Raw genomic sequence first — 144179 nt, forward strand, 5'->3', positions numbered from 1 at the left:
ATTACATTAATTGTTCAAGCACTGAATGAAGCAGTTTCAGTTCAATTTAGGGAAGACTTGTCAGCTCTGTTTCGTTACCTTGGAAGATCCATGTCTCAGCCAGAGGCTGATCCTCAACACAATGAGAATGTGATACACTCTGCCAGGTCAGGGTTTGAGACCTCAGCCCAGGAAATGGGCTACAACCTCACCCCAGGCCAAGTACAGAATAGTTTCCTGAGCAGTGCAAAGCAGACTGCTTCACACATTCCAAAGGTAGCTGGCAGCAGGGGAAGAGGGGGGCAGGACACAGGAAGCAGCTAGAAAGAGAAAGGAAGTCAGCAGCCCCTCACCCCAACCATCCCCAACCCCCGACCCTTCAACAAGGCTTTCAGACCCATCCCCAACAATGCTTGCAGCCAGGGGAACCCTTCACAAAGCGGAGGGTCTACTGCAATTTAAAAACAACAGCCTACCAGTCAAAGGAAATGTTCTTAAGGACAGAGAGAAATACCACTGTGGGGGGCAGGGGCAGGTGAAAAGGCTTTGAGCACCTTGGAAGCTGCTTACACACAAAAGCACCTCTGTGCCTTTAAACAGGAACTTCTGTAAGTGTCCCTGGGTTTCATAACCTGGATGCTGCCTGCAGTGATGTGGTTTGGAAATTAACCTTGCTTTTCTTCCCACTGCTGTTTTACATATTAATTAAAGTGTTTTCCTCAGATCAGGAATGCCTCCGGGCTGGTTGGATTCTGCAAAGGCAGTTCATTCCCTGCTGCTCTGCCCCAGCCACAGTTGTACAGAGTTCAATGATTAAAACTTTCCCAAGTCTGCTGTAGACCCCAGTCTTCTCTTCACTGACATCCTTGTAGAGAGTACACACTTTAGTATGGCTCTTAAAAAGTCATCGTTTCTTTTCCCCAAAGACAGATTGTGCAGAGCTAATTTAGGGGGGGTGTACAGAAGGAGAAATTGTTGAGAAGGTAGCCAACTATTTTCTCCAACTCTAGTTACCTCACTCCTGAGCCCATTTATTTCTTTTTTTTTTTCTAGCAATGCTTGGAAAGCATGTGTAAACAGCTAACATGTTATGAATAAGTTGACTTGTTTAAATTTATATATTTTTAGGCAATCATGGTGGCTTAAAGTTTGAAGTCTAGGAAATATTAGATCACCCGATGTGTGCAACAGAATTCAGATTCCAACAGTCTGTTCCATTGTCAGAATCAGTGTCCCCATTTCCAACTTTGATTATCATTTTTTTAAAATGTGCTTAAGATACACAATAATGGCAGGATTAATTTTCTAACTGAACGCATATAGTTAGTATATCTGCCACTCAAGATAATAAAGTCATCATAGTTACTTCCTTAGGTTTTGGATCCTTTAGTCCAATACATTCTTTTTAATTTTGAATTATACTTTTGACTGTATCCACAAACTTCTTGGATTATATTAAATAAACACATTTCTTTGTGATTTTAGATAACTCTTTTGTTTCTTATAAAATCAACTGTGATTTAACCTATAAAAAGGAAAATGTAGGGACAATTGGTAATCTATAATGAAGACAATTAAATTTATATACCTAAAAGCAGAATATTGCAAAATTTATATAATGAATGTTTTACACATGGGAGTATATATATATAAATCATTGCTTTGTTGAAAGAAAATAAAGCTATTCTTAATATTTCTCTACTTAGTATTTATTTGTAAAATTCAAGAGAGAGTAATGAAGGTCAGGGTTCATTGTAACTTGAATTTAAGGGCATCATGGAAAGGTAACCCCTATACCATATATCAGTGATAAAATCAGAACTTCCATCACTATTGACTTATTCCTTGGAAACACATCTACTGTAAAACCCTCCTGCATATTGTACATATGCCAGTAGAATGGTAGAAATTCTGAATTAAGCTAGTTTAATTCATAGGAAATTTAGTGGCTCTTATGCTGTAAGTTGAAAAGCAGGGCTACTTCCTAACTGGAGGAGCCAGGAGTCCACTGTGTCGTTAGTCTCAGTTTCTCTCCTGCATTAGCTTTGTCCCCACACCGGCACCTCATAGAATCCTGGGCTGATATCCTGGGAGCTTACTTATGTCCACTGAGTCACTTCCAGAAGACTTCTTTGTTGGATAGGAAACTCTTCCATGAGCACTGAAAATCTCCCTTACAGGTCATCACAGCAGTCAGTCCTGAGACATTCAACTGCATGATGGTGGCTGAGTAGTCCCTCCTGCACCTGCTGGTGGACCAGCCTCCCTCATTGCATATGGTCAGTCTGGAGTTAGCATTCTCTTAAGAAATGTGTGTCAAATGGAGTTCACTGAGCTCTGTAGGAAAGGAATAGGCTGTGCAAAGTTGCAAATCCCCATCACAAGAATGACCCAAAGAGAAGGAAATGACTGATTACCTATCAGTAATGTCATCAGGGGTTTCTGCATTGAGAAGGAAATAAGACTCAACCCCATCAAAGATTCTTCCGACTCCAAGATTCTGTAAGATTATGCTTGTTGGGAAAGAAACAACCTGAACCCAATCCTTGCATCAGGGACAATTTAGCGGGTTCAAGTGGTTTATTTCAGAGGCAAATAGCTAGACACCCAGTAGGGAGGAAGAGAGGTGGACGAGGAAGGAAAGTACAGAGAAGGGTGTGCTCTCAAGAGTTAGCACTGGGGCAGTAGGGACTCCAGGTGGTTGAGGACCATTAAATAAGCATGGAGGACACAGCTCAGGGTTTCCCTCAGACAAAGACCATGGGGTGCAAGATGCAGAAAGTCATAGCACACAGGGGACTGCCCTTTGTGGTAATCAGGGTGGGGGATGTAGGTGGGCCCCAAGTTCTGCTAAGGTGACTTGGAGAGACTCAGCAGGGCAGTTACCTGGGAAAACACAGCAGGCAATGGGAAGAGCAGTTTTCAGGAGAAACTTTCAGAGAAGAAGCTGGGAACCAAACCAAACCAGAAAGGTTTTCAGGACAGAGTTAGACTTTTACTCCCAGTGAAGTTGGAACACATCTGACCTATTTTCTTAACAGGATCACAATGTTTCTTGATAAAGAATAAACTGAAAGGGGGCAAAAGCAGGGTGACCAGTTAGGAAGGACGCCAAAATTCAGGCAAGAGGAGTCTGCTGGGCTAAGTGACAGTGGTGGGAGCTCAAGAGCCTTCAACAGTGGACAGTGGACCCGTCTGAAGGGACAATCCTCAGGGTTTGCTGCTGTGCTGGAGAGCAGGAAGTTTGTTACCTTGCCACCTCTTTTGGCCTAAGCAACTGAAAGAATTGAGTTGCCATAGAGTGGGCTTCAGAGGCAATAAGAGCAGTAGGGTAGAGGGGAGGGGGCTCAGTATAGGACATGTTAAATTTCTAGCACTTATTAGTCTCCAAATGGATAATTTGAGGAGGTCTAGGGATATTCAGGTCTGGGGATGGAGAGTAGAGAGCCACAGACATACAGAGGGGTCTGCATATTTATAACCATGGAATTGGATGGGTATAGTCAGGCAGTAAATATGTCTGTGGCCTGAGGCTAGCAGGGCAATGTTGGGAGGTGTAGCCAACAAAGGAACAAGCAAAACAGACTAAATGAGAGCAGGCAGAGATGAAGGAAGAACATGAACAAGTGAACCGTGCTGGAAAGCAGAGAAGTGTTATAGGAAGAAGAGAGCAGTCAATGGTGTCAGAGGCAGCCATTAGGTCAAATCTACATGACTAAAATATCTGGAGAAAGAGAGAAAGGAAGAAGAAGGAGGAGGGGGAGGGGGAAGCAGAAGAGAGAAAAGAAGAAAAAGAAGGAAAGGAGGAGAAGATGGAGGGAGGGAGGGAGAAGGGAAGGAGGGAGGGAGAAGGGAAGAAGGGAAGGAGATAAAAGAGATGGGAAAAAAAGAAGAAAGTATAAACTAAAATCTCTTCTTGTTTGGTTTCTTGTGTATTTGCCTTTCTGACACCAAACAGGGTTTTTGCTCTTAAATATAGTAAAAAATATGAAACGTTCAACTTTCTAGACTGAGGAAATCTTTGTATTTGCCACACCGATGGGGTAAGATGTGTTAGTTTGGGGATGATTTTTTTCTTCTCTTAAGTTACTTTGACCTGGTGAGGAAAAGCTGGACTCTGCTGCCCCTGACTGAAGCTGTTATTTTATTCCTTGTAATGTGTCCACATGTTAAGAAAAAAAAAGTGAATGTGCGTATTATGGGATTTAACATAATTTTCAACGAGTGAGGGAATTCAGATAAAATGTTTCTCAAAACACTAATATCAATTGGTTAGATCATCTAAAGAAACATCTAGGATTTGTTTTATGAATGGGTTTGTTAAACCCAAGAGGCCCCCCCCAAAAGAATACACACTTACGATATATTTGCCTGAGTTGCACATAATCATATCTTTTGAGAACAGGCCTACCAAAATATACAGAAGAGTGTAGCTGAGTTACCCAAAGTGAATACCAAAAGCATTTATCAAAGTGCTAAGTAGGTTTCCTACAGAACTACCTTTTCATATCAACCCAGAGTCCCACAAACAAATCATTTTGAAGACCCAAACATTCATATTCATTGAGAAACCCAACGCTGTTGGTGCAAAAACTTCCATCAGTGAAAGGCCGACACTTCATGAAGTTTAAGCTCCCTTAAAACGCTTTGTTCTTTATTAATCACATGGCACAACTCTCCAGTTTATTGTTTTGGAGGATTTGCACATTTCTAAAAAGATTGTCCCTGAGTTATAAAACCGTAGTTTACCACCATAATGTTATAATCATCTCTCATTATTTTGAATCAATTTTCTAAATATTTACATCCATGAGAGTCAAGGTTCATGGTAAATGGGACAATCACTCATTCTTACCCTCAAGAGACACACACTGTACTAAAAGGATAAAACAGTTACCCCAAGTCAGGGGCAATTATGACCCAAAAAAAATGCTGTGGGTCAGTCATGTGTCTGAGGGGATCAAGAAAGTCTTCATGGAGGAAGTAGCAATAGAGAAGGAACTTCAATGATGGGCAAGCTTGTACCAGGAAGATTTAGGAGACAAGAAAAAGCAGGATGCATGAAGATACAGAGGTGCAGAGGACACCTGACTCCTCCCTGCCACTGGACTGCTGTAGCACAGGGACTGTGCAGATGAGCTACAGGAGATAAGGCTGCAGTCCAGGCTCAAGCTGTAAAGGTCTGCAGCACTAACATGTAGAGTTTGGACTTTATTTGGTAACAAGGGGAAACTGTTAAGGTTTTATGCATAGAACAGTGACATAATCAAAGCTGAGCATCAGCACAATTAACCTGTCTGTGTGCAGAGGTGTACTGAAGGGTAGGGAGATAAACTAGAACAGGAAGTCCAGGTGTATTAAGCAATGTTATCAGTGGGAATGGGCTGGAGTCCAGTGATCTGTCAAAGGCTGAAATTGATTGGGTATGGAGAGGGCAAAGGAAGCTGTTAGAAATAGGCCACCCACTCTAAGCTTTAGCCTCACTGACTCAGAGGAAACAGTCAGGGGGTGGAATTGGTTTTCAGGAAAGAAAACAACACAATTTGGATATGTCAAATTTAAGATACCATTAGGAAAACCCAAATATGGCATCGTGCAGGCAATTGTACATACAAGATTGTGGCTTCTGGGATTCTAGAGGCAGCTGAAGAGAGATGGAAGTAGAAGCCAAAGAATAAGGTATAGAGAAAGAAAATTAAGGGTTGAGAAAGCCATTGATGAGTTTTAAGATCAGAGGAAGAGGCAGTGAAGGTAGAGGATCACTCAGCAACCAGAAACCAAGGAGAGATGACAGGGCAACTGGGTGCACAGGTTTGGAATCAGACTGGGGTGCAAGCCCTGATCCTGCACTTCTGTGGTTATGAAACTTTGGGAAATTGGTCTCAACTCTCTGTCAGCAGCCCATCATGTTTTAAATGAGAGTTGTTGTGAGGGTAAAATGAGATGAGAGGTGTTTGGTGGGAGGTCTGGCCCATAGCTAGCACTCAAAAGAAGGTGCTGTGACTTCATTAAGTGGGGATGAGTCAACAGAAGAACCTGCTCAAGAGCAATGAGTTATTGTTTTGGTAACCAGAAGGTTGTCAACAAAAACATTTCACTGGTTGGCATAACCAAAGCCACATTTCAAGGTGGAAGGAGTGAGTGACTACAGAGGAAATAGACAGATATTTCTGTCTTCCCCTCTTGACCTGGAGAAAGTCTTTTTGACTTTCTTCCAAGTTGTAGCTAACAATCTATCTCTTGGAACTTTTCCTTGACTCTTCAAACCAGAGTTAGTGGCTCCAATCTCTGGTGTCTCCACAGGTCTTTGTTCTTTATATTAGGTCCCAGTGATACAACCTATTCATTCATTTTCTTACATTCTTGTTTTCCACTACCCTGACCACACTGATTAGAATGAGAGTGATTCAAACAGGAATGATGTCCTTGTCATATAACAGTTCAAATCGATTGCTTGTTGAATAGCTAACTAAGGATGAAGGAGAAGAAAGGAAAGAAGACTGCATGAAGAGGGGGGAAAATTTGAAGAAGAGTAGAGGGGAGCTCCGATTGGTGAATGCAATTGTGTGGAATAAGGATCACTTGTGCAAAACCAGAGCCACTGTCGGGTGGTTGAAGACAGAGAAGGTGGAGTGAGAAAACCCATGCAGCATCCTTGTCATATAACAGGTTCAAATTAAGTTCTAGGGTGTCAGTAAAAGAGACAGAGGTAGAAATAACAAAACATCAAAGAAACCCAAATTGGGATTAGAAATTATACATTTGATGTGGGCTGTCACCTGCAACATCAGGTCAGGAATGCCCCTGATCACATGTCCCATTACCTGAAGCCAGAAATTTGAAATCTGTCAGATCTTTTACAGCTAATCTCTTGACTCTGCTTCAGAATGAATGTGGATAGAAGGATGTGAAACCACAGAGGGAGGATGGGCTGGGAGAATAAAGTGAGGGACTAATGGTAACCTTTGACTGGCATACAAGTTCAAGAGGAGTACCTATTGTCACATGATGCTACAAATTAAACCACAGAACCTCAATGGCAGACACCAATAAATCTTTACCTTTGTTCTGAGAATTTTGCTTTGATTTTGTCAGTCAGTTGGGTGACTTCTCATTAGACTGGGCTCTCTTATGTGTTTGGGACAACTGGACAGACTGGTGTCTCCTCCATGTGGTCTCTTGTCAGCCAACAGAACTAGCTTCCATTATTCCATGGTGAAAGCAGGCATTCCAGGAAAGCAAGCAAAAGTTGCAAGACTTCTTGAGGACTAGGTTTGGGATCGGTACCTGTCACTTCCTCCAGAAATCCTACTGACCGTAGCAAGTCACAGCCTAGTCAGACTCTGTTTCCTGAAAGTCACATCCCAGGGACCTGGACACAGGACAGGGCTAGAAAGGGATTATGTAGGGCCATTTTGCAATAAATTTACTACAGGAAGCTTGAAGAAGAGGAAGGGAACACAAAAGATGGGTGGAGTGGCCAGGCAGGGGACTTTGGAATTTGAAGTCTTGGCAATGGATTACTTTCAACTCTTGGTAAAGCCTAATGAGTAAATCTTGGAATTGCTAGTTGATGCTATGTCATGCAGAATGTCATTTAGTGAATTGGTAAGAAATCTTTTGCATTTTTTATAATTTATTTTAATGCTTATGACATTATAAAATTAATGAACTTCATGAGGGGGTCGTGCCTGAAACAAGGTAAGTGAAAACTATAGATATTTGCTAAATGAGTCTAATTTAATGACCTATGAGATAATTCATTTATAAGGAAAGTGATGCCCAGAAAGGTAAGATAATTTACTCAATAATATCACAGGAGAAGAATCTTTTCCTAGTCCTTCCCATCTCTTTTTTACTCTTTGTTAATAAGTTTTGTACAAGTGATAGAAAAAAAAGAAAATGACTGAAGTCACAGTAACATTAAGTCACATAATTTTATGTTTAACCCATCTCCCCCAACAAGTATGGTGCTAATGTGATACATTATATGGTATGAAATAGATTATAGTATCATATAAGAAACTAGATTCTATGCCCATTACTTACCAACATGGCTTAGGAAATCAAATCCAAAAGTGTTGTTCAATTATTTTATCATACCCTATTTATTTCAGCCACAGAATTTTCCATGACAACCAATCCCATGTTTACTCAAGAAAGGCTTTCATAAAAGAGGATCCTTGTGTTTCTAGTCTGAATCTGTTAGCCAGTGTTTCCCTTTGTCAGGAAGCAAGTGAGGATTCCATCCACAAACTATATGATGGCCCTTTGTTAAGAACAGCCCTAAGCCACAGAGGAATGTAATACAAAAAATAGTCAAGAAAAGAGGGAGTAGCTCAGAGACAAGATTCCAGAATGAGCATGTGTCTTGTAAAGTAACTAGGAGACAAGTGATTTGACTAGAAGCATCTGGACCAGCAGCAGAACTGATCAGCAAGTAATAGCTGAGGGTTCCGAAATTGGATCTGTAGGCATACCATTATAAAAGAAAATATGAGATCTTATTTATCTCACAATGAATCCTATTCTTATGAATTGATTATATAAATTCCTATAGTGGTTTTATGTAAAACTTTCATGTCTGTGTGAATATTCAGATATGCATCTATGTTTGTATGTATTTTTAATTCAAAGGAATGGGTAAATATTAATTATCTAATAATAATTAGATTGCCCTTGTCTCCTTCCCATTTTCAATTTCTCCCATAGCTTTAAAACATTTAAAGGGAAATTAATGTATTGATTATATAGACATGTACTAGTATGGATGAGTATAACAAATTGTCAGGCCTTTGTCAACCATGGAAAGGAGTGTGGATTCTGCTTCAAGTATGCTGGAAACCCACTGGGGAGTGATCTAATCTGATTCATGTGACATACATCTCACATCTCTAGTTACATGGAGAATGGAATGAAATGGTGGGGGTGGAGAGTGCAACAGGGAAGATCCCTTAGGAGGCTGTTGTGTAGCCCAAGCAAGAAATGATGATGGCATAAACTATGAAGGGAGGAGGTGAGAAAGTGGGATTAAGGGCAGGACATACTTTTAAGATGAAGACATCATGATCTGCTGAAGGGTTAAATGTGAGGAATGAAATGGAGAGAAGATACCAGGATGGTTGGCAGCTTCTTGGCCTACATGTTTCATGGATGGTGGTGCTATTTACTGAAGTGGAAAGACCGGTGGGTGGGATGGAGTATGTTAAATAAAGAGATCTTTTTTGATCATCTTGATTTCAAGGCATGTGTTAGACATGCAGGTGGGGTTGTTCAGTAGATTTGAGTCATTGGCATATGGATGGTATTTGGGGCCATATGTTTCTGTGAGATCGCCATCTGAACTTTGTGTTTTAGAGGGAGGTGTTAATGGGGAGGGTAGAGAGAATATTTGGCAAGAATAGCTAGATGGGGGATTCAGGAGGGAGAGCAGGTCTAGGCAAGAATCTGATTTGCTTTTTTGATTTGTCTTGAGCCTGAGGTGCCTGTGGTACATCCTTATGACTTGTTCATCTGGGAGTTAAGTGGAGACTCATGGAAGTTAGAGTTGAGGACTGGATGAAGGACAGGATGGGGAGTTAGGAGGTGAAAAAAGGAGGGTGCATGAAGGCATCTAGGAAGGAGATTGAGTGAGAGGAGCAATGGGACAGTTCAGAACCCTGACTCACAGGAGAAGAAGAGGAAAATGTGCTAATGAGAGAAGCTGTGTCACTCAAACACTAATCAAGAGGGGATCTGTTCCTCACATCTGGGTTAGTGTCACTGTCCCTTCTTAAGAAGCATGGAAATAGTGGCCACCAAGCAGCATAAAAATAAGAAAAGGGGGTTTCATTTAGCAGTCACTCCTAAGGTACTTTCAGATAAATATGCAGAAAAGGAGAAGGAAAGTCATACCCTGACCACAATGGAGTAGGAGTGCAGAAGTCAGCAAGGAGAGGAAAGAAGCTCTTATCATGCCTTTGCAGGCTTAGCATTGTTTCTCCTCAAACTCCAGAAAACAACTCTTGCATGGACCTCTGTGACATGTGGGTGACATAAGGAGATGCTTAGGGAAAGGGCAGTTACTGATTGTGGAGGTTTCTTCCCCTGTGTCAGAGAGGTTTTGCAGATCCTTGTCATTGCATGATGTCATTGGTGAGAACAACTGAGAGATTTATGCCAGAAGAACCTAGGCTATCCTGCCTTAGAGGCTCTCAGGTCCCCACCCCGCCCCCTCAGTAGGGCCAAGGCCCTCAGCACTTCAGTCTCAGAGGAGAGACACTCTGATAGCCAGTTACAGTTACTATGGTACCATATCATGAGTTGACCTCCCAACTCCTCTCTGGGTTTTCAGCCCTATTATTGTGCCAGTTGGAGAAGGCATATCTTGGGGAAGAATGCAATGAAATAGAAGACACTAACTTTCAGGAGTCAGCTCCTCTTCCCAGTGAGGATGTCCCACTAACTTTATGTTTCTTGTTAGATATCCTTTCTACCCAAGGTGTGGTCCCCAGGCCTGTGGCACCAGCATCAGCTGGGAGCCTGTTAGAAATGCAGAGTCTCGGGCTCCACTCCAGATCTACTGAATCAGAATCAATATTTAATAACTATATGTGCAAATTAATGTTTGAGAAACAGTATTATATACATATTATTAAATGACAACTATACTTAGATTATTCCAAAGAAAAGCCTTCAAAGAAACTACACCAATTCCTCACCTTTTGGTACAGGGTTCACTTGAGTTATTTTAGGTGTGAACCAAAAAGGCAAGGCAAAGCAATGCAGATTGCTGACATTCATGTTAGTGGCTGATGTGGGCTTACTACCTGCATGGTACAGCACCATTTCACTCTTTCAAGAGTCCACTTATGTACATCCACTACTTCACAGACCCAGCAGAAGTTTAAGAGATCTCCCCTCTACCTTCTGCTGATGAGCATGAAGCTGAGCAATGCTGGCCATTTGTCCAATGTTGTGTAGGACACGGACCCAGGCTCTGGATTTATATCCCAGGCCCTTTGATGCTGTAGCTAACGGCGATCTCCAAGTGCCAGAGACCGAGAGGAGCAAACTCCTATTTTCTGCCATCTACTTGTTTTGACATTTACTTACATGTCGCAGTTCAGCCACTTCCACATACTAGTCACAAGTGGGTCCTTTACAAATGGCTTAGTCCATGGGCTGCACCATATTGTAAACTGGTGACTTAAAAACAGCAGAAATCTATTGCTCACAGCCCTGAAGGCTGGAAGTCCAAGATCCGGGTGCCAGCATGGTGAAAGCCTGCTTCTGAGTTGCAGACTGCTGATTTCCCTTTGTGTCCTCAGAAGGTTGAAGGGGCAAGGGAAGTTTCTCAGACCTCTTTTGTAAGGGGATTATTCCCCTTCCTGTCCTAATCACCTGCCAAAGTCCCCACCTCCCCATACCATCACCTCAGGGCTTCAACAAATGAATTTGGCAAAGACACAAACATTCAGTCTATAGCAACATACAAAGATTAGAAATTATTTTATAGAAAATGACAAAAACTACTTCAATATATTTTAAATTTACTTATATATGCTCCTTCGTGAATTCAAGAATTAAAAGTCTCATGCCCCTACCTGACCTTGAATGCAAAGAAAACATAATTAATTAGTTTTGTTTTCCTCCTCGAGATAACTGCTGAGAGAGCAGCATAATGAAACTTCGGAACTACAGAAAGAATGAGGACCTGTGAAACCCCTTTTTCATTCAATTTATCCTTAAGCAATCAAATGAAAGTGTCCATCAGCCTTTGCAATATGCCAACCATCTGGCCTCTGCATCCTTCCTGAGTCACCAGGTAAATAGCTACAGGTTGCTGTGAGCACTAGGCTCCCTACACAGGCTGCCTTGATCTGAGGTTCACTGCCCTGAGGTGTAGATACTTACTCCCGGGGTTGAGCATATTTTCAGCCACACCTGGATGCCTCCAGGGAATTAGGAGAAAACTTTTAGTGGAGAGGAAACAACATAGCTTTGAATAATTGGAATGTGGAAATGTGTGTGCAAGGGAAAGTTAAGTGGGAGGGAGGGGGTTACTTACTCTTCAGAGTGGAGCAACTTTGCTTCCTATTTGAAAAATGTGCAATTGGAAGGAGGCAGACATGCTAAAAGGCTCTCGTGACTGCTTCCTGCTGTATTCAATTAGACTTCTAGAGGATGCCAGAAGAGAACTCCATTACCAGAGTGGCTCCAGGATTTAACCTGGGGGGAAGGGGAGAGGGCTACCATCTTGCACACATGGTGTAAAACCAAGGCAGGGTGACGTGATTAACCTAGATACAGAGGTACAGTGCCCCCCCAACCCTGCCTTACCCAAGGTTTTGTTTTCTGTGGTTTCAGTTACCCCTTCACCCCCATTAATCATGGCCCAAAAGTACGAAAGGGAAATTTCCAGAAAAAACAACTCATATGTTTTAAATTGTGTGCCTTTCTGATAACATGATGAAAACTTGTACCCTCCTACTCTGTCCTGCCCCGGACATGACTCATCCCTTTGTCCAGAGTATCCATGCTACCTACCCCCTAGCCACTTAGTAGCCACCTTGGTCATCAGATTGACTATCATAGTATCCAGTGCTTGTGATCAAGTAAACTTTATTTACTTAATAATTGCCCTGATGCTGGCAACCTGGACATGCCAAAGAGAAGCAGTCAGTGCTTCCTTTAAGTGGAAAGGTGAGTCAAGTATAACAAGAAATTTTGAGAGGAAGGAAGATCACATTCGCATAAATTCTATTATAGTATATTGTTATAATTGTTCTTTATTATAACTTATTGTTGTTAATCTCTTACTGTGCCTGATTTATAAACCAAGCTTTACCATAAGTATGCATATATAGGAAAAAACATGGCATATATGTGGTTTGGTACTATTCATGGCTTCAGGCATCCCCTGCTGGTCCTGAAATGTATTCCTCGAGGATAAGGGGGACTACCATATTATTGTAAGTTTATATCTCCATGGCCCAAGTTAGACACACCAGCCTTCATAAGGAGTGTTCAGAAGTTGGCTACCTTTTATTGTAGTGACCATAAGGGAGGTGATAAGAGAAGGAAACACAAAGAGCTCTCTGAAGCACCACATTCTGTCTGTGGGCCTCTGTGCATTTGTGGGGGCAGTGGTGCTGCCCACAGAGGGAGGACTGGCTCTGGCCACTGGCCCGATGTCATCAGTTCAGGCCAAGCAGATGAAAGCAGGAAGCGATGACTGCGAGCCAAGAGTTTAATGTTTTCACAAAATGGACCGGACAGGAGGAAGGAGTGCAAGTTTGCTTTGAGAGCAGTAAACAAAATCTTGGCTGCCTGCCAGGGAGGAGAGCCTGACATCCAACAGATCCTCGAAATCTCAGGCCACTGATGGAGCTGCAAAGGGGAGAGTGGAGCGAGGGTTGCTGGGTTGGCAGTGGGCATCCCTGCTCTTCTCATGCCTCCACATTGTGAGCATGGCCGAGAGGATGAGCCCAGGATGGTGCTGGTGTTTGGGGATAAGCCCAACCCAGCTTCAGCTCCCTTAAGAGGTAGCGTCACCCTGAGTTCTTGCTAGCAGGCGCTGCTGGCCAGCCAGGGAGCTTGTTCACATAAAGGCCAAGGTTCTGTTACCACTCCAGTAATGCCAACAAGGCTCTTTACAGAAGGCCTGACTTTGTCTTAGCTAAACGCTTCCCTCCCCCTGTGCAAGTAGCCTGAGAGGTATGTGAACACATCTACAAGAATAAAGGAGCTTGGCAAAGACAGCCTGGTGTCCTTTGTCTATTATCATTGTAAATTCCAGTCCTCTTGCTTTTGAGGGGAAACCAGCTCACCCACAGCCAGCACAACAGTTATAAACCAAATCTCTAATCTCGCAAAGTTACTGCGGGTGTGACGGTTTCTGGGCATCCTCCGTGCATCACAGGATGGGGCAGTGAAGTGCCATGTAAAAACACATCAGCTGTGAGGGCACCTTTTTGAAAACCTAATATCTGGTTATTTTAACAGACCATGCCAATCTTCCCTCCTCAGTGTGTTAGTAAATACTCATCATCATGAGAGAACAGGGGCCACGGTTTTTGTGTGTTTTGCTTTCTTTTGGACAGCATGGACATTTTTAACAGATGTCACCGATGATGACAATAACTAAGATATGAGATCTCAATAATTATCTCAGTGAATAAAGAAAATATAGAGCCTAGTAATTTAGATTACACTGACTCACAAAATTATCTTAAAAGTGCGGTGGTGGATTCATCAGAATAAAGAAAGATCTTGTTACTATAGGGCCCAACTCATTTTAACTGTGGATTTCATCCAAGGCCACTGTGCAATTAGCCAGTGATGAAATGGCACGTGTGTTTTCCTGCAGCAGAGACCATGCACATTGGCCATGAGAGCCTTGGCTCCTACACACTGTCCTTCAGCATGTCCACACAAAGAGGATTATTGCACTGTCAGCTGTGGCTTCTGCTGCAGCTCTGGGTCTCCAAGGAAATCAAGTACTTTGTTGAAACAGCAGAACTAAGGCAGTTTCTCCCAGCAGAAACCTCATTCTGAGTACTTCGCTGTTGCCTGATACTTCACTTACAGCCCTTCTGGTGTGTGTGGACATCATACAGTCCCTCTGCTGGAATACACACTGTCTACAGGGGTGTCAGACTCATTTTCACTGGGGGCCACATCAGCCTTACGGTTGCCTTCAAAGGGCCAAATGTAATTTTGGGACTGTATAAATGTAACTACTCCTTAACTGTTGAGGAGTTGAAATTACATTCGGCCCTCTGAAGGCAACCATGAGGCTGATGTGGCCCCCAGTAAAGATGAGTCTGACACCCCTGGTCTACGCTAATGTCCAGCCTACCTACATCCTGCCCTTTCTTTCTCATGGAATATATTTGCCACCCTGCCCCACCCCCGTAATGAATAACCCTTCAAAGCCAAGGGAAGTTTCTGTTTGTTTGTTCAATGCTGTCCCTCCTCCTTGTTAGGCAGTAAAGCAAAGCTGTTAATAGTGATATTGAAATGACACAACTTTGATAGATTATTTGCCTAATTAATTATCATTTAAACATAAGAGTTAAATAGTGGACTGTACAGAGTGGAATGGTGGAGCAGGAACTAAGCCTTTGGCTTTCCCCTTGTTTTTCCAGTTGGTGAGGTATGTTCCTGCCCCAGGCCCTTTCCACATGCTGGTGTCTAGGACTTTGATGCTCTTCTTCAGGGCTCTGCTCTAGGGTAACCTCCTCTGAGAGTCCTTCTCTGATCACCCCTACAAAAAAATAGTGTTCATGCCATTCATTCCAGCTGTTGTCTTGTCTACATTTATTTCCTGTCTTGTTTGTCTTCATCTCATGTTTTATATTTACTTATTTGTTTATCATGAGCAGCAAGTTCAGTAGTGCAAGCACTGAGGTTTCTTCACCATGCTATATTCTGTGACCAGAAGAGAAGCAGATGTGGAGCAGAAATACAGTAAACAGTTGTTGAAGACATGAATAATGGAGAAGAAATGTCCAAATATGTGTTTCAAATAGGCAGGCATATACTGTGATTGTGATTCTCAGTCACCTGAGGGCACCCATCTTCCCAGTTGGACAGGGCAGGGGTTGTGCTTCTCTACATCCTCTGAGGAAGAGGATAAACTGAGTGAATTTTCAGCAGGACCTAGAAGTTCCTGCCATGAATTAATGTCAAACAAATTTTCCTGTTGCCGCTGGGCAGCTGAGTGAAGGAACAGAGCTAAGACTGTCCTACCACAACTGAGGGTCACATGTAATCTTAGTCAATTTAAATTTGTACACTTTTCTCTGGGAAAGCTGAGGTGTTCTTACAACATAAGATTATGCAATTTTTAAGAAACCTATGCATAAGAATATATCCTAGGTCAAAGTGAGGGCATGTTAGTTCAACCATCATTCTCCTATGCTCAAGGCTTTCAGCACTCATCCACAAGTACCCTGCCTTCAGACTCACTCTCTCATTCACTTCAGATTCATGCTGTTTTTGAAATCCTTGAAAGAAAAAGAAACTTGTTTATATATATTTATATATATATATATATTTAAATCAAAACACATGATCAAGTTAATGTAAAAGCAGCAGCTGCTTTTGAATTCAGAGCTACATATATGATATGTCAGAGGTTGCCTTTGTCTACCCAATTGTCATTCCCTCATCCTTCTTACACTAAGAGACTGATTGTGCTTTGCAGTATAATGTTCCCAGTTCAAAGTCTGTTTCCCAGCACCTCTTGCAGCTTTTCCATTTGTCTAAAGCCCAGCCTGTAAGACTTGAGCAGAAGATTTATTTTAAAGTAGCTGACTAAGCCAGAAAGGGCACCTTTTTAATGTTTTTTTTCCATTCATCTTTTTTGTTGGTAAAGCAAATGTGATGGCTTGAGCTGCAGGGACCACCTTGGACCATGAAGCAAACTTGAAGACAAGCCATATGCACCGAGGATGGCAAAACTAAATAACAGACATCCCGGGAAACTTGATGGGAACACTATACCTGCCTTGGAATGCCCACATTTAGTCTAGTTTTACCTGAGAGAATAAACCTTTATATGTTTAAACCACTGTTGTGGTTTTCTATTATACATAGCTAAATGCAATTCCCATTCATGCTAGGCATTGGGGGAGCACAGAGATTCAATATTCATCACTTACTGTAATTCAAAGAATGTATTTTAATTCCCTGAGTAATTAAACTGAGTAAAACTATGCCTTCATAAAAACAATAAACAAGGTAAATATTAAGAAATAAGGCAAGTATATGTTACAATCACTAAAAAACAACAAACTCAGGCTGGTACTGTTCTAGTAATGTATAAGACAAATACATTCATTCAAAATATTTAACAAATATTTGTTGAGTGCCTGCTATGCATCATGTAGTGTTAGGTCTACCAAAACATGGTGGAAAAATGCTGGGGCCTGGAATAACAGCTTTCAATTCTGACTCATTGTTTATTAGCTGTGTGACCTTGAGAAAGTCGTTTAATCTTTCTGAGGTTTGGTGTTCTAAATAACATGCATCCTAAGGGGGTTTGTTTATATGAAATGGTAATGTAGAAAAACATCATAGGACAATTGTTTCACAGAGTTTGGGTAGCTCCTATATCTACAATGTGATTCTTTCCAGCAAGGAGCTCTCTCATGGAGAAACATACATAAACAGGTGATACATTGAAACCTGGAAGATCCAGTAACACAGGGGTGAGCAGGGTGTTTTGGATCCAGAGAAGTGAGTAAGTACTGCTCAGGTAAGTTAAAAATAAGTTGTGTTTTCATTAAAACTATTCACCAAATATGTCTGAGTTTCCTCCTTCTGATACATGGTAGGGTTGCCTTCCATCCCTTTTGAAGATATAGCCATAGAATCAGCTTTGGTCAATGAAAACATGGCAGAAGCAACATGTCTCACTTCTGAGTGTAAATTTTAAGAGACGTTAAACAATTTACCATGTTTTCTACTAACCGTGCAGCAATTGTGGGGGCAAATGATGGTGCCTTCATCAGCCTTGATCTCTGGTAGCACCATAAGTCAGACCCCATACCTCCCTCTACCCATTCATGTTAGAGATTCTGTGAGTGAGATATTAGTTTCTGATAGTTGGGGTTTGGTTGTCACTGTAGCATCACCTTGCCTATCCTAACCGATACAGATGATATTTCAAGACTAAGTACCAATTTCCAGGTAAATAAGGTGGTTTCAACACTCTAGGAAAAAGGAAATTTTTAATGCAAAGTCACATATTTTAAAAGGATTAACATTCAGTGATGAGTTCAGTGCAACTGCTACAAACATTGGGAGGTTGGCGCCAAGAGACAGAAGTTGAGCCTGAAGTTATATAGATAGGGAAGAAGAGTGTGTATAAGCACCTTTACCAAGGCCATTCCTCCAAAGTGATTCACACTCAGAAACCATTCAACAGAACCTCTAGATTTGATACATTAAGAGTTTAAAAATGAATTACTAAACAAAAATCAGAATAAGATGAAAATGGGGAATGCAGACCTAAAGTAGATGAATTGAGGACAAAAACAGCATTACCACAGCACTAATACACACAATAAAAAGGTAAGAAACAGGGTAGACATGGCTGAAACTTGAATTACTGACAGAGAAAACTTTAATTTATAGTGAATACACACATGAAAAAAGAGAACGATATTAAGACATTTAGAGAGCAGCTAAATATATGGATATAAAAATGTGTTAAAGATAAAGCCTATCGAGATAATCATTGCTCCTAAAGAGCTCAATAAATTAAAAATAAAAAGTATTAAAAGGTATAAAACAAGGGCATTATCTTGACAGAAAGATCTGTATCTGCAAATGCAGAGTTCACAGTATTGCCAAGAGTATTTGAAATAAAATACACAACATTGAGACATACCCTGGTTAAGTTACTGAACTTCGAAGGATAAAGGCAAAATTATCAGGCATCTAAGCAGAAAGGAAAAAATCACTATGAAAATAAAACATCAGATTAGGTAATATTTCTGTATACCAATATTTAATGCCAGAAAGCAATGGGAAATATATCTAAAGTTCTTAAGAAAAGAACATATGACCTAAGGATAGGCAACCCAACTAACAGGCAAAAATATTCTCATATATGAGAGAACTCAGGTAATATAGCATATGTAAAGTTTTCTTGAAGAGTTTTGAAGCTGTTTGTTGGCTTTTAGTAAAGAAATCCAGGTAATTAACAGCTGGATCACAAAGTAAGCATGTTTTAAGGACAAACAGCAGGAAATAAATCACTTTAAGTTGATGCTGAATATTTTAAAATCATGCTGACTATGTTATAGAAAAAAATGTAATTTTTTAACTTTGACAATGCAAAAATAATAATGTAACTAACACATACAAGGAGGGAAAGAAGAAAGAGGCAGTGAGAGGAAATGATAATGTGAATGGCCTCAGATTTTACATGAAGGAGTGATATGCAATGTTTAAATGTGTATTTTTTAAAATACTTCCAACTTCTCATAGTTTGCATAAGCTTTTCTTGAGATATCTTTTATGAAACAATACCTCTTGGCAAATAAACATTTATTTCAAGTTCAGCAATTTTTTTCAGTTTCATTGTTTTCTTTCATCAATGAGGTGGGTGCAATTCATGTAGTTTAGTAAGTCTTGGGCATAGACTCATAGTAGGGGTGGAACATGGGGGAGAGGGCCATGAAAGTAGGACAAAGGAGGTAAGCAGAAGCCACATCATAAAGTGCTTTAAAGTGTCTACCAGGCTAAGGATTTTTTTTTACTTTTTTATAAGATAATGGGAGTAGGGGAGGGTGGAAAATAGTATTTGACCATGGGATTTTTAACCCAAATGGACACATGTTCACATGTGCATTTTATAAAGACCATTCTGTCACGTGGCTGCACTGTGTTCTATAATCCCTTGAAATGACATGAATTAGAGATGCTCATCAACATGATTTTATAAAACTAGACAATAGTCAGGATTAACCTAAAATCCTCATCTTTTCTTCAAGTTTTAAGATCTTTCCTTCAAATTCTTAAACACTTTCATTACAAAGTAAACTATGTATAAGACATACTATAATAATTCTCCTTTCCCTGCTTAAATCCAGTGCCAAGTGGTGTGCTAATCCTCAAAGATGCCAGAACAAGAAACAGGACCGGGATATATGGGCTTTCAGGCTGTGCCCTGCACAAGGCCAGAGTGCTGCTGATGTGAACACTGAAGAGAGCGAAACTCCTGCTTCTGGAGTTGTGAAATGTGGGGGCCCCTGTGGTAAGGGCAGGTTGAGCTTGTGTGGCCAACCCACCACTCTCTCATTCTTTCAAAGAAAGATGGCTACAAAGTCCTATTTTTTTAAGGTCTCAAAAAAATAAATGTACAGTGGAACCTCAGTGCTTGAACTCAATTCATCCTGGAAAACTGTTCAAGAAGCAATTTGCTAAAAAACAGAATCTTCTCTGTTGCCTGACAGACGTGTGACTGGTCATACAGGTATCAGCCTGAAAGGGTTGTCGGGTAGAGAATCAAGACTGAGAATAGAGACCCGAAGTTTTGTTAGACATCCAGGACATTTTTTCCATGAACAGTGTGGTCAAGAACCAAATTATTTTGAGAATGAAGATGTTTGAGAACAGAAGCTTGACTGATATCTAAAATAAACTTGACATAAATATTGGTGTTTAATAATCCTCATTATTATCAAATTATTTCTTGTGGAAAACACTTTTCCCCCCACTGTCTTTTGTCCCCTTTTCTAGTTATATCTTCTTCTGAGAAGGTCGGCTGACAAGTCATTTCCTTAGCATAGTCTCTAACGTAATGGATGCTGATAAATCACCACAGCTTTCTCTTTTACAACCTAAATAGTCCTTGCTCTTTCATGCACCTTCAAAGGTCCAACTTTCCATCCTTCGTATCTTGATCTTTTATAAATAGCTCCCAATTCACAGAATTCAGTAAGAAAAGCAAACATAGTTGAGAAACAAAGTAGTAGAATTATGTCCAGGGTCTTGAAAATAAGAATCTTGTATACATAGACCAGCATCACTATTATGTTTCGATAATGAGAAATTATTTTATTCTACTTGTGCTTTGTTATAAATCCTTCTTTTCAAAATCACTGGAGATTGGGAGCACAAGCACCATGGCTGAAGAGAACACATTTGAGGAATAATTGCATTTGGAAAGGGTTTTGATCACACGTTCATTTTCTGCTGCTATGGCAGACACTGTTAGCTGCCTCCCATTGGCACACCATCTTTTCTCAGTACGTATTCCCAACACGGAGCTTTCATTCAGTATCTAGCAGCCTGGTGCTTCATGGGATGCTGATCTGAGTGCTTCTCAGCCCATAGTGTGAATCTCTTTGAGTGTAAATCAGCCACAACACAGGCTCTTTTTCTGGGGTGCCATGTCAGCATGAGCATGGAACCCAGTTCTGTCATAGAAGGCAGAGCTGGGTGAAAAGGATAGTTTTGGGACTGTTAGCATTATCACCCCAAAAAGGTACCAAAGAAGAGAAGCTGTCTCTACTGGATATTATTATGTAACAAAATGTTTGGAGCTGTTATAACCATCTTATAAACATGAAAGGAAAAGTCTGAGTGAAAAGACAGCATCCTAAAGGATGGCTGAGAGAGTAGAAAGATGAAAAGATCCTGGGCCCCTGATGATGTCATTTAGCTGTCTTCTTCATCCAACCCTGAACTTCTTGTTATGTGAGATAGTACATTCCTTTACTGTTTAGTGGTTTCCCAAGTGTGGTTCCATACCAGCAGCATTGGCATCACCTGGGAAGTTGTTAAAAACCCACATTCTTGGGCCCCATTCAGACCAACTGACAAGAAAGTCTGGGGCTGGGCCCAGAGAGCTGGTCTGAAAAGCATTTCAGGGGATCTTGATAAACCCTCAAATTTGAGAACCACACCTGGTTTAAGCCATTGAATTTGGTTCCCTGTTATTTGTAGCTAAACATATCTTAATCAATACAAGTACTTGTATTGTATGTCTTTTTTGAAAAACTCAATTAATTTGATGTTTTTGTTTTACATGAATGTTATTCAAGCATTTATGATGTCACAGATGGGAAGGTCTGAAGAAGTGGGGACATGTACATTCTCTGGCAAGAGCTTGGGGCCATTCAAGTGGGCTGGCCAAGAATTAAAGTAGAGTTCTTAAGGTGAAATGAATTTTGGTAAAATTTTTGAGCTTTTACAGTTCCTAGGTAAAAGGAGGAAATTCTGATATTGTTGGGGTGGGCAGGGGACTTAGAAGGTATAGCTCCAATCAGAGGAACCAGTGCCCAAAGAGAATTTTTCTGTATGCAGTGGCAAAGGTTGTGAGTGACTTGAGGGCTCAAGTAGATTCAAGAAAAGTAGTTGCACTATGAAATCAAGGAGGTGCTAAGGAAACCACCAAATTGCTATGTGGGGTCCTTTAGAGCTATGGGGTGAAAATAGGTTCAAGAGACAAGAACAGAAATGCAGCTGGGAGAGTTAAAATTTAACAGAAGATCCTGAAGGGATGTTCAGCATTTTCGAACTGTCAACCACATGAGTTCTACCATATATAGTTCTATTATATAGAGATCACTGCCAAAAAAAAGGATTGCAAACATATTTCACTTAGTTGTATAAATCAGAGAAACATGGAAAAGCCATACTACTGGGGTAAAGATGAAGACACTGCATATTTCAAAAGCAATTATGCCCTTTGTCCTTCAACTGGTGACATCTAAGAGTTTCTATAATAAGTAACACAGGCTTCACTCAAATACTAGTGCACCTAGTCAGTTCAGAGTTAGTTGCACAAAGGTATGAAGAGTCTGCCCAAGTCAACTTGGAAACTTGCTAAGTCATATTTAACCGGGGTCTATGGATTCAAGAGGGATTAGCTATGATCTTGCAGGTTAGCTCAAAGATATTAGACTCTTGAATCTAAAGACAGCACCATAAAGACATTTGCATCTTCCAAAATGATTACTGAGAACATCAATGGGTCAGAACCACACTTCCAAAACCAATGAAGTGTGATCTTTGTCTTTCATCTCATTATGTTGTGCAACACTTAGCTTCCTCTCAAAAGTTTATGGTTTGAGGATCTACAGCCCTTTGAAATAACTCCTCACTACTTTATTTGTAATTGACTCCTTTGGGGAAATATTTACCAATTCCTACCTGAAAAGACTCTCTTAGCATGACAGCCATCATTTGCCTTTTTGTCATTAAAATGGTTCGATTTCAGCGATATCCAGCCTTGCAGATTTTAACTCCTTCTGTGCCCAATGGGAGTCCTCGGAACAATTTGTCTAGGCACAAACAGGTCACACTGTCACCTAAGAGTTCCCCCAAACCGCATAGTACATGTTTGTCTTGGGAATTAAGAGCCATTACTTTAAAATCATCTCCCAGATTCCTCTGGTTTATATTTATTCAAAAGAAATGACACCCATGTTATTGCATTACTTTAGCAATGTTGGGGTACAAAAGAGATATAAAAATTATTTCTAACAAGGAGGTAGAGTTGTCCTTGATAAAAATCAAGTTATCATGTTTATATTTCCTGCCTACTAAATTGCACCTACTGGCTCTGTCTTTACTATGTCTTCCTGAAGTCTGCACTGGGTTAATCCTTATGTGTGCATCTCTGGGAGGCTGCATGATGGAGGCACAGGTGCATTAGGTGCTGGGGCTGCAGTTCTGAGTTTCACTCCTGGTTCTGCTACTCATGAGCTATATCCTTGGAAAAGTCATTTAACCTCTTTGTGACACAGTCTCTTCACCTATAAATTGAGGATGGTGATTCCTAACACCTGAGGCTGTCATGTGCTATAAAGGATTTAATATGCATATAGCATTTAAAACAGCACCCAGCATCTTGCAAGGATTCTATTTTGCAAAGTGAAAGTCTTTTTTTGTTGTTTTTTTGACACATTTACTTTTTCAAAAATTTTGTGATTTTGGGACTATTTTCTGGTCCCCAGAACATTTTAAAATTGAGAGGTATCAAAGTTTTTTAGGAGCCGAGTATTTACTTATTTACTCCAAAACACCAGGAGTAGACTGGCTTTATGTGAAATTCAGAATCCATGTAGCAAAAAATATCCTCAAGGCTTTCTTCATTTCATAAATAATGTATTTTATTTTATTGCATATGGCTATTAAGGAGAGCATCCATGATCAATACAGACTAAATACAATGCACTAGTCTAGTTCCATTTATTCTCGTCTCCAGCAGCGTCACATTGACCCTTATATACAGCGTGTACAGTGGAAGACAGAGCAAGATTAGGTCTTTTGTCATATCACAATAGCAAGAAATATATTTAACATCTTGATATCCAGAAATAATACGTACCCAAAAAGAAAACACTGTTTAATAACTGTTAAAGTTTATATAGCAAAAAATATTTTAAATTTAAGGTTAAGTCAGGCAAAATGTACAAAGACCCAATATACATTGTGAAGTTTTAGCAAACATAACATTTATACATTTTGGTTCCATTCTGTAAACTAAATTAAAAATGTAAATATTGCATATGCCTTTTTTTGAAATGTACAGGATAGAGGAAAATTTAGTATATTATCAACTTTTTATTTTGCTTCTTTTAAAAGTTGCATTATGAACATGAACCATTTTATAGTGGCATGACTACTCTAAGTATAGAGAACTACTTAAATACGCATCATACACTGTATTCAGCGGGGTCCATGTTCAGTCCTACTGTACCTGGGGGGAGTCACATAAGCAAATACCGCCCATCAATTCCTAGTCCCAAAACTAAATAAAAACTTTAAGGACATTTTACACATTTTAATAAAGTATATATATTATACACTGAAATTGACCTTCAAACTAACATTTAATGGTCTATGCACTGTTGTGAAGTGTAATTTTAGAAAAGTAAAACTTTAAAAAATGTTCAGGGGTATCGCTTTACATTCAACTTTGTCTTGCAATACAATCCTCTGTTCTAAAAAGTTCAGCGTGGAAGCAGGAAGACTTTTGCATTGCCATTAAATATATTTTTAAGACATTGAATTTTTTAGTCTTCCTCTAAAAAAGCCACATTTTTATTAATGCATTATTCTATAGTGATATATATCTAAATATTTATATATTTTTTTTCTCGGAAAAAAGTTCACACCTCCAATGAACTAGTGTAGCGTCTACAGGACGATTAGAGAAGATAGGCACTGGGGACGCACCTACAGGAGAAACAGGTCTACAGCCCTCCATCAGGTGTCAAGGGGCAGCGAGATGACATGACATTCTGCTGGTCATGGGCAGCAGTTTTAGCTGACACCTGTGATAATTGCCACAACACTGATATTTTCAGAACACTGAAAACGTAAAACCAAAGTAGTCTTGTTAGGAACTTTTCAACAAGTAACATGTACTGTGAAATCATTTTTCTTCTTTTTCCTTTTTCTATTAATAGCATAGGGGCCAAAATGCCTCTTTTATCTGTTTCTTTCCTCCACCCCCGACCTTTTTTTTGTTGTGTTGTTGTTCAGGGCAGCCTGGTTGACCCACACAATAGCATTATAGTCAAGATATAAATATTTTTTAAAAATCTGCTAAGCTGGTGACCACCCTTAAATTGCTAGCATGCCTATGTGAATTTTTGGTTAAAGAAATGCAAGCTCAAGATTAAGGATAGCAGAGACATTTGAGCTTGTAAATAGGATCAAAGGCTTTGCAATTTGAAGTACCTACATAAATATCTACATAGAGAAGATTAAACAAGTCTGTTAAAGGTAAAAAGAGATACTCACCCCTTCCCCACACCCCGCCCCCCACCCCCACTACCCAATACAGTTGATGATTTTCAAAAGTAGGTTGCTTCAGTTACATATAATTATTATTAATCCATCTTCCAAGTCCAACCTCAAATTTCATTTCCATTGAGAAATGTCAGTCCCACACTGGGCTCTGTCTGTGAGTAAACACGCAGGTACCTGGATGGGAGTCCAACAAGCAGCTGTGTACTGGAACCAGTTTAATAAGGCTGATGACCACACTTGTGCCACATTCAGCAGAGAAACACAGGAGGTCCTACTGGCCCCCAACCATGCAAATCCGGCTTTACCTGGAACTGAGGTAGCACTGTGGTAGTTTTGAGTGTATGCCGGTAAATGCCAGATTTTACCACTTGAATGGGTATTGGTAGTATTTCCTAACATGCTGAGGGACAAATTTGCTTTGCCAAAATGAAAGTAGGAAGAAATTAAGACACTGGCCACAATTTAAAGGGCCAATGAAAACAACTAATTTTCTTGAGAATAACTTCTTCGGCAATTGTGTTAAGAAAAAACAAAACAAAACTAAACACAACACAAACTGCACAAGGGTGAATGCCCCCTATGGAAACAAGAGAGCGAGGCAGGTATTCTTGCCTTGTTGGTTCCATGTCTAATACAGTCACAGATATTTCAAAACAAAGTAATTGCTCAGATCCAAAAGAAAAATGGTAAGCAGCTTCAAATTTAAAAGAAAAATGCTGAGCTTCTTCTTTTAATGTGATTCTCTGATGGGTGATATCATGGTAATAAAGCCAGGCAGATCTTCACTCTGAAAAAGAAAAGAAATAAGTCAGTAGTGATTGTTGGGAGAACACAGCAATCTTCAGAGTTAGCGAAAAGATCCGTCTTTAACCCACTTTTCTGATCTGTGTGACTTTCATAAAATAATGCACTTTGGGAAGCAACCATTTATTCATTCCCCATTCCAGAAACAAGTGTGATGGGTAAACACCTATTCAGTTTCCCTGGAGGCAGCACTATTAGAGTGAGAGTGACAGTGAAGCTTGTATTTTCAATTTAAGAAAACTGAGAATTTTTGCATGTGCTTTTCTGAGTCATTCCACTGAACAAGAGACAGAGGCATAATCTCCCCTTTAACAAAAAGGAATCATGCGACCTGACGATGGCCTCTCTAACTGCCCACATCATCATTCTTCGAGGGGAAAAAGCCCCACTGCCTTGCTGAGAGGGCTGCTGAGAAGATGAGAAAACACGTGTGAAAGTACACTGTAAACTATCCCGATTGCGTAAATATGTATTATAGTAAGAAAGTGGGAGAAGTAATGAGTCCATGTTTCTGCCCTCAAAAAAACACTTCCGATTGGATAATCTATTCTATTCCTAAAACAACCCAAGATTTCAAAAAGTTCCCGCAATGACACATTCGGCTATATAGCCTCCTTCATCTCCCCACATTCCCCATGCTCCAGGTTAAGTAATGCACTCTCATGCTGAGCATAGTGGAGACATGGCTGTGGGACCCCCAACCAGTGCTAACAGCCACCCCCCTTCCAGGCTGAAGAATAACTCCTTTAACTTTTTCCAGTTTCCAACATACCCTTACTTAAAGTAGCCCTTCTTTAAGGGACAGACTTTGACATTTCACAGTATATTACCTTTTAAAAAAAAAAGCTTCTAGGCTCTTTAACAAAAATGCCAAGTCATTCATTTCACCACTCTCCGTAACTACAGCTACTAGATTACAGGTGAGCACTGTGGGTCACACCCTATCTCAATCAGGGACGTTTTCTTCCTTGCAGGCGCACTTATGTAACACGTATTTCTGATCCATAGGAATTCTACTCTAGATGCTCACCACACTCTCTGGTTTACTTTTTTGTGAATCTCATTCTTTTCTGTTCATCTTGAGTTCAGAACACAGATCCCAGTAAGAGAGAAATTTCCAGTGTGTCCCACAATGGGGAGTGGAGTGAGCGTGTGAAACCACTTGGGCTCTGCACACCCGGAAGCTCCCCGGTACAAACTGGAAGCCCTGACCGCATTGTGTGAGTGTGACCCAAAAAACAAAATCTGAACAGACAGGGTGCTATCAACATGCAATGGAAATACTGCATCTTTTCATGACTTTTTAAAATCTCCCTACAATGTGACATTTTGAGGCAGTGCTTAGTGTATCTTACTATTTTTAAAAAGCCTTACTTAGGGCCCTTCAAAAACTTTAATAGATAAACTATTCTGTAAATGACACCTAACAAAAAACAGGACCCAAAATGTCCTCTGAAGGAAAGATGTGTCCTCCAGCTGTTTCATTCAGTCACTGTGATTTCCAGTTCTAAGAAACTGCAGTGAGAATCTGAATGACGTCCAGATCCCTAAAAAAGGAGGTGCTTGCTAAAATCCACCTGGATTTGCCTCTGCCCCCGAAATGACTGCATTTTGTTCCTGAGGCCCTGACTGTGAGACAAATCCCATCATCAGCCCCCAGAGAAGGTAATCCAGACCCTGTGGATATACTTACAGAAAGATTTCTATTCACAGTGTATTTTATTTTTACACTAATGATTAGCTAAATTGTCTCCTGTTAACTCTACACCCATTATCTTGAAAACAGCAAAACAAGTTCTTTAATTTCCCAAACTTAAAACACAGTCATATAAATGGGGGGACTAATTATTGCTGGAAATTTACTTTCCATTCTCATCTGCAAACTCACAGGGCCACAGCCGTTTTCACTCCGTTTTCAAGGATACTTTGTTGCTATGAAACAAGTCCTATCATTAGATGTTCGTGAGCACTCATCAATTTGAACATGTAATTTTATTTTCTAAAGTACAATTATCAAAACCTTAATTTCTACGCATTAGCATTATGAACGAAAAGAGCTGATAAAGGCGAAGAAATCATTCATGCATTTATTCATGCAATAATCTTTCAAGATTTAAAAAAAATTCTACTCCGGTGCAGGGCCTCACTGAGGCACATGGGATATTGATGAGTGAGAGAGAATTCCCACCAGTGGGAGTCCCATGACAACTCTTCTCTTGGGAGGGAGTGAAAGCAGCCCTTTGAAATGTGTGCAGCACTCCGGAAATGCCTGGATTGTGAAGGGCTGCCAGGCTGTGGTTACCAGCAAAGGAGAAAGCTATTCCAAAAGGCACAACAGAAGTGAGGGCTGTCGGGGACCCAGTGATGCAATTTAATGTCTGGACAGTCAGGAATCCAATTCCAAAGGGAGGATAAGCAGCCCCAGGCCTCTATGGAGCCCCAGGCCTGTATGGAGCCCATACATGGGCCAGGGAAAGCCTCTGATGACTGAGCACACACACACTCATAAACGCACTCACATACACACTAATCACGGGGAAGGAATCTGTTCATGGCACCTGGGACAGGAGCAAACGGGCTTGGGCTAAGGGGACCAGAAGGAGAATGGCCACCAGCTCAGGCAGCTGCTTGGGCGTGAAGTGTGCAGTACTTCAAACACATTTTTAAATATAGAGATGTGCACTAGAGCAAACACAATGTGAACACAACCTATCTCCTATTAGGTTATAAAACAACTGCTTTCCATGGATGTCTCACATCACAGCAAAGGGAAAGAGCTGAGACCTGTGGGCCTACTCATGTCCCATGGAACTTCAATCCACACCCCCAGCAGCCTGCCACTGAAACACCTGTGCACCGACTAAGGCCATCCTCCCTCAGGTGAAGTACCCGCACCAAACAGAAATCGAGCTAGCCATCAAAAACAATCCTTGCTGAAATGCAAAAGAAGGAAAGCAAGGAAAAGGGTGTGAATACCTCCAAATTGGACTAAGATGACTATGTCTTGCTAAGCAAAAGGATTCCAACAAAAACCTATGGGAGGTAAATAGAGAATGCACAGAGAAAAAGAAGGGTATGTTTTAGAAACCTAACAACAATTTTGTAATGTTATGGAAAGAAAGCCGGAACAGAAGATATATACCTCCACTGAGATCTAAAGCACCGTTTCCAATATGAGCTGGGTGTAACTCTGCTGCGCATGCCAGCAAGACTCTAAACTGGGACCACAAGGAGGGAACCAGCCAAAGGAAAAGGAAAAGGTGGTGTGGGAACTACTCAGGAAAGATGCCTGGGCTCACAGCACTAGCAGGAGCTGTCACTAAGGCTCTGGAACTCAGACAGGGCATCCAGACACCAAACCCAGGTCTGGAGGCCACTGGAAACGCCTCCCTTTGTGTCACTCCTCCATCCTTTTAGGAACTGGAACTTAGGAAGGTGAGCATGCTTTTGCCTTTTTATTTACTTACTTTTAAAGTAAGTTAAATTATCCCTCCCCTTGAAAATTTATCAACTCATCCAGACTAGGTAAAAAAAATGTCTTTTAATACCACTGATCTAACAAATTCAACCTTTAAATATTTATGCTTCCTAATGATGAGATTCAGCAAAATTTTATTTATTTTATTATCTATATTAATTCTAGTAGAAGCAAAGAACAAATGATTAATTTTAGGATCACTCCACACTGAATATTCATTAAGATGGGAGACATTCTTTGAATATGTTAGCTGCAGCAGCAAAACAAAAAAGAAATACAGCAAGAAGCATGTGTTGCTCATGAATGCAATTACAGTACAACCTACACCAATTCTGCTCCTAGAGGTAATGAATCTAAAAATAAACTTATTGATACTCATTGAATTTGTCATATAATTACATAGTATAATTCTGCAGCTTAGACATTGCTTTGTAAAGAATCCCATTCACAGAAGCACTGATCTAGAGTCATTTGATTTAAAACAAAACTTTCAGTAAAAGAGACTGAAGTTGTTCCACATGACAGGTCATGCAGGATAGCTATTCCCCATTACTGTAATCTTCTGCTCTGTCGCATATGACAAATGATGTTCATGTGTCAGTTATCATAATGTTATCACAACTATGGAGACTACTGATAATTCCACCTCTTTTCTACTCCATTTTAAAGAGCAATCAGAATGCAAATGACTAGAGTAAAGGTGGGGTCCTGTAAAGACCAGGCCTTCAATATACTATATTTTATAAGGAAGGAAGGGGAAGGGAGAGAGGAGAGGAGGGAGGAAGGACACTGAAAAACTTTGTCATTAAAACAAGTGAGAAAGCTCCCTTGCCCCAGACACACGAATGTCAAAACACTAACATCCACACCACCTGGGTGCTGGGCTCCATGATTCCCATCATATTAGTGGACAATACAGTGAAACGTCAGGTCTAGAAAACAGAGCTCCACGTAGAGCTCCACGTATAGTCCTATGCAGGGCTCCATGTAGAGATCCAGATAGAGCCCACATTCCGTCCCATGTAAGGCTCCACACAGGCCCCCTAGAGCTCAGTGCAGAGTTTCACGTGAAGCCTCACGAAGACAGAGTCCCATGGAGGCTCCATGGCACTGCTGAAGGGTACAGCGCCTCACGGGCCTTCAGTAAGCAGCACTGGGACAAAGAGAGTACAAATCCATTCAGGAACATTTTCAGGCATATCTGAATTAAGAATGCTACAGACATTGATTTGCATGACAAAATGAAACAATACACTTAAAATAAAAAAAATTTTGTAGCAATTATGATTAAGAAATAAACTCTTGTGAGTCAAAACATGTCCTTCAGGCCCATTTAGACCTTTTGTGTTAGACATAGAATTACGCAGAAAAAAACAAACTTTTCAGTTACATGAGAAATTCCTAGAAAAATAAACCTGATAATTCACTATCTCATCACTTTACTCAAAGCAAAATATTCTTAGAATATACAAGCAAAAAAAAAAACCAACTTAAGGTTGGGTGTGATAACAAACAAGCCAGAGATTCTAAGAAAAACAGTTAGTGGAACTTTTTAAAACTGGAAAAAAAATATTTTTCCTTTTCAAAGGAAAATATGGAAGAACAAGTTCTTTAGGACAAATCAGAGGCAGTAAATTACTTTACCAACCCTACTTGTGAAAGATTTAAAACTTTCTTTTATATGAGCTCATCATTTCCATTGGCAATTAAAATCATTTCATTCTAAATGTTTGTTATTAAAGAAATTTTCTAGCATCAAGTTGTAACTTGATGTTAATGACACAACATGAAACAGAATGAGACAATGAGAAAATCTAGTTTTCATATAAGGCTGGGGTTAATAAAAGGTACCTATTCCTCCACATAAGACTTTGTCTTAATCAGACAAAGACTAAAGACCAAAGACTAAAGTAACCAGGCCTCTTGGACTGTTAACTACTGCCCTTTAAATTTCCTCCACATAGTCAAAGTTTCACCCACAGCCACCTCTATAGAGCTTTAGGCAATATTATATCAGAATTCTTAAGTATTTGTTTCTTTTACATGCTTGTTATTAAAAAGCTACTCAATGGCAAGGGTTTCCCACCGTACCTGCAACAGCAGTGTTTAGCATCATAGGAGAAACACTATTATTTTTCAACACAAACACCCAAGAGGCAAAAATTCCCCCTGAATCTCTGGTGGACTCTTCTTTAATTATAAAATGTTAGTCTTTTCTAGGTAGAATCCAGGTGAGGGAGCATATCAGTGATTTGCCCAAAGCCTTGAAGATGATCAGCAGGAAAGGAGAGAGCCCTTAACTTCCCCAGAAGTTTCTCACTGTTCCACCTGGGGCCATCATTGTCAATTTCTGCAAATAAGGAAAGGGATGGGGCTAGGGGAGGAGAGGGGACGGAAGTCTGAAATTTTCGCCTGGGGCTCAGAGTTTAAACATTTTCAAGGTACTATTAGCTCTTTACAAAATTCTCCCCAATGACACAAAACACTGCATAGATGATGAATTTGTGCTTTGTGTGTCCGTCTCCTCTGCCAGTCAAGGAATTGGACCATGCCTGTCTCCAGCATCTGGAATAATGTTTGGTCCTTACAAAGCTTTATTGAATTAATTTGAAACAAAAACCCATGCTGTTTATGCCATTTCCTATAGTCAGAAAGGCTAAAAAAAATCTACTAAAGGAAAGCAAAACTTTAGAACTGTCTGAGGCCCAAGAGAAAAGATCTTACATGACAGTGGTGTTCTAAAACAGAGGTCAGCAAAGTACGGTCAAATCTGGCCCATTGCCTGTTTCTGCAAATAAAGTTTTATTGGAACACAGCCATGCTCATTCATTTGCATATGACTGCTTTCACACTTTAATAGCAGAGTTGAGTGGTTGTGACAGAGACTGTATGGCTCATGACATAAGGAAGACAATGAGAAGAAAGAACAGCTAATTTGTCAAAAATAACACTGTATATTTCCATCTCTATGTTACACCTAGAGACTAATTGATACTCCCTTTGAAAATTATCTGCAAGCTTACGTACTTTAGAAATGCAATACTATCTACTAAAAACCATGCTATCCAGTTACAGACCCTACTGAAAATGAGAAAGCAAGTCATGAAACCATTTATGAAGCCGGCACACTTTTGGAATTACTTTCCCTTACCTATGGTTCTTCTATGTTGTTTTTCATGCATAATACAAAAGTCTGAATAACTCTGATTATTACTAAATACACCCCACACTACTACTCTCACAACTTTAACAGAGGCCAAAATTACACATATTAGATCTGCAATTCAAAAGGGTCCAAATCTTTTCCTTCTCAGGTCATTTGAAAATGTGAATATAATAAGAATTATGTTTCTTCTGTATAAAACAATACGTATATTTGGGCTAAGTAATAGCTTGCCTCAAAATTGTAAATATCTTATGTACAATATAATTTTTACCTTAGATTTAACATTATACTTATGATTTTATACTGATGTAAAAATATGTATTTTTATTTACACTATAAAAATGTTTGTGTTTCTTATATCTGAAGTTCTGAAGCCTAAATTTTTTTATGCAATTAAGGTAAGGTACCATAACAGTTTATTCAAAATATATCCATCTCCAGTAGCTTGTTATTATATATCATTACAAATGAACCTTTCTTTCTTTCAAATGTTTAAATGTTTAAGAGTTGCTATTTTTTTGTTTTAGTTTTATGATTCAATTCTTTTTGTTTTTACCATTGAAATTGAAATAAGCATTTTCTGAAATAAGAACATACTTACAAGTATACTTAAGAAGGTATATACCCTTGAGATTCTAAAATACTGTCTGGGTTTCATATTTTTAACAAAAATGCAGTAATTTAAAAATAGGTACAGTGAAGTCCTTGTCTTTCATTATAGGAGAGAAAAATGATTAAAGAAAAAGAGAAGAATTGTATAATCCACTGGCACCCCCTAGTCCCCACCCCACTAAGCCAGTGAGAAAGCTAATCCTTCCAGATACTGAGCTTCCACTGGACACAAACACAGTGGCCTGAGCAGCCTCTGCTTCTAAAATGTAGGTAAATTCCCTCCGGAAGTATGGTCTGTAACATCTGTGTAATACAGGATGTTAGCTTTGTCTCTTCAGAGGAAAACTGTATTTAATTTAAAAGCCCTTGCGCAAATGGGCACACTTTACGATCTACCAGTAAGGTCAAAGCTCAAGGTCAAACCCTACTCGGGAATGGAAGTGCACATTCTCTTTGTCCCTGCACAGGTCACAGTACTCATCCCACAATCAGCCACCACAAAAGCATTCCTAGGAGCTTAGGAATGACTCAGGGCAAGCTGTGCTCACACCTTAAAACCACATGCCAGTTCCATGGCTCATGAAGCCGTGGGTGTGGAAAGCCACGGGCCCCACCAGCTTCAGGATCCTGGGGCCCAGGAGCCACCATACCAGCCTGTTCTCTCTTATGAAAATGGGAACATTAGCCTCCTGCCCTGAATTTTTCACTGGGCCACTGTGAAACTACCAAATGAAAGTCTATATATAAAATTTATAAATAAAAAATTTGTAAATAAATTTAAAAAAACAATTCATATATGTTTTTTCATATTCCACGAAGCACATGCTACTGGCATGACATGATCTTGTAGCTGGATCCTTTTGCTTTCTTCGTGCACCTTTAAATGATATACACATGTAACCACATGTTTTGTTTTGAACTACAAAGACTTCTTAAGCCCCGGCAGCCCTTCGCTGCCAAGGAAAGCTGGCTCCTCCCACCCTGTTCTTCAGGCTAATTTGTGGAGCCACAGCCATGGTATCTCTGAGCACATTTGCCATTGCAGCTTTTTCTTCATTCAAAATTATATCCATGAATGACATCACGAACAATTGCAAATTCAGCAGCACATAAACAACTGATGAATACACAAAAACAATGGCAAATAGTTCCCAGAATAAAATGAATAAACTTGTTTTAATGGGAGAGGAGCAGAACAGAAGTAGAATTGTTTGTCTGGGGGTAACTCTAGGCCATGTAAAGCTAATAGTTCTCAAACACTGCACAGAGTGCCTTGCCTAGCTGCTTTCTTCACACCCTGTGGACGGGACAAAACGCCTGCACAGGGGCCCCATGTGTCCCTGGGCAGGCAGCTGCACCGAAAGAGAATGCGTAAATTCCTCTTCATGTCGCATGTGCCCAGCCCACATGATGGGTCATCAACTAGCTGGGCTCTGGTTAGTCAGGGCCACAGGGCACTGCTTTTCTGTTTTCTCTGGCTTATACACAAAGATGCACCAAAATAGAGAATGACATTTAAATTCCTCTGGTGCAGATAAGAGACATAACTGACCCAAATCCATTTATTAAATGTGTATTTTCCTCACAGACAGGCTAAAAGGTGAGCAGGGTCTTTTACAAGCAGCGAACCAGCAGTTCTCAAATTTTACAACCTTAGCTCCAAACTCACTCCACCAGAGCCTTTTTAAGGTGGGATTTCTATGAAATACGTATATAGACTAATAAATAACCAATTATTTTAGTTTCCAAACCAGCTGAAGCATCAAATCAATTTGTTCTTATAGTCTGAATTTAGAATTCCTTACAGGAAGGCAGAATATTTGAAAACCTTGGGTCAGGGAGAGTTAGAAGTGAGAGGCCACACAGCTCCAAGAGATTTGTCCAGGGTTTGTCCTAGGATTTCCCTCCCTCCCTCCCCAACTTCTCTCTCTCTCTCTCTCTCTCTCTCTCTCTCTCTCTCTCACACACACACACACACACACACACACACACACAAAGGCACTGTGTTACACAGAAGACACAGAACCAGGGAACAGGAGGCCTCCTAGCATGGCCTCGACAGACCCGAGGTTAGATCTCCCCATTCTGGGGCTTTTCCTTAAAAAAAAAATAATAATAATAATAACAAAGGAGGTTCTGAGGATTAAATGCTATTTTATAATGTTTTACAGATTACAAGGTGCTTTATGAGTATGTTTGTATAATCAGGTATGCAATTCTATGACTACACACACTTTGATTTTGTTGTTTATCTTGTGAAAATTTCTGGCTGCCTTCCCTACTTCAATTACATCTCAGTATCTTCAATCCACTAGAAAACTCTTAGGTTTTTTAACATCTTATGTATTATTTTTGAGAAAGAAATGGAAAGGCAGACACATACCTCACTAAGTAAAGAGGCACTGTGACAGAATGAGATGACTCCAGTAGAAAAGTTTTAAAATGCTCTATGTATCGTTCCAAAGAGACCGCAGTTCTCTTTTACGCTGTTCAATATGAACTAACGTCCTTACAACGACTGACCAGGCTCCATATGGCCCCCATTACTTCCTTCACTTCACTTGGACTCTCATCCATATCCCTCTTTGTCAGCCACATGGGTTTACTTCTTGTCCTGAACATACGATCAATGCTCTGCCCCAGGGCCTTTGCACACCACTCATTACACAGGTTTACTAGCCTGTACTTTAATATATTTCAAATGAGTGAAATATTTTTTAAAAGTATTTAGCATGTAACAAGTGGCCTCTTTGTGATGAAAACTAAACAATGTGGTTGAATTTGAAAGGTGAAGGGGTACCTAACCCTTTCTGCTCATCCCTCCTGCCCCACAGCCCACTCTTTTACCCTCCCAAGCAGCCCTTAAGTGAAGTTCCTGTCGTTTTTTTTGTTTGTTTGTTTGTTTCTTTTTTCTGGAAAGAACAGATAAAAGGTGGTAAAAGGTAAGAACGACAGGAAACTCACCTGAAACCGACTCCATCAGCCTGACGGGTTGGTAACACAGAGCTGCCCCACCAGATGGGACTGCCCTGCTCCGACCACAGTGGCCGCTGTGGCGGAGGGCAGGGCGTCCCGCAGCGGCAGGTTTTCAGAACAGGAGGTGCTATGAGTGGAGGGGGCTGCTGGGGGCCAGGAGGCCTCCTCTGCACAGGAGGAGAAGGGGGCTTTCCTGGACAGATCATGGATATCTGTAAAAAGGACAGGATACACTGTTTTAAAAAAAGGTTTCAGAACTACCTGAACATTGTTTGCTATAGGTGTTTCTTAAGAAAACATAATTCTATGCCCTGGCTGGTGTAGCTCAGTGGATTGAGTGTGGGCTGCGAACCAGCCATCGCAGGTTCAATTCCCAGTCAGGGCATATGCCTGGGTTGCAGGCCACGGCCTCCAGCAACCACACATTGATGGTTCTCTCTCTCTTTCTCCCCTCTCTAAAAATAAAATAAATAAAATCTTAAAAAAAAAAAAGAAAACATAATTCTACTTGGAAATTACTAGGATGATTCAAAATTAAGCAATTTTAAAGCATAAAATATAAAAAGAACAAAGATTATATTAAATGTTTATAGATTCTTATAAAAAATATTAAGTAAAATATAAATGTTTACTTTTTGTGGAAAGGCACAGTTGTGTGCAAGCAGCATATTAAACCCATTTTCAGTGCAAGCTTTCTTACATGTGCAGCTCTGAATGCACAGAGAAAGAAGGGATGAGCCCACAGGAAGAATTTATACCATACAGATTAAAGAGGAAGTATCTTTCTAAAGCAATAGTTAAGGGTGAGCAGAACAGACTCAGAATGCACAAGAAAAGGGACTGATAACCCAGCATTGAGAAGTTTCTGGGATACCACCACTGCCAACAAAGACTGGGCACTACGAGAAACACTGGAACAGTCATGAGGCAAGGCTGCAAGAGCTTAGAGCAGGCTGACCCCAAGGAGCTGGGACCCCAGCAAAATCAAACTGATAGTTTCTCAGAGAAGAAAACTAATCCATAAATCTCAGCCTCTTCCAATGCACCCTGAGTCTGTGTAGGAAGTATGCTAAACATTTGAGTGGTTCCTTCAGAATTTTCCAGCAAGTGCACCCACAGCCCCAATAGGGACACCCCATTGTTTGTCTTCTGCCAAGGATGCCTGAAGAGTGGGTGCCCAGTGAAGGGCTCACAGTGGCTGCCCAGAAAACAGCTTGAGTCGGGTGCTGTCCAAGTTGACTACAAAGGTGCCGAGTGGACAGAGGCTTGTCTCGCATCTTCCCATAACCCCCCAGCTCACCTACCCCTGTGCTGATACACAAAGACTTCTCAGTAAATTGGCTGGCTTAAACCCCAACCATCTCCCAGCTTTAGGAAATGGCTGAAGACCCCATGACTCCTGAACGCTCCAACTGAATTGCAGGTACTCGAGTTGTGAAGATGAATGCTTATCACCCAAAGTCGTTCCAGAAACTTAATTAAACGCTCCATGCTGGGGAAACTTGGATATTTTACTGCAGTGGTTATTTCATTTGGAACTAAGACTACTAATAAACCAGCATTACTGATAAGCTAAACAGTAAATAACGATAAGGAGTAAAACTGAATTATGATGAGTCAGTTCTACAGCACCTTTAATATTTTGGTATGACCCTAACACCAAAATGTCATTTGGAAGCTATGTAAATGTTTAACTTTAAAAGAAAATGCTTATTTCAAAAGTTTGCCAAAATAAGTAAAATCTAAAGAATGTTTAAAATTCATTAATGTGTATAAGCTTGTCAGACTTTCATAGCATATATATCTATACCATTCATTAATAAAATTTTAAATTTGTTTTTGTTTACTCAACTACTTCAAGTTAGGTTTCTGAAACTGACTATATATAAATTTATACTCCTGGAGTTATAATATCCTAAAGAAATAAAAGATTAGATCTGCAACTAATATACTTTTCTAAAGCACACCTGAATATTTTCAATTGAACTACACATTTATTAGAAGTCTACTTGGTGAAGTAATGAAAGTTTTTGCAGAGGTTTCATGAAACTTATTTGATCTATATAACTAGAAAAGCATATAAAGAGCTTACAGATTTGTTTTGTTTTATTCACATACAAAAATGTTATTTTAGGTTACTTTTATGTTGGAAAATAATTTTTAAAACCTACTATCATATAAGACTAAAACAGAAGCATAAGATTGCCACAAGTCACTTTAGTAATTTAGTTTTTTAAAATGCATCCAGGCCGTGGTGTAAGAAACTGGCCACTAACACCTTCTAGGAATTTCTGTTGTCTTGCAAGTTCAGAAACCCCACAGTGTCCTCAGTGTACCAGAGTGCTAGTGCCTGTACTTGTGAACTTCCCACAGGTTCAAGCTGCTCATCACACTCTAATCCATGCCTTGTTTAATCCTGCTTATTGTCCAGATTCCTAACGCATTATTTGCATTTTTAAATTTAGTAAGAACATCCTGGCCTATTTCCAAACTTCTCCCCCTACCTCACGATTTCCCCCAATTCATCCATCCACCAAGGGCTCTGGAAGCCCTGAACAAGGCAAGGGAAGCAGGAGGCCTGCCAGGATGTGAAGTGGGCCCCGACAGGGCCCGGGCTGGGTGGAGGCACTCACATGATGGGTTTGAGGGTGGCCTCTACAACAGACCTGGGAATCCAGAGATATCACATGGCCACTTACTTCAGTCCCTATTTTTGGTGACTTCCTCCTACCAGCACTGAGCAGTGTAGCCAGTGCTCAATGTCTGGGTCCTCAGAGGAAGGCAAGATTTCACAGCGGGAATCCAAACCTCAAGCAGGCGAGAGCCTCCTGGGCTTATTTATGAATATTCCCCAGAGAGCACATCAGAATCTTTACCCTGTCAGCTTCCCTACCTACCTTGGTAAGTGACCAACAAATACAATACTGTAAGGGGTTCTGAACTTTCTTCTTAACCTGGAGAGTAGTTTCATCACTCCATTAATCCCTGATAGAAGGGAAAAGCCTTCCCCTATTTTGTCCTGCAAAGCAGACAGTCTCTAATCCCAAGCCTGCTGTCAACAGAGACACTGGGTAGATTACTCTTGCACACCGCTGGTCATGGCAGGCGCAGGGCCCTGAGGCTGCCGTCTGCTAGGGAGGAAGTACTCTCTCCTAGGATGCAGCAGAGATGGACGGTGAATGTACACAAAACCTTGGCGAGCACGAGGCCAAGACGCCCCATTATATTTCTGAAAAATATGGACAGTTTATGAATTTTTGTTTGCTTAGGTCTTCTTTACTCTTTTAAATGTGGGGTTATAGTCATATCAGTAGAAAGGTAGCACCTTCTGAAAAACTCTCTTCATATAAAAATTCAGTTAAATGTTTTTCTCGGTTAAAAAAAAATCTTAAAAAAAGGGCACTGGTGAAATAATCCACTCCTCAGAACACCTGGCAACAACTGGTGATTTACTTATGGGTTCTAAGGCAAATTCCCAATTGGTTAGTTTTCAAATAAACTCATCATTAAATAGGTTAATGACTCATTTCTTAGAAAAACTGTTAATAGACTTATGCATAATGAGTATGTGATATTGTACTCATAGAATAAATGCTTCTTAAAGTCACCTCAAGCAGCAACTGAGACACAAGCTGACCCCTTAGGTACCAGATCAGCGGTCCTGCGTAAACCAATCTACTAAGAGCAAGGATTCACATTTCCCAAATAGAGGTCTTTCACGTTGAATTATCCCAATAATTTTCTTTCTTCTTTTTTTTTTTTTACAAACAAGCACATGATCTTGAGTGTTTACCAAAAAAACTTCATCTTTTGGCCTCGTCAATAACACTGCTCACACACAGTTGTGAGTGGCCCTGTTTCCCTGACTTACAACACACTCCTTACTTAGGGGCCTCCGCACTCTGTATTTCCGCCCACTGGCATACCTGGTCTGCGCATGGGAGGATTTACTAACAAGTTCCAAAATAAACAGATGAATACCACTTCCCCAAATACTAAATTGTTCTAGAGGGAACACGCCACACCCTGGGAGAAAAGTTATTCATCAGTACACAAAAAACCCCACAGAGACAGAGAATTCCCTATTCTTTCTTGGTAATATTTACAAACATCTCTACCAACTAATTAAATCAGTGACCTTGGAAAAGACTCTCGACCTCCCTCGGGCTCTGTTTTCACAACCTTAAAATAAGTTACATTATACCAATGGTTCCCAACCCTTTTCCCTCAGAACAACCTGTGTGTGTTTAAAAACTTTTTTCTGATTGTCACCACACTGTGTGGAAAGAGTTTTAATGTATTTGGTAGGGAGGGGCGGGGTAGAGGTATGTTATCAAATATAATATATAGGTTGCTTCACTGAAACAAATATGGGGGAAGGAATATAAATTTTCCACCTTGCAGATCACTTCAGAAGTCTAGGATGTGAGACAGGAGACCCTCAGAACAGGTGACCAACCAACCACTTCCCTGGACCCTAAAATTCACTGACACAATGAGAGCCTTGAAAGTAATATCAAATCTTTAGCTTTTCAAACTGTCAGGTGTAAAAACTGGTTTTAAAAAGTAGGGGGTTTTCCTTCAATGTCCAGTCTTTCTGATTAAATGTCCCCATTTTTCTCTGAATGAATAACGCATAAAAAAAGAGAAATTAAGTAACTATCACCCAAATGAAATAAAAAACAAAATGTTAATTTGCAAGTTGCCTAAGGTAGAGTCTACAATAAAATCCTAATGTAACTATTGTATATGAGCTTCCAAAGCAGACACAATGTGTATAATTTAGAGACAATGTGATATAACATAAAGAATACCGGCTAGGGATTGGAAGCATCTTTGAATTGGTTAAGCCCAACACTACTCCTTTTGGCTCCAGAATCCTGGGGAAGTCCCTGGACCTCTCCAAGCCGCAGGCTCCATGTTTAATTAAAAAAAAAAATGGCAATCCAAATGGCCCTGCCCATGTCACAAGGTTTTAGGAGTATTACATGATACTACGTCTATGAAAATGTCTTAACACTATGAAGTGAAGAAAAACACCTTTTGAATTTTAAATAATTCTTCTGCTCCAAAGGGGAGAGGGGTGTGTACTTCTTTTTTTCTTATATTTTAATATTGATCAGAATAATGGTTACATTTTTATCACCTCCAATTTCAGTAGCATTCTTTCAAAAACCCTTCATTGCCCACCAAGTTCTGGGATTGTTAGTTATACTTATAATTTGGAAGCAAACGATAGACTGACTTAAGTAACTACTTCTAAATTTGCATAAATTTGCACTATGTCACATTCACAAATATAGGGTGGGGCAGAAGTAGGTTTACAGTTGTGACTATGTGAAACAAAGAGTTTACTCTTGTATTAATTATTATATTAGTTCCCATACAGACCACTGTAAACCTATTTTTGTCCCACCCTGTATTATAGGTTATCCATTAATGCTATGCAAAAGCATAAGTCATTCTCCACATAAACATGTGGATTTTAAGGTAACTATTCAAATCGCTTAATATAATGAAATCTATCACAATCACTGTTTTTACTCATTGAAAAACTGAAATTTAATACTACACCATAATCATTCACTGAATTATTTCTATCAATACCATATGGATAGGTTAAAGTAACTGTATGACTATAATTATATTAAGGTTATAAAGTTTTAACACAATTAGAGAACACATCATTCTTTAGTATTTGAATTTAGTATTTAGTTTCAATTATGAAAACCTCCACAACAAGCCTTTTAGAGCAGAACTACAGTAACACACACTTACACCATCCTAAAATAGTTTATTTCTAGAAAATTTGATACTCTTTAAACCAATACTAAAAACCTGGTGTTTACAAAGTGCTATGCATGTGATTATTTATCTCTAAAGTATAGTATGGATTACAATATTTGACCAAATATTCCAAATTCCAGTAACAGCATGATGAGTAAAAAATATCCTATAAATCTTGTCTGTGGCTATAAATAATGGAGACAGCATAAGAAAACTGGGCCAAGTTTGAAGATATAATTGCCAGATCGAATTTTATAAAGTCTGTGGACATGTATAAGTAACTTTGTAAAAAGTTAATGTTTTTCTAATCCAATAGAAATTAGAATCCTTAAATTGACTATTTTATCATGTGTAAACAGGCAGCCTATAAGTTTTACCAAATTATATCTCAGCACAATTCAACAAATTCAATTCTAATACAATGCAGAAAAATATTTTGTATTATCTGTACCCACCAAGCAATACACAACACTAACTCTAACTCCCTCTAGTCACTTCTGTGTCTTTTACTTTAGTGCACAATTAATATAAGTCTCTGTAGCTACCTAGAAAAAAATCAAGTAAGTAGCAATTATCAACCTCAGCATTTCCTCCACCTTAAGTGATGACTTCACCCATTCACAAAAAAAAATCTACCACTGAGCTCTTGTCTACAGTAATCTACCTGGAATAATTCAAAATAACCATTGCAATCTCAAAGAACACATTCAAATTAACAAAATTAACACAGAAAGAAATGTTACCATCTAAATTGTGATAGCAATGTTTTCACAAAACCTGCCACTGACCAATAGCATCAATTGATTTACAGAAACTTGGAAATTTCCTTCATCTGTTTATTAAAATGCAACATGAAAACGCCTTGCCCAGCTTGTACTGAAACACACATCCTACTCCGGGCTGCAGTCAAGTCTGCAGAGAATTCACCACTACAGTGGCCGTGGAGAAGCACTGGCTTCGGGGCAGGGCGCAACGCTTTGCTTCCCTCTGAGTGTTTCCCCCACTCTACTTGGCAATGCAGATAAAAGAGTAAAGTTACATTTTCCCTTAAGTTTCTAAGGTGAAACGGGAACACTTGATTCTGTACTACCCAAAAAAACAAAACAAAGAAACCTCTCCACTTGCCAAATCTGATACCAAAAGTTAACTAGCTCTTGGAACTATGCTTCTACAGAAAATGCATTAGTGGGAATTCTAACAGAAAACCTATTATACCTGAGCTGTTACTAAAACTTCTCCAAGTTCTCTACTTCAGAAAGAGCTTCATTTGGATACTAACAGTTCAAAAGAACATAAGACATTAATTATCTATTAACATTTCTTTTTGGGGGAAGGGGTCTGTGGAAGAACAGAAGAACCAAACACTAGAGGTTTTCCTGCTGTGTTTGACAACCAAACAAATCAAAACAGTGCAGCAGTGACCACCCTAATTAAATCAACCCAAAGAGTGAAACTCGGGGCTTGACAATGTCTCTTAATATGTAAACAAATCAAAAGTATGGTCTTAGTATAGTTTCAGGATTATGACGCTATTTTCCTTGTTAATTTACTATGTAATTTAAAACAGTGCTTCCTTACAATCGATAATTATCTATGAAAAAATTCTCAGGTTAAATAAAGATGGAGAAAAAATAATGGTTCTTGGAGACTGAGGTGGAACCAGTAATCAAGCAGAAAAGGCAAAGATTTCTTAAGAAGGTATTGAATGGCTCCATTTTTAAAATTAAAAGAACCATTTACAAAAGTGTCTTTCCTATATATGCTCATAGTTTCAAGGTAGTAAGTATCAATAGCATCACTGAACATATTAGCACATTTCTTTAGAAGAGCTTAACCACTCTTAATGTTTACTATTCCTCGGACCTCCCAGTGACCCTGTGACACAGAAGGGAGAGGCTTATAATTATCCCATTTTACAGACAGAGAAAGTGAGAAAAGGGATTAAATGTCTTCCATCTAGTCACACAATGACTCACTAAGATCAGCAACTAGAAACCTGGTTTCCTGATTTCTGGTTTAGTGTTCCACAGGCTGTGCATGCTTCCTTCTGCAAAGTACTATTTTTGTAAAGGTTTCTCTTTCAATAAAGGAAATAGAACAAGTCATGTGACTTTCATTCATGAAAGCCTCTGTGTGTTTTCTTTTTTAAGTATATTTTATTGATTATGCTATTATAGTTGTCCCATTTTTTTTCTCCCGTTTATTTCCCTCTACCCTGCACCTCCACTCCCACCAGCATCCCCCCCTTAGTTCATGTCCATGGGCCGTACATGGAGGTTCATTGGCTTCTCCATTTCCTACACTATTCTTAACTTCCCCCTGTCTTTTTTTATCTACCAATTATGCTTATTTCCTGTACCTTTTCCTTTATTTTCTCCCCTCCTCGCCGCCTCCCAGCTGGTAACCCTCCATGTGATCTCCGTTTTTGTAATAATTCTGTTCCTGTTCTAGTTATTTGCTTAGTTTGCTTTTGTCTTTTTAGGTTCAGCTGATAGTTGTGGGTTTGTTGCCATTTTACTGTTCATAGTTTTGATCTTCTTTTTCTCAGATACGTCCCTTTAACATTTCATAAAATAAGGGCTTGGTGATGATGAACTCCTTTAACTTGACCTTATCTGGGAAGCACTTTATCTGCCCTTCCATTCTAAATGACAGCTTTGTCATTAGCACCTTAGTTGTCTGTTCCTGGGAATAGGGTAAGAGCAGCACCAGTGCACATTATCATCTTATTATGACAAGGGCTGGCCAGCAAAAACAGAAAAAATAAAGGGTATTGCTTTGTCAAGCAATCTCACTGGAGTTCTAAAAGTATTCAAGTTCTTTGCTTTAAGACTTCAACAGGCAATACCTTTAAACATGAATCATAACTCTATTGTTCCATTAAAAACATTTCTTATTCCATTCACATAGGATATGAATAAACAGTCCCTTTTATCAAATAAAATTTAAATACAGATGCTTTCAGTGGCAATCTTATCTAATCTGCCATATACACACCGAAAAAACAATTTTAGAATAAAAATCCCACTAAAAAAGGAGTATTAAAATAGTGTATTTTATGATATGTATCAGTCTGTAATCAAAACACAAAAATATATAAAAGTTAATTTTTAAAAACAGTTTTAAAGAATAGTAAATTCAGTAACATACTTCCACTTCAACAACACGCTAGCAGATTGGTTTGATTTTTCTACATATACACACACAAAACAGATGGTAAATAACCTTTCCCTACTCCCAAACGAGATACATATTTTGGAGTTAAATTTTTATTTTCTCTGGACTAATATATTTATATTATATACATAAACCTAACGTGTACTAGCTTTTCATTGGCTTTAGCATTGAAACCCCGCCTCCACTCCCAATTCTTTTGTAAACAGCTATCAAACACTGCGGGAACCTTAATCTTCATCACCACTTATGCAAATACCAAACACTACCCAAGTGACCCCAAATTAATCTGTACTTTTTCCACACAGAACCCAAGAAGCTCCAAGTGGAAACAAACATGTGCCACTTCTGAGAACCAGGGCAGTGCACACAGTGACCCAGGAAGTTCTTTATTTATTTCCTCTTCAAAGAAATGCTTTGTAAGTCTTCCTTCCAGCAATATTTTCTCAGAGGACACTAATGTCCTGTGAGCTCTGTGTTCACGAGCACCCCAAACAAATGTCCCTGGGCATACACGAGGTAGATGTAAAGTGCATGCTCACTTTGAGTTTCTAAATATTCTCCTGGCTTCACAGACCAATTTAGCTTCCACATTAAGATGACACAATCTTGTTTCCTACTCTACTGTTCTCTGTGTTCAAACGAGTTTACTAGAAGCCCATTTAGCATGTGGTCCCTTTTTTAAAATGTGGTTTTGGCACAATGGATCAATTGCATTTATCAATTTTGCTTGAAAAGAGCCGTTTTCCTTCTTACAAGGGTATTTACCATCATGCCCCCACAGACTTTGGAAAAACAGCAACCAAAATGATCTCTCATCTTTGTTCAGCCACCATGAAACATACAAACTGCTTTTTTGATTTCAAAATCCTGAATCCTATAGGTTGAAAGGAATTTTATACTGGTGGGAAATCTTAAACAAAACAAGCTAAATCGGGTCTCTAACTAAACTTATCTCTTGCAGTTTAAAATTTTCCCCAGTCTGAAAAGGGCATTATATCATACATGAATCACATTTCTGAATGTATCCATGTTCTCAAAAAGGCCTCCAATCCTTTCAGGCCTGTGGACGCACACTTTAGCTCACTCCTCCTGTTACTGAAAGAACCCACTCCTGGGGCCCTCCTGAATCCAGTCCAGGTTTTAACCGCCTACTCCACCAAAAGCAGTAAAAGGTGTTATGTTCTCAGACTGTTTTTCTGATCAGAATCAGATTTCAGCAAAATGTACTTTCATGTTCACTGTGGCATATACCCATTTGAGCATACCAAATAAGTATTTGTGTGTGTGTGTGTGTGTGTGTATTTTTAGTGTATAATTCTAATTATGCTGCTGTGTTTATACGGTCTGTGTCTTGAAAGGCAACTAATCCTTAACTCTCTGACACACTAGCTATTATTTTCAGGGGTACCTGTAGTGCTTATTGTAACTCCAGGTAAAGTGACTTTCAGCTGAGATTCATCATTTATGGGACATATTCTCAAGACTTCCAAATGATTTAATTAGATGCTGAAACACCACACTCCTGATAATTGTGTGATTCTTTTTATCTTTTATCATATGGTTTTAATAAAAATATAAATAGCTCTTCCTCTTTTACATTAGAATAACTGAGCATTTACCCTACAGCTACAATTTTAAACCCCATGGATATCATCAAACATATGCTGCATTTAGACAGCATTAAACTAGTCTGTTTACTTTAAGAACAAAAGGCATATGGATCCCCAGGCCACCTTGATCATCTTGTTGAAACCCCATGCAGACTACTGACCTTAGGCAAACATCGAGGAGGGCATCCACTACTATGTGCTCTGTGGTTCCCACAGAGCCTCTTTCTTACTAGCAGCCCTGCACAGAAGCAGCTACAAAATTAAGAAACTCGCTTAAACACCCTCAACCCCTTTATTTCTCTCTCTCTCCCCCCTCTCATCATTAAAAGTTTGAGACAGGATCTGCCACCAGCTGCAAAGCAAGCAGTCTCTCTCTCCTCATGGATATTTGATGAGAATGTGAAGAACATACGGGGCTCCATCTTATCCAATTGTTCTTGAAAAGCCCCATGTTGCTGTCTTCACTTGTCTTCTCTAAAGCACTGATTCTCAATCCTGGTGCCACATTATTACCTGGGCAACTGAAAAATGCTCATATCTGGGCTCTGCCCACTGGATGCTTTACTTGAGTGTGTCTGGGGTGAGGCCCAATAGGTAATTCCTCAAACCTCCTCAGGCCGGTCTAACCTGGGGCAAGGTCCTCAGAGGATGGTCCCCCAACCAGCAGCATTAGCACAACCCCTGGACAACTTAGAAAAGCACATTCTGGGCCACACCCCAGACTCGCTGCATACTCCCTGCATCAGAATCTCTAAGGCTTTACACAGCCCAGCCACTCTGGTTTCAGCAGAGTCTCCAGGTGACTCCCAGGTAAGCTCAAGTTTGAGAGCTCCTTTTAAGCTGTGTTTCAGCAGGATTACTATTTCAGCCTCTTAGGAAAAAAAGAATGTCTCTGAGAGAAGAGCCCCTATAGTTTATGTTTAAACTATAAATGGTTAATTGTTCCTTTTAGCAGTCACAAAAGATGGATGCTCATTTCCTAAGTGACTTTCAGGCCTGTTTTTATAAACTTTAGGCTCAGCAAGAATCAGGTGGGGTGTGGTTCCAGGAAAACAAAAAGTGAAGGTTACCAGCCAGAGAGCAGTCAGAAGTTCAGGGCCCTTCCTAGCACAACTTTCCCACTCTCAGATCAAGAAGTCTGTATTTGCTACCTCTTACGGGTGGTGACCGGGGAAGCATGTCCAGTGTTAACAGACGGGAAGAGGACTGTGGGAAAGAAGAAACATGTCGGGCCAAAAAGCAAATAGTAGTCTCCTGAGTAGGAAGCTTCACATTCAACTCAAAGATGACTTGACTGCTTTTGGCAAGGTCTTTGGGGAAATAGGTGGACACAGGAGCCAAAAGTAAAACAAAACAAGAAGCCAGGGCCAATCTTTTGGCATTTAGGTCAAGGTACCAAAAAAGGGAAGAGGAATGAACCCACAGAAGCTCACCCACTTTCCCTCCCTTCCTCCCGCCAGCCATAAGTTCAAAGGGTCTCACCTTTCACAATGGTGGCCTCCTTCAGGTGATGGGACAAGAAGTCGATGCTGGCATAGGTGTTGGAAGGCAGGGCTCCAGGGCCTGGCCCCCCACACACCCCACCAGCACTGCCAGCCCCCACAGTGCTGATGAGACCCCCAAGGCTACGGGTCCGGCCCCAGGCACTCTTGTCGCCTGGCTGGGGATGTGGATGCTGCGATTGGGGGTGTTGCTGCTGGGATGGCGAGGACCCTGGCTCGTCTCTCACATCGATGGCGATGTAGTTGAGGCCATTCTGAAAGCCAGCAGACGTCTCCCTGCGCATTGGAGAGCCACTGCCCCCAGGGCAGCCAACCAGGCCCCCAGGCTGACTTGGTGTCCATGGCCGAGCCTGCTGGGTGAGCTGTGGTTGCAGCTGGTGGGGAGATGGAGGGAGCTCATCGCCCCCACCGAAGACACCGCTGCCACCCCCTTCGCTGCTTTTCCTGAGAGAGACATTTTCCACCGAGGCCGAGTTGTGGCGCTTCGGGTTGTGGGCAAAGGATGGAGACACGGGAGTCACAGTGGTGGTTGAGGAAAAGGTCTCAGAGCTGTGGCGGCGGCGGCCCCCCTGCGGGTCTGCACGGATGACCTTGGCCCCCCGATGTGGGTCTGGGGGCTGGCCAGCCTGCAGAAAGGCCTCAACTCCAGACACCTGATCCATGAGACTCAGCCTCTTCATGCCAGATGTGGGGCTGGTCACACGGGCACCTTCTGGCTTTGGGGGGGCCACGATGGGTTGTGGCGGGGTGGCAGCCACGCCAAAGGCCATCTCGGTGTAGTCACCATTGTCCCCAGTCTCCGAGGACGAAGAGGAGGCAGCGCTGGGGCCTTGGGAAGTGGATGCAGGAGGCAGGCGGTACAACTCTCCCGGGGAGGGTGGGGGAGGTGGCTGTGACTTCAAGGAGGAGGGGGCAGCAGGGCGTGGGGGCAGTGGCGGGTACCGGGAGGAGGCATCGGGAGATAGGAGGGCATCCAAGGAGCCCACCGGGTCACCAGTCTGGGTACCAGGTTTGGGTGACTTGGGCGAGCTGAAGTCGAGGTTCATGTAGTCAGAGAGTGGTGAGCGTTGCCGGCTGTCGCTGCTAGTTCCTGGGGTGCCAGAGCCCAGGGAAGAGGCTGGGCTGCTGGCAGACAGCAGCGAAGAGGATGAGGCTGCCGAAGCCAGCAGCGGAGGGGCAGGCGGTGACAAGCGCGCTCCTGACTCTCCAAAGTCAATATTGATATACTCTCCGGGACTTTTGGGCTCGGAAGGTAGAGGGTACTCGTGCATGCTGGGTAGGGTCTGCAGCCCCTCCAGGGATAGGCGCGTGGGCCTCACTGCCCGGCAACGCTGGTTCAGGAAACCCTCTGGGCGGCTACTGCCGCTGCCACCTAGCCTCCCTGGAGAAGGCACTGCTGAGTGAGGAGGCTGGGTGTGCCCAATCCCACCGACCCCAGCCACGAGGGCGCTGGCCGACTGCGTGGTCGCCACACTGGCCTGAGGTTCCAGCCTCTCCTCTTCCAGGATGCGCCCCACGGGGGAGCTCATGAGCACATACTGGTCATTGTCCCCACTGCAAGTGTAGGGAGCCTTGTAGGAGCGGGGCAAAGAGCTGTAGCAGTAGCCAGGGACACCCTTGAGCATCTCACCGCCATGCAAGGCTGCTGAGAAGAAGTCGGGTGGGGTCTCTGAAGTGCCCGCGTCGCTGGGGGACATGTTGAGGTAGTCCCCGTTGGGAAGCAGCTTGCTGTCGGTGTTCTCCATGGACAGCTTGGAACCACACCACATGCGCATGTATCCACTGTCCTCGGGAGAACTTTCGGCCGGGGAGCTAGCTTTGTAGCTGGCCCCGTTCTCTGGAAAGGCCCTGCCTGCCGCACTGGCGGGTGCCGGCACTGCAGGTCCAGTGGGGGGCAAGGCTGCAGCAGCAGCAGCCCGTGGCTGCAGGATCTGCTTGGGGGCAGACACACTGGTGGGGCTCATGGGCATGTAGTCGTCACTCTTGCAGCTGCCACTGCCACCACCCATGAGGGCCACGCCAGGGGTCATGGGCATGTAACCATCGTCCGTGCCCAAGTTACTGCTGGAGCTCCTATGGGACCCAATCTCAATATCGCCGTAGTCTTCGGGATAAGGGTGGTAGGCCACTTTGGGAGAAGATGTCGGGCAGGTTGGGCAGAGGCGGCCTGAGCTGCCAGAGAAGGTGGCCCGCATGAGAGTGTATTCATCCAGAGATGCAGAGGAGGGCTGGGGCACCGGCCGCTGCCGAGCAGGTGTGGTCAGGGAGTAAGTCCTCTTCCTCAGCCCTCTGTCCAAGTCCTGAGCTCCATCCCCTGAGACCCGACGGTAGGGGCGGCCACAGTGGCTCAGAGGCCTGTCCATGGTCATGTACCCGTATAGCTCGCTCCCACTCCCATCCTTGGCCGGGGGCGTCTCGGCAATGGACTCAGGTGTGTTACTTCTGTGGCTGCAGAAGGCCCTCAAATCCCCAGGGCTGGAGCCGTACTCATCCAAGGACATGAAGCCAGGATCACTGGGGGAGCCAGAGGCTGAGGCGCTGCCACTGGAGGGCCGCTGGCTCGTGTGGTGGTGCAGAGGATGCTGCAGGTGCGTGTGCGGACCCGGAGGCAGTGGGTAGGAGCCCGAACCATGCCCGCTGCTGGACGAAAGGCTGCCTGGGCTGGTGGCTGCCGGGGGCGAATGCGCCACGGGCATGGACATGGAGCGGCTGTGTTGCAGGGCGCCCCCTGCCGGAGGCAGTGTCACCTTGCTCACACGGCTACCGCAGCCACCGCTCAGGGTGTGCGAGCGGCTCAGGGGCACGCGCACCGGCCCCGGGCTCAGGGGGCTCCCAGCCACCGACACGGGCCTTCCACCCGCCGCCCCCGTTCCCGCAGCCGTGCCGCCGTCGCCCTCGCTGGCCGTGCGCACCCGGCATGAGCTGCATTTGGTAGCCGGCGGGGTGGCAGCCAGGCTGTCGGTGCGTGAGCGGCGCACCAGGCCAGTCTGGCTGGGGGGCAGGTTGACCAGGTGGTGGTGCCTGCGAGCGCCGGGGACACTAATGGGATGTGTGGCTGAGGAGCCCGACGACTGGCTCTTGCTGCGCGGCCGGAACTCGAAGAGCTCCTTGAGTGCTTTCATGGCCTCCAGGATGGTCTCATGGATGTTCTGAGCCACCACCGAGTCGTCGGCCTGCATCCACAGCTCGCCAGGGCCGGTGACAGCTGAGCGGCCCACCTCGATGAAGAAGAAGCTGTCCGAGTGGCCGCAGCGGCGGATGTTCATGAGCTGCAGCGTCACCGACGGCTGCTCACAGTTCAGCTTTACGAAACCAATAGTGCGAGCGGACAGACACAGGCGGTAGACGCCTGTCAAGTTCTTGCTTTGGCCCAAGCCCTTCGGCTTCAGGTTCACCTGCCATACCTCGCGGTAGACTGCTGTGGCGGGCGCCACCAGCCCGTAGCTCTCATCAGCACCCGCTGAGCCGCCCAGGGCGCCAGGCAAAGAGGCACTGCAGGACCCGGTGGTGATGGAGGAGGGGGTCGAGTCGCCGGCACCAGTGCGGCCCTCGCTGACCAGGTCGGTGAGCGCGCGGTACCAGCCCTCCTGCTCCTGCTCGTTCTCGGCCGCCACGGCAAAGTACTCGTCCTTGGTGTAGAGGGCGATCAGGTACTTGTGCTTGGCGTCGGCGCGCTTGTTGATGTTCAGGCAGCAGTCGAGCGAGATGACCCGCTTCGGGGCGCCCGCTTTGCTCCGCCACTTCTTCTCGCTCTCGTAGTACTCGAGCCGCGGAGGCTGCGGTGCTGGACCGCCACCCGCTGTCGCCTCCTCGCCGCTCGCGCCGGGCCCGCGCAGCACGAAAAAGCGTTTGTGGCCGTGCTTCTGCTTGCGCAGGTAGCCGCACTTGCGCACGCTGTGGTTGTTGTTGTTGTTGTTGTTGTTGAGGTTGGGGCCGTCGCTGCCCGCCGGCCCGGGGGGGCCGTGCAGCGGCGGGCTCGCCATCGCGGGCACTTCAGGCCGTGCTGCCCAGCCCGGTGCAAAGGGGCTCAGGGGGGAGCAGAGAGGGCGCAGGCGGGGGCGGCTCCCTCTACCCCAGCTCGTCTTCTCGAGCCCGTGTCCCTTGGGCCCAGGAGGTGGGGAAGGTTCGGAGAGGCCGGCGGGGGGCCGCGCCGAGGCGTGCGCAGCGCCCTCCACGCTCTAGGGCCCCAGAGGATGCCCAGCGGCAGCGGTGGCCGCCTCCTGGCCCGGCTGCCCGCGGCTGCTGCCTCTCAGGCTCTCGGGCGGCGCCTGGGGACTCGCTGGCTGGGCGGAGAGTCGGGGTCCCCAAGTCGAGGGGCCGAGACTAAGGCTCGCAGGGCCGCACCAGTCCCGCTGCCGCACCGCGCTCCGGAGTGCCGGGGTACGCCTGGGCACTCAGGGTCTGCGCCGCTGCCAGAGCTGCTGCTGCTGCCAACGGCGACCCGGGCTCGTCGCCGTCCCCGCCGCACAGTGAGTAACACATCGCGCACCGAGTGACTGAACTAAGAAGAGCAAAACAACATGTGACTCGGCGTTACGCAGGCACACACTGCGCGGCTGCCCCGCCCCACTGCCCCAATTGGCGACACGCCCCCCGATGGACGGGGCAAGCGACCAATGGGCGCGGGCGTAAGGCGGGTGCACACCTCCCCCGCCTGCTCCCATTCTCCGCGGGCTGCCTTTCCCGCCGTCCCCTCCCTCTCCAGCGGAGGCCTGGGTCCGGGCAGGGTGGGGGCCGGTCTAAGCCTCATTAATCAGAGGCTAGTTGTGGATGCCGGCGGAGGAGATGCCACCCAGGGCGGGAAAAGGGGCGCGCAGAAGGGGCGGGGGCCAGATGCTTAGCGGAGGGCAGTTCCCTCCCGCCTTTGACTCAATTAATTGGACTCGGAGCTTCCGCCAGGGAGGGGGTCGGAGGTGGGGGGGGGGAGGAGACACTGCAGGGGGCGGGGGCCGGTGGCGAGAGAGGCCGCAGACTGCCCGCGGGGGCTGGGCGCAGAGAATGGAGCGGTAGCACCCTATTCTGGCCCCTCATCTCCCTCACCACCTCTCCACACGCGAGGGGCAAAAGGGGTAATGAACTTGGCTGCCCTCTCATAACCTCCTCCTACCAACACACACACACTTCTGCGAGCGGATCTCGCACTCAGGCTCAGGGTGGGCGCGCGCGCCCGCCTGCAGCGGCGCGTTTGCGCTTGGGTGGTTCCCTGGTGCCCCGCCGGCGGCTTGTTTACGAGCATCACAGTAGTCACCGGTGAGCTCCGGATCGATAGCAGCTTTGTGCCCCTTCCTGGAAGAAGAGCCAAGGTGCGGGAGGGGGCGCGGCGCTACCAGCTCCCGACTGCGGTGGTCGCACCCGTAGGCGGGTGTAGTTCCCCTGCAACCCGATCATGGGCTTTGCCCGGGCGTCACCAGCGCCATTCACTTGTCGGGTTCTCCAGAAGTTGAAATCGTCTGTTAGGGATGTAATAGGAGAAAGAGGAGGTCTGCAGGAGTTTTAAAAAAAATGCAGTTTCCATAGTGCCGGGAAGAGGGCGGGCTCCAGCGAGAAAACAGCCTCGGGAGCCGGGTCCCCTGAAGGGGTGCCCCCCTCCCACCAGGCCCTGGGCACCCAGCACCAAGGCGGCGGAGATGGGCGGTTCCAACCTGTGTGTCTTTACCAGGCAGAGACTGCTGCATTGAAGATACCCTTGAATAAGTGCTTCGAATGTTTACATCTGCACCGCTTTTGTGACTTTCAAAGTGGATTACAAATAAGGACTCATACGGTGGCTTCTCATAAATGACAAAAGTGAGGGCTACTGGTGAAGGTGGGAGTTCCTGGGTTGAGATCCTAGCAGACTCCGGGTCTTCCAGAAACTAAGCTAAAACAAATCCTCGTCTTAAAAAAAAAAAAAATGTCTTCATGAAATAATTGAAACAATAATGTTGGTTATTTTTTATTAAGCCTGGAAGTTTGCATTTGAATATCCTCTGTAGTATATAAAATCTATTTTATTAAGTGTAATGAAATACTAAATCTGAGGAAAATAAAGATTGCAAGTTTTGAAAAGGTGGTATAACCCTTAAGGTATTTCTAAGAATGTGACTTGACTCTGCTGGTTAATATTGTGTGCCAAGAGAACCCACTTACACAAAAATCATAGTGTTTTGACTTTTTAGCATGTATACATTTGTGGGTACCATAAATTTGGGAAGAATAATCAGTGAGGCAAATATAATAGACTTTGCTCAAATAAGTATATTTGAGGTTGCACCTCTATTTTAAACCATGCTTTAAAAATGCCTCTGGGAATGTCGTTCTTAAGTGTGTGTATGTATGTATGTATTTGTGTATGTATGTGCATATAGGTGTGTGTGGGTGTATGTGCGTGTACATGTGTGATAATGTGTGTGATGGGCCAACCACTTTTATGGGTATCGTACCGTGTTTTTTTACTCTTTTGAGATCCTGTTGCTCTTTCTGTGTTACAAATGTTGCCCAGTAATATGTCCACTCAGATGAAGGGCTTCTTATCTTAGAGCTTGAAGAAAATGTGGTTCAATTTTAATGGCTTTATGATGATTCACATCTCACCTTACAAGGATGTGAATGCTCCTGCCGATGTGTTTGTTCAGTAACGCCGACGGGCAGGCAGTGATCATGAGCAGTCTCTTTGCAGCACCGTGCAATGATGATTTCTTCTGAAAAATATCTTTGCAATTGTTTCGTTCTTCTCCTTTTGATTTGACTTCAGTGTAAAATTTGATTGTCACGTGTTTACTTGCTGTGCACATCAGGTGTCAATAGTGTCATTTTGGGTTTGTTTGTTTGTTTGTTTGTTTGTCACCCCCCCTTGGTACTTATTCTAGCGTAAAATGCCAGTACGCACTTACAGTGTCAGATGCTCTAAGTTGGCAGTTCACGCTTTCCCGAGGTACTGCCTCCGCCACCAGTTAGGGGCAGAAGAGGGAAGGGAGAAGAATTATCACCTGTATCACGGGTGTTCTTATACAAGAAGATCACACTTCTATAGCAAAACTTCTAACTAATTATCATTCTAAAGTCTTAGAACCTCTAAATACAATTTCCATTCTCATTAAGAAGTCAGTTCATGAAACTCTGTAATTAGAAATGTCCCAGTCTTCTTCAACGAAGGAACTCATTGTCTTTCTCCCTTTCAATTGCCAGATAAGTTGTTTATTTCTTTAAAGCTTGTTCAACACCTTGTGATTTTCCAACTGTTCTCCCATACTTTTTCAGCAAGTCAGCTAACAACATCTGCTAACCTGCTCTCCATGCAGGGCTGGTACTGCTTGTGTGGCCTATTGCCAGCAAGCAGCCTGGATGAAATTTTTTCTCATGGTCCAAGATCTTGCATTGGAAGTTCTTTTTCTTTTCATGGTAACAAAATGGTCATATCTTTTAGCAAGAAGTGCTCTTTTTTGGAAGGGGCAGGGCCAATTGTATACCATGACTCTCTCATTAAAACAAAAAGTCCTTTCTGGAATAATTTAATTATCTTTCACAAAATAGTTCAGTTCATTAAAATGTAGCTGTTAAAAATGTAGCAAAATCCATACTGCTACTAATAATGGTAAGCATCATTTATACTACTCTCTGTTTCATATAAGAAAAACATGGGTAGGAGGAGAAGAGTAAATAACATTTCAGTGCTTAAGGTTTTTCTTTCCTTTTTAACTCATAACCCTGTAGCTGTTGGACAGTATTTCCTATGTAGATGAGCTCTACCTAAAACTGACTAGGGACTAGGGACATCATTACGTGGAATACTTATGTGACCAATTAAAAAAGCTTTAAATTAAAATGTATTTTAGGAGGAGATTTTACCTCTAAAGGTTTATGTCACAAGATGCATTTGCCTTTTAAAAGAATGGCAACAATTTCACCACGTTTTGCTTTATAAATAAGGCACTTCAGTAGCTCATCTAATAAATTTCTCTTTCTCTGATGAATGAACCATGCAAAGGCAGGCTTTTCCTCATCTAGGATTCATAGGGCACTTCCTACATGTTAGCAGCGAGGTTTTTTTCACAAATATATTTGCTAATATGTTTCAACTGAAATTTCACAAGCATTTTGTAACATGGTAATTCCGAGCAACAGAGCGCTTTATATGAGAGAATGTAACTGTCATTTGGATAATTTAGTATTTCTGTATGGCATTCCAAATGTCTAAAGAATTAGGATTTGTCAACAGATTGTATCAGTTCCTTGGCAATTGTAAAAACTTTCCACTTTAGTATATATTCTGATAATTAAAAACACTGATATATTTCAAATACACTCTTTCTTAAAAATTCATTTAGGGAGGAAGGATTTTCTAAAATAAAGGAATACTTTATGTGCATATATGTTAAAGCAAACTACTATAACTTTTATAATAAGAATTCTGTAAAACATAAGTGGAATTAATACTATTTTAAAGTATGCTCACTCAGTAGGCACAAAAAGAGCTAACCCAATATTCAAAACATTTTTATTTTAAATATAATTATGTTGAAGAAATTTAAACATATCAACAACCAATTACAAGGTGACTGCAGTATTAAAACTCTTATTAATTCACCTCTAGATTTTATTGTTTGAATTTTGAAAATGTATTTCTAGATTTAAAAAAGAATTCCCAGAGACTTCCCATGGTTAAAATAAAAATTTTACATTATTCAATGTATGACTTTATTGAATCACAAAAAAGAAAAAGGAATTCACTCTAGAACATCCTTCTTCCTTGGAATGCTGGTGCTGTAATAACTACTTTTTGAATGACTAAATTGATGTCTTATATAGTGCTCCTTGTTAGTGTTCTAGTTCCCGGGTGAAAACGTTTGTTGTTTTCTAGGAGAGCAGAACAAAATTTATGCTTCCCAATATGTAGCTCATCAGCAGATGACAGAAGAAGCCTCTAAAATGACACAGCTACATTTTCTAGGAGAGGGAGGGGGGATGAACAGTGAGGATGCCTGGCAGCGTCCTTGAACAGAGAGCAAATGTTGGGAGGGGGAAGGTCAGCCCGCGTTCATTGATCCCACTGTTTGTTCTAGGAGCAAGCTTTCATCCTGTTTTTCTAAAACTGCTCCGGAGGTAAAGAGGGCACAAACCACCCTTTTCTCCAGATGCTCTAGTGTTTTGTGGAACTGAATTATAATCAGAAATCTTCCACTTTTCTGCAGTTCACGTGCTGTTACCAGGCTTGCCTTTGAGTCTGTTTTCTAGAGTTGTTTTGAAATCCAACCCAAAGATAACAGAAGAAATGTGACCCACTCTTGTGAATGCTGCCACCAACCGGCAAAGTGTCTTCCGTGACTGAACCCGGCTCTCCTGTGAGTTGTCACAGCCTGGGTGGTGAGGCTCTGTAGAAAGTTGGTTACAAACTAACATACATTTTCTTTGCACAAATCTTTAAATAAGTTGACAGAAACTATGTGAGATAAATAATGGGTGAATAAGGATAGTATAAGATGACAAATGAGGGATGGATACATTGGTAAGTTCAAGAACTTATTTTTATGATTGAGTACGTGTCAAACTAATAGGTTCACTTTTCTAATACATTTTGCATCTAAATTTGCATATTTACTTAGCAAGGAAAGCTATTGTATAAAAATGTATATCAATGTTCATTTAACATTTTAGAAAACTCAATAGCCAACAAAATAAAAATAAACAAGAATCTAAATTAAGTATTGCTTTGGAATGTTTGTTATAGCAAACTTAAAAAGCTGCAGTCAATATTTGCTTGTCTCGCAGGTAAACTTTTAATAGATTTCTCCACTAGATTAGCCTATCAATCTCTTTTTTATTTTTATTTTTTAGAATAAGCCAAAGTCAAAGCCTTCTGGAGAGATATTACAAAACAAAATTTGAAAAAAATATGGATGGGAAATAAAATATATTTTGAAGACTATATATAATAAAAACATTTTAAAGCTATGAATAATAAAGGGCTATTAAATGTCAAATGTAGCTATCTTTTTTATTAAAATAATTTCAACTTATATACTCACAACTTATTTATCAACTCAGAATGTATAAATTACATCTTCTTTCTTAATTACTTTAGTCTCAATTTTTAGGCAATGTAAATGATAAAGATATTTAAATTTGTGATAGTATTTAAGTTGTCCAAATAAAGTGAGGGCAACAGAGACTATTTATTTGCTATCAAACATTTTCTTCAGGTTCTTTTATATGTGGGTTGAGCAAAGCTTATGTATAAAATAGCAATAATAATAAATAGTGAGAGTAAGTTTATTAGTGTTTTTATATGTTAAGGCATTTGATTCCAAATAGTCTGTGGGATAAGTAAAAAAATATATTATTCTACCATAATGCCAGTGTTATAAATCTATGATAATAACACAACTGAAAATAGAGCCCAGATCTTTTAGTTCCCCTACTGGGTAATCTTTACTAACCTGTCCTGTGAGTCCGCATATGTTTAAGAAGCATGATTAGCTATTTGCATATGCATTACACTTATTGCCTTGTTTAGACCACGTATCACACTAATGATACTAACAAAACTAAGGTAACTTGAAGAAATATGGATTAGTAAGTTTCAGAAGAAAATAAATAAAGCAACAACTTGTGAAATTAAACCAGATGCCACCTTTTGCCATTTCCTGAATACTGTTAAATGTTAAATGGAGATTTCAGTTTAGATAAACACATTCTAAGAATTACTGCTGGAAGTGTAAATATCAGCCTGCATTTTCAAGTTTCCTAGTTCTTTATTAAGACGTCAGCTTATTGTCTCGCAAAAAGAGAGAAAAAAATAAGAACTACCTTAAAATTTTCTTAAAATTACATTTTATACTCTAAGAACGTGTTTTTAAACAGTAAATTATAGGAATTAAAAAGTCACTTTTTCCATTCTATTGAAAAGCACACAGCAAATGAAATATATATATGAATATTTTGGCCCATTATATATATTTTTAAAGGATCACTTTTTAAAATTTTTTATTTATTTATTTTTAGAGAGGGAAAGGAGGGAGATAGAGAGAGAAAAACATCAATGTGCGGTTGCTGGGGGTCATGGCCTGCAACCCAGGCATGTACCCTGACTGGGAATTGAACCTGCGACACTATTTTTTTGTTTTTATTTTGGTAAATGTGTACCTGATTTTAAAACTTCTACAAACTGAAAGTGTGTTCCAATTTCGAAATAATACCCATATTGCTCACAATACACATTCAAAAGGAAATTAATATGCAGACTGCAATTGAGCCTCATCATTTTTCAGTTACAGAATAATAAAAAAGCTAGTCTATCATTTACCATGCAGGCAAATTCATATCTTTCTCCATCCAAAATATAAACATTGGCAAACATTGAATTAATAACCATATGTGAAGTATTTGTTAAATATCCAATATATTTTAGGAATTGTCTAGAACAGGTCTTTGCCCCTTGGATTTTCTATTTAAAAAATAAGACACTATTTTCCTTAAATTATTTATGTTCGAGTAATTTTTCTTGTACCTTTGTTGTAATATTGTCATATGTAATTTGGAAACAAAAATTATTATTATGTTGTAACAACCATCATCTAGCATTTTTCTCAATTTTCTTAATGCTTTATTTTAATTCCTAATGTTGCTATATTAACCTCTTCTTACTAATGATACATGGTAGATAAAATGATATTCAGCTTTGAGCCCAGGAAGTTTCATAAAGTATCTTATGTCACATCAGATTACATATTCAGGAAACTTCTAGGAAAAGGTGATATGAAAATGTAGAAGAAAAGGAGAACTGAATTTCATTTGGTGAAGTAGAACTAAGTTTTAATTAAAATTCTATTTGCACTTAGAAGAAAGGTGATAGAGTGAGGCAAATTTAATTAATCTTGCTTTAAATGTCTTTTTATTTTATTGATGCTCGGTGTTGAGCAGTTAGCATTTTCATTGATTTTCAAGTAATCCTGAGCTGTTTTCAGCAGTGCAGCTTCATGTGGCCTCTGACCATCCACCTGGCTGCTAGACATCTTCAGTGGCCCCATGGATGCATCGCCACGGTCCTTCCATTGTCCAGTACTCAGTACACAACTCTGTTTCCTAATGGTGTTGAAGTCCCTGTCATTCATTTTAAAATCTCCCTTAAATATAATGAAACTATTTGCTGTTGTGTCTCACTGCTCTTTCTTATTGGTTCTTTTTTTTCCCCCTCTGAGTTTTTTAAACAAGTTCACTTTCCTCTCTTCCAAATGGTGTTTGCATTCTAACTAATTTCATAGGAGGGGGAAATCCTTTTTAGTCTCCAAGTTTGTTTTCTCGGTGGTATTCCTAGTCATGATGAGATAACAATTTCAAACATAATAATGCATAATTACAACATTTTAGTGATAATAACCAAGTGCCCATTTTATAAATAATACACGTCCATTTAAAAGCTATTAAGGGCACTTAAACTCAGTGCGTGCTTTCAAAGTTATCAGCTGAATACTTCACAGGGAATGAAGTTGTAAATAAAGTCTCTAAATTTCTTTTCATGGAAATTAGTTTTAATTAGTCGAACATCAGTAATTCTATTTAGTCTATTTTTAAGTTAATTTTTTAAAAGCTAATGTTTTGTACTACTCATCCTGCCTAATCTATAGTACAAGGAATTATCTGTTTAGTATCGAATAATAGCGACTAGACAGTTCCCAGTATGTCATCTGGTGGCAAATTCATACTAACTCCATGAAATATTTGATTCTATTAAACTTATCAATTTGTTTCAAGCATCTGCTTTGTGTTAAACACTGTGTGTGGTCCTGTGGGCACCACAATGCAGACCTACAACAGCCCTCCAGATTTTCCAGTGGCTAGGGAAGCTTCCATGGGTTTCTCCAGTAACCAAACCTTTTGCAAGGCAAATGAAATTTGCATGTCCCTGGACTCCCTATACTCAAGCCATTTCTAGGGATTGCTTTTGCAGCCAATCACCCTAAGAGATATAAGTGATGGCTCCCTCCAGGATAAACAGCTAGCTTACTTATTTCCTGCTACAGTAGAGATGGATTCCCCAAATCCGGTGTGTCAGCTGTGACAACGCCCCTGCCAGGTGGCATCCATTGGGCCTCTCCATGTCACCTCCTTGGTGCTTGGGGGCGGGGGTGGAGGAGGCAAGAGGAACAGAAGGAAGTTTCTGTGCCAGAAGTCCCTGATCTGAAAAGCTCATGTCCTCTGCTCGCATGTATGTCACAGCAGCAGGCTCATCAATCAGTTTGTAGGAAGAATGAAATGAAATCTCGGATCCCACAGTGTGCCCTCAAGAAGCTCACAGTGCAGTGGGAGAGAGAGAACCTAGAGGCACATAGCCAAATCAAAGTGCTAATATGCTAAGTTCAGAAATAAGTTCAATTACATAGGGGAGATTAGTGTATTATAAATTTTACATTTTATTTCATCGAGGAGAAGATAGATTATAGAGTTGGCATACTGGAAAATATATCTGAAGACACATTAAAGTTGGATCCGTGTCTTCCACTAAAATGTCAAATGAATCAAATATTTAAATATTAAAACATGAAACCATAAAATTTAAAACTATTGATAAATGTGACTTTCTGAAATAGAAGTTTGTGGGAAAAGATACAGTAAAATAAAATCAAAGTGAAGATAGCAAACTTGGAAGAAATTGTAGCCAGTATCACAGATGAAGTGCCATGTATGTATGTATGTATGTATGTATGTATGTATTTAAAAAGTTTGCAGTGGAATGGACACTTGAAACAACCTACTGAATTGTTGGGGAGATAAAGAAGAGAAATAGAATAATACCTTCTAGGTCCTTCCATATTGTTGAAAATTGTCATATAGAGAAAGACAATACCATATAATTTTGCTTATATGTGGAATTTAAAAAACAAAGTAAAAATAAACAAACAAAGTAAATAGAAACAAGCATAGATATAGAGAACAAATTGATGGTTTTCAGATGCAAGGGAGGTTGTGGGACTGGATGAATAAGGTGAGTGAAAGGAATTGAGAAATACCAATCGGCGGTTATGAAAATAGTCACAAGGATGTAAAGCACAGCATAGGGAATACAGTCAATAATACTGTAATAACTATGTATGGTGTCAGATGGGTACTAGACTTATTGGGGATAAATACTTTGTAAGGTATGTAAATGGCTAAGCACTGTGTTGTACACCTGAAACTAATGCAATATTGAATGCCAACTGCAATAAAAAACTAAAAAACATTTAATTTTACATTAAAATAAAAAAAAGGAAGGCAAGGCTCAGTTAGGATAACCCTGTGGGAGCAAGTGCATGGCTTGAGGGGTTTTTTCATGGGAAGAAGTGTGATACATGGCAGGTTGACTTCTTAATACCTTAATAGCTCCTGTATGAGAATAATAAAGAGACCAAAACACATATAAAAAAATGGGTGAAGGATCTAAACACAAAGTTCATAATAATGAAGATAAATGCAAGAAAGTCTTAAACATGAAAGCTTGCTTAACCTCTCATAATAAGATAAATGCAAGTTAAAACCACAGAGGGCTACAATCACTCACCTATCAGATTGGCACAGGTTGAGAAGTTTGATCACATGATTGTTTGCCAAAATGTTGGGAAAGGTTCCCACACAAGGTTGCTGGTGGGACAGACTGAGAGAGCATCTATTAAAGGCAATTTGACTGTATTTATCAAAATGGCACATGGTCACATTCCTTGACCCACAATTTAACTTCTAGGAATTACTTGTACAGATATGAGATAATCTCTTTATAAGGGTATTTATTGCATTATTGTTTAGAATAAAAACTTATGTGTGAAATAATATATATTGAAGTTTCTACATTACAGTCTTGTCTAGGACAGCAAAAATTCAGAAGCAAGTTGAAATGCCAAAAAATGGGAACTGATCAAATTGTGTGTGTGTGTGTGTGTGTGTGTGTGTGTGTAGATATATGTACATATATCTTATCTATTTATCTATTTGTGTGTATATACATAGCAGAGTACTGTACAACTCTAACATAAATGAGGTAGCTCTATTTATACAGACTCATATTTGAGGATACAGTATAAGGTGGGAATATGCCACAAAACAGCATATATAGTAGGGTGCTACATTTTTATGAAAAAAGAAATGTGTGTGTACAAGCACAGACACTCTACAAACGTACCCACAAAGCAGGCCACACTGCAAACCTTGGGCTGGACAGGGCTTGGGAGACAGGGGAGGACTAACATTTCACCAAGTAACCTTTTTGACTTTGTAAATTGTGTAATGCATTAATCTATTCAAAGTGTAGACAGAATTTAATTGTTTAAAGCTCAGTAGACCTAGGTGATAGTTTGAGTGTGAGGGAGATAGGGAAGAATCCGAAATGGCTCTGGAAAAGCCTTGCTCAGGAACTGCGTGGCCAGCAGCTCCCTCCCCTGAAATAGGGTAGACTAGCCGAGGAGGAAAAGTCCAGAAGAGGAATTGAGAATGATTCTAGACACTGGAAGTTTGACATAACTGTCGCACTGCAAGAGAGGGTGTCAGACTACTGGAGAGGTTTGGGTTGGAGATATCAGTTTGGGAGCCAGGAGCATACAGCTGCATTTGAGTCTGTAGAGCTAGCAAACACCATAGTTCAAGAGACAACACAGAGAAGACCACCCAGGATTGTGCCCAGACCACTCTAACATTTAAAGTCAGAGACAGGAAGAGGAGCCCACAGAGAACACTCTAGAAGAAGCAGTCCTTGAAGCAGGAGAAAACTAGGAATCACGGGAGTGAGCAGAGGAGACCATGGCAGAGGGATCAGTGGGCTATGGATAAGGATGCTGAGTAATTCAGTGAGGTGGGTCTGGCAACGTGGAAGCTGTTGTTGATCTAGACATGCTGAGTTTCCTCATGTGCAGTGTTCATGGTAGTGGGGAAGGTTGGAATGCAGCCCAGGGACAGCATGAAAGATGGCTGGGGTCCCTGGAGATGACATTTAATGAGTGAAGCACTTTCACTCATTATGAGTTGAAAGTCCTGGACTGGGAGGAAAAGTACAGACCAAGAAAGGCACTGAATTCTGAGGAAAGCTGGGTTGGGAAACAGCAGCATCCTCAGAGAGCAATGAACATTTGGAACCAGGTTTCAGATAAGACTCAGATTTATAGTGAAATAGACACTTTAAAGAACCTACTAGAAGTGTTTGGGAGATAAAGGAGGAAAAATTACGGTGGTTGAAAGGCAAGGACCAGTTCAGATAACTCTGTGGAAGTAGGTGGATGGCTAGAGGGGCTTCTGCTATGAACAGAAGTGGGATGCCTGGCAGGTTAAGTTTTAATAGTGTCTGTGAAGATGCTAATTAAGCTGTAGCCAGAAACTGAGGCCTGGCATTAGTGGGAGCACTCAAGACCCACCTTCTCTGTGTTGCTTATGTTGGCGCCCATGACAGATGCAGCAAACCTGCTATGGGTGAGCAGAGGGGCTCCAGCCATGGGGTGCTTGGTGTAGGATAGAGAGGAGCAAAGATCCACATGTGCCTGGGGTCATTCTGTATGAGGCCATGCCCACACCCAGCTGTCCTGTCTGCATAGTGGGCCTCCATCATTCTTCTGTCTTGCGGTTTCCTTGCAAAGCTGGGAACCCCCATTACTGACTTTCCCCCAAAGTGACTATCATCTTAACCTTTCTCTTCAGCTTTTGCATTTTGGGAATATGGATCAAACTCCCCTCTTCCTTGACTTTGAAGCTGACAGCTTGTTAAAACTTATTCATATAATACCCTAGAATGGATGGAACTTGTTTATATTCAGAAATTCCTTTTATATGCTTTCAGGTCAAGAATTTTCAGAGATTTCTCCATTAGAAGACTTTCAGATGCCACCAAATGTATGGGACCAAATACGGACATCATTTTAAGTATACATGAAAACTAATGCCCAACCTTCATCCTGTCCTCATTGCTACAGGCTGTTCTTTCTTGACTGCACATCCACAAAGAGGTTCTCCTGATGGCCCTTGTATCTGCCCTGGATATTTGCGGGTTTGCTCTTACATGATACTATTTCTAAACAACCTACCATACAGTAGAGATGCTCGATATATGCTTGTCAGGATCACTCTTCATTTTTAGATTATGCTTGCATACTTTTTCCTCGAATTAACATTTTGGTGGTTATAGAAAAACTCAGATTAACATATCAAGCCATGAAAAGATACAAAATAACCTTAAATGCATATCACTAAGTGAAAGAAGCCAGTCTGAAAAGGCTATATACTGTAAGATTTCAACTATATGACATTCTGGAAAAGGCAAAACTATGGGAACAATAAAAAAATCAGTGCTTATTGGAGTGTGATGAGAGATGAATAGGCAGAGCACAGAGAATTTTTAGGGCAATGAAAATACTCTATGATATAATAATGGATCTATGTCATTACACATTTGTCCAAACCTATAGAATATAAAACGCCAAGTGTAAATCCTAAGTAAAAGATGGACTTTGGGTGATTATGAGGTGTCAATGTAGGATCAGTGTTGGTAAAAAAAAAAGTGTGCCGCTCTGGTGAGTGATGTCTAACAATGAGGGAGGCTATGTATGTATGGGGCCAAGGGGATATCTCTCTACTTTCCTCTTAATTTTGTTGTGAAGTGCTCTAAAAAAGTCTTAAAATGGAAAAAATAACAACAAAAAACTACCATAAGAAAGTACTAAATGTCACTGTATTTTATATTTTAACATAGTTATTTTATATTATGTCTATTTTACTGAAAAAAAAACTGCCATGAATAAAGCATATCACCTCTATAGAGAGGGTTCAACTAACACCATGGTTTCCCTACTGTAATGAATAGACAAACCAAAGCATAATATTTATTCCAAAAGATGTTCTTATTTCAAAAAGAACACAGGAAAGGAGAGTAGAAAAGAAGGGTAGAGAAAATTAAGAAAAACAAGCAATGCTGAGATAAACATGCAAAGCTCTGACATTCCAAAATTAAAAAGAGAAAAACCATGCAGTGCCTGTAATCCCACCAGATTTTCTTTAATGTTTCTGATAAATTAACAAGCCTTCTTTCGTAAGGTGGTTTTGTGCAAGAAGGTGCTGTGCTGAACACTCACAGTGAATCACCTGGGATGCTCTTGAAAGGAAGGCATTATAATCATGCATTAAATGTGTCTGACTGAAAGCTATAATTTAATTGCCCAAAGAGGCATTTAAACCTCAACCAAGTAATTATGTCATAACAAACATACATTTCTCTTTACAACTGATTTCCTACACTATCTTGCAGCATATGCACGGTTTCATGTGTGGCTTTGCAACCCACCATGCAACTGCAATGTCTTAACATACACTTGAAGAGACTGCCAATGATTTGTCACAAGGTAAAATAACACATATATCATTGATCATTGAAGAAATAATTGCTTATTGTAGAAAATTTAGACTATGATAAAACAAATAGAAGAAAATTAGAATTAGGAATAATTTTAAAATTAGTAATAAAATTAATGTTATAGAAATAAAAATTAGTTACAATTTTATATCACCCAGACATAACCATCATTGGCACTTTAAGGACTTTTTGGCCATCTGTTTATATGCATATACATTATTGTGTGTACTGCATGTGCAGATAATAGACTGTTTTTATATTTTTAAATGCCATCAATTTCTTAAAACATGATTTTTTATGGTTACACACCTATTTTTCATACAGTTGTACCATGATTCATTTAATCATTCTCTCATACTTGCCTATTTTTGTTGTTCTTAATTTGCTAATGATTAAACTTTTTAATTAAAAAAATTAAACTGGTCCAGTCAAGATGGAGGCATAGATAGATACATTGTACCTCTTCGCACAACCAAAAGAAAGGCAACAACAAATTTAAAAACAAAAAACAACCAGAACTGCCAGAAAATCGAACTGTATGAAAGTCCGACAACCAAGGTGTTAAAGGAGAAACATTTGTCCATACCAGTAGGAGGGGTGGACATGGGCAGCCAGAGCAGAAAAGGCTCATGGCAAGGCAGGGGCTGAAGGACCGGGCAAGGTGGCGGCTGGCAGACTGGGTGGTCTCACATCTGTATGCAGGTAAACCAGGAGGAACAACTGGGGAACAAGACAGACCACGCAACCCAGGGTTCCAGTGTGGAGGAATAAAGCTTCAAAATATCTGACTGAAAAAACCTGTGGGGGTTGAGGCAGTGGGAGAAACTTCCAGCCTCACAGGAGAGTTTGTTGGAGAGACCCACAAAGTGCTAGAACATACCCAAACCCACCCACCCGGGAATCAATACCAGAAGGGCCCAATTTGCTTGTGGGTAGCTGAGGAAGTGACCAAAACCAAGTGGAGAGCTGAGCAAGCAGCATTATTCCCTCTCAAATCCCTCCCCTGTATACAGCACCACAATGCAGCAATGTGGGTTGCCCTGCCCTGGTGAATATCTAAGGCTCCACCCCTTACTACCTAACAGTTGCACTGATACAAAAAAATATGGCCAAGATGGAAGAACAGATCAAAGCTCCAGAAAAAAATACAGCTAAGCAATGAAGGAATCACCAACCTATTAGATGCAGAGTTCCAAACACTGGTAATCAGGATACTCACAGAAATGGCTGAGTATGGTTGCACAATAGAGGAAAAAAATGAAGGCTATGAAAAGTAAAATAAAGGAAAATGCACAAGGAACCAACAGTGAAGGGAAGGAAATTGGGACTGAAATCAGTGGTTTGGAGCAGAAAGAGAAGTAAACATTCAGCCAGAACAGAATGAAGAACAAGAATTTTAAAAAACAAAGAGAAGTTTGGGAACCTCTGGGACAACTTGAAACATTGCTATATCTAAATCATAGGGGTGCCAGAAGGAGGAGAGGAAGAGCAAGAAATTGAAAAATTATTTGAAAAAATAATGAAGAACTTCCCTAAACTGGCGAAGGAGATAGACTTCCAGGGAGTCCAGGAAGGTCAGACAGTCCCAAAGAAGTTGGACCCAAGGAAGCACATACCAAAGAACATCATTATTACATAACCCAAGGTTAAAGATATGGAGAGAATCTTAAAAGCAGCAAGAGAAAAGGAGACAGTTGCTTACAAAGGAGTTTCACTAAGGCTAACATCTGATTTCTCAAAAGAAACTATGCAGGCAAGAAGGGGCTGGAAAGAAGTATTCAAAGTCATGAAAGACAAGGACCTACATCCAAGATTACTCTATCCAGCAAAGCTATCATTTAGAATGGAAGGACAGATAAAGTGCTTCCCAGATAAGGTCAAGTTAAAGGAGTTCATCATCATCAAGCCCTTATTATATGAAAAGTTAAAGGGACTTATTTAAGAAAAAGAAAAAAATTCCAAAACTATGAACAGTAAAATGACAACAAACTCACAACGATCAACCACTGAACCTGAAGAAAATAAAAACAAAAATGAGCTAAGCAAACAACTAGAACAGGAATAGAATCATAGAAATGGAGATCACATGGAGAATTATCAGTGGGGAGGGGTGGAGGGAGCATGGGAGAAAAGGTACAAGGAATAAGAAGCATAAATAGGTACAACATAGATAAGAGGATGTTAAGAATAATATAAGAAATGTAGAAACCAAAGAATTTATATGTGCAACCCACGGACATGAACTAAGGAGGTGGAATGCTGATGGGTGGTGGGGGATTCAGGGTGGAGGAGAATAAAGGGGGGAAATGGGACATCTGTAATAGCATAATCAAAATATATTTTAAAAATTAAACTGAACTGATTAAATATTACAGAGGTGAACAAAAGTAGGTTTACAGTTGGGAGTATGCAAAACACAGAGTCTATTCTTATATTATTGTTTATTCATTATTGTACTATTTTCCATACAAACAACTTTAAACCTACTTTTGCCCACCCCTGTATTTTGTGATATTTTGTATATTGGTAAATAAGCCACCATACATTTAGTTATGTAAGCTAAAAACTTACTGGTCATTCTTCCTATAGTTCTCACTCCCAATCCCAATCCGTCCAAAATCTCTCAGAAGTTTATTCACTTCTTTCCACCACCACACGCCCCTGTGTCAACAGCGTGTGGTAATATTTTTTAGTTCCCTGTTGGTCAAGTAATATACTAGGGACTTGTTATCTCTTTTATATTTTACACTTAAGAGGCAGATATCATTTCTTCTCTTCCAACATTTCTCTCACATATTTAATGGGATTTTGTTTTGTTAACTTTAATTTTTTTATGTTATGTAACATAACTATATTTAACATTTATGTCAATTATAAATAATGATGTGAAGTCAATATACTCATCTCTAAGCTAAAAAAAATAGAATATTACCAATATTTTGAAGTTCATTGACTGGACTTATCACTGTCCTAAATTTTGTTTTATTATTCTTTGTCCTTATGACATACATATGTAAACAAAATAATATATTTCTGCATTATACTTATATTTAAGTATTATATAAGCATTATCATACTATATGTATTATTTTGCAACTTGCATTTTTTACTGAACATTGTGTATTTTTATTGAGATATAACTCACATATCATACAGATGTATAATTCAGTGGTTTTAGCATATTCACAAAGTTGTTAAATCATCACCACTATCTAAATCTGGAATGTTTTTATTACCCCCAAAAGAAACTTTGCACCCATTAGTAACTCACTTCTGATTGCCTCTGTTGACCTCTAATCCACTTTATGTCTCTATTCAGGCAGCTTCAGTTCATTCATTTGAACTGTAATAAATATATAACAACTTTTCACTTCTACCAATGGAAATTTAGGTTATTTGTAGTTTTTACTTTTTTAATTTTCATTTCACTTGTTAAAAATGTATGTTTAACAATTAAAGTATATTTAACACATACTTGTACATAAATATATTTTCTATGCACATCATTTTGGACATTGGAATGAAATAGCTGGTCTTAATTCTGCCCATCTTTAACTTTAATGCATTTTTATAGTCATTTTTTAAAATGAATACATGAATTGAAGATTCCACCAGAATGGTATAATCAACTTTTAAGTTTTTCTGTTTGTATGTGTGTAAAATAGTATCTGATTGCAGTTTTAATTTTTATTTTCTGTGGTTATGAAAGACAGTGAGAATGTTTTCATGGGTTTGTTGGCCATTTGTAGTTGCTCTTCTGTGAAGCAAATATCAAGTTTCTGCCCATTTCACTACTAGGTTGTTTTGTCTTTTCTCACTGATTTGTGGGAATTGTCTATATATTATGCATATTGATACTTTATAAAATGTATTTTCCTGATTTTTCTCTTCATTTTCTTCATGTTGTCTTTTGAATGAACAGCAATTCTAAATGTTAATGGATTCAAGTTTATCAGTCTTCCCTTTTGGGTTGTGTAATTTTTTGTTTGTTTGTTTCATTAAAAAAATGTTTTTACCTTATCCCTAAAATCACAATTTCTGTGTTTATTTCCTTCCTTTCTTTTCTTTTCCTTTTTTTTCTTGGATTTAAATCACCTTATTTTATGTTTGTGTATTGTGTACAATAAAGGCTCGATTTCACTTTTTTCTTCTGCTTTCTGAAGCACATTTTGGGTATTTGGCTTCTCTCCTCAGATCTGAATTAGCAACTCTCTGATACAGCAAGTCTCCATGTTTGTACCAGTAATTATTGTGCTCTGTCTTTTTCTTACTGTTCTGCTGGCATATTCCTATGCCAGGGCCACACTATGTTAACTACTGTTTATTTTTTCATTGTTGTTGTTTGTTTTTTTAAACAAATATCAGTGTCTGGTAAAACATTTTCTTCACCTTTCTCTTTGGGCTCATCTTAAATATTTGTCATCCTACTTCTTATGTTTTAAAATCGCTTGACAAGTTTAATAAACCACCTTATTAAAATAAGTTTGGGAAGATATAATATCTTTAAAACATTGAACTCCTCTACCCATTAATATGGCACATTTCACAATCTATTTAGGGGATTTAAAAACATGTTTTAATAAAGTTTTATCATTTTCCCTATAGAAATCCCATATTTTGTTAGATTAATTCCTAGCACTTACATGTTTTGTTGCTATTATAGATAGTGCCTGTATAAAAATTATGTTTACTCTTTGTTGCTTGGTTTTGGAAATCAACTTGACTTTTACCATATTTTCCTGTGTATAATGTGCACCCATGTTTTGGGGCACATTATACACAGGATTATTATACCCATTATTATACCCATTATATGTAATCATTATACCCATGTATAATGTGCATTCTTATTTTCCCTCAGAATTTTGTGCAAAATGTGCACATTATACTCTGCAAAATGCAGGCAGTTTATCTTACATCTAGCAATTTTGTTAAACCTGTTATTCATATGAGTATTTTAAAGATGTTTGAAAGGAATGTGTTCACAGATAGTAAACAAACAATAAAATTTTAGTGTCTTCCTTTCAAACTCTTATTCATTATTTTCTTCATCTTACTGAAATGTCGAACCACCAGTTCATGGTGTAACATGAAAGCCTGTCTTAACAATTTCTGAAAAGGAATGTTTTAAATTCTACCATTTGGTACAATGTTTGCTCTAAGATTTTGGTAGATTCAATTTTTCTGCTGATTGTTGTAAGCTTAAGGGATATGAACATTTATCAAATATTTTCAGCATCTACTGAGATGGGCTTAGGATATTCTAGTTTATTTAGTAGTATAGGAAACTACATTGATAGATTTTCAAATGTTAAATCACACTTACATTTCTAGAATAAATCTAACCTGGTCATTTTTTAACTCTGGGTTCCCATAAAAACAGACCTTAAGATAAGCTCTCTGTGTCTGCTAAGTCCCACATTGGACTCTGTGTCTGCGTGTGTGTCCGAATTGTCATTGTCCATTTGTTTGTTTGTTTGTTTGCTGTCAGTCTTTGTGCCTAGATCCTCTCACTGACTGGGGCTCTTGGAGTTTCTAGCTGCATTAGAAGATCCAGCCAGACTCTTCCCCTTCCAAGATCCCTGGGTATTTTCTTCTGCTTCTTTGTGGATTTTAAACCCAAAGCACAAAGTTGTGGAAAATTGGCAGGTACCTCCAGGGATATAAATGCTATAAACCATTATTCATAGCACTGGCTCACCACTAGATCCCACCCCATTTGGTTTTGTCCTCTGGGGATTTCTTTTATTTTATTTCAAGCTCACATAAACTTAAAAAGATGTGGATTTTTATTATATTTTATAACTTACATGTATTTTCTAGCAGAAATTTTTCAGGGTATCAAATGTATAAGTTAGCTGGAAAGGCAAAACTAGAGAATTTCAAATATATAGATTTAATCCAGAAACCTTTGCTTTTATACTTAGAAAAAACTGACAACTATTTTATACATAATTTTTAAACAATATTTGATGTGAATACTATATCACCCCAATCGTTAACAATCCTAAGCAAAATATATTTGAACAAACTGACTTAAAATTCTAAATATATTGAGTCTAAAAGGAGGACTAATTTCCACAGTAAGTTACATATGAATGAAAACTTATTTGCAGTATACCTTATATATCGTAATGAGGGAAGATAAAGGACAGGGCAGAAACCTTTCTTCCCTTACTTCCAGATTTAAGTAACATGTACCCTGAAATAAGCTGACAAAACTTAGTTTTAAGCACCACCTTTTACCATTTACCTCTGGTTGGTCGGGACTACCACTTAAAGTCACATCCAACTTCAGGGTCATTGTACACTATGAATGGTGGCTCCTGGATTTGTGTAGAGTGGCGGCCCTGGTCTTATGGCAGATGACATTCTTGAGCATTTAGCTATGCACCTATGAAATGAAAATCATGATGGTAGAATTGATGCAATGAACAAACGGAATAACATGCATGAAGTTGCTCTCTAAATGTTATTATTACCTCTGTGCACATCTTTGAAAGAACCTACAAAGTTGGTACCAATTCTACTGGATGTTTGCAATTCATTCAACTTCATTAAAAACTAAAAGTTACATAATAAAGTCATACAAATAACCTGCTTCAAGCCAAGGTCACCGGCAAAAGAAATTTGTTCATCCTAGTTTCCTACTGTTCCACTCTCTTTTATCTCACAGAGTCAGGTAGCATTATTCTTTCCATTTTCTCTTTCTTGGCTACCTATAACATTTCCTTAGCTCCGTGTAACATGCTGTTAAAGACAGAATCACAGGAACAGTAACTACCCTTCATTTTGCTTCACATTTTCCCACCTGCCAAAAAAGAATGTCTGCCCCTTTGCCATGTTTGGTGGGCAAGTCCAGGATCTTTGGAATACATTCTAAAGTAGCAGTGTGGGGGTAGGGGGGTGATAGATGTTCTCATAGGCACATCCTCCCAGCCCCAGGGACCTTCCAATGTCTGGACCACATCAAAAAAGACTCTACTGCAGTGTTGGTGGTGGTGGCAGAGGTAAAGAGGAGACAGTAGGAATCACAAAATGGGCAGGTGGGGGGCAAAATGACAACTCAGTTTTAAAGATTTTACATTCAATATCTCAATCTCTTAAGGTATTTGGAGTAAAGGTGATGAAGGTATTGGAGAGAATCAAGGACAAAGCACCAGCCCAGGACTATTGAATGGAGCAGACATACATTGCTTCCTGGACACCAGCTTCCAACCCCACTTCATGAGTACGGCCAACTGTGCTTTAAGGGAAAGGCTCTGGACCTTGGGGTCTTCAGTCAATAAACTCCATATTTTTTGCTTCAGGCCAGTTGGAAGTGTATGGTTTGCCACACATAGAAGGAAAAGCTCTACCTGATGAACCTCTCAGAAAATGGTAGTGCAGCATGCAAAACCATTTGTCAGGTGTCAATGCCCGTGTGCTGAGCCAGTCTTTCCTTCCGGAGGACAGCTGGAACTCTCTAGACAGTTTTTAAAGCCATGTTTAGTTTTCATAGCCTCTGATTATCTATGTAGTAAAACAGATTAATTTGTCTTTTAAGGCAATGAAAGTGCTTAATGGGGTAAGGCACATTGTGAGTGCTCGATAAGTTTTAGTTATGGATAGATAGAGCGTGTCTGGACAAGAACCAAATAACTCCATTCCATGGAGCCCAGCACTGTCCCCTGCTGCCACTGAGACATTGCTCTCCCTGGCTGAAGTCCATCCGTCCTCCTTACCACTGCAGCTCTTGTCCACATAACTTTTCTCTAAACTCAGGCTCACTTGGAGTCTTTATTAGCCAATTTAACATTAAAATATACATCTTTTATTATGATGTTTGGTTCACCTGTGTTTTAGCATAGTGGTTAGGAGCTCAGACTCTCTAGGCAGCCTGCCTGGGTTCAAATCCTAGCACTGCCACAGTCAGCTGTGTGACCCAAACAAGTTACTAGCACTCTCTGTGCTTCAGTTTGCACACCTATTGGTTGATAGTTGTGTCAAAAAACATATGGTCCACAAAGCGTAGGATATTTACTGTCTGGACTTTTCCTAGCAGTTCAAGCTCAACAGAACCTATGTGAGACTCCTAAAAAAGTGCTGGAAAGTGCTAGCACACAGACTTGAAGAGCCCCTTCTGCTCCCCTGCTACCCACAAGTATACTGTCACTGTGCCGAGGGCTGGCTGGGACCCCTACCTACAGGGCCAGCAGACATCCCAGGACCTAACGCAGGGCCAGTGGTGGTAGAAATGTCACATTCTCGGTAAGGCGTGTGCAATAGCAATACCTCTTGCTGGTTAGTATGAAGTAGGGGTATGTTGAATTGAACACATGAAAGTTAAAAATCTTTGAAATCCAATTTCTGTTGACCTCTACTTACCTAAGAGGGTTCTTCAGAGGCCCCTGTGGTAGACATGTCTGGCACTCTTAAGGTGACAATATGTTGCTAAGTGAAGTGCAGGACCTCACCTGCCTAGCACCTGATGGTTCTCAGTGGGATTTCCAGGGACTGCAGGAGGCCACAATGGGCATATGTGGGCCAGCACCTGCCCCACCCTCATTGACACGGGCAGTGGCTTTGGGCTCCTCATCATAGGAGTCCAGGTGTCTTGAGATGGCCCTAACCAACTGTCCTTCCAAAGGGAGAGGTGATTTTTTTGTTTTGCTTTGTTATTGTTGTTTTTTTATTCTCACCTGAGGACACTTTTTTCCTTGTATCTAGAGAGAGAGAGAGAAGGAGGGAAGAAAGGAGAGAGAGAAATATGAGTGTAAGAGAGATACATCAGTTGGCTGCCTACTGGAGTACCTGGACCCTGGATCATAGGAGGCCCAGATTAGTTGCCCCCTGGATGTGCCAGACCTGGGATTCTATGCACCTGGACTGAGGATTGGACCTGCAAGTCAGGTACGTGACCTGACCAGGAATCAACCTGCAATCCTTTGGTTAAGAGACAACGCTCCAGCCAACTGGGCCACACCAGTCAGAGCCAGAGGGAGAAGCTCTTGCTGTAGCCAGCAGTTCCTCATTATCTGACATACCAATAAGCCCAAGTGTATCAGCTCATTTCTGGTGGAGTATCTTAGAGGGATAGCTTCCTCGATCCCAAAGCATAATTTGTGGTCTGAAGAAGAAGACAAATAGAATAATTTATTTTTGGAATGAAAGCATTTAGACATAATGTCAGGATTGTCAGAATAAAGGTAGGAGGTATGCCCTATATGATTGTGACTCCATCTAGCTGTCCCACACTCAGCACACTCTCCCCTGACAGGCACCTGGTGTGTCATGTGGGGAAAGAAGCACAGGCTCATCCATGGAAGCACTCATGAGCTTGTGTGCTCCGTCAATTAGAAATGGGTATGCACTGAATGAAGACAGGAATAGTCAATTGCATAATCATGAGTTGAGAAGGATAAACCATGAATATTCAAAGAAAGAGAAATGATATGCCTTATAATGGGCAAGAAAAGCTTAATGGTGAAATAACATTCGAGCCCTACCTTCTTGAAATTAATCTTCACTATTTTGGAAAAAGCAGTGTGGACTGTGAGGCATGTAGGTTAGTTACCTCAGCCTCTCTCTCACAAAGCAGCATGGGCCTGTTGCTCTGTGTACTCTCACTGTGTGGCTGAGTAGCCTAGTGGAGCAAGACCAATGTCTACATCCCGTATCTACCATCTCTTGGTTTTGTGACTTTCAGTAAGTTTTTGAATCTCTCTGGGCTTAAGATGTTTTTAAATTTTAAATCTTGAATCTTAAACCTGTCTGGATTTAAAGATGTTTTCCTGATTTTTAAATATGGAATAGCAATATCTACCTTATAAAATTATTTTAAAAATTGAGATCATTATGTGAAGAGGCAGGCATGGAACTTGGCACTTGATAAGCACCTAGTAAATGGTAGCTATACCATTTCATATTTTCCTTCGATCAACATCCATGGAGCATCCACTATGTACAGGTGAGTGTCGGGACCAGAAGATGTCACAGTGAGCAAAGACAGGTGTGACCCCTGACTTGGCACAATTTTCAGTCTAGTCAGAGATTATAGAAGAGTTAATGTATAAATGCACGTCAGTGTAGGCTTTTCTATTTTTAAGAGTGGGGCTATGGATCACTCTTAGGTTGCAAGGAGAAGATGTAGGGGATTAAATATGCTTCGCAGGGGTAGTGCTATCTATGCTGAGATCAAAAGGACAAGTATGTTGTAGCCTGGAATTGACATAAGCTGAAGAAGTAAAAAATTATATTTTAGGCAGAAGAAAAAATGTATACAAAGTCTAGACACAAGCGAGAGAACAGTAAATGTGGAGAGAAACATTTACTATGGGACCACCTTGGGGAAAACAGAAACATACTGGTTTAGGATAGGGAGAATCTAGATTCTTGTCACAAGATCAGTCACTTACTTTGAGCAAGTCAGAATCCTTTGTTTCTTCATTTTCAATTTTCTCACCCCTAAGTTGTGTGTACACCCACGTGTGTGTGTGTGTGTGTGTGTGTGTGTGTGTGTGTGTGTGTGTGTTCCTTTCTAGGTGTGTGAATCAGATTAGGCTATGCTATGGTAACTACCATTGTGATAATGGCTGAACACAAGGTTGTTAGTTCATAGTACTGTCCTTGCAGATTGGTGTAGTCTCAGCTCTGTAAAATTTGTGGAATATGCTGGAGGAGGTTCTGCCACCTGAAACTTGTAGCCTCTAATTCCCCAACTAACAGAAAAGAGAGTGGAGGGCCTGGTACCTACAATTACATGTGGCTTCACACACCTCCTCTCGCTGCCTATGGGCTAGAACTTGTCCCATAGCCCCATCAACCTTGGTATGTTGGAAGTGCACTCTCCTGTGTGCTGAAAGGAAAGAAGAGCCAGATACCCACAAGCATGGCCATCTCTACCACAGTCCTGATAGTTAGCTTCCCTAAGATGCTGCAGATTCAACAGATGCTGCGAAGTTCACCACTGACACCTGACATGGGAAGTGCAGGTTTGTTTGGTTCACTAAACACTTGTTAACCTTCTACCTGACAGAACCCTGGCTACTGAGGACCCCAGAAGAAATGAGATAGAGCCCCTTCTATCAAAGACACAAAATTGAGTCCAGAAAATAGAAGGTATGCCAGGGATTCTTCTCAATATTTGACATGTATCATTATTCTCACTTAATAGAGGATAAAACTGAGGCACTTGCCCTAAAATAACATGGCCAGTAAGTAGCAGAGTGGAGGTTCAGGGCTGAGAGATTGAGTTCTGCAAGCCAGATGAGGCATGTCCTCCTGAAGCTGTGTGATACACACAGCCACAGGGACAGATACAGACCCAATAGTCAACAAATATTGCTACTAATGTGATTTTCTACTTTCTCATGATTAGCTAAGCAAACAGTATCACATTGGGCCTACTGTATGCAATGCACTGTGCTACACATTGGGGAGGGGAAGGACAATGAAACATGCCACATGGACTCTTCCCCAAGGATCTTATAATAAAATTAGATAGGAAAGAGATGAAATAGCAATAGCTACACTGATCAAGCTTTTATTATATTCCAGGAACCCAGGTTAGCATCCTGGGTTTGTGCCTCCCCCTTTCTTCCCAGTGGAACAGCTCTGGGCAAGGAAGATCAGGAGGGAGGGAGACAGAAGGGAAATTAGTAGTTGCTGGCCAACCTGAGGCCACTTTTACCCCTAAAATTCTTGAAGGAGCTGAGTTTGGTTTGCAGAGTGCCCTGAATTTCAGGGTATGATGAGTAGATTCTTCAGCAAGCCACATGACAATCAGACTTCCCAGAGGACCCCAGAGCTTAACCTGACTCTCAAAACCTTCATCCATAGATGGTTGTTGTCTGGCACCTTCCTATCAGCCTCTGGTGAGAGGCACTCTAGGGAGTCTGATTGCAAATGTGGACTTTAACCACCCCTCCAAATATCACTGAATGTGCCTTGGCACCGAGCACTGGGCTCATTGTGATGGCTGCCAATGTGACCAGCTAAGAGGTTCCTGGAAGTACCTGGCTGCAAATTTAGTTGAAAAATTGGCCTAAGTATAAATATTTTTAAGCTATTGTTCTTTGTCTATAAGTCTTTGGAACAGTTGCTATATATTTTGCCTCAGGCTATATGGTGGACTGGGAAAAAGTTTTTTGAGATCTTAGTGAGGACCAAAAGGAGTATTTGCCAAGAGGGAAGGAGGGGCATCAATCAGCAAAAGTTAGGCTGAGTACTGAAAGCAGAAAATACCAACTCCTTCACACTGGAATCACATTTAACTAATGAAAAAGAAGGCATTCCATCAGCTTTATATCCTTGGCATCTGCTGGGGTCCTTCTAGTCTTATCCTGAGTGTCACTGCTTCTTCTCAGGACTCCAACAGCAGCCCTCTGCCTGGTGCTGGGTTGCTCTTGCTTCCTGCCACTGTAGGTCCTGACATCCAGGTCCACTGTGTCCATTCTCTTTCCTTTGATAGTGATTTTTAGGGAATCACAAAACCACCTGGCTGCATGTGCTAAGGGCTCTCTAATCTCATTTGGAGCCCAATGTACATGAGTAGTTGAGTTCTGGCTGATGGGATGTGGTGGGTGACATTTTCAGGCCAGGCCTTTCTGGGGAAGGAGCATGAGCTCCCTCATTTCTGCACCTTCTGGAACCACTTTGGACCAGAGGTGAAAGATCTGGTTTGAGAATGGCAGAACTGCCCTGCCAATTTCTCACCACCTACATCTGGGTTGATATTGAGCCCATCAAAGCCCCTGTTTAGGAGGCATTTGTGCAAAACCTCAAATCCTCTCAAACTCATCTCAGATTCTAGCCACAGTGATGGTAGGTAGATCAGTGAGGCTGCAGCTGGTCTCATTCTCACAGCACTTCAACTCACATGCAAGATACTCATTTCTTGATCTTCCCTGCACTTTTCTGGTACTGCAAATGCAGGATAATGTCTTCCCAGCACTCATGCATATGTTCTTGGAAGTTCAGGGGACTTAGCATACCATGCAGAACTCTCAAACAGTGCGGGGGATGTCCTGGCCAGTTGACTGAGTTGGTTCAAGTGTTGCCCCATACACCAAAAGTTGCTGGTTCAATTCCTGGTTAGGGCACATACCTGAGTTGCAGGTTTGATCCCAGGTTGGAGTGAATATAGGAGGTAACCAATCAATGTTCCGGTCTCCCTGTGCCTCTCTCTCCCCTCCTCCTTTTCTCTCTCTCTAAAATTAATAAACACTTTCTCAGGTGAGGATTAAAAAATCCACTGGAGTGGGGGAGCAGATGGACACATGTGTCTCTCTTTCATACCACAACCTAGGTGATGGTATATTATGTGGGCTCATCCAGCATGACTTGTGTCCTTGTAGAGGAGGAGAAGAGATGTGGGGACAGACACACACAGAGGGGAGACAATATGAAGACACACAAGGAGAAATCCTGTGACAATGAAAACCAAGATTGGAGTGATGTGACTACAAGCCAAGGAATACCAAGGATTCCCAACAACACCAGAAACTAAGTGAAAGGTGTGGAACATAGCATGATCCTACCGATACCTTGGCTTCAGACTTCTGGACTCCAGAACTGAGAGAATAAATATCTGCATTAAACCATCACTTCATGGTACTTTGCTACAGAAGCCCTAGGAAACTAACACAATTAGCCAAAAACATCTTTAAATGCCAGATAATTAAGGAGTGATAAAAGACAACTAATTTTATTTCTAAAAAACTAAGGAGTCAGCTTGACACATTCCTACTGGACAAAAGGGTAAGATTTGAATTTTAATAAGGTAGGAATTGCAGCTTGACATATATCATAGGCTTAAATCCTGTGATGATAATATTTTTAAAAACTAATTGGTCACTTTTTTGAGGAGTGTGCATAATGAGTTTATTACCTGGAAACCTCAGTAATAAAAGGAAAGACTCAAGCACTTATTATGTCTATCCTACACAAACAATATACGAAGAGGGACCCCCCAAAATTCGAATTATCTTATGGAGAGCAGGCCCCTGTAGTATAGGCTTCTGCCACTAGGTATGTGTTTCTAGGAACCCATCTGTGTCAGTGCACCAGCTGGTGCTGTTGTGAGAGGCTTCATTCACCTTCAGTGAATTTTTTTTGAAGAACCTTTCAGTGCGTTTGCCCATTTCTTTTTTTTTAAAGATTTTATTTATTTATTTTTGGGGGAGGGAAGGAAGGGGGAGAGAGAGAGAGAGAGAGAGAGAGAGAGAGAAACATCAATGTGCGGTTGCTGGGGATTATGGCCTGCAACCCAGGAATGTACCCTAGCTGGGAATCGAACCTGGGACACTTTGGTTCCCAGCCCGTGCTCAATCCACTGAGCTACGCCAGCCAGGGCTGCGTTTGCCCATTTCATGATGGGTGATTTACAAGTACACCTGCCCACGTCACCAAGAATGTTCAGCTGTTTTTAACCAAAAACAGCACGAGCCCCATGCCCCCACACTCCCTATTCACCCAATCTTGCCACTGAGTGACTTTTTGTTTGTTTCCTGGATGAAAATCATCCTTAAAGAGAAACATTTTGCCAATGTGGAAGAGGTAAAACAAAAAATGGCAGAAGCACTAAAAGACACCAAAATTGACCAGTTCAAAAACTGTTCTGAGCAGTGGAAAAAAAATCTCAGTAGGTATATTGCATCAAATGGAGACTACTTTGAAGCTGACTGAAGTTTAAACATGTAATGATAAATACATTTTTAATAATTAAATTCCTCTTTTGAGGGGGCTCTCCCCTCATACATCTAATGATTAGATAAGTATAAAAGTCTCTCACAGAATTATGCTAGCTAATAAATAAAAACAAAATGATAGAATTCAAAAATAACTATTTTCTGATCCCCAGTGGATCTATGCATTGAGGCGTTGAGTACTAATGGTTACTGCTGTTGGAGTGCAAACCAGACATGAATTACCTCCTAATTATGAAGGATAGGGCCACCAGTGGTCTTACTAAAGGAATCAGACCTGAATCTGATTAAACCTCTGAATTCAGCTGCTTACATAAGACACAGGATAACTGCTGTATACAACTGGCAATCAGCAAGGTCTAGTCTGTGGAAAACACAACAGGATAAATGACCTACATTTTTCTACAAATGGACTATAAGGAAAAGAAATCACCTACATTTTAAAGAAAAAGATGGGATGGGGGTTATGCGTAAATTTAAGACCATGTCGAGTTTAAGTACAACAATTAAAAATGCAAAGAAATGATTAGTATAAAAGTGAGGATAGTGGTGTCTTTGGAGGAGGTGAGAGCTTGTGACTGGGGTAAGGACAAATGCAGGGCTTCTGGGAAGATTGGCATGGTTTATCTTACTGCCTTGATAGCTGTTACAAAACAATGGCTTTGGAAGAGTTCACTAAGCTCCACATTTGGAGTGTACTACGATACGTGTGTTTTATGAGCTTGTCCGAAAGAATGTTCTTATTTTCTTATTATATTCAAGCTGGTAGCAACTCATCGCCCTTTCTTTGTGTCTTCATTGTCTTTTTGATCCTTTGACACAGTTTACCTATCTGTGTTAGATATGTCTTTATTGAAACAGATGCCCACTCTTTCTGTGTGGATAGGGAAAAGAGTCTATTGGTAGTAGTGAAAATTGGTCATGAACTCTCACATGGAAAATTACTGGCCTGAGTACATCAGGATGATAGCAGTGCATGGATTCCTGTGCTGACTTGTCTATTTATGCATTCATCAAGCACTTGTTGCCAAGGAGTGGGGAAGAGAATATTCAGGACCTCTTTGTAAGCAGAGGGGAATTCCTAGGGGATGCCAAGTGGATGGTAGGGAATTGAAACACAGCTGTAATAAACCTGGCATTTATAGGGGTCTTCCAGGGGAGAAGAGAGTTTCTGTAAACAGTACCCCAAGGCCTTGGAAATGAATGAGAAACAGAAGGCATACATGTCAGGGCTCCTTTGCTTATAACTGACACAACTTAAGCTGAAATCACTGTAGTGGAATAGTACATTGAACCTCTATAGGGCCTCAGAGATTCAGGACAATAGGACAGGATTGCCCTCATCCATGAGAAAACCCATAGGTTTTGCAGAAAGTCCTTTCTGAGATCCTTCACCCATTACCACAAGAGGAGAATTCAAGGAGGCTAATTATTGAGCTCACCTTCCTCAGAGGGAGTTAGTTGGTCTAGTTTGGATTTTATGTCACTTGCATTCCCAAGTCGACTAATGGATGTCCGTGAAAACCTTTCAGCACCAAGGATGTACTTTCAAGAAAAGAAGACCTCCTGACATGTAAAATCTCACAAGTCCTGCACTATATCAAGAAGTATGCAGCCAGGAGCTTCTGAGGAGCTAAAAAGCACCCTATGGAATTAGTGGGCATATTTGAGCAGAGGTTGTTGACTTCCTGTTACCTGGAGAAACAGGAAAGCAGGAAGGTTGTATGGCCCATAGTGACAGGACCAAAACACAGCAGCAGTGGGAGAAACATGTTCTTTCCAAATTTGTGGGGAGAAGGGCAAGGCTGCCAAGTTTTCCTGTTGACCAGATGGATACCAGGAAAGTCCACTGAGCTGGAGCCTAGCTCAGAGACTTCTCCCAAGAGGGCTGCCGGGAAAAGGAAGTGTCAGGCAACAGTTCTCAGCTGAGGGTGGGGTTCCTGAATCCAGAATACAGAGAGAAACACCCAGTGGATTGACATTTGCAAACAGAAGGAATAAACAGCTAGATTATGAAATACATTTAAGTAATACTTTCTCCCCTCTTCTAGAGGAGCCAGAGTAGTGAGAGGAGAGCCGGAACACCAGGAGTGGATGGACAAATGCCAGCCCTTTTTTTTATTGCTGGTCCCGGGATTTCAGGGAATCCCTGAGGTCAGAAGCAGAGATGTTTCAACAGGAAGAAAAAGGAAGGTTTTGTTTAGATTGGAGTGGGATTTTTAATATCTGAGAATGTGACTGTTCTAATAACCAAGAGTGACCAGAAAAGTTATGGGACTGGTTTAAGGTATATTTAGGAGGTGGGGGAGGGGGGCAGGCAATGTAGAAACTGTTTGAAGTCAGTGGTCCCCACTATTTGCATTAGCTTAATTAGAAAAGAAGACTTACCGACCTAGTTCAGTAAGCTGACTGGACTGAATGCACATTTGGATCTGGAGTTCAAATGCTATAATATTCTCTCTCTCCCTCTCAGCTTATTTCTGTTTTATTTATTTTTTGTGTCTCTATAAACTTTTATTTTAAAGAATTAAGTCTAACAGTCAGAGTCATCATGAGACAGATTAAAATTCATGATGGAAATAATTTTTTAAAGATTTTATTTATTTTATTTTTTAGAGAAGGGAAGGGAGGGAGAGAAACATCGATGTGTGGTTGCCTCTCGCACACCCCCTACTGGGGACCTGGCCTGCAACCCAGGCATGTGCCCTGAGTGGAAATCCAACCAGTGATTCTTTGATTTGCAGTCCAGCACTCAATTCACTGAGCCACACCAGGCAGGGCTCAGTTTTTTATTTTTTAATTTAATCTTTATAGTATGTTTTTTCATTACTATTTGTCCTCCTTATACTGCCTCCCCTCAGCCATCACCACACTGTTGCCCATGTCCATGAGTCCTTTTTCCTATTTGCTCAGTCCCACCAAACCCTAGCCTCTTCCCCAACCATTAGCTGTCATCTGTCCATCTATGAGTCTGTCTATGTTTTATTTGCTAGTTCAGTTTGTTCATTAGAATCTACATATGAGTGAAATCATATGGTATGTGTCTTTCTCTGACTGGTTTATTTCACTTAGCTTAATATTCTTCAGGTCCATCCATACTGTCACAAAAGGTAAAATTTTCCTCTTTTTTATGGCCTACTATGGCCATCAAATCTGTTTAATTTTTATTTTTAACTCTATTGTGTCCATATGGTGGATAAGACGGTGGTGGCAACTTCCCCCTTCATTTTCATAGCTCATTGTTGAAGGCAAGTTAGCCCTTTTCTCTTACTGGTAACAGAAGGACTCTGGTCAGTCCCACTTGGAAGTTGTCTCTACCCCTTGAACCCACCTTTGCAGAGGGTAAAGGGGATACCAAGATTCATCAGACTCAGTTTTATCCCCTTCCTAGACTTAACCATCTAGCCAGAGTCACATGGGATGAGTGAAGGAATTTTCTCCAGGGGAAAGAGAAGTGTGGAGTCAATGAAATAACATTCATCTATTGTCAGGACAATGAACTTGAGAGTTAGGCATCAGCAGACATAGCACAGAAGCAGTCTGTGGAAGAGCCAATCACAAAAGGCTCTTGATTCAACTTCAGAAAAGACGGAAGTACTTTTACATTTTAGCATCCACTTTGCTGCCGTCTTCAGTGGAAGAAAAATGTGGTCCCATCTCCTCTCTAGTCTTTGTTCTTTGGTGTCTATAGCTGTGAGATGCTGAGTGGAGGGAAATGAAAGCACTGAGGCTGTGTTAACACTTTTCAAAATAGGTAAATTGCTCAAAGGAAGAGTGTATTGAAGGCCAACAACAAACATGCTCAGCAGTGCTGGAAATGCCAGACTGCTCCAAACTAGTTATTGAAACACAAAATTAGATATGGCCAGTAGTGCAGATTTTCTCACATATGACTAATATTTTTCTTTCAGTCTGTGACAACTAAGGGAATGCAAGGGAAGGCATTGTCCATAAATTATCATCAAGTATCTGGTATACATTTTAATGCAAATGACTACATGGGAATACAATTTCTCACCGTGCCCATCCCACTCCCTGCAATTGCCTAGTAACTCTGCATTTCATTACATAACTAAAAGACACCAAAGTAATTGTAGTTTTTTTTCCTTTTATGGTATAACAGTAGCAAAACTGAATAGGTTAAAATAGAACATAGATAATTTGGTTACTCTCTATTCTAATATTACTTGATTTTTAAAGTGTGTTCTATAAAGCAAGGTGTTCTAAATAACCATTAATAGACACATTAAAAGAACATTTCAAAGTTGTTGCCGGCATGGGTGACTTGACGGACATTTAAGTCAAGTAAGTAATAGATGTGGCGGCATCACTAGATAGCAGCTAACAACAGGAATTCTGCTTCTGCTTCTATGATTTAGTAGCTATGTAACAGACAGTGTACTTACCCTAAGTATTTCATCATCTAAAAATATGTGGGTATCTGGCTAGATGCTTGCTAAGGCTCCTACCTGTTCTAAAATATTGCATTCTTCTACAATGTTTAAACCCAGGGACTTAATTCTGTAAGCAATACAGCTCTTGAGCTTTAGTATTTCAATTAGCCAATTTATTGGACAGAATTACATGTGAGGTACTATGCCAGGAAATACAAAATAAAAAATTAACTTTTGTGGGATCCAAAATTCATTACTTTTCCCACTTTTGAATGGTTTCTCACCCCTCCCTCAAGCCATTACATCCCTCTATACCAAACTGAAATCCCAAGATAAACTTGCTTTTTTATTGTCATAAAAATACTTTTATTTTTCTTTCACTTAAAAAAAGTATAAGTTAAATATGGATACATGTTATAAAATTTTAGATAAGAAAAAATAGGCAACTGCTTTCATATATTTGCATTCATAAAAATACAGATTTTTAAAAACATAGAATCACAACAGCAGAAACTTGTAAACAATCTAAATGCCCATCAATAAAGAAGTGGTTAAATCAACTGCAAGGTCTCCATACTAAGGAGCACCACGTGCAGCAATGAAAAAGAATGAGAAATATTTCTTTGTCTGTCAAGATCAATTTATTAACATCACTCACTCCCTTGGAAATACCCCCTGTTGCCTTTCCCCTTAATCACCTGTAACACACAGGTGTGTAAATGCAATTCTCCACCACCAGGCAGCTGCATCAGACAGCTGAGTGCAGCAACAGAAAACAACAGACCACATTGATTGGTCTTCCATGAAATTCACAAACAAACATCGAGGGAGCCTAAGATGGCTGGACAGCCATTTGACATCTCTGTGGTCCAGTGCCCCTTCCACTCTCTTTCTCCTTCTCCTCTCTCTTGAAACCTCCACCACCTCTTGCCCCACCCACACTCCCACTGATGTGTGAGCTTCCCAGGGCTGCTGTGACAATATACCACCAACTGGGTGGCAGGTGGGAGGGTGCTTAAAACAACAGAAAGTTATTCTCTTGCAGTGCTGGAGGCTGGAAGTCTGGAGTAAAGGTGTCTGCAGAGCCATGCTCCCTCTGAATGTTCTAGGGAAAAATCCTTGTAGCCTCTTCCAGCTTCTGGTGGTGGCCTTGAATCTCTGATGTGAAGACACAACAGTCCAGTCTCTGCCTCTATCTTCACATGATGTTCTTCCTGAATGTCTGTCACCTTCTCTGTAAGGTCATCAGCCATATAGGATTAGGGTCTGCACAATGACTTCATCTTAACCCAATCACGTACACAAAGGTCTTATTTCCAAATGACAAATACTAGGGATTTGATTTCTACATATCTTTTTGGGGGACACAATTCAAACCCTTATAGGCAGACTTGTTGTTTTTGTTTCCTCTGGATATTTTGCTTTCTCTCAGATGACCACTTGGCTCCTTATTTCATTTTGGGGGGAAAGTCCAAGGGCCTTTCTATGGCTTACGAGGTCCTAGAGCTGTTTCCTCTTTTCTTCTTTTCTAATTCTCTGCCCCTCACTACTCCCCCTATTTCAGCGAAGTTGGTATCTTTGCACCCCAGGCACGCTTCACGTTGGGAACATGGCTCAACTTTGCTGATCTTACCCTGGACATTTTTCTGTCTCCTGTCTCCTTCAAGGCTTTGCTCGCATGTTACTTAATTGGTTCTCCTTACCATTTCTACTTTATTTTTCATAACAGAAGTCACTTTGTAACTTGCAACATAATGTTTACTTATTTCACTGTTTGAAATGCATTTACCACTATTAGAATTGAACCTCCACATGTGTTGTGTCACAAACACACTAATTATCTGTGTCCTGGCAGGTCCTCAGTGACTGTTTAATTCATCAATGTGTGCAACAACACCTTCCAAATATCTGTCAAATATTTTGGAGGACATATACCCCCTTGAAAAAAATTCCTGTTTTATATTTTTATTTAAAATTATGTTAAAGAGCCACAATTTAGGTTTAACAACTAAAATCTTCAGTAAAACAAATTAATATACAACAAAAATTGACAGGCCAGCCTAGAATATATTTGGTCAAAAGTAAAAGAACTGATATATTTATTAATGCAATTTGTAGAAAAATGTGAGGCTATTAAAAGTAAAAAGTATGGATTACCTTTTTTGTGACTAGAAAAACAACACATAGGTTGAAGGGTTTTTGTTGTTGTAATTTCAATTAGTGAAGTTGGTAGATCATGTTATTCTCTTGGTACTTACTAAGTATGCATCAAATATTCATGCATCTTAAGATGCTTTCTTGAAGCATTTATTTATTTTTCAATCTATCATTGAGATAATATTCTTATTTATTAAAAGCATTGTTTAAAAAAATTCTGCAGCTCATTAGATTATAGGAAGTGTCAGTAAATATTTGTTGGTCAAATTTCAAATAATGAATAGAGCTTGGCAAAAGAGGAAGACTTGGCATCTACAAAATTATACCACATAAAAATAGTTCCAGAATAAGTAGATGTCTGTAGGAAAATTGTGTCTCTTGTGGATTATTTGAAATCAATATTCAATTTGTAAGTACATTTTATTGATTATGCTATTACAGTTGTCCCAATTCTTTTCTCCCCTATATCCCCCTTATCCCCACTCTGCCCTGTATCCCCCCATCCTCCAGCATTTCTCACCCTTTAGTTCAGGTCCATGTGTTGTACATATAAGTTCTTTGGCTTCCTTATTTCCTATACTATTTTTAATCTCCCCCTATTTTATGCCTACCAATTATGCTTCCTATTCCCCGTACCTTTCCCCCCAGTCTCCTTGCCCCTTCGCACTGATAACGCTCCATTTCTGTGAGTCTGTTCCTGCTCTAGTTGTCTGCTTAGTTTTTGTTTTTTAGGTTCAGTTGTTGATAGTTATGGGTTTGTTGTCATTTTATTGTTCATAGTTCTGATCTTCTATTTCTTAGATAAGTAACTTTGACACTTCATATAATAAGGACTTGGTGATGATGAACTCCTTTAACTTTATCTTATCTGGAAAGCACTTTATCTGGCCTCCCATTCTAAATGATAGCTTTGCTGGATAGAATATTCTTGGATGTAGGTCCTTGCCTTTCATGAAGTCAATATTCAATTTAATAAAGGATATGCTTAAAATAATTAGGAATGATAATTTCTTTTAAATACCATACCATATGCAAGTGACTGTCATAGCAGGATTTAGAGCAATACACTAAAATATGTCAATTTGACATGATTTAATATTATTCACAGTGATGATATGTGTATGAATATAATTTTCAATCTAGAAAACCATATCAATGTGTATGTTAGAAAGATATTGTTCAAGTAAATAAAATGTCAACCTAAAATAACAATGAGATCAAATATGTGGAGTTGACTCACTTATCTGTAGTTTTTGGATAGTCCCCACCCTCTTCTCCCAACCCTTCCCCGACCCAACTCTCAAGTCCTATAGTTAAAACAGTCTTCCTGAATCAGAGGTGAGATGAATCAAGTACAAAGTTGTTTAAGGAATCTGATTCAAATGGAGATAATAAAGCTATATGTATGACACAAATATTATCAGAAATAAGTTAGTTCTTATTTGGTATAAGTTTAAAAGCAGTATCTTATATCTGTTCAATGTTTACAGTAGAAAATAAGGCTCTTCTAGCAGAGTCACAAAATTATTTCAGAGGTGCTAAATTACATAACAGAAAGTATCCTTACAGAAATGTTGGTGGGAAATATGCCCATATCTTAAAATCTAGGCAAAAAATTTCACCTTGAATGTTAGTGCAAGTAGAAAGTCTCAGTCATTGTTTACCTTGGAAAGCTCTTTAAATTTAGGCATTTACACCATTTGATAAATAATATAGTCGTGTCTGTGAAAAGGAGTTTCAAGTCATCATTTGGTTTATTCATTGTAAGCCAGTTTTTCCCAAAAAGACATTGCCTCCTATACTTCTTATCTAGTACTTCCTATAAGTCATATGGAATCAAAGTAGAAACACATAATTAGCCAATGACAGGTTCATCTATAGAGTTAATAAATTATTTACTTGCATCATGCCTATATCTAGAAACTACCACTTTCTAACTGAGTAGATAAATGCTTGTGGAATAAGTAAAACAGGGTATGGTATTTTCATCTAATGTTATGATTGGTGAGGAAGAGTTTACATAAAGTCAAGCATTATAGTGGAATGATGAAGAAGCTTAGAATAGTCATTTCAGGCAGAACCCAACATGTAGTCTGGGAATGTAGGAGTTTAGGAGTCTGCAGTAACTTGCAAGGGTTCAATATGTCCACATCTTTCTAGCTCTGTGACCTTGAGCAAGTTAATTAATCTCTCAAGGCCTCAGTCCCTTCATCTATAAAATAAGTATAGTAATAATGTACACTTTTAATTTCAAGTGCATAATTAACACTATGCTTACATGTAAGTACTCAGTAAGTCTCAATTCTGATGATTTTATAGACTGAATAAATTCCATTTCTCACACATATATACTAGTAATTTTAGAATTTTGAGATGTTATTGGAATTACTACACTATACATCCACTTAGTAGAATTGATACGTAGATAGGGATAGGGACAGAGACAGAGACGGGATATTTTTAGAATCACAGGTTGGAATCTTTAGTCCAGAGAAACTCAATGCTAAATTCAAGGCCACAGAACTTGTGAGAAGAAAAGTCAGAATCCAGCTTGCAGAATCACCCTTGTTTTTCTTTTTGCCATATTTTGCTGGACCACTCAAAAGAGAGAAACTGGTGTGGATCAATTCAGTGTCCTTATGGAGGCTTACCAGTGATCATGATTATGTCCATTTTCAGATAGAAACTTGAAAAAAATGGTGAGGGTCATGCTTCTTTGTGATAAGCATATCATAGGATTAATGTGAGAATAATACTTTTTCAAGTCTGAAAATTATTAAATTGATATTTTAATAATTGGATCCATATAGATCAAATGAGATTTGTCAGAATAGCAATGCAATTTTACAGATACATTATTGTTGCATCCTAGTTTAAGTACTTAAGATGATTATGTTTATCAGTATTACTAAATTTTTTCAAAACTACCCCCCCACCATTGACTTTATTAATTTCAGCCTGAGCTTCTTAGGCAGGAGATGAAGTACAATCATGACCCAAGTCAAATAAAATCTAAGCATAGTTGTTAACAAACATTTACATTGTTGCCAGAACTCAATTGTTATAACACTACTAAAAAGCTCATAAATTAACTAAAACTGTATGTTCTGCACTTTCCCCAAGAAATCTCCATGGAAAGCTTAAGCAATGTAAATGGTGTGTAGCTTTTGATGAATTATGCTGCTCTCACTCCTAATGTGGGGTTGAGTTTCTCATTATTAAATGGTCGTGTGCCAAGATAGTTGGTGGCCTAATGGTCAATTAAATTGCAAATGGACTTTAAAGACCAAGATTAGTTATTTCCCTTTACTTTCAATTTTTTAATAATTCACTCAAATCCCTGAGAAAATTTTAAATGTACCTCATTTGCAGTCAGGTGTTAAGAATTATAAAATACTGTTTTCCAAAATATTTTTTTACAAATAAACATTTTCAAATAGCAAATCAGACAACACTGGAATTATGAGATAGTTAGAAGTAACAGTGACAATGCCAATGTATCAGAAATGCAATATCTCCATTTCAGTATTGAGGATATTTAATTCTGCTTCATTGTTTCAGATTTACAACTTTCATACCTCAGAGGGAAAAGCTCCATGGACGTGTTTTGTGCAACAAGTATAGGTCTTATAACTGTGACCACTGTAAACAAGTGGTTTCAAAGGATTCACATTTGGGAAAATGCTTGAAAATTTCTTACTGGATTTTCCCATTGTCTTATATTACTCACTTTACACAGAACTTTAGTGTTGGTGGGAAAAAAGTACCTAGATTTCCTGCACCTCCAATCAAACCGTGCAGGAAGAGTTCCAGACTCATGGCCATGGCCCCACAGTGAGCCCATAGAGCACCCTCTGATTATCTGATATCATAACAGGGATTTGTGTGCAACACTGAAAAGTACCTAGAAAGCCATGTGATTAAAGTTGAAAAAACCATGCGCTTCTCTTCTATGGTAATCTATGTTTGCAAAAAAAAAAAAATTAAGAGGTCAGGAGGTCTGTCATATACAGATTGAGACATGGACACTGAATACAAAACAGCAAAAGATGCATTACAAATTATGGGCATGCACAAGGTTGAGGTGCATAGAAAACCTGGATCTGGCAACTCAGAGGAGGTGGGGGAGAAGGTACAGGAGGCCCTGAGCTTCTCCAGATGTCAGTGCTGCTTTCAAGTGTAATTCTCCCAAAGCTTAGTTGACTGTGACAGCCTTCTGGGGTGCCTGAGGAAAGGAGGGAGAAGGGGCAAGTCCTAACTAGGAGAGGGATCTCAGGATTTTTTTAAACTTTTTTTACATTATTATAGAGTAACAAGAAGTTGCAAAAATCATAGAGATCTCTCTACAACTGCTCTCCTCCATGGATACAGTAATACCTTGTACTGATGCAGCATTATCCGGCTTCTGAAACACATGGTCCCATGACTAACTATGTCCTGTGTACTTCCTTACAGTACTGTGAAAGGAAGAGCATTTGCTTTGTACCACACAGATGGTGTTACCCTGGGAGAAACCAGAGGGAAACATGTCGACATGAGGCACAGTATCTTGATTATGAGAAGATTCCAAGGCATGACCAGGAGAGCTGATGGTGGTGATGGGGAGGAGGAGACAGAAATGATGCATGTTGTTGTCAGGGGCCCCCAGGCCCTGAAAGGTGTAAGTACTAATATAAAAAACAAGAGCAAAATATTTGTGTTGTTATTAACATATGTACCAAGTCACCTGTTGTCCAGTATCATATAAATGAAGCTTTTCTGTCTTGAGAATAACTTATCTAGATAAGTAAAGGTGAATCCTTTAACACCCAAGGTATTAATGGGCCACTTAATGGAAAGTTTTCTAAATTAAAATATAGATTTCTCAACTGTTTAAACAATATATCCTATATTTAATTAAACATTCTTTTATTTACACAGTGTGCAATGTGATGTTCTTGAGAGAGCATCACCCCAGTGTGTTTTTAAAAGGAATTGGTTCTAGTAGTACTTTTGCTTTCAGTGAGCTAGATTGCCAAACAGCAAAATAGCACTTTATCTCTCTTCTTGATCCTCAGGATGGCTGTTTTGATCTAGAACCATTTTAGAACCACAAAGAGCCATCTAGAACAAGCCTTTCTGGGCTAGTTATTCAACACCTGCTTTGACTAGAGCAGCTCCTCATTTATCTTTACTATTTATTTGTAATATTTGAGATCTGCCTAAAATTTTACTTGAGAACAAGAACTGCTATTAAGACATATTTTGACAACCAAAGAATCAGATTATCTCTTTATGATCATGTGACTCTAGTTTTGCCATAAGCTAGGATTCACAGCTAGAATATTAAGATTCCCCAGGCTTTTGAAGATGTTTCCAGTAGATATTCCAGGTGCTCATCATTCTCCATCTCCCATGTATTGTCCTTGACTCCTGATGGGAATAGAATTTTAGCCATTGACAGTATGCCCTTGGGCGAGGGAGCAGTTCCATCCCACAGGAGGATGGAGATCCATTGATAAACTTGAAGCTGTGATTCAAATCAATTGAGACAAAGTATGAATAGTGTGAATGAACAGTCTCGAAGTATCCAAGATTTGCTTTTTTGAAAAAATCTCTTGTATCAGCATGAAGTTGAATGAGGAAATGTCATTGTGGATCAAGTTAAGGAAACATGACTATCTTTCTGTAAAATTAATTAACAAATCAGAAATTGACGTAATGGTCTTTCAACTGATCCTCTGATTCTCCGAGAGAGAACTGCATTCTGTTGCCATCTGGCCTTTTGACGTACCAGTGTTGTTCACATCATCATGTTTTTTCCTTCTTAAAAAAAAAATCCTCAAATTAATCATCTGTGTCTCTTCTGGCAGCTTGATTTCCTTGGTAGTTGATGTGATGGAAACAAGTCACATGCCTAAACATTTCAAGAATTTTTTTAAACTAGTCTCTGGGCAATTTTCTCTAAAACTCTCTTTTTTCCCATTGTCATCAAAAGTGCACCATAATTCCTGAAGTTAAAACACCAAAGATCAGTTTACTCCAAATTGTTCTGGTTGTTATATTTTAACAGACTCTGAGGCATGTGTAATATTAAAAATTATATCTCTAATGTTATAATGAGATTAAAAATCTGGCACACTAGTGGATAGTGAATCATATAATCACATTTCTTATAAAAATGCTTCTGTGACAGTTTAGATTCTAAATATCATTCACATTCATGAACTAAATCAGTGAAGAAATACTAAAGGTCAGGAGTGTTAGTAATGGACCCATCTCAAGGAAGTGCCCATAGGATAGCTTTATTTTTACTGGGTAAACCTTTGATTCTGACATAATCTTTTACTGAAAGTAAAAATTATGGAATAACCAGTCAGAAAAACAAATTGTCCATCTGTGTTTTTGCTGGTCCTCAGGGAGAAATAGGGAAAAGGGTGACATCTTTTGGATTCTCTAAAATGATTAACTTTTAAAACTTAGAATTTATCATTTTATGGCTGCATGGAGATTGGTCAGTACTTGTAAGAGTAGAATTTTGCAAGCGGGCCTATTTTTATTAGCACTGCATGACTTCAGAACCTTTACCAAAATTCTTTCCATCCACTTTCCAAGCCAATGACAAGATCATTCTCTGGATGATGGGCTTTGTGCTCTAATCCATTTTGAAGCTATTGAAGAATTTTTAAAATTATATTTATCATTTTGTCTCCCAAATTATACAGTATCTTTGATATCATATTTTGTTATTTCAGATTTATAAATGACAAAATTACTCAAAGAGTTCCATAACTCTTCAAAGATTAGCCATACAATCAGGAAAGACTCATGTCCAAATGTAGAGGAAGAAAAGTTTAAATAGCAATTTAGTGAAGGGTGACCATGTAAGTCACCATGCCCTCTACCTTATCAGGGAGCACATTACTCTCTTCCGTCTGCTTCATGCCCTGTTCCGCTGCATGGCCTTCTGGTCAACCCTTCTCGGAATTCCTCACAATAATGGAAGCTGCCTTAACCACATAAGTAAGTCTTTCTGGCTGATAACTTCTGCCTGTCAGTGAAGTTTGTCCAGACTGCACTTGTCCTCTGTGCAGAGCAGCACCGTGACAGCACCTTTGACCTATGGGAGGTGGAGACAAGCACTTACTAACTCAAGTTTCTAAAAACACAAGGGTCAGGAACAGTCAAAATGAGAAAATGAAATTAAGAGTTATTTCTTGAGGTAAAAATTAGCATTTGGCAAGACCCATCAAATGACTGATGCTTTCAAAGAGAGAGAGAGAGCCATGTTATCAGCAAAGCCAAGGAAGAAAGAAGTGGCATGGTGGCTCATTCCAACCCACACTCCTGCACCTCAGTCATCCTCTGAACAGCATAGACTTCCTTGAATTCAGAGCTAGATTCCAAATAATCCCTAGCCTGCCTCTCCCCACTGTCTTCTGAGGTCAGCCACCAAGTCTTCATGGGTCTCCAAACCAAAACTACTGAACATCAGCTGCAATCAGAAACTTGAGCCTACCAGGGACTTTCTGCATACTTTTGAAAATAAATGAAGTCTAAATACTCTCCTTCATAGTCATCATTTAAAAAGTCCAACCTCTATTTCTCAACAATTCTCAGGAATTATTTACAGTAATTTGTATGACTATATAAAATTATAGGCTGAATTTCCCATTTCTATCATTGGATTTAAAAAAAAAACATGAAATTTTGATGTTTTTGCATTCAAGCATATTCTTCTTCTTAGACATTAATAATGATTTGTGGGGGAGGGGGCCCCACTCACAGCCCTCCCCCCCCCCCCAGCTGCCACAGATGAGAATAAGTCTACCAAGACATGATCTGCTTGGGAAGGAAAGGTGGCTGATCTCTCAAAGGAGAAGGGCCAAGAGCCTTTTCCTCAATGGCTTTATTGGGTTTGTTTGCACAAGAATTCAGGTAAAGCTCATTAATCATTGCCAGGCAGTAAGGATCAAATAATGGATAACAAAGAACTCTGAGGGCCTATTTTGAGTCAGGGTCAAATAGCTAAAGAGCTGTAAAACTTTCAGGAACAAAGTTACTTCTTGCTTGGACCCTTATCAGTTAATTGAGAGCATTCTAAACAAAGCAGGTTTTACAGGATTTTACATATTCTTTCTTAGGCCTGATCACCTGGGAAACCTGCCCTTTCCAGCACAGGGCTGCACCACCCTGTCATTGTTTCAGGCTTAGGTGGAGCAAGGGAAGTAAGGCAGCCAAGAGATTAGGAGATTTTCTCGCAGACAACGAGGACTCAGGCTACGTCAAAGCTGAGAGGTGAGGGTCCATCACCCCCTTTTGCTGTAGCCCCCAAAGTCCTTCCTTGGGGGCCTCCCATGTGATTGTGCCTGTCTTAGATCATTCCCCCCTAAGGGGAATCTTACCTGTCATTGGCTAACTGACCAAGCATTGGGGGCCAGGCAGAGTGAAGTAAAAGGAACAGAAGTGGCGCTCCTGCCAGGGAGATAAGCTTTTGTCTCCTTGGTGGCTTACAGTCCAAGGTTGTTCCCTCAGCCTTAGCCTTGGCGGGGGTTACAGCTTCTGATACCAGGCAGGGCAGTTTCCAACAATGATTATAAAAGGAAAAATTTTAGTCCAAAGAATGTATAACATAAACAACAAAAGTCCAGAGAGGAGCTTAACTGGCAAATTGTCTGAAGCACTGCATTTGTTAACTGGCTTGGCTTGTAGCCATCTCACAAACTCATATCCTTTACAACATGCTGAAACTATTTATTGTGTGCTTGTAAGATTGATGCTTTTATTTCAATCATAGTTTAGTATCAAAGTAAAGGTGGAAGTGATTCCATTTGCTATTTTGAAATTTTATTTCAAAGGCTTTGAGAAAATTAGAATTCAAGTAAGATGATAAGTTAATTTGTGTCTCCCAAGTTGTACATATCATGTAAAAGTTAGAAGGTTTTTAGATACAGTGATATACATGCATAATGAAATGTATTACTCAGAAACTCCCTTTCAAACACTACAAGCAATGCTTTAATTTCACCAACATTTTTGTCTTGTTCAGAGGGGAAGGCATAAGCCTATGGAAAAGCAGTTCTAATTATGTCCTTTCTGGAATCTTCTATCATCCAAACCCATAAACATTTCTTTGCTGTGCTGTGATCCTGAGACTGGGTGAAGTTAATGTCAGAAAGAATGTAGCATTTCATTAAAAATTGTATTAAGCCATCACTCTAGTTAGTATATGAGGAGAATTGCTAAAGTAATAAAATGAGAGGGTGAAAGAGAACCTCAAAATCCAGCCAGCCATCACATGTTTTTACAGATGTGGTACAAGATAATGTGAAAACATGGAATTTGGATTGAATCTGAGACCAGTGTGAAGTATGACTGCCTCTTTCTAGCACTAGAGATATTACCTTCCTGGGCCTCAGGTTCCTCATCTGTGTAACAAAGACACAATATACAGACACTAAACAAAAAGTTGTAGTTAAATGCCTGTTTTATAGAGTAAATGTTTAGAAATGTCATTTTCCCCTTTCTATATAAAAGCATCTTGAGCTGCAAATGTGCTGGAACAACCTTCTTGACTTCAGCCTTGAGTCATCCTCTTACACCAGTTAGCACCTTGTGCCATCATCTGATGTGAACCTTCCTTGGGCCTTGCTGGGTGTTGTTACAGTTACGTGAGAAGATAACTAATGAGGTAACTGTATGTACACATGTAAGCAAGGTGATCTATGGTAAGACTCTGTGACTGTTTCTGGGGAGCTGATTTCCAAGGTTAACCTGGATATCTGAGATCCTCAAATGACAAATGAGATCCCCTTCATGGCACATAGGTTGAACATGTGTATGAGTTTTACTACACATTGGCATGACTTACCTAGTTATAGAATACTCTTACCTTTTCCAAATCCAGCTTCACAACCTTGTAACCCTGATGATGTCCCACCTGCCATAAACCTACTGTGAAACCGGAGATCACCCACACTCCTGGGGAGCAGCAGCAGTCTCCTAGTCTTTCTGTGAATGAAGAGCCCCTCACTCTGGATATTTGAGAAGGAGAGTTTGAGCGTACCAAAATTCCAAAGACTTTTAAAAATTGTTTTCCCACCCTTGATACATAGAAATTTCTATTCATCAAAGAAGATTCCCCAATCCAGAGGAACATGAAAAAAATTAAAATTATTCATAAGCCTAGCAACCCAAGATAATTACTAATTTTTATCTTTTCATATTTGGCATCAAAATGTAATAGAGGTTCTAACACACTTTTTTATTTAATAAGTAATATATGGCCAGCTTTTTCTATGCCATTAGATATTCTTGTACAATATCTTTCTTTAGTGGCTAAGTACAATGTATCCATTTTGGGCAGGGCATATACTAAAATAAAAGACACTTAATTGAAATAATGAGAGAACAAAATAAAAATTAGTATATAGCACTTGTCTTGAATGAATTAAATGTACTGTAGATAAATTAACCCAAGCAACCAGCCTTTGGTACAAATTGTGGGGGGTATGATAGGCAACATTTTCATTAGTATTAAATTTCAAATGATATCTGTTATATAACTTAACTGGTATAGTAGGCTGATATATAACAATCTAAAAGGGCTGTCTCTTTTTATAATTAAGACAATCAATATCAGAAGAACAAAGGCACAGGAAGCATTTAAAAATATATAGTTATGAAATACAAGAGGCACTTATGAGAAAGCAGGAAGAGTGTTTAGGAATGATTAGTCTGAGTGTGAGATGATGAAGCCACCATTAAGTGAGGGGTCTACTTCCTGTGGGCTAGGAATCAGAGGCATAACTGTGGGGCCTGGACAAGAGTAAGTGTGGGGGGTGTGAGCTGGCCATCAGTGTCCGTATCCTGCTAATGCTAATCGCAGGCTCTTGTGCATCTCAAACACCTCTTAAAGAAGAGTGTTTGTTAAACACCTAGAATGTGGCAGGCTCCTTGCTGGTGCTGGGGACACAGACACAGGACACTACCTCTGCTATTCAGGACTCAGGTACAGTGGGATAGCAGGACATAGATACACAGTGACATTGCCACCCTAAATGAAGGTTCTAAGGAACACAGAATAAATAGTGCACAGGGTGTCTTAGGGATGGGGTGTTTTCCTAGAGATATTATCTAAACTGAATCATAGAGTGAGGAGTTGTACTGCTGGGCAAGCCGAAGAATGGCCAGGTTTTGGAAAGTCAAACTAAAGCAAGTGCCCAGGGGTCACACGTGGTGCGCACACCCCGCACTCTAAGTTCCAGAGAAGATGGAAGACAAGTACAAACCCTGAGCCTTGTCCTCAGGATCACCAAGCCACATTCCCAATGGCTTAACCACCTCCTTTTTTGTTTTTTGATTGTTGTTCAAGTACAGTTTTCTGCCTTTTACCCCCAACCCAGCCCACCCCCCAGCCCTCCCCTTCTCCCTCCCATTTCCTCCCCCCCCTTCCCCCGTTATTGTCCATGTGTTCTTTATACTTGTTCCTGCAAAGGGCTTAACCACCTCCTGAGCCCACTTCCTTCTCAAATATGTTTACAGCCACCATCTGAGAAGGACTCACGGAGTCAGCTAATTCTAGAGGACTGATATTTGTTGCACACACACCTGCTTGCATATCTGGTCTACACCTCTCTCTAGTGTGCATTTAAGATTCACTTGGAACAACTGCGTGTTATTTTATTCCATCTCACTCTATTCTGTGAAAAGCCCCTGCTTACTTTGGGTGGTGACGTTTACGTGATGGTGACATTTACGCTACAGCCACTTTACAGCTGTAACTTGAGAAGTGCACTTGGCAGAGGTAGTCTGCAGCTTAGGAGTCATTAGGAGTGTGAGACAGGGGCCTGCCCAGCACAGCCACCCAGGCTCTACTTCTCCCTACACTGTGGATTTCTTTCTGTATGTTACTAGAACTCCTACAAACAAAATACTTTCAGCATCAGAAGCCCATGGAGTTTTCGAGGAGTGACCCAGAAAAACCCCTAGAATTTATTTATAAAAAATTGTGTATTTATTCATACATGTTTAAACTTGTCACTTTCAAAGTACTCCCCATTTGATGCAAGACACCTATCAACACATTTTTTCCATTGCTCAAAACAGTTTTTGAACTCATCAATTTTGATGTCTTTTAGTGCTTCTGAATTTTTTTCCTTCTTCCAATTTTATTTTAATCATTGTTCAAGTACAGTTTTCTGACCTTTACTCCCATCCCAGCCCACCCACCGCTCCCTCCCCACCTCCCTCCCATTTCCACCTCCCCCAGTTTTTGTCCATGTGTCCTTTATATTTGTTCCTGTAAACCCTTCCCATTCTCTCCTGAAATTCCCCTGAAATTCCCTCCCCTTTCCCCTCTGGTCTCTGTCAGCCTGTTCTCTATTTCAGTGTCTTTGGCTATATTTTGCTTGTTTGTTTGTTTTGTTGTTTAGGCTCCTGTTAAAGGTGAGATCATATGGTATTTTTTTGTTTCAGGTCTTCCAATGGGCAAAATGTTTCCCTTTGAGGACATTTTTCATCTGGGAAACAAAAAAAATAGTCACTCGGGGGCAAGATCAGGTGAATAAGGAGGGTGGGGAACAGGGTTCACACTGATTCTGGTCAAAAACTGCTGAACACTCAGTGCGATGTGGGCAGGTGCACTCCTAAATCACCCATCATGAAATGGGCAAACATTAAAAGAGTCTTCAAAAAAATTCACTAAAGCCAAATGCAGCCTCCCACAACAATGCCAGCTGGTACACTGATACAGATATGTTCTTAGAACACTCACCTTGCAAGGAAAGCCTGTGCTATAAGGGGCCTATTCTCCAGAAGATAATTTCATTTTGGGGGGTGCTGCCTCATTAGACAACATATTTCATTAGTGATATCAAGATTGGTGCATACACACAGCAAAATAGAACTTCTCTTTATTACAATTACAAAACTCTTGGAAAAGTTTGGAAGTGTAACACTTACTTTTAATATTACAAGTTCTTTTGCTGGTGATGTTGCCTGGAGAAAGCACTTAGATCTTCGCTTTTCAGACACTTTTGCTGGAAGATGTCATCAACCATGCCGCTCACCCAAAATGTCAAAGCCAGTATTTTTTTCTCAGTTTTGCTTCCACTAAGGCCACATGGCAAAGAAAACTGGAAACTAATTGAACAAACATAAAGCAACAGATACTGCTTAAGAGATAAATCAAGGCAAAACAAAGGTGCTTTCTTCAGTGGACATTGTTCATAATCATTGTTAGATGATTGGGAATCTGCACTGGGAATTCTGGCCAGCACCCCTGTGCTCGCCGGTGGTGAAGAAGTGGTGGCAACTTAGCTGGTGTCACTGTTCTGGGGAGCCAGGGAATGTCATATGCCAAAAAAACTTCCCACACCTCTGCTGTTTGCCCAGGTGAACCAGGAATGAGAGTGTGGGTAGCAAGCCTGAGAAAGGTCAGATCACACACACACATGGTAATTTATGGGCTTTCCTCAAATCAGAGGATCTGTGGCCTTGGCATAATGAACATGCCACTGCCCAAGTCTGATGTGCCCCCAGTGAGCTGATAGGCCCATAAGACTTCTCTGTTCTCTTTTCTTTGCTCCCAAGAAATCTCTCTGTGGTATAGGAAAATCCCTAACCAGACAGCCTCTCAGGGCTTCAGGTCCTCAGCTTTAGTTTGCATGGAGGTTTTCATACTATATGGAGTGTTATGGTGATTCAGAAACTTACTCTGTAATGCAAGTTCCCTGAAAGACTTCGGAAATGGTCCCTTGAAGAGTAATCCATGAAAGCTCCCTAGAACTAGGTAAGTATCACTGGAGGGGGAAGCCAGGTTCTGGCCTGCTGTGAACTTCCTCCCAACCCCAGGTGCTGCTGGGATGTCAGAGCTGAGCAGAGCTGGGGGAACAGGTGGGACAGGAGATGGCAGCCTGGCACTTTGTGAGTTTCAGGGAGAGTGTCTGTGGGGCCTCTGGGCACCATCTGGAGCCAGGGAGAGCTTTCCTCTCCTCCCTTCCCCAGGATCTGGCTGGCTTCTACTGATCCTTCAGGTCTGTCCCTACAAACCCATTATTACAGAACCCCTTTCTCTGCATAGCACTCCCCTTGTTACTGGATTCACCCTTTCTGCCAAGTCACTTGGAGGTAAATCTGGAGTCCTACTGTGTCCACCCCCTGCCTGGTACAGAGCTTGGCACTTAGTAGATGACTAGCAGACACCCATGGCCTGGGGCCGGGTCAGTGTCAGCCAGATTCTTCCCACAGAAGTGCCAGCTAAGGGGCACCATCTAGACACCTCTTGGCAGTGTCAGGGACTACCACCTGTGTGGGAAGACATCGTCACTAAACACCTGTAGCTCCTCTCCTCCCATGATGAGTCATCTCAAAGGAAAAGACACACAGCCAATGCTCCACTTGACATCAGGAATGTGGCAGGAAATGTTGGTTTTTACTGATGTCGTCTAAAGGTGACAATACATCTTCACTAGAAATCCTAGTGGAATAGGGGCTTAAAACTTCCAAAGTGGGCTTGAACTCTAGCTGGGTGCTCAGATTCCTGGTGCACTGAGGACCAAAAAAGGTGTCACAGGAACAAAACTGGCAGTGAATTTCATGGCACTTCTGATTCCTGGGAGAAATCCTTTAGGGCAGTAAGACAGGGAAATGCAGGAGCAAGTGAAGGGGGAGAAGCAAGTGGCCTAAAGGTTCCCTTTAAAGCACAGAGCAAAGACCCTAAGAATTCCAAGTTACATCTACACTTTAAAAAATAATAGATTGTATTTTTAGTGTCAATTCAGGTTTACAGAAAAATTTACTGGAAAATACAGAATTTTCATATACATTAGTCGCCCTTACCTGCGGTTTCGCTTTTGGTGATCTCAGTTACCCATGCTCAACCACAGTGCAAAAATATTAAAGGGGAAAATTACAGAATAAAATATTCATAAGTTTTAAATTGTGAATGGTTCTGGGTAGTGTGATGAAATCTTACACCATGCCCACTTCACCTGTTTGTCCAGCGGGTCCACGTTGTGTACCCTTCCTGCCCATTAGTCACCTTGTGGCCATCTCAGCTGTCAGATCCACTATCTTGGTGACACAGTGCTTGTGTTCAAGGAGTTCCTATTTTATTTAACAATTTCCCCAAAGTGCAAGAGCAGTGGTGCTGGCAGTTTGAATATGCCAGAATAGAATCCATCAAGTGCTTCCTTTCCATGGAAAGTTGAGGCCAGTACAATACAGTGTTTTGAGAGAGAGTGTATATTCACATAACTTTTATTACTGTATGTTGTTGCAATTGTCATATTTTATTACTAATTATTGTTGTTAACCTCTTATTCTAATTTATAAATGAAACTTCACTCTAGGTATGTATGTATAGAAAAAACATAGTACATATAGGGTTCATCCAGTACTATCTGTGGTTTCAGGCATCAAACTGGGGGGATCTTGGAATGTATACCCTGCCAATGAGGGGGGACAGCTGTGTTCCCTAACCACCCCACACCTTTAACAGTTTCCCCTGTTACTAACATCCTGGATTCAGGTGGCACATTGTAGACAATTGATGAGCCAATTATGAGCTATAGTTTATTTTAGGGTTTACTCTTGGCATTACATATTCTGTGAACTTGGACAAATGCATAATGGCATGCATTTGTTATATGGTATCATGCACAATTGTTTTACCACCGTCAAAATTCTCTGTGCCCCACCCATACATCACTCCTCCTGACTCATCCCTGACAACCACTGATCTTTCACTGTGTCTGTAGTTTTGCCTTTTCTAAATGTCACGTATTTGTAATCATACAGTGTGTAGCCTTTTTAGACAGGTTTCTTTCACATAGCAATATACATGTAAGGTTCTTCCATGTCCTTTTATGGATTAATAGCTCACTTTTTATCACTAAATAATATTCCATTGTAAGAATGTACCCAAGTCCATTAATCTATCTTCTATTTTTAAGTAAAGGAAATGACAATTTTGGAGAAAGGTGAAAAGAAAATGCCTCCTTTATCCATTCATTTTTTCCTTTTATTTCATTTCTCTACTTCCTTGTGCCAAAATAATAAAGTGATCTAAATGTAATGAAACTAGAAGTTGGTGAGCGGTGGGGTCACTAAAGTGTAAGTTGTTGGTTCCTGTTTCAATCGGGGCCTGCCCCAGGAGTACATATAAATACTCTGTGACCTCATTTATTAAAAATAGAGTGGTAAGCTAGGTCTCAACTGCTCTCGCATAGGAACGGCTTGGAACACTAAATCTAACTGCTGCATTACATTTTGCAAACATGCTCCAGGATATGAATCACTAGAGCTGTTTTATTCAGCACTCATCTTCCCAATAACACTAACCCTAATGGCAGGCAGACATAACCTTAGTTTTTAAAGAAATCCTAAACCCCAAGGTGTCCAGTCTGAGTACTGAAGAAGGTAAACCATCCAGATGCTTGTTGAATAACGTCATGCTTCTACTCCTAACTACTCGGCACTAAGCCACTTGGCTATCTCATAGTAGTTTTTAATTTTAAAATATCCAACACATTGTTCTGTAAAATCCATTTAAATGAAATTCATTTTGTGAGTGTTAGCCATGTAACTCACAGGAAAACAAAATAGATCTCAAACCATGTGCAAATAATAGCATAAGTGAGCCAGCATCAGCACTTTAGAAGGAACTCAGCCTTCCCATATTTGGGAAGGACATGAATTATGTGTGGTACCATGAGAGAAACCACTGGGTGGCTGAGCGCCCACCCCAGCTGACAGATGTGAAACCCAAGATGGGAAAAGGGAAGCCCATGGAGGAGACTGAGGCTGGCAGGTGGGGTACAAGAGAAAGAAGAGCAGTTCCCTCTGCTTGCTCTGAGTCAGCTGGTCTGGATGGTCTGAGGTGAAGGCTATAATACCCTTTGCCACCCCCCAACCCCTCCCAAACCCCTACATACCACAAGGTATGAAAATATGTCATCCTGGGTGCTGCAGCCACACATTCCTAAGCAAGAGGATTTTTGAGTCAGTTGATGTTTGACCAGAGATATATACAGGAATATTAAAGTATTTTAAACATAGGTAAAGCTACAGCCCACTTTCAATTATCCATGGTAATGAGGTGGCAAGACTGAGTGAAAGACACAGAAGAAGGGGGAGGAAGCTAAGACTCAGGAATACTCACTGGGTGCACTTGGCCTCTTTTGATTCTCTTCTACAAATCAGCATGAGGTTGTGGTTATCCATATTTTGACAGATAATGAAGTTGCAGCTCAGAGAAGTCAATAAAGCCACTTAAAATTTCACAGCTAAAAATGCCAGAGTTGCAATTAAACCCAGCCTTGTCAGTCCACAATCTGTTCTTTTCAATGCCCCACATTGCCTCATGATAAAGCCCATTATTTAGTTGTTCCAACTTATAAAAAAAATCTTAAAATTAATAGGCCAGAACCACAACATTTTTTTGTTCTGACTAGCTGGTGAAAGGGCAAAAGAATCTAAGGGATGGCAAAGTGAGGCAGCAGATGAAAACCAAGCAAAAGCTTAAAACTGCACAAGTGTTTTATAAAATACCAAGAATTCTTGATGACCTAATCCCTTCTTTAGCATGCCAGCTGAGAACACATTTCTTAGCACCTGTTCTTACCCTCTTGTAAGACCTTGTTTTCTGGTGGGTCTGAGGTGGTGGAGGACACACCCCAATGTAAGTTAAGGGTTTACTTTGTTACTGAAACAAAAATCTCCTAGTAGAGCACCATTTACATTGAATGCATCTGAAGGTAGTTGGAGGCTTTAAGATTAGTTAGAAGACAAAGTGATACCATTTCACTCCATCTCACTGTGATAACCAGGTACTGGCGATGCTCGCATTAGTACAACCTTGCCAAGCAGGAGCTCAGGTCAACATACTCACAGATGCAAAGTCCAGGCTCCTCATTCTTTAGTAAAAATCACCAATTTTTACTGAAATATTAATTTTTCTCTTGGGAGGTTATATATATATATATATATATATATATATATATATATATATATATATAAAATATATATATATAATATATATATTATATATATTAATATAACTTCCAGGACAAAGGTCACTCACTGTCTTTATTTATTTTATTGACCTATATTTGACATATGACTTTGTGTAAGGTTAAGGTGTCAGTGTGATGATTGTATACATTTATATATTGCTATGTGATTACCATCATCGTATCAGCAACACCTATATCATGTCACATAATTATCATTTTGTGTGTGTATGGTGAGAACAGTTAAGATTTAGTCTCTTAGCAACTTTGAAGTGTGTAATACCACCTGTCAATTATTATCTCTATGCTATGCATTAGATCTTCATGACTTATTTATCTATTAGTTGCAAGTTTTCACCCTGAAAGAACTTCTCTCCAATTCCTTCATTCCCCAGTCCCTGGTAAACACCATTCTACTCTTTGCTTTTATGATTTTGGCTGTTTTAGATTCCACTTGTGAGATTATACAGTATTTATCTTTCTCTGTCTGACTTATCTCATTTAGCATAATGGCCTTGAGGTCTATAATGTGTCCTGATTCACCTCAGTGGATACAAACCTGAATCAGCTGTGGATCCACAAGACCCCTGAACAAAGATTCATCCACGCTGCAAAGCACCACATGGCTCTTAGCATAGGAGCATGATTGTAAAGAAACTTCCTTAAGAGTTGGGGGAGGGGGAGAGAAGTGCTAGCTGAACAATTTGGAGGTATCAGAGAGATGGACCACATCAGCAGGGGCTGGGAAAATTGGGCAGGAATTGCCTACCTTTAAATGTTTTAATTATAAATTAATATACTTCATAGAAATTTAGAAGAATAAAGGCCAGGTGTATGGGCATTGATTTTTTAAAATTAGGCAGACTTGGGCATTCCTGTCAAAAAGAATGTCTTGACTAGAAGGCATGGCATAGGAATGGTGAGTTCCCTGACTGACAGTGGCCTAGGGAAGCTACCTCCACATTGACAATGTGGCTGGTAGATTAGGCCTGTATTTTGGAGGGTCTTAGATGCCAGGAGACAGTTTGGATTTTATTCAATATGACATGATGGTATGTGGAAGTGTCATGTCAGGGTTTTAGGTCAGGCTGTCAACATGTCCTTCAGAAGCCAAAGACAGGGCAGTGTGAACTCAGGCCTTGGAGAAGAGCAGCAGGGGGTCCCATACGGGCACAATTCCCAAGGCATGTGGAAGGCGGTGAAGTCCCAAAGGAAGGTAGGAAAGAAGTAGCATCAGTTATTCTTTTCCATAAAAACTAGTGCCTTGATTTCCTGTTGTTCTTCAATTTCCATGAAAGCAAAATAAGTCTAAGATATTGCTACACTTTGGCACTTACACAGTTTAAAAGTAAATTAAAATATGACTTTGGGGTAGTACATTTTATTATTTTTAAGAAACTATTTATGTTCTGTGAAATTTTAAGATGTGGAAATATCTTACATACTCTCTTTACCAAGAATTTCCTCATTTGGTTTAGTTGTAATCACCTCTCTGGAGATTCTCCTACTTATAATACCCTTCCTGGAAAGTTACCTATAGGACTTTAAAGTTTGTTACTAATTATATAATAAAATAAATTTATAAATTTTAAAATTTTAAATAAAAATAGAGTAAATAATCCTCATTTGTTTCTTCCCAATTTTATTTTTAGTACAATAAACCACTTATTTCTTTTGGTAAGTGTCTTTCTTAGGGAATTCCACACTTAAACATGCATAAGATAGTTAAGCCTTGTCTATTTTCTGACCTAAAAGATGGAAAACCATGATTTTTTAATCAATTTTGATTATCTTTAAGAAAACCTATATAACTTTCTTAGCAATAAATTCATTGTTTAGTGTCACACAGAAAGAGCTAAGTGACCAGCTTTGGTGCCATAGCATTTAGCTGTTTCTAAAAATATCTAGAATAAACTTTTTAAAAAATCCTTTATTTTTCACAACTGAAGAAAATTTGCAATGCTGCAACTTATTGGCCCTCATTGTTTTACTAGTTTCTCATTTTAGAAGGATGAGGAAATGTACAGGAGGCCGTGGTGAGCCTGACTGTGACCACGAAACACATTGCTCATTGTTGGAACATCAAAGCACCTGTCGCAGGAAGGGAGAGCAGGTGCGAACATTATCAACTCCCTGAGTCCTATGACATTTCCAAACAGGAAATAAATGTCAATAGTATAGGTAAACACATCAGCCCACACAGTTTTGTTTTCTTTTAATTAAGGGGGGAATTACTTTACCACCGAGCTGGGGTTGCCCTAAGAACTTCTTAATTTACTACCGTGGGAGCCAGCTCAACTTACTGCGCCGGTCTGTTTCTGCACCCGATGGGTCTTTGTTTGGATAATGCTTTTGGAAGAGAATGTGCCACGTGGGCAATCCACTTATTGCAGTGATTTTCCTGAATGGACAGTCTGGGTAAATTCATTACAAAAAGAAAATGTGTTTTCCTAAGCATAGAAAGCACAGTAATTTTATGGTTCCACATTTCAAAACAAAGAGTTTTAAAATAATTCTCTTCAGTGGTATCTTTTCCATGCTGATGTCAAATTCTAACGTTATTCTCATAAACCTGAACTGAACACATATATGCACACTTTTTTCCCCAAAAAGCACATTTTAATATTTTTTCACAGACTCATTGTTTGAATTGTGTATTTATGGATTGTGGCAAAATGGTTAGAGTACTCCACACACTCTGGAAATTTTAAATGATCCAAGCAATTCCTCTGAAGATCAGCTTTTCAAATTCTTCATCAAAAAATTCTTGGGTCACATATGTGCTCCCAGGTAGTATTCAGCTAGCAGCAGTCCATGCTTCAAGCATCCATCTTTCACCTACAGAGCTGGTGCTACTTATTCGATTTCTGCCAAGTTCTGCACCTTGACACAGCTGTTCTGATCTAAACCTTATGTGACTCTTTACTTCCACACTGTGACAGGATGTTCCCTTTCACAAAAATCTTCACTCATATTAAAAACTCCCTGGCATACACAGTCGATGACCAATAAACTCAAATGCACTCAAACCAATATCCCCAATTCCTGGCGTGGGAATGCAGACTGGGGTCCGCTTCGGGCCTCGCGAGGTTCCACGGACAATGCGGCCAAGGACAGGCCACGCCGCTGGCTACCGAGCATTCAGGGCTCGGAACCTCGAACCCGGCCTGGCTGCTGAGGGTGCTTCGCTGGGCTCAGGACAGTCCTGCAACTGCCTACCATCCCAGCCAGCAAGACACGGTTGTGCTCCCCCCAGCCACCGCCATCCAGGAATCGCAAGAGCCACTCCTTACAGCCGGGGTACGAGGGCTAGAAAGCATATATGCACACTTTTTTATGTACCCACATGTTCTAGTTGAAACCTATCAAGAAGAAAAACCCTATGAAGTACTATTTGTTTGACTGTAAGCCTTAAAACCGCTTTATGGGGCAGATATTGTTTCAGCAATAAAACAATATGAGGACATAAGATTATTTTGGTTGTCTTCTCAAATAGGTAGTTCTGTCACTGAAGGTGAGAATACTCAGGTCAGTATCATAGGATCGCATTATGTATTTGGTGTTGCACTGGGAAAAACTCTGCAATTGTGTGGTACAGAGAGCAAGATGAACCTCTATTGGCTCCCAACTCATTTGATTTCTCATTTATAACAGTGAAGAATGGAACTGACTTTATAGAAGAGCATATAATTATTCTATATATTGAACACACATACACTTAAATAAACATTTGTGGGATACCACCCTTGCCTTCAAATTGATGGGGGCAGGGATGGGATCGGGTACAGGGAGATTATTCCTGGTCCAGTGGTCTGAGATTGCAAGGAGAGAGACTGCTACTTTGCTGACTGTGAAAATTCAAGGAGGATGACAAATGAGGAGAATATTTCCATACAAGTTTTGTAACAATTCAGAGATGTCTTTTTTTGTAAAAGGAGGCAGAGTATCCTTATATAGAAAAGCCTTTAAAACTGAGCGTCTAGTAGAACAATGAAGACATTGGTGAAAATGCAGAAGTCCACACAGGAGCAAGTTTAGGAGAAAAGATGGACTCAATTCTTGTATGTGTGAACTGGAAGTGACAATAGAAGATCCACCTGGAAAGGTCTTACAGGCAGATATGTGTGTTGGGATCCTCCCTGCCTGGTCTCAGGAAGCTGTAACCCCCTGTGGCTAAGGCTGAGTGAGAGACCTCCAGACCAGAAGCCACTAAGGAGACAAGCTTATCTCCCTGGCAGGACCGCTGCTTCTGCTCCTTGCCTGACCCCCAATGCTTGATCAGTTAGCCCATGACGGGTATGATTCCCCAAAGGGGGGAATCATCTAAGACAGGCATGATCACATGGAAGCCCCAGGGAAGGACTTGGGGGGCTATGGAAATGAGGGGGTGATCAACATTGACCCCTGCCCCCTCGGCTTTGACAAAGCCTGAGTCCTTGTTTAGGCTGTGAGAAATCCAAGTCTCCTGGCTGCCTTTGTCTCCTCTGCCTGACTCAGGCCTGCAGAAATAATAGGGGCGATGCAGTCCAGACCAGAGTCGGCAGACCACCAGGGTAATTAGACCTGAGGCATAGGATATGCAAGATCCTGTGAGACCTGCTTGCTGAGGATGCTCTTGAATATGAAGGCACAGGCAGGAAATGAATCTAGCCCTGTCGTTTTTTAAGTGATAAAACCCCAAACTCAGCATGAGCTCTGTCAACTCTTTGAAAGATACCTACTCGTTTGATCTTCCCTGCCAGACCATAATCCACAAACTATATCTGTACCCCTACCCAATACTGCCTAATAAAAAGCCTACTCAGGTGGTGGCTCAGGGTGCACTCCACTAGAGAGAGTGACCATGCTGTTCCTGTTCCTCCATAGGACTCAGTAGTCTGTATGTATGTTTTCTTGCATCATGAACAGCTGCAGCATTTGCGGTCACTGCTGGCCATTGGCTGCCTCATATGTGTAAGAGAAGGCTCCCAATATAGGGAAGATACAAAATTCTTTAGCCATAGCCATAAAAAAGGCTGATAAACTTGATTATATTTTCTTGGTAAAGATAACAAATACAAAGTTGAAAGACAAGCAAAACTGGAGAGAGTTGCAATATACTGATAGACAGAATCTTAGTTTTTGTTACATATAAAAATGTATTTTACAAAATTTATGAGAAGGATCTGCTGCCCAACAGAAAAAAAGGGCAAACAATATAATGGGCAATTCACAATTTTTTAAAATACAGGTAGATTTTAAACATGAAAAGTTATTCAATCATTTACATTAGAAAAAAATGAGGATTAAAACTACAAGATGATTCCACTATCACTAAGTCACTCAGCAAACTGAAAAAGATTGAAGTTTAAAAATGCATTCTCTTGAAAATATGAAGAAATGGCACCTAGAGTTTCTGGGAATAGAAATTAATATGTTGTCTTTGGATGTCAATTTCAGATTACCTATTACAATAGTATGTGTAGTAAAAGTACATACACTTACATTTTTATTTTTTTAATTTATCTTACAGGTAACTTACACATGAGCACACCAGACTATACTTGAATTAATTTACAACAGTGACTTTCCATTTTTTCACCTCATGGCATGCATAAACTAATTACTAATTCTGTGGCAGACCAAAAAATATGTATTTTACTGATTTGACAAAATAGTAGGTATAATTTTGATTCATTCACACAGAACAGCAATTGTGGTGTTAGCTGTTGTCATTTTTTAATTTGACAGTCTAAGAGAAAAGAGGTCTGTGCCCCTGACTAAAAACAATCAGGTATTGCATGTTTTAAAAATTCTTGCTGCACACCAGTGTGCCCTGACACACCCATTGAAAATTGCTGATTTAAAATACAGAACAATTTAAGCATATTTTGTATTAAAAAATAAAGCTGCTCTGTTGGTTGGAGTGTTGTCCCATACACTAAAATGTTGAAGGTTCAATCAGTACGGCTATATAAAGGAGGCAACCGATCAATGTTTCTCTCTCACATCAATGTTTCTCTCTCTCTCCTTCCTCTCTTTCTAAAATTAATACATATCCTTAGGTGAGATATACATATAATATCCTCTAGAAGGCTTGGGAAATATGTTAGGGAAGGATTTCAGGTTGTGGAAGAGATGGAGAACTTAGTGAGGTGCTGGGAGAAACAGGAGGGTGGACCTGGGGAAGCCAAAGACCAAGAGATTCCACAAGGGAATAAGGAAATTAGGAGCCATCTGGGTATCTGGAGAGAGCAGTTTCCTACACCTATGGTGTAAGGAGTTAAGGGGAGAAGTATGGAGAGAAGCAGGAATCCTGGGTAACATGAGTGAGGATGACACTGATGAGAAGTTACATTGTAAGCAAGAGAAATGCAACTTGAGTTGCTAATTGTTTGAGTGGTGACTTTGTTTCATTCTATTTTAGTTTTAGTTTTACATGTAAAAGAGAACTAAGCAAGAAGGGAAGATGCAGTAGAGAGGAAAGGAGGCACACTGGGTTGTGAAGGTGATTGATTGGCCATTGTAAACCCCCCAGAAGAGAGACGACTGAACCACGTGGCCACTGGATGTGGCAGGATGACCACTGGATGGACTGCTGGCCTCAGAAAGACAATGGGGAAGAATGATGTCATTGGTAAAAATTTAAAGCATTTTGAGGTAGATGAGAAGGTATATGGGAGAACTGTTTTGAAATAAAGAGAGAGTTGTCGTGGGAGGATTTGAGACTACCTGCCCCAAAGCTGAGGGGTTTCCCATTCAAAGATCATTACTTAATTGCAGAAAAAAAAAGGAAGACAAAATTAAATCTGCTGTAGAAATAAATTTCCCCAAGCTTTAGTTTCCTTCAGACTGAACATCTCATCCCTTGAATGTATGATTTGTACAAGAGGAGAACTGTAGGGAATATCCCTGTGCAAAACCCACACCAAAGACAGGGTCTGTAGAGCCAAGAAATCACCATGTTTACAATATTCTCCTTAAAGGGTTTCCTGGCCCCTTATTTCTGATACCACCTTTGGCTAAATCAGACCCATTAAAGTTCTTATGTTTCCTTGGCTAGCTAATTTCACTGACAGAATAAAAAATTCAAATAAATTGACTCATTTAAAGTGACTATCTGTTAACTTTAGATATTTTTTCAGTTATCAGTGTTTAATAGCTTTGGGGGATATATATAACTAACAAATATTAAGGGTGGGAAATTATAGAAAGAACCAAAAGATAAAGGAAAGAAAAGAATAATTTTTATGAGCACTTGTAAACTATTTTTAAATATACAGGAGTTAGGAAATACTCCAATGGTAATATATAAACAAAGCATCACATTCCCATCCAGAAGATATAATGTTACTAATTATAACCTCAAGAAAATATTATCTCCCAATTATTATTTATCAAGAAAAGGTCAACAAAAAAATGAAACCCAAGCACCAACTTACACCATACACAAAGTAAATTCAAAGTGGATAAAAGATTTAAATATAAACTGTGACACCATTAAAGTCCTAGAGGAGAACATCAGCAGGAAAATCTCAGATATTTCATCCAGCAACATCTTTGCTGATATGTCCCCTAGCAAGGGACACAAAGGAAAGAATAAACAAATGGGATCTCATCAAAATAAAAAGCTTCTCCATGGCTAAAGAAAACAGTATTAAAATAAAAAGAGATCCAACTGTATGGGAAAACATATTTGCCAATAATACCCCAGACAAGGGTTTAATCTCCACTCTAAGAAGACAAGCAACCCAATTAAAAACTGGGGAAAGGACTTGAACAGACACTCCTCCAAGGAGGACACACAGAAGATCCAGAGACATGAAAAGATGCTCAATATCACTAGCTATCGGAGAGATGCAAATTAAAACCACAATAAGATACCACTTCATACCAGTCAGGATGGCCATCATAAACAAATCAACAAACAACAAGTTTGAGAGGGTGTGGAGAAAAGGTAACCCTAGTGCACTGTTGGTGGGAATGCAGACTGGTACAACTACTATGGAAAACAGTATGGAATTTCCTCAGAAAACTAAAAATGGATCTGCTTTCTGATCCAGCAATTCTACTGCTGGGATTATATCCTAAGAACCCTGAAACACCAGTCCAAAAGAATCTATGCACCCCAATGTTCATAGCACAATTTACAATAGCCAAGTGCTGGAAGCAACCTAGGTGCCCATCAATAAATGAATGGATCAAAAAACTATGGTACATTTATACAGTGGAATTCTATGCAGCAGAAAGAAAGGAGCTCCTACCCTTTGCGACAGCACTGATGGAACTGGAAAGCATTATGCTAAGTGAAATAAGCCAGGCAGTGAAAGACAAATACCATATGATCTCACCTTTAACAGGAACCTAAACAACAAAACAAACAAATAAGCAAAATATAACCTAAAACACTGAAATAGAGAACAGGCTGACAGTGACCAGAGGGGAGAGGGGAGGGAATTTCAGGGGAAAGGGGGAAGGGTTTAAGGAACAAATATAAAGGACACATGGACAAAAACTAGGGGGGATGGAAATGGGAGGGAGGTTGGGAGGGATGGGTGGGTGGGCTGGGATGGGAGTAAAGGACAGAAAACTGTACTTGAACAATGATTAAAATAAAAATTTAAGAAAAAAAGGTCAGTATTCTTTTTTTAGGAACAACCCAAATATTTATTAAAGTAGTGGATAAAATATGACATATTTATACAATGGAATATTTTTAGCAATAAAAAAGAATGAAGTAGATACAAAAGGTCAGTATTCTTGTTTCTTTTATAGGAGATTACTTATCTCAATAGTCCAAGTACTGGTCAAGCCATGGCCATTGTAGCCATCCAATTTCTAGGTATATTGTGGGCTCTCTTCACAGGGATCTTCCATGGCCAAAGCTTCTGGCTGGAAAAAAAAAATTGTTCAGTAAATAATTGAAGGTAGGCAGTTAAGGATGTTTCTTTCCATGACACCCACAGTGTTTCACCTGGGACTTCTCAGGTAGTTTTCACCACCATCCTCAGGTATAGTTTGGTTGTCTGAAGCTCATTCTCCAGCACATTCCTCAGGGAGGGCCGCTGAGAACAACATTCCCCCAAGTTTCTACAATTTTAAACTGCAACTTTTATATTTGAAAGCCAGTTGCTGAAATACAAAGTCTTTGACTCATATTTTTTCACTGAGTATCATACATATAAATACTACTCAAAGTGGCTGTTGAAAATTCTGAAGACAGTCTGATTTTCTTTCCTTTATAAATTGACTAATCAACTGGTATAAAATTTTAGTTGTGCAAGATGAACAAGGTCCAGAGATCTGCTGTTCAGCATTGTGCCCATGGACGGCAGTAATGGGTTGTGCCCTTAAACATCCACAGAGAGTAAACCTCACACTGTGTTCATAAACACAACACAAGTACAAAATAAGAAACAAATAAAGTAAAAACATTGAACAATCTCTTTACCTAGATGTCCAAAGGATTTTCTCTTTTCTTTAAAAATTCCAGTAATCTTATGGTCCTGCCTGTGTAACATGCTCAGGGGTACCTCATTTCAGTGCGTAATTTGTCCTTTTTATATCAGGAAAGATGAATCAAATGATAGTTTTTGCTCTTTATCTCATTGCCTTCTTCTTTGGGAAATTCTATTATATTAATTTAAAACTTTTTTTCCTATTATCTGTTTTACCACTTTTTTTGAATCCCCTCCTTTTGATTTTAAAACATTAAAACATCTTCTTTTTCACTTCAATGAAGGCATTGTGTAGTTCTTCCAATTTAGTTCTCACTTCTAAAATGATTTTTCTCTCAATTCTAATTTATTCCTGAATACTGTTACCACATTCCTGAGTTTTACTAATTCTGAGCTATGTTGACTTTTACTATTATCTTCCATTTTCTTAATGTCTTTAGTTCACGTTGAAATATTGTGGGCTTTATTTTCCACTTGTTTTGTGGACATGTCTTTCAGGTGTGTAGTCTCATTATCTATAGCAGCATTATTCTCTTCCTTATTCTACTTTTTCTGAGTAACTTTGTATGGATTTATACTATGATCCTTTTCTGCTGCTCATGTTTACCTGAGATGAGTTTTTTGGTGTTTTTAGGAGGGAGATGGGTTCGAAGAGCATTTTCAGTTTCCTTCATTTCTTGTTTTTATGAACAGTCAGGGGATCGGGATGTGACCGGTCCTTGCTGAGAGTTCGGGCTGTGTTCACCACCAGCCCCCGTCTTTCCCCTCTCTGATTGTCTCTGATTGGCTCATTTTGGATTCTATCCCCAGCAGCTTCTCCTCTATGTGGGGCTTTGTCCTGGGAGGCAGCTGGGCTGGTCAGGTTGGGACTTCCCCCCTTGCACTCACCACAAGCTGAGTTTGGAAAGCCTGCCCGATTTTCTCTGCTGGGCTCAGACGGGGGGGCCCCTGTGTTTTCTGGTGAGTGACTCCAGGCTGCTCTCGGTTCTCTGCTCTCCTCTCCATCAGCTCTCCAGGGGCCTCCATCCGCCTCCTCAGACAGATTGTGATGCCACCTCAGTGTTACGGCTGTTGTTGGTCCCTCTCTGACATTCCAGGGTCCTGGGGATACCTTGTTATCTAGTTTTTTTGTAAATATCATTTGCTTCATTTCTGCTGTGTTCTCCTACTTGTACCGTGAGTTTTTATTGGGAAGTGAGTGGGAATTCAAGATGATTCACAAACTGCACTGCCGCCACTGTAACAACAATTTGTTTTGACCAGCTGCTGATTTATTGGGAATGATAATCTATTTGATATCATTTGATTATCTATTTGATAATCTATTTGGTAATCAAAATGAACGTAATGTATTTTACTATCTGAAAGAGTCAAATCAGATAGGTATGTACACAATGTGATGGAAAACTCAATATGGTATCTTGGCAAATTAAAGATAAGCCTAATATTTGGAGAAAAAAAAACATGCTTTTTTTCTTTCCACTTGGAATTTTTTAAATGGTGTTCATCACCATTCAAAATATTATGTAAGTCTAATTTGCACTGAAGATTTGAAAAATTTCAAGTTAGAAAATCAATGAAGTCAGGCTTCAGAGACAAAGTACGTTTAAAAAGAGAATTCAATACCACATTTCCACACACTTGCACACATACACTCACACAGGAACTCACACTCACACTAGCACACTCACATATGTGTACACATTCATGCACATGTGAACACACATGCACATACCACTTTATGATTTTTCTTAAAACTAAGACAATAAACATACTTGTAATACATCATGAAGCCCACTATGTTACATTCCTTTGTTCTATTAATATAGACCAATTAAGTTAATGCATCCCCTGGCGTGTCTTAATTCCTGGTAGATCATATTTTACTGTACCTCCTACATTTGCTTTCATCTTTACTAAATTGGAATGAAAGTGAAATCCATTATGTATATTACAAGAAAGGCTGCCTTGGAAAGGGAAGAATGTTCTCTTTCTCTTTCTTTCATTTTTCCCACAAATAGGGATCATTCTTTGATATAGGGTAGGACTTAAGTTGCCATCTGCTAAAAGGACATGGGAAGTGATATGCCTTTGAATTTCAGAAACCCTGACTACCCTTCCACCAGTGCTGGGGCCCCACTCCCAGACTTTCATATTTAGAACAGGCTTTGGGCATTGACGCTTTGGTATTTTAAATCTCCATCACTAGTTCTAAAGTGCAGGCCGTGTTGAGAATCACTAATCTAGAACATAGAGCTAGAGCAGGAGTGTCAAACTCATTTTCACCGGGGGCCACATCAGCCCTGTGGTTGCCTTCAGAAGGCCAAATGTAAGCTCAACTCCTTAACAGTTAAGGAGTAGTTACATTTGTACAGTCTTAAAATTATTTCAGCCCTGAGCTAGAGGATGCAGCTAAGAAAAATAATAGGCTTTAAAAAGACTGTGAATGACTATGTATGTCTTTCTTAGGAATTTGAACCTCAGCCTTAGGGAGATAGTGTATATTTTTAATAAAAGAAAATACAAACTTTTATATGCACAAACACATATATTTATATATAATATATATGAGGGGGGACTCAAAAAACTGGAATTTATTTATATAAAGTGTATATTTATTCTTACATGTTTAAACTTCAGTCACCTTCAAAGTACTCTCTTTTTGATGCAACTCACCTATTGACACTTTTTTCCACTGCTCAAAACAGTTTTTGAACTCTGTTGGTTTTGATGCCTTTTTGTGCTTCTGCTCTTTCTTATTTCACCTCTTCCACATCAGCAAAATGTTTCTTTTGAGAACTTTTCATCTAGGGAAACAAAGGTCACTGGGAGGAGATTGGGTGAATGGGGAGGGTAGGGCACAGGGGTCATGCTATTTTGGGGTCAAAAACTGCTGACCACTCAGCACAATGTGGGCAGGTGCCCTCATAAATCACCCATCATGAATGAAGTGAGAAAACACACTGAGTCTTCAAAAAAATTTCACTGAAGCTGAACACAGCCTCTCCCAACACCACCAGTGGGTACACTGATACAGATGGGTTCTTACAGCACTCACCTAGTGGGGGAAGGCTGCACTACAAGGGGCCCACCCTCCAAAATGTAATTCCAGTTTTTTGGGGTCCCCCTCATATAAGTGGTGGGAGAGAAGGGCTTATAGGGCAAGGGAACTGGTTAAACCACTGTGACTCCCATATGCCACTTCTTGAAGTCCTGTATGGTGGTATTTTTTCTCACTCTAAGATGCACCTACTTTTCAAAACCATCTCTCTAAATAGCCTGAACCATCACTGACATTCAGGAGAATTTCTATCCCTCAGCTATCCTCCTACAAATCACTTAAGGATATATTAGTTTCTTGTGGCTGCTATAACAAAGGACCAAAAACCTGGTGGTTAATATACATTTTTCGTGTTATTATTCTGCAGATTAGAAGTCCAACATGGGTCTCACTGGGCTAAAACCAAGATGTTGGCAGGGCCGAGCTCCTTAGCTTATGGCCACCTGCCATTTCCACCTGGAAATGACTGCTTGAACCTCTCCCACATGGCGTCATTTTGGCTCTGAATTCCAAGTCCCCCTTTTGCTTGTAGAGATTACATTAGGCCCACCTGGAATAACCCAGGATACTCTTCTCATCTCAAGGTCAACTGGTTAGCAACACTAATTTCATCTACAACCTTGATTCCCCCTGTGGTGCAACATGAGTTATTCACATGTTCTGTAGACAAGCAGAAACATCTTTGGGGTTCATTATTCTGTCTACCACAAAAAAATACATTTCCCAGGGGAGAAAAAAAATCACTCTTTCTAAACTTCCACACATCTTAAAGGCCATTTTAGTGTAGTAATAATACTCTATGGTAAAAGCCTATAGATTCTTTTAATTGGCTTTAAAAAAAAGAAAGAAAAAGCACCATACAAATTCAAAGTAAAATAAAACTATCACTAAAATAAGGGAATGATGGACAGTTTGGAATTGGACTATTAACCAATCAAACTTAACTACAGCCAAATCAGATAGGTTCCTAATGTTTTCAGGGAAAAAACAGATATTAAAAAAGCTGAACTTGAATGTTATAGGAATGTAACTTAGCACGCATTCATGTTTTTTAACTTTTATCAGTTAGATAATGAATAAACAGAATATTAGGAATTCAAATAATAAGGTTAATCAGATAACTTTTGTATATGCACATGTTTATACAAATAGTATAATTGCCATGGTAGCATCATTATTCAGTTAATATTTCATCTTTTCAGATCTATTGTGGGTACATTCAGTTCTACAAAATCTCATGATAAATCCTTGTTAAGAGATAGCACTGCATAATTACTCTAGCACTGTGTTTCCCAAGAAAAAAATCTAGGGCCATGTAAGTGTGGAAAATGCTGAATTAAACCAAGGTAATTATTTTCTTTACTGAAGGCTTGCTCACAGGCTTTGACTCACTGATGTTCACTGTAAATCTCAAAGAGGGACTTTTAATATGCATCACTTCCAAAATTTCTTTGAACAGGAACCCCTTCTTGCAAAGTGAGAACCACAGAGCATTAACCAATCAATGTTTTTCACAGGTAGAGAGAGATAGCTGGGGTAGTCTGAACTATATACTATTGATGTGTGTGGAAATTATATGTTAATGGAATTTTATATGGAATATATATATAAAGAAATAAAATGGAATTTTATTGAAAGGAAAATGCAAATGCAATGATTTTTAGACCACAATTAAATGTAAGCCCTGATGATATAATACTAAAACTGTAAGTCTATAAATTCACATCTCCTGCTAGATTGTGAGCTCTCTGAGGATAGGACTCTGTCTTATCTTTGCACATCTAATGCCTGTAAATATTTGTTGAAATAAAAATGACAATACATTTTGAAATGTAGCTTGTCATGTTATGGTATGTTATGTTATATTTTTTTATATTGATCAGGTTACAAGTAAACCAAAGATGCATTTACTGAACAGAGATATTAAAGCCAGGTACATGGTCTCAATAAATATTTGTTGAGAAAATGGATTAATAAATGAATGAACAAAGGTTAAAATTTAATTGGGGAGATCAACATAAACTACTTGAAAGATGTGTTAGCCTGGGTTCTCCGGAAAAACAGAACCAACAGGATGGATGGATAAATACAGAGATAGAGAGATAGACAAAAATAATAATTGGCTCACATTATTATGGAGATTGAGAAGTCCCATGACCTGCCGTCTGTAAGCTGGAAACCCAGAAAAGCTAATGGTGTCATTTGGTCCAAGTTTGAAGGCTTGAGAACTAGAGGAACAGGTGTTATAAATGCCAGTCTGATGGCAGGAGAAGACCAATATCCTAGTTCAAACAGGCAGGCAGGAAGAAAAAGGAGCAAATTCCTCCTTCCTCCAACTTTTGTTCTATTCAGGCCCTGGATGGATTGAAGGGTGCCCACACACATTGGAGAGGGGATGTGCTTTCCTGAGTCCCACTGATTCAAATGCTAATCTCATCTGGAACAATGTTTAATCTGGGCACCCCATGTCCAGTCAAGCCGACACATAAAATGAACCATCACAAAAGAATCTGGTAGTGTGTTTGTCTGCAAAGAGCTAATGCTAACAATAAGATGGAAGTATATAGCAAAGAGAAGAGCTAAATCTTTGTGAATGATGAGAGATGCAGTTAGAGTCTTAAAAGGCTGGAGAGTTTAGTTAATTCTGTAGGCAAGGAGGGACAGTAGCAAATTCAGGACTGATAAAAGTAAGCAGTTTTACTTGACTATAGTAATTACATGTTCTTCCTAGTTACAGAATTGACTAGGTATGATACCATTCTAGGCAATATATATAAAATAATATATAAGATCATTTCATTGACACCATAACTTTGATTTCATAACTTTGATAACTATGATTACAACCACTTTACCTATGAGAAAACAGAGGCTCATAGAGATATTCAAGTATCACATTCTGTAAGTGATGGAGCCAAATTCATACTGTTAAACATTATGTAATACAACCTCTGAACTAGATTTGCATTCTGAAAACAAGGAAACAGACTTGGATAAATAAAGTGGACTCAAGTTGTGGATGAACTTGACAATTAGAGGAAATGTGCTACGGTGGCACGGGCAATACAGACCCTTTGTGTGCTCTTCAGAACAGGGTGACATGATGATATCTTGATTAAGAAAGATAACTCTGCAGATACAGACCAAGTGGCCTCAAAAGGAGAGGCTCTGATGGCAAGAGAACCCGCAGGAAACAATGTAGGCAGGAGGTGACTAGAGGGAACAGGATGGAAAGAAAGTAATTAATTTGAGGTCACTTTGGGGGGAAGAAATTACAGCAGTTTTTGTCAGAGAAAGAAGAGAATGAGGGGGCCATGGAGAATTGAAACTTGAGTCAAGGTTTCTAGCCTGGGTGCTAGGTTGATGAGAAGGCCATCAAATTATAGCACACAATAGAATAATTTTCTTACTTTCTTTTCAGAAAGGGATGAGCACATGAACTTCTTCTTGGCCAATTCAATAACTCCTATCTCCATCTCAAGTTGCAGCTGATGTATCTGAATGTGGAACCATTAGAGGTGAACTCCGAAACACTGCCTATCAGAAAACAAAACTCTCCAAGGAGCTGGGAGAGGGAACATCTCTTGACCACATCCTTTGATTTCAGATACTACATTTATTTTTAATACACAGAAGGTGGGAATTCTAATCTTCTGAGTTGGAAGGCAACTCATACTTCCCTTTCTACTTAATCTTGTTTATCCCCAACTCTGAGCTGCTGCTTTCTTAATGCTTCCTGCTTTAGACTTTCTTACAAAATATCACATTGATATGGCCTGACCTTCAGATGACTCATTTTACTTGAAAAACTGTTTGTAATAAGAAGTGCATATACTCTACAACTTACCACAAGCAATAACAGACTTCAGGAGATTTCAACTCCATGTTCATTTATTGAGAGAGCTTGCAAAGGTCCATGTAAAATACTGGTGCAAATACCAAAAAAATGCTTTTGACAAGGGGGCCTGTATCTCAGGAGCTGGTGCTGTAGTGAGTCAGGTAGAGAAAGACACAAAACTCTGTGCATGGAACAAAAAACTGGAGCAGTAGGAATAAACTGGGATAGAATCTCAAAGAAAAGACAAATATGAGATTATAAAGGGAGTTAGGAAATTTTTCAGAAAAGAAGCTGAGATGGAGCTGAAGCATAAAGAAATAAATAGGCTTTGATGAGGAGAGACAGATACTCCACACTTATGGAATAGCAAAAAATCATTATAGTGAGGGGGCCATGTTAAACATCCTGTGGCCAGGCAGAACTGGGCCACATACATAGGACCTGAGGTGCAGAAGTAGGATACAACAGTATGGCTTGGTCATGGGGCCTCAGATGCCACAATAGTATGTTTGTGCTTTACTATATGGGCTGTATGAAGCTATTTGAAAGAGTTTATGGACATGGGTGCTGTAGCCCTGCTTAGGTTTTAAGCATAGTCTTACCTGCAAAGGGGAGAGACCAGAGGCATTGAGCTCTGCGGTCCTTTTGGAGAAGGATTAATGAAAACCTGAGCAAAGAAAGTGAAGGTACAAGGGAAAGAGAGAAAGGGTAAATGGGAGTTCTTGGGACCATGGGAAGCAAAGCACACCTTTATTATATCCTAAAATATTTTCTGCACTCCTACCAGGAAGAACAAGGATATCCCAGTGATGTGCGGGACCTCAAACAACTCTATTGTTCCCCCACTAGGCTGCCACTTTGCTTGACTGATGCCATGTCCCTTTCACAGAGCATGTCTTTTTGCCAATGGCTGTATATGCTTTCAGAACTTTTTTCTCCTTCTCCAGAAAGACAGCAGAGTGATTACAGGACACAAGTGTTCTATAATTGCACCCCAAAGTAAAATAGCAGCTACCAACTATCAAATAAGGAATATGAAACTTTGTAAGCATACATAAAGATTTGCCTAAGCTGAAAATGTGCTGGGCATCTCAATAAACTTCAAAACATTGAAATTATAAAGATTATCTTGTGTGACCATAGGGAAAATAAGTTAGAAATCAAAATATGAAGCTAGAAACTGCCAAATATTGGGAATTAAGTGATACACTTATAGAAAACCTATGAGTTAAAGAAAATATCAAAGAAATTTAGAAAATATTTTTACTAAAACATAATAAAAATATAACAAAATTTGTGGAATGAAGTAAAAACTAAACTTAGAAGGAAATGTATAGCCTTAACTTTATATATGATATATCAATACTTGTATATTAAATTTAAAAAATACCATTAGGTATCTTGAAAGTGTGAATAAATAAAACAATCTTGAAAAAGAATAGCAAACTTGGAGAACTTGTACTAGAAAATATCAAGGCTTACTAGCTGCTATAGTTAGTAAAATAGTGTGTTACCAGTTACAAGGATAAACAAGTAGACTAAAAGAAAACCTGGAATAAGACCCATTCAATGCATTTGTTTGATATAAGAATTAAAGTGACACAGGAGTAGCAATTTCTGGCCAAGAAGGAGGCGTAGATAGACACACTGTGCCTCCTCGCACAACCAAAATAAGGACAGCAATAATTTAGAAACAAAATAACAACAAGAATTGATAGAAAATTGAACTGTATGGAAGTCAGACAACAAAGGAGTTAAAATAGACACATTCATCCAGACCAGTAGGAAGGGCAGAGTTGGACAGCCAGTTGGAGAGGGGTCGCAGCACAAAAAGCAGTGGCACTGAGCAAGTAAGGCATCCCTGGTGCACAAGATCGCAGCAGGCAGACCTTGGTCGTAGGGTGGCAACAGGCAGACCCACCGAGGCGATGATTGTGAGGTGAGGCACAGTGTGCAAGGTGGCTGGCTGACCGGGCAGTCCCACATTCATGCACAGATAAACCAGGCAAAACTGGGGAGCCAGACATACCACACAACCCAGGGTCCCAATGCGGGTAAATAAAGCCTCAAAACACCAATTGAAAACACCTGTGGGGATTGAGGCACAGGGAGAGACTCCCAGCCTCACAGGAGATTTCACTGGAGAGACCCACAAGATCCTAGAATGTGCACAAGCCCACCCACATGGGAATGAGTACTAGAAAGGCCCAGTTTGCTTGGGGGAAGTAGCAGAAGGGACTAAACTGTGACAGAGAGTGGAGCAAGCACCACTGTTCCCTCTCAGACCCCACCCCAACATACAGCATCACAACCCAGCAACTGGGTTGCCCCACCCTGGTGAACACCTAAGGCTCCAACCCCTCACACATAACAGGCACATCAAGACAAAAAAAAATGGCCCAAACGAAAGAACAGATCAAAGCTCCACAGCAAATACAACTAAGCAATGAAGAGATAGCCAGCCTATCAGATGCACAGTTCAAAGCACTGGTGATCAGGATGCTCACAGAATTGGTTGAATTTGGTTGCAAATTAGATGAAAAAATGAAGGTTATGCTAAGTGAAATGAAGGAAAATGCACAGGGAACCAACAGCGATGGGAAGATAACTGGGACTCAAATCAATGGAGTGGACCACAAGGAAGAATGAAACATCCAACCAGAAAAGAATGAAGAAATAAGAATTCAAAAAAATGAGAGGCTTAGGAACCTCCAGGACATCTTTAAACATTCCAACATTCAAATTACAGGGGTGCCAGAAGGGAAAGACAAAGAGCAACAAGTGGAAAACTTATTTGAACAAATAATAAAGGAGAACTTCCCCACTCTGGCAAAGGAAATAGACTTTCAGGAAGTCCAGGAAGCTCAGAGAGTCCCAAAGAACTTGGACCCAAGGAGGAACACACCAAGGCACATCATAATTACATTAGCCAAGGTAAAAATAAAGGAGAGAATCCTAGAAGCAGCAAGAGATAAGGAGACAGTTAGCTACAAAGGAGTTCCCATCAGACTGTCAGCTGATTTCTCAAAAGAGACCTTGCAGGCAAGACAGGGCTGGAAAGAAGTATCCCAAGTCATGAAAGACAAGGATCTCCATCCCAGATTGCCCTACCAGCAAAGCTTTCATTTAGAATGGAAGGGCAGATAAAGTGCTTCTCAGATGAGGTCAAGTTAAAGGAGTTCATCATCACCAAGCCTTTATTTTATGAAATGTTAAAGGGACTTATCTAATAAAAACAAGATAAAAAACACATATAGTAAAATGACAGCAAACTCACAATTATGAACAACCACACCTAAAACAAAAACAAAAACAAATGAAGCAAACAACTGGAACAAGAACAGAACCACAGAAATGGAGATCACATGGAGGGTTAGCAACAGGGAAGTGGGAGGAGGAGAGAGGGGTAAAGGGTACAGAGAATAAGTAGCATAGATGGTAGGTAGAAAATAGACAGTGGGAGGGCAAGAATAGTATGGGAAATGTAGAAGCTAAAGAACTTATGACACATGGACATGAACTAAAGGAAGGGAATGTGGGTGGGAGAGGGTGTGCAAAGTGGAGGGGAATGAAGGGGGGAATGGGACAACTGTAATAGCATAATCAATAAAATATATTTTAGAAAAAAAGAAAAAGAAAAAAATCCTGGACTTGAAATGGCACTTCACAGAGAATCTATTCAAGTAGCCAATAAGCATATGAGAAGATGCTCAAACTCAGCAGGGAAATGAAAATAAAATTAACTAAAAGTATATATTCACCAGAGTGAATACAGTTATAAAAAGAAGAAAAGAAAGAATGGAAGGGAAGAAAGAGAGGCAGAGATAGAACAGAAGGAAGCATGTAAACAAGAAGGAAAAAGAGAGAGAGAAAGAACTCAGAATGTTCATGAGCATGCAGAGCAGTTAGAGCTCATATAAAACTGGTAGTGTTTTCTAAAACTCAACACATGCATACTCTACAATTCAGCAATTCTATTACTTAGAATATATTCATCCAACATGCATACAATAGTACACCAAAGACTTAGATAAAAATATTTCTAGCGATATTATATGTAATAGTCCCAAATTACAATCATTATGTCCTTTAGTAGTATAATAGCAATTAAATTGTAATATATTCATACAGTAGAAAATGAACAATAAATGATGTGTAGCTATACCCAACACTATAAATTAATTGTATAATGTACTGTTAAGAAAAATATCTGACACAAAATATCACATAGTATATGACTTCATGTTTATGTTTCAAAATCAGCAAACTAATCGATGCTAATAGAAACAAGGGTAGCAGTAGCCTTTGGGGAGATGGGTCACTATAAGGGCACGTGAGAGTGGCCTGTTGGCATGCCACCCATGTTCTGTTTCTTGTTTTTTTTTAATGTTCAAGTACAGTTGTCTCCATTTTCCCCCCACTACTCTCCCCCACCCCACCCATTCCACCCCCCTCCCTCGATCCTACCCCCTCTGGCTTTGTCTGTGTGTCTTTTATACATGTTTCTTGACAATCTTTCCCCTTTCCCCGCCCCCAGTATCCCCTCCTCCCTCCCCTCTGGTTACCGCCAGTTTGTCAACAGAAACCGTGTTCTGTTTCTTAATCTGAATGGTGGTTAACAGGTGTTTTCATTTTGGGAAAGTTATCAGTCTGTATATTTATTATATGTTCACTTTTCAATATATATTTTACTTCAATAAAAATGTAGAAATAGTAAAACAAAAATTGTGGATATAAAGTGGGTTGCTGAATCTGTCATCTGTCATCTGTCATCCATATCATCTATTCATCTATAAATTTGTATTAGTTTTCTAGAGCTGCCATAACAAAATACCCAGAAGGGTGGCTTTAACAGCAGAGACTTAATCTCTTACAGTCTGGAGGCCAGAAGTTCAAGATCAAGGTGTGGGCAGGGCTGCTTCCTTCTGAGGCTGTAAGGGAGAACCTGTTTTCCTCACCTAGCTTTTGGTGGCTTGCTGGCAATCTTTGGCATTTCTTGGCTTGTAGACACATCCTTGTCACTGCCTTCCTCCTCACATTGCATTCTAAGTGTATGAGCTTCTGTGCCCAAATTTCCCCATTTTGTACAGACACAGTCATATTGAATTGGAGCCCACTCTAATGACCTCATTCATCTTAACTACATCTGCAAAGGCCCCATTTCCAAATAAGGTCACATTCTGAGGTACTGGGAGTTAGGATTTCAACATATGAATTTGGGAGGAACATAATTCAACCAAGAACACTATTTATGTCTACACACATGCACACACATGCAGGCACGCACCTAAGAAGGGTCATAAAATACTTGCAGTCTCTTAATAAAATCCTGGCTTTTGATCAAAGCTTGTTCTTAGAAAATACAATTTTATTCCAATACCCAGTGGCAAATTTTTATACCTAAGTTCAAAGTACAAATGTATTTTTATTTAACACATAACCTGGGACAATGAAAAAATGCAGCCACAATAACTTTTAGCTCTAGCTGTATGACTAAAACATTGAAAGGACTCCAACATCATTTCTAAGCAGAATTATTGGTCTTTAATAAAAAATTACTCAGTGGAGGAAATCATGTTACTAGCAGAAATTATAACTAGGTTCAATTGCTATTTCAGACTTAGTAACACAGAAAAATGTCAGCTTTTTATTACAATTAAGAAAAAATTACTAGAATTAATAATATCAAACAGTCACGAGCAATGGAATTTCTGATTCATGTCTGCAGGTCATTCCAATGCAGGGCTGTGGGTGATAAGAGGCATGTTCTTGCCCTGTGCTGGCAGCGTGGCTTACAGTCATGGGGGTTGCACACAGACAGCTCCACCTAGAAGCCCAGGCTGAGCTGAGCACCATCAACTTTACCCTGCTCTTGGCAAAATGTCTTTGCATGCTTATATTGTGAACACGGAGTCAATAATGTGATCAGATAGGAACCAGAGCAACAGTGTTTCACATCTGTATGGCACTCGGGAGGGAGCAAAGTGCTTTCATGTAGGTTGTTTGTTTTGATACCCAGGACATGCTCTGGGTTCAGTAAAGCAACTTTATCCCTACATTACACAGGTAAGGTGAGTGGCTCACCTGCCTCCTAGGGTGCTTGTGAGTTTTAAATGTGACCATTACTGTTAAGTGCTTAGCACAAAACTTGGCACATAGAAAGAACTCAACATATCCAGCCTGAGTTATTACAATAATTTTTATTGGTATTACCTCCCCAAGATTATGTGGCTCGTAAAATTCCAAGAAAGAACTGGACCATAGGTCATCTGACTTTAAAAAGTCCTCCTATTGCCTTGAAATATTAAAAACAATAAGTCTGAATCAGCAAAAGATTAAGAATCCTGAGTAACCACAGTGTCACATCTAGATAAACAATATAATGGCTTTATGACGATTTCTGTCAGCTGGTTGGATCCACTGTTATGTGAGTGTCTGCTTAAGGCATGTGAGAGAAAAATCTAGTTGTGATCATAATTTCTAAGAAAATCCCAGCCTGCGGTAGCTGCACAGGAAACTCAGAAATAGGTCCCGGCTAACATAGGTCCCGTTCGTCAGGGAGGTTCTTGGCGGAACGCAGAGCAGACCCGGCCCAGTTGCCTGTTACCTGGAAGCTGAGGAAAAACACCATTCCTTTCAAAATGCTCCGTGAGCTCGTTTTTGGGGGCAGATAGTGCAGCCTCCGTTCAGACGAAAAGAAGAAGGCCGTGTTTCTGGAAACAACACGGAACAGTCACTTGGAAAATAATCAGGCCTCCGCTGCAAATAAACCATCTGCAGCACACAGACCACTAGGCGAAGAAAAGCCACGGAGGAGAGGGCGATCGACCCAGGAGTCATTTTGTCATCTTTCTGGGTGAGTACACACATGACATGAGGAGAAGAGAAAGTGGTTTCTCAAGTTGGAGGCACCAGCATGTTGCCAGGCAATGAGCACAGACTGGGAGCTCAGACAAAAGGCGGCAGGGCTGAGCCTTTGCTCGCTCGCATACAAAAGAGCAGATGCTGCGGGCCTGGGAGGAGGCCTCCAAACACTGCAGAGCACTGCGGCTGGCTTCACTTTACAAAGGGGAGGCCGCCATTCTCTCACTGATCCCCAGAAGGCCCTTCCTGTGCTCAGAGAGAATAAATTAGGAACTCTGAAAAACTGCACCAAGCAGAAAACAGACTCGAAACAGACGTGGAATCTAAAAGGAATCCCACCCGATTCTAGAGGGAAAGGGTGAGTGTAGATGACTCCCTTTTCTCAAGAAAGCTTCACACGAAACATGGGATGATTAATTCCACCTTCCCAGACAGAACTGTTAGTAATTTTGTAACTACCATAATTCATAAAAATGATACAATAACAGCATCTGTTTGCCAGGAGGACCTGGCCGGCATCGCTCAGGGTAACGCCCAGATCCTCCCCTCTGTGTCCCTCACCACAGTGTAAGGCTGCTGCAGAAGGTGCTTGTGCTCTGGAGGCAGAGGCACAGGTTACCTGTTCTCCCAAATCTGGCTAGCAGTCAGCATGACCTTGAGATACTCCACAGTAGGTCATCATCTCCTTGACCTTGTAAAAGCCACTTAACATCTTAGCCTCTGTCTCCTCAATTGTATACTGAGTCACATAGAACTACTTCACTGGGTTATTGCAATGGTTAAACAAGTTGATATGGGTATAAAGTTTTAGAACAGCACCTCTGTGTTATAACTGCCATGTCAGTGTGTGCCAAATAACAGGGAGACCCACCTCACACCTGCGGAACAGAACCTCTGAGACTGAGGGCTAGGGAAGTTTGTCTTAGAAAGTCCTTCCAGAAGACCTTGCATGGAGCTACTTCGTGGCCATTTCAGAACCTTTGGATTATGTGACCTGCCCAAAGTCTCTGAACTCTTCAGTGACCGTAGAACTGAGAATGTCCTCCCACAGCTCCACCAGTTATCCCTGCGATGCCCTTTCTACTTTGCCTCCTGCCTGTCCTTCTGGACTCACCTTCTTCTCTCACTTGTTTGGAGACACTGTTTCACAGCTTGGAACCCCTGTGTGGTTTTCTGCCTGCGAGTCTGTTCTCTGCTCTTTGTTGGACAAACTTTTATCCATTGTTGTAACTCTCTGTGATGCTTTGGACTTGGAAATCTTCATTGCATGCACACCCGATCAAGTACCTCATCACTGTGTACTGCACTTAGCTAACTTTATTCATCCCATCGTATAACATGTATGTGTTTTCTGCTATATGCTCAGACACAGGACAGAACACCTCTCACTTCTGTGAAGGGAGTAGGATAGGAATTCAGAAGAATCAAGGGCAATTACAAGAAGACAACGTGTGTCATGACAACCATAAAGAGAGAGCTACACGACGCCCCCCCACTTTGGGCAATAAGGAAAGTCTTCCTAGGGGAAATGGTGCCTCAGTGAAATTTATCAGTTCAGGAGGACTCAACCAGGTGAATGGGAGGAGGGGATTCCAGGGAGTAGGCTAAAACCATCCCTTCCAAGAGCTCCTAAGCCCCTCAAGAGAGTCAACCATGTGTATCTGGTCTGCCTTGTCAGCACCGAGCAAGTGCTCAATAAATGGTTAAATGAACAATTGGCATGGCAGAGGAGGCACATATAATAGAGTCTAGAGGGCATTGAGAGAAGTGGCTTTGTTTTTTAAAAATTTTTATAGCTGAAACTCAAAGGTTCTTCCTGCAAAAAAGCAGAGAGTGCTGACTATCATACCATGATGACACATGCAACCTCAGCCTGAGACACCAGGAAGAAGACACAAATCAACATCGATTCTGTTTCCAGGCCCTACACAGGTGGGGAAAAGTAAATATAACCTGCCAGGTGTTTTTGCTGGTTAGCACCATCAAGTATGAAGGCAGCAATCCTGTATGTGATACACATTTTAAATGATAAAACACCTTTCAGTTATTCAAACCTGGCAAAATTCAGGACATCCATACATGTATACACCTATTTTTTCTCAGTTGCTATTCTGAAGTCAGCCATGTAAGTTAGTTTCCACTAATTGTACGTGTCCAATGGAATCTTACCTAGGTAAACACTGACATGTGTTTAATATGTGCATCTGTCTAAATGGTAAGCAGACCCCTTCATCCTCTTATTGTCTTCAGCTTGTTTCATATAAAAGTCTTTTCTGAACTGGAAGACTCAGCCAACAGCACACGACCTCCTCAGGAGCCAGGGGAAAACAGTGACCTGACTGGCTAGCTGGCCTTCCTCTCTAAACACAACGTGTGCCACTTGCTCACTCTGTGAGCACGAAGGGATAAGAAATTAAAAGTGAGGGAGGAGCAGTCTCTTGGTTTCGGGAGGGCACAGCTGAAAGGGGAGGTTATTTTTTAAAGGCTTATGGAAAATTCTGGTCACATTCATTCTCTCAAGTAATTGCATAAAGACTCTGCTAATGTTTCTGGTGCAACAACCCCGAGGAGGTTAATTTCCAGACAATGAAAGGTGAGAAGGCTGGAAAAGACACCTGATCCTGTGGTGTCTGGGGGCTCTCGATCAATTTTAATTGAATCCACTAATTGAATCACCCACATCCTTTTAAAAGAAGACATAGAAATGATGGAAGCAGGTCTCTGTTTAGGTACACCCTCCATTTCTCATGGTATGTCAGCATTGATCATTGTGTTTCCAGAAAATGTTGAATTTCTTCCCAGTGGAGAAAGAGCAGGCAGCTGGCCACAAGTAACCATACCTGGAATTAAAACTTTCCAAGAAATAGTTATTCAAAGACTCAATTTTTCAATAATGTTTCCAAATGCTTTTCTTGACATATTTCAAGTATCTTTTCACATTAGCCTTCCATTAGTGTCTTTTTAGGGAGTGTCGGAAATCCCTAACTGGGCAAACCCTGCTCCTCTCCCTCCACCCTGCATGGACTCCCTCAGGGTGGAGAAGTTGGTGGCAGCCACCCAGGGAGGGGCCCGCCTCCAAACCCTGATCCTGGAGCTCAGATAATCTGCGGTACAGTCAGGTGGCTACAGATAAGAGACCTCAGGGATCCACAGTCAGGAAAAAAATTCCAAAAAATGAAGCTCTGTAGAATAATGATTTTGCTTTGTTTTGTTTTGTTTTCATTGGGGGAATAAAGCTCTGCTGACAATTGTTCCTCACTAATTCATTCCTTAGACTCTCAGCAAGTTCTGTGGCCATCTACTGTGTTGGGTATCACGGCTACCATGAAGGTAAAAGGTGTTCCCTGCCTATTCATGCCCAAACTCCAGCCTTTTGGGCCTAACCAGTTGAGCACCTTCCTGAAGGCTTTTACTATATGCAGAGGGCCCCTGGCAGCAGAAGGGGCTGGGAGCACTGCCTGAGTGTGTGAGGGATAACGGAAGCCATGAGCCATGACTGGAGGTGGCCACATGCAGAAATGCATTATGTGTCCTTGGATAATTCATTCTTTGTTGGCTGCCCCTACTCTGCTGTCATGTTTCCACATAAACTGTTTGCATGCAAATCCTTGTCTTATTATCTGTTTGTGAGGGGCCCTCCAGGCCCTGACAGAATAGGGAGGGAAACAGGTAACTGCACTAACCCTGTGATGGTTCACATGTGAGTTCACACGGTATGTGCAATAGGTCCCGGAGGGCATACATGTGTGTGACAGCTGGCATGAAACTTGCAGGACACTTACCCATGCTCCATACCCCACTCCTGGGCTCCACAAGGACTCAGAATCCCAGCCTTCCTTCATGGTCTTTCCTCTGCCATGCTTGCTCCTCCGTGCTGAGTGTTATTTCCTGTTTTCAAAGTTTGCTGACACTCTTGCCACCAGTTGTGTCCCTCCCTTTTATCCATCTAGAGTTTACCCTCCTTCAAGATACAGCTCTGCTTCCATCTCCGTTGCAAATCTATTTCTGACAACCTCAACATACAGGGAACTTGGTCTTTTATATTGCTTGGTCGCTTCAGTCCTTTGAGGAGATCATATGATAGATAGTTTGGTCACCAACTTCATAAGCATGCCACCTTGCTCCCAAATGGATGAATAAGTTTTTTGTAGCAGGTTCATATTCTATATTTCCTGTTAGCTTACACAGACTTTTGCATATAGGTTGGGTTTTTTTTCCCCCACTGGGGAAGAAAGTTCTGTGGACCCTAGTTTCATCAGACATTCATCTGACTGCTTAGTAAATGGTGATTGGATTACTGTATCTTTCTCTTATCTTTTATTTCATTCCCACCATGCAGATATGCTCAAGGGCAGACTTAGGAACACATACCACCTTCTATAATGATAGGAATAAAGCACTTCTCTCTATGAGGAAGAAGATGTTTGCGTAATCCAAAGAGGTCTACTGGTTGCCCTCCCTGTCTTTCATCATGAAGTACATAGACCACCATGTCCACAACTTTCACAGTTGAGGATTCCACTTACTATGTAAAACCCTTGACTCTTCCCCTATTAAAACTTCACCAGGCAGCAAAAAGACTGAGAAAAAAATATGACAGATGAGCACATAGCTGACATTGCCCCCGTTACTAAATCAGTAGAAAGGGTAGGCCATAATCAACTCCAAAAAATTCTTCTGTGTCTTGGGGCCAAAGGGTTGGGGAGCAAAAGGGCAGAGGAGAGGGAAAGAGGGATTGTGGCAGGAGAGAGATGGACATCATCTTGGTTGGGAATTCTATTGCTAAATTGCTTTTCATTTCTAAGAATTTGCTCCATCTGTTGACCTCCTAACATTGTCTAGACAATTTTAAAGTATTACATAATTCATAGTGGCTGAATACTTTCCTGTTTACTACAGAGTTAGTCTACAAAGGTCACTGATAAAATAATCATTTTAACTGGTATGAAAAACATCTCAAAAATCCAAGAAACTTAAGAGCCAGCCACACCAATACTTTCTGATACTGATTCATAAGTAAAATAAAACCACAACAGGCCTGACTGTGCCTCGTTTCTGGCTAAGTTTTGACAGGTATCAAAAAATGAGAACCCAGTTCATCTCCACATGAGTAAAATGAAGACTATTAACCATGAACAGCCTTTCCATTTTGTGATGGCCTGCTGAGCAAGAGCCTAATGCTGATGACACAGGACAGTCTGCCCTAGTTAGAAACCGTAGCTGAGTTAATGCATAATGCCTTTCAAAATAACATTTTTGGAATGTATTTAATGGAGACACCCAGTGTTTTGACTAAAAAGAAAATTTTTAAAAAAAGAGAAAAGGAAGCAAAGCAGAAAGAGAGAAGAGAGGAAGGAAAAGAAAAGAGGGAGAGGGAGAGAGAGGGAAGAAGGAGGGGTGGAGAGAGGAAAGAAGAGAAGGAGAGAAAGAGGAGAGGGAGATAACACCATGGGAATGAGAAAGGGTCACTCATTTGGTGCTGTTTTCACTTAGAGAGGTATGCCAGGATTTGCCCACAGAAAACGGACAACTGGGTTTCAGGTCGCAACACTCACTAGAAGTTGTCCTGGGCTCTCAGATTCTCACACTTCTACAGCCACTGTGCCTGCCACACTATTCCACAGAGTAAGGGAGAACATGGGGGTGCCGGCCTTGGGGAAATTGTTGTGCAGGGCAGGTATGGCCCTGTGGGAGGCCAGGACTTGGGGCAAGATGGGCTCTCTTTGAGTTTCTAATCCTCTCTTCACCCCAAGTATTTAAAACTGACAGAGCATAAGTTAATCTAGTTAATAATGTATTTCCTTATTAATGCTGTCACTTTTTAAAAGATTTTATGTATTTATTTTTAGAGAAGGGAAGGGAGGGGAAGAGGGAAACATCAATGGTTGCCTCTCACACTCTCCCTACTGGGGACCTGGCCCACAACCCAGGCACGTGCCCTGATTGGGAATCAAACCAGCGACCCTTTGGTTCATGGGCTGGCACTCAATCCACTGAGCCACCCCAGCCAGGGCTTAATGCTATCACTTTATTTACATGAGTAAAAGGAGTTTCTGTGAGACTCAGGATGAATCACAGCAGATGACCAGGTCAACCCACAGACGGAAAACCAAGAAGTATCCTTCTGTGGGTTCCTGATAACCCATGACTGACCTCAGGGAAGTTCATCTCTGTTTCTCTGAATGGAACCCAACAGCCGTGACAGTGAGAGCAGTGCCACTGCCCTACTGACTCGCTGTGAAGAGCAGCCCTGTAAACCCATCAGGTGAGCACACTCATTGTTCATGACACACTCATTGTTCAGCCATGTTGCTGACACACAGGGGCCTTCAGAAGAAGGGCACACCTCTGTGCTCACTCTCAGCGTCCCCCACTGCACATCTTTTCCAGGTTCCCATGACACTTTGTCAAGGAAATGGAAGAAACAGTGCTTCAAAGCAGAAGCAACTGTTACACTGCTATTTTCTTTATAGGATAAACATCTCTGTTATGAAAATAGTCCAAAACAACATTTTATGAGCACCTGGGACATGTTACTTTTTAAAAAGATGGCAAATCTAAGTGTGGGCAGGAAATGGTATCCATGTGGGAGCTGTATAGCCCTGTTTTACCCAGCAGGGCAAGTGGGGTGTGAGAGTTTAATAGAAGAAACCAATAGCATGTCTTGACATTTATTCTGATTGGATACTTAAACATTTTATCAAGGTGGTTATTTTAAAAGAAATAGAAATACCTTGCTTATAAAATTAAATAAAGTTTAATTTTGAAATCTAGATTTTACTAAAAAAGAAAAAAATTATTAAGATTGTCAAAAAAAGAAGAGGTATATCTTCGACTCCATGAATTCTTAAAATATTTTGAAACCTGGTCTCATCAATAAACTTTTGGTTAACTTTTTTGCAGTCAATTTGAGTTAGCCATGTTAAAAATAAATTTCTGGCCATAATCTGTGGCTTAAATATACATGTATACTATAATTCTCTTAGTTGAACTTTACAATATATATGACAGTATGCTAGTGTATATAACACATATATGTCATTATATTGGATCATTATCAGATCAGCTATAACGTGGTTAACCTATATATTTCATGTGGAAATATATAGGGTGGAGCAAAAGTAAGTTTACAGTTGTGACTATGAAAAACACAGAGTTTATTTTTGTATTAGTATTTATTGATTATGTAGTATTTTCTACATGAACAACTGTAAACCTACTTTCATCCCACCGTATATATATATTTTTACTTTACGTGGAATATAATACATATACATTTTATGTAAACACAGAGTTTAAAACACAGAGTTTATTTTTGTCATTTGCACATAAAAACACAGAGTTTATTTTTGTATTAGTATTTATTGATTATGTAGTATTTTCTACATGAACAACTGTAAACCTACTTTCATCCCACCGTATATATATATTTTTACTTTACGTGGAATATAATACATATACATTTTATGTAAAATGAAAGTGCCACTAAACTCTAATTAGTCATGGATATAACTATTCAAGAAAATAGTATTCCCACAGCATAAATATTAATTTATCCTGAGAAGGTACTTTTTATCATTGTAATATATGAAATTTTAGTCTATTACATGTATAGCCATTTAACATGCAACTACAAATAAAGAACAAAGTTAATTCATAAACAAAAACATCAATAAGATAAATGCTCCCAAAAATTATGTTTACACTTCTTTAAAATTTCATAACTGTGTTTAAATACGCATATACATATATATTTTAGAACTGGAATTATAGTTAAATAGTAATACCAGTGTGCAAATAAGCATATTATATGCTTTTTTCTGTGGCCATAATTAAGGCAATGTAATTTATATACTTGCAATTTAAATGTATTTCATATTTAATTATATACAAATTACATTTAGTTGTAATTTATTATCTTCCATGCTTTCTTTGTGTCAGTCAGGCGCTCAGACAGGACACACTGAGGGTGGAACATCTCTGCTCCATGATATGCAGAGCTGATCCACAACACTCCAATTCAAGGGGCCGGAATCATCTGAGGACTGATCTTCATATGAAGGGTAGTTTATGCTGGAACAGCTGTCTAGAAGTTCCACACATGGACTCCCCATGTGATCTGGGCTTCCTCACAACATAGTGGCTGGATTTCAAGGGCAATCACTGAGAGAGAAAGAGAGACAATAATGCCTTTTCCCATCTAGCCTTCAATCACTTTCACCACATTTCATTGCTTGAGGCAATTACACACATGAGAAAGGAATACGGGGCCCCGTCTCCAAATGGAAGGGTGTGAATGAACACTGCACTGTAAAGATATATGAGATGGTGGGAGATATACCAGTGTGGCAATTCTTGAAAAATATGGTGAGTCACAAAGTCTACCTGGCTATTCACTTGCTTGAGTATATCCATAGGTGTATTTTAAATATCTAATAAGCTACTTTTTATCTTTTCTTAAAATACTTAGAATTGTAAGAAATTAAAATTCTTTCTTTTGGGCAATGTATTTCTATTATTAAACTTACTGAAATTTGTTACATTTTCTATTCTGCAAAAATTTGTTTCCATAAAGTTAATAAACCCTGTTCAAGTTGAAGATTAAGTTCTTGCTTCAGATAACTCAAGAACAAGTATACATATGGACTGAATCTAGCATAATTTCTTTTCCAAAGGAAAGTAAAAAGAAATTATAGTTATGTTATAAGAATTTAGTCCACGCAGGGAAATGTATGGATTGGGGAAGCTTTAAGATGCATCCTGGAAAAACTTGGAAAGAGGTCTAGGATATTGTTGGAGAGATGGGAAACTTTCTGATTGGAAATAAAATGCATGGAATAGGTTGATGACATGTTGATGGTGTTGTACGAAGGAATTGCTAAAGAGTCCAGAATTTATTGGAAAATGTACCTCCTAGGAATTGAATATCAAATTAAGTCAGATTATTTCAAACAGAAAGAAAAACCCTTATCTCAAACTCACACACTGAAAAAAAGACATCTTGTACACAGAGTAATATTAAAAATAGTTAAGAACCCCTTCACATTGATCCTGAGCATTTGGTGAGGATGCTGGTCAGCATGTCACACAGGCCCGCCAGAGATCCTGTCTGGATGCAGCAGAGAGTGTCCTTTGCCCTGAATCGTCTAAGAGTCAGAAGTGACCTCAATACATCAATGGATGCAGGCTTGCCTTTTTAGGTAGATAAGGGGTTATTAGATTATTTGCCCAATGAGGCAACTGTGTGCTAGAAGCTTGAAGAGATTTGGTCAAAAATCACACAGAAGCTAACTTGTAGAATAAGATTAATAACCCAGATGTGCTTCTTTTTGTGCATTTTACTGACATTTCCCTCTGTTAGTTATGGTGTTACATCCAATTGCTTTGGATGAGGAATGAGACAATTGCCGTTGAAGCTTGACTCTGACATTAATATGACAAGTAACCTGGGGCCTGTGAAGAAGTTTCTAGGCTTCATCTTCCTCATCTGTGGATGAAAGAGTTCATTAGACCAAGCTTACTTTAAGCTTACTTCCAGGTCTTAATTCTGTCAGCTCAGACTGCAGAGCTCTCCCATAGTGTAGATCCTAAAATAGACCTGATACCGCCTGAACTGTTCGCCTAGAGAAGCAGCAACAGTCAGACGTGGGGCAAGCCCAGTGCTGATCCATTTCACTGCATTAAAGCTGTTGTATGGCAGGGAGTGATTCTATATTCAGGGAGTGAAAAATGGGCATGTAAATAAATTCAATTTATGGCAAATCATCATCCTTCTATAATAAAGTGCCAATTCTCTCTCTGTAAAAAATAAAATCTCAACATTTCCAGTGTTTTAAGATCTGTTCTTTCTGGTCCTCTTCTTGATTAAACCAGGCATCTCTTCTTCATTCACACTCCCCTTTGAAGTCAAAGCTTAAAATAGTGTATATAATAACATTTTACATAAATTGCTCAATGTCACACAATTAGGGATGCCAGGCATAAGGTTAAAATGCCACTCCAAATAAAATATTTCGGAGAATTTTAATGCAAAAAGACATGCATTATATGCTTCTTATATTCACAAGAGGCAGAGTTAAGGCATACTCGGGGCCATATGTGGTGCTGTCTCATAGACCTTGGTGTTCTTCTTTTTCTTGGTGTTGCTTCCAGTGACAACAGATCACAGTGTCATCAGCTCCACACTTTACCCCAGTCAGGGTCCCAGGAGAGTTCAGGTCACTGCTTTTGGCCATGCCCGCAGGTGAGCAGATTTCAATTCCACCAGGCTAGAGATGGCTGGTGCTTTAAAATTAGTGAGGACCAAGTATCTGAGGGCTTGGGTCTGTATTTTAACCCAAAGTGACTCCCTCCTCTTTAACTAAAGGGCTAGGTGAAAGGAAATATCAGCCTGAACATTCCAGGTGTTACATTTAGACACAACAAGGGTACATGGAGAATTCCACACGAGAATGCTGGCAAGATCTGCCTGGTCACAGAGTATGAGTCATTCTATTCTAAGGAAAACATTGCAAACACACAGCTCAGCAGCCCAAGGAGTTTAGCTTCAAATTTAGTTTCAAATCCAATTCAAATTTTAAAAACATGTAACACAATCATTGAATAATTCCATACAAACATTATTATATAAATGGTGATCATTCATCATCAAGCTCAGCTGAAAGTAGCATATTCTTAGTTTTGTTTTAGCTTGTGTGTTTGTGTGTGTGTAAGGCAGATGAAATGCAATTTGGAATAGTACAGAATGTAAACAAACAAATAAGTATATATATTAGGTCATAGGTTAAGTTTTAAGAAAAATTAATCTGATAGCTAAGGTGAGTGCTTTTTTTATTTCTCTTCCAAGGAAGTAACAGGCTGTATTTCATGACACTCAGGTTTAAGTATTTAATTCTCTAGGTGACGTATTGAGCTGAAAACAGGACAAACATACAAGTGGTATTCAGACGAGAGTGATCTTTTTTTGAAATGAAACAAAGGGTTCAGTGAAGTTACAGAAATAGCCACTTTAACATCAGGAGCCTTTATTTCTTAGCTAACAGTAGGGTGGCATCAAATGTGGGAATAAGAGATTCACATATTTACTGTTTCTCTCCACACCTCCCATTATCTAAGAAGCATTCAGGAAGTAAAGACTCTGCTGAACAGAGGTTCACCTAGTACAATCCAGCTAACTCCACAAGGCTTAGGATGGCGCTTCTCAGATTTCAGTGCAGACACACATCCCGGGGGAGCTGGTTAAGACTCAGATTGATTCCATAGGTCGGGTGGGGCTTGAGAGTCTGTACCTCTGAGGGTCCTGGTGATGCTCATGCTCTTGTGTCTGGACCATATGCTGAGAAGCAAGGCCTTTGGAAGATTTATGGCTTTGTTTTCAAGGGACATGCATTGCCCACTCATTGTGCACCAGGTGCTATGGGCAGATCCAGCAGCATGGAGGTACACAAGACCCAGTTCCTGTGGAGATCGGGGACAGTTTTTGGTCATGAGTTTAATGTTGTAATAAAGGCCCACAGAGGTTACCCTGGGAGTTCAGGAGCACCTGGAGCAAGGTTTGTGTCTACACTGTGAAAAGATTCTGAGCACAAGTTCAGCCAGAAAGGGAAGGGCAGACTTACTGTGGGGCATTTGTACGTGGAGACCCTAGAGCCCCCTTCAGCTTTGTGTGTGGGTAAAAAACTCATCAAAGTTACCCAAGCCCAGTCCTCTGTCCCTTAGCAGGCTTTCAGACGTCACAGATAGGATGTGGTCAGGAGCTAGAATAGAGGAGCTATTTATAGAGCTTGTTCTCCCTTCAGTATTTCTAGTTTATATTGTTCCAAACAGATATTTAATTTTTTTAAATATTCCAGCCTACAACTCCTACTTAGCAGGGTCTTGGGAATCAGGAAATGGGGACATCTTCACATACACAAGATAACTCGTTTTCCCTTCCCCAGGCCACACTTCACAGAGGGGGAATACTCCATTTCCAGATCTGTCCTTTCTGACCTTGGTGTTTCCTTAAAAAAAAAACACAAAAACATGACTTTTCCTCCCAATATTATCAGAAGTTGGGCCGTGGTATTAATATTAGCACCATATCTCTTTTTTACATGCCTATTATCAAACACAAACATTTTATTAGCTGATTTTTTAATGTTTGTAAGTTTCTCTGTAATTTTACAACTCTTATTGTTAGACTTTTAAAATACTGACAGCTTTCTTGCCTTTCTACATAATTTAGGTTGACAGATGTGCAACAAATACATCAAATATTGATGAGAAAAAAACTGTAGTTAAGTAATTCAATTGATTCTATGTATGAATTTTTGTGTTTCTGAAAAATACAATTGTGTAAACAAAGCAAGTGTTACTTCTAACAATTGTAAATATTAATATGCTACCCTTTTAGTAGAGAAAAATATAGGGTGTCCTTTTGTAATAAAGGTGAGTCAACACAAAATACTAACATGATGACAAAAAATGTGAAAACTTTTCTGCTCATAAAAAGACATATAAAATAGATACTAAGGGTGATAGGAAAGAAGGGGAAGTCATTCTATAAAACATAGAGTTAAGCCTGGTCACAGGCTCAGCTAGGATGAACTGCATGGTTCGCCGCACACCTGTTGGGTATAAACCGCACAATTTAGCAAGCCACCTGAGCACAAGGCCAGCATAGTTTCAGGTGTTTGTTAACTGCAGATTTGACGTTAGTAGTGCTGCCATCTTGTTTTCATGAACTGAAAGGTCAGCAGGACTGAAGTGACCCTCTGGGGATCTGTGTTCTCCCTCAGGCCAGTCTGTTTCCCCCTTGCAGGCCCCAAGGCCCACTGAGCAGTGCAAGATGAGCCTGGAGGAGACGACCCTCCAGTGCTGCCCCGTGCTGCCCCATGCTCTCAGCTCTGCCCCTTTCCTTCCTCTTCTCAGTATGGTTTACACAACCTTGATCTTTCTCCCAAGAGAATAGAAATAATCTGATAAGCTAACACAGACTCATAAAAATAATATAATTATCAATAAATTTATACTCCTAAGTAAAACCTGCCTTGAACTTTTCCTACATCTCTGTACATGATTAAATTATATCATGTATATTAAACATATTTTATAATATATCGAAAACCATTATGGAGTTCCAGCCAAGATGGAGGCATAGGTAGAAACCCTTCACTTCCTCACACAACCAAAAGGAGGATGACAACAAATATAAAATCAATAAACAACCAGAAGTGCCAGAAAATCAAACTGCATGGAACTCCAACAACCAAGGAATTAAAGAAACAGTCTACCAGACCGGTAGAAGGGTGATGGGCAGACAGGTGGACAGAGAGAACCAGGGGCAAGGCATCAGACTGTGCAGTCAGGGCTGACTGAAAGGACACGAGGCGAGGTAGAAGACCGCACTGGACAGGCTGGCTGAACAGGAAACTGAGATCAGATCTGACTGTGGACTATGGCTAGGGTTGCCATGGTGGGAGAAACTCCCAGTCTCACACCAGAGTTGGTTGGAAAGTGGGGCTAGAGCTGAGCATACAAGCTGCATTGTCCTCTCTCACCTCTCCCTAGATAAGGTCAAGTTAAAGAAGTTCATCATCACCAAACCCTTATTATATGAAATGTTAAAGGGACTTATCTAAGAAATTGAAGAAGATCAAAAACTATGAACAGTAAAATTACAACAAACTCACAACTATCAACAACTGAACCTAAAAACAAAAACCAGGGAAAACAAATACTAAGCAAACAACTAGAACAGGAACAGAATCACAGAAATGGAGATCACATGGAGGGTTTTCATTTGAGAGTGGGAGGGGAAGAATGAGGGGGAAGATACAGGGAATAAGAAACATAATCGGTAGGCATAAAATAGATGGGGAGAGGTTAAGAATGGTATAGGAAACAGAGAAGTCAAAGGCCTTATATGAACAACCCATGGACATGAACTTTCTCACACAGAAGGGGAGGGAATGCTGGAGGATTGGGAGGGTACAGAATGGAGGGGGGTAAAGGAGGAAAATTGAGAAAACTGTAATACTATGGTATTAAAATAAAATATACTTAAAAACTATTATTTATTATATTGAATGTAATTGTAATGGCAGCAGTAGCAACCATAGCTTTCTATTAAGACAATAGTCCCTAAATGCATGTGGGTCAAAACCACCTGGGGATCTTTTTCAAACTCTAAGTCATGGCCTAGACCAATTAAATCATAATCATAGGGGCCACAACCCCCAGTAGTTGCAGTGTGCAGACCGGCTTGGGAACCAGAGTCGGAAGTGTTTACTATGGGCCAGCACTGGGCAGGCATTTTCAGTGCACTTCCACTTGAACAGGGGTTTCATTTGATATGGCTGAGATGATAAGAAGTAGTGCCACTGGCTGCCAGACATCAAAGGCTTTCAGCTGCACTTGCAAATAACAACTGCCTAAAAACAGAGTTTTTGGGGCTGTGGCCACTTCAGGGCAAGTCAATGAATGAATGAATGATTGAATGTTTTGGAGTAAGGGTTGCTTTCTGGCCTATATCAACAATTTATGGTTCTTTAACAACGTTGATTGAGAATTTGTAATGTGTCAGGTTTGACCCTGGGGGTACAATGATGAGGAACACTGCTTCCTCATCATGGAGGCTGCTTCTCTAGAACTGGGTATGGAACAAATAATTAGAAAACAGTGTGCTCCCTGTAGGGAGGCTGTGTGGCTTCTAGAGATGAGCCTCAAAGGTGTGGTGGATGGCTGAGTAGGAGAGGTGGACATTGCAGGTCTTTAGAGTGTGAGAAAGAATTTGGGGGTGAATAAAATGGGCAGCAGACAGAGAGTATACAAAAGACTTAGAGCCTAGGTTTGTAGAATTGAGAATAATCTTCTGCAAAGGGGAGTGGGTATGCCAGTCATCATGGGGTGGGAGGCAAAAGGCCTTACCCTGGGGAAAATGCCTTATTTGATCTTGTTTTACTTCTGTGCAGGGCAGCACTCAACCCTCTTTGTGTTTAGAAAAACACCAGCACGGACTTGGGGCTCTGTTGGTAGAGGAAGGGCCACTGCACTAATCCAGACAAATGCTGA

The 144179-nt window shown here is 40.4% G+C and overlaps 1 protein-coding gene and 1 long non-coding RNA gene across 3 annotated transcripts; one reads left to right on the forward strand and one right to left on the reverse strand.

The window, feature by feature from the left end:
• Positions 1-25268: 25268 nt before the first annotated feature.
• Positions 25269-52854, reverse strand: IRS2 (insulin receptor substrate 2). Of its 2 annotated transcripts, XM_045821206.1 has the most exons (3): positions 48338-52854; positions 36270-36493; positions 25269-26032 (listed from the first exon to the last, which is right to left on the reverse strand). In XM_045821206.1, the coding sequence occupies exons 1-2, from the start codon at positions 52338-52340 to the stop codon at positions 36285-36287; spliced, it is 4212 nt and encodes a 1403-aa protein (XP_045677162.1). In that variant the 5' UTR covers positions 52341-52854; the 3' UTR covers positions 25269-26032; positions 36270-36284. The 2 variants fall into 2 exon arrangements, with proteins under 2 accessions (XP_045677162.1, XP_045677163.1); XM_045821207.1 differs by lacking the exon at positions 36270-36493.
• On the forward strand, positions 47591-98211 carry LOC123807406. The gene is made up of 6 exons (XR_006783646.1): positions 47591-47665; positions 65129-65181; positions 73803-73925; positions 75404-75586; positions 92388-92592; positions 97819-98211. It is a non-coding gene; the product is annotated as an uncharacterized LOC123807406 (long non-coding RNA).
• The last annotated feature ends 45968 nt before the right edge of the window (positions 98212-144179 follow it).

This window comes from Phyllostomus hastatus, unplaced genomic scaffold (genome assembly GCF_019186645.2).
Source record: "Phyllostomus hastatus isolate PE091 unplaced genomic scaffold, TTU_PhHast_1.1 phas_scaffold_46, whole genome shotgun sequence".
Lineage (NCBI taxonomy): Eukaryota > Metazoa > Chordata > Mammalia > Chiroptera > Phyllostomidae > Phyllostomus > Phyllostomus hastatus.

Coding starts and splice junctions, on each gene's coding strand:
- IRS2 (XM_045821206.1), bottom strand. CDS start 52,340: ATGGCGAGCCCGCCGCTGCACGGCCCCCCCGGGCCGGCGGGCAGCGAC. Junction 36,494..48,337: donor GGAGGCCACCATTGTGAAAG/GTGAGACCCTTT, acceptor TCCTTTTTACAG/ATATCCATGATCTGTCCAGG.